This window comes from Nansenia antarctica (genome assembly GCF_963989245.1).
Source record: "Nansenia antarctica genome assembly, chromosome: 6".
Taxonomy (NCBI): domain Eukaryota; kingdom Metazoa; phylum Chordata; class Actinopteri; order Argentiniformes; family Microstomatidae; genus Nansenia; species Nansenia antarctica.
This window is the reverse complement of record NC_137676.1, coordinates 53,927,829-54,072,007: the sequence shown is the minus strand read 5'-3', so window position 1 is coordinate 54,072,007 and position 144,179 is coordinate 53,927,829. Positions and strand designations below refer to the sequence as shown.

At 45.7% G+C, this 144,179-nt stretch overlaps 1 protein-coding gene and 1 pseudogene across 2 annotated transcripts; both read left to right on the top strand.

Annotated features, from left to right (window-relative positions):
* Positions 1-31,545: 31,545 nt before the first annotated feature.
* Positions 31,546-93,980, top strand: fbxo41 (F-box protein 41; the record flags this gene model as incomplete). Its single annotated transcript, XM_080535254.1, is given in 17 exon segments — positions 31,546-32,175; positions 33,000-33,229; positions 65,518-65,725; positions 76,080-76,153; positions 82,110-82,537; positions 85,255-85,496; positions 86,216-86,218; positions 86,220-86,306; positions 86,308-86,333; positions 87,441-87,593; positions 88,525-88,620; positions 89,865-89,928; positions 89,931-89,969; positions 89,971-89,986; positions 91,685-91,843; positions 92,428-92,543; positions 93,918-93,980. Coding segments are annotated over 17 exon segments (2,634 nt in total).
* Positions 93,981-96,721: 2,741 nt separating this feature from the next.
* Positions 96,722-105,647, top strand: LOC308160702 (tRNA (adenine(37)-N6)-methyltransferase-like; annotated as a pseudogene). The gene is made up of 6 exons: positions 96,722-96,857; positions 102,796-102,970; positions 103,215-103,372; positions 103,506-104,170; positions 104,972-105,027; positions 105,582-105,647. The product of its transcript is annotated as a tRNA (adenine(37)-N6)-methyltransferase-like (transcript).
* Positions 105,648-144,179: the final 38,532 nt, after the last annotated feature.

Here is a 144,179-nt window from a genome sequence, read left to right as displayed (position 1 = left end):
ACTGTAACTTGAAGATGTTTTGGGAAACAGCTCAAATAACACAAATTCTGTCTTTGTCCAAATATATATGGACCTAACTGTATCCTGATATTGTTCTCTTACTGACTAATAGTCGGTCATGAAAGTGCTTCAAACGGCAGATAATGTGCGTAAGTAACTACGTGCACCTGTGCGGGTGTCCCACGCTCCTGTGTGAAGCGTAGCACGTTGAGAACACCGCCTGTAGACTCAACGCTTTGCAGTTCTGTCACTTTTACTCACGTCGGGCACGTCTCCACATGGCATGGTTCAGCTCAGTAATTAACGATATTGTCATAATTCATAATTCATGATTTCTTTTATTTTTTATTTTATTTTATTGTGACTAAGAACATTTTGGAGTTCCTAGTGTGAACTAAAGTGCTGATCAATGCAATTAAAGTCAAGATCATGCTTCAAGGAGTGTTGTGTTAGATCACTCTTTAGTAGTACACTTAGATCAAAACATAAAAAAAAAAAAATATCTACATGGATCCAAAAAGGGTTCTTCAAAGGGGTTCTCCCACAGGGACCGCTGAAGAACCCTCCTGTTTTCCCTGAGTGTACTAGTGAAGCCAATGGTTTCCAGAGAGGGTCTGTGATGAAAAGCAGGAGAAAAAAAGAGAGAATAGGGTGTTGATATCACCCAAAGTACCATCTCTCATCTGAATGACTACCTATTAATAGTGTCCAAGTGTTTCAGGCCATTTACATAAAAGCCTCTATATATAGCCAGATTCAAGGTAATGTGACAGCCATTTGACGAGGCCCCTGACAGAAAGGTTAAACAAACACACAATGGCGGTTTTTGAATTATGAATATGCAAATTAATGCAACAACTCAACAACCGCCTGTTGTCATACCTACACTGGTTGTTAGCAGCCCTAAATAAGTTCCACATGCTGAAAAAAAAAAAAATCACAAGAGGCCATACTTGATAAGACTACTCTGTTACTATGGCAACATCTATGGCTCAAGCTTAGAATGCCGAGGTCTGTGTATAATCATCATCATTGTGATATGTGGACTTTGCTCTCCCTGATTCAGAGCGTTTGCTACATTCCACATCCTCGACGTGCGGGTCCATTATCATTTGGAAGCTTTATCAATATTGCCAGTATGGAATCATCACAGTTAGAGGCCTGATATGTTGCATTGAATTGCAAGGGTGTGTGTGTGTGCGTGTGTGTGTGTGCGTGCGTGTGTGTGTGTGTGTGTGTGTGTGCATGCGTGCGTGTGTGCGTGTGCGTGTGTGCGCGTGCGTCTGTGCTTGCGTGTGTGCATGCATGCGTGCATGCGTCTGTGCTTGTGTGTGTGTGTGTGTGTGTGTGTGTGTGTGTGTGTGTGTGTGTGTGTGTGTGTGTGTGTGTGCGTGCGTGCGTGCGTGTGTGAAGACCTGCAAAAAAAAAAAACGTTATGCAAAAAAACAATAATACTACAGTAGCATTATGACAGCACCTCCCTGAGAGAGATCTATCTCAACGCTTATCTCGACGTGATGAACAATTGATACATAAGTAAACAACAATAAACGTAGGCTACGCCTCAGCTGCATTGGTATGCAAAGAACGCCCCTGTCATTATGAGCCCTTTCACCTGCCATCTATTAAATTCCATCCACTTAATGTGCATAATTGGCACTTGAGGTACTAAATTGCTTCGGGCTGCACTGCGGGTGACGTTATGTTGTTTTGTTGTTCTGCCCCCATCAGAGCACGCAGAGAGAAACGATAACAAACTTTAAAAACTTGTTTTGTCGTTTCGACGTTGCCTTTAGAGACGCCAGAACTGTAAGCCGAGGTCCGGCTGTACGACCCAGATGCGGTATCTTTCTCTGTTGCTTTGGTCTGGTCTGTCCTCTGTCCAGAGTTGTGTTTCTTTTGTTTACGGCTAAAAATTACTCGGCTGAAATCGACTTAGTTGTTGTGATAACCCCTGCCCACCCCGCCCACACCTCCCACCCGTCCCACCCCACCCCGCCCACCCCTCCACTACCACCATCATCACCACCACCACCTGGATGTTTATCCATTCAGCTCAGTTGACCCGCCTCACGTACGGTTCTAACCACACCACACAACGGTTTTCCTGACAGATAAAATGGTCTATATCATTTCGTGCCTTTCACAGTGCACACCGTCTAACCTGAGACTGATGTGTGTGTGTCATAATATGTCTTATGTGTTATAGATGATGTATTCTTATTTTACATTTCTTTAGAGAGAGAGAGTACGTCAGCACTTTGAGTAGCAGTACATCAGCACTTTGAAATCAAAGCTCTGGTTTGTTCTTCTGATGACTGATTTAGTCATGATTAGTTGAATGATTTATATTTTTCGGATATTTTTCTTGTGCGCTGCTGCTGCCCTCTGCTGTTTAAAAAAGGTAATTCATCGACCTGGACTATCTGTGATTTTAGATATTATCTGAAAGAAGACTTGTAACCCCCTTGAGAAATATGTACCTCGTGATAAATTGATGCATTTAACCACAGTCTATGTTGTGACATAACCTATTGACGTCCAATTGATCTAACACAAACCAATATGGTCAAACCACAGGTCTACTTGACACTTTTTAGATATACTGTATATACACAGACACACACACACGCACACACACACTCTCTCTCTCTCTCTCTCTCTCTCTCTCTCTCTCTCTCTCACACACGCACACACACACACACACACACGCACACACACTCTCTCTTTCTCTCTCTCTCTCTCTCTCTCTCTCTCTCTCTCTCTCCCTCTCTCTCTCTCTCTCCCTCTCTTTCACTCTCTCTCTAGCTGTGTCTCCCCCTGCACCTCTCCTTTCCTTTCCTGTCCCTAGATCAGTTTGTATACATGTCTCTATGACTAAACCTCCACCCTGCATGTCTCCAGGCAGGCTTCTTCCAAACTTTGCATCACGCTGACATCATTCAACGTCCTTCCCGAACAAAAACCCCATTTTCAAATTACACACATTTCATCTCCCAAGGTTCAAAGGATGTCCCAGACAATAGGGATTGTCTCTTCATCTTGTCATGATTCTCAACCGCCCCGCTTCCTTCCCTCCCTCTCTCCCTCCTTCTCGTCCCTCTCATCACTCCGTCGTATGTCCACGGCCACCAGTGTTACAGTAGAAACACTCCGGGGCAGAATGAATTCATTGTGCAGAACTGTCAGGCATGCGTTAATGGTTGCTAAGCAAACAGTGACTAATAATAATCTACAAGGCGAAGGGACGTGTTTAGGATGGGGGCGAACCGAAGCGCTGTAGAGTGTCTCAATCACAGCCAATCAGAAGACAATGCGGCGTCCGCCAGCTCTGTAATTAGACGCACAATGAATGTGTCATTCACTTGTGATCAGAACTCAATGAAGAGATGAAATGAATGAACGTGCTTGTTTTAGATCCAATCTGGACTACGACAAACAGAGCTTGACAGCAGTTGCTTTGCCGTTTGAGTCTTTCAATCCAAGCCTATTATGTCTTGATTCTGTCACGTCAAGGGGTTGTTTTCTAGGAATCAATGGTGGAATAAAATGTGCGGGTATGACCTTATCATTCCTGCCATGGTGATGAGAGCCGTGTACAGTACCAGTCAAAAGTTTGGACACACTTTCCCATTCAATGTGTGTTCAAAATGTCAAAACTTTTGACTGGTACTGTGTGTATTTGAATTGAATTAGCCCTACACATGTAAAACATAAACCTTGGTTTAATTTTTTCAATAATATAATAAAGTATCTATTCTGGGCCATCAATCAGGATGATTATTCTTTTTTTCTTAGTTTTTAATGTCCTACTTCTTTTTTTTCTGTACAGTGTCCTTTGAGTTTGAGAAAGGCGCTTTTAAATAAAATAGATTATTATTATTATTGTTCTTATTGTTCTTCTTCTTCTTATTATTATTATTATTATTATTATTATATTATCCTCTCAACCATCATGATGTACTGTACCATCCACAGTGGGAAGTCCTGCTGTCGTCACAGTTGAAGCCGTGGACTCTGCAGTGTTCTGCCTCCTCTCTTCTCTTCAGAACCCCCCCCCCCCACACCCCCACTGTTTCCAGTCTGTTGAACTCCCAGGGTTCCCCTCGTCAAATATGCAACTGAGTTAAAATAATTACCTGAGAGCATGTAAGCATGCCAAAGCAACAGAAAAACTCATGTCCTCTTTTTTCCCGAAAATGTAACTGTGGTACAACATTGCTGGAAAACCTTGAGAAATTACATGTTTTTGTATCAAAATATCACAGTAGTATTGTTGTTTTTTTGCCATTAGAATTCCCTCAAGACATAATATCCGAAGTATGTCATCACAGGTGCCATTTTGATGAGCTCCAGACTCTACTTGTCTTCTGCATGCCATGGAAAGAGTGAACATTTAGAACACATCGCACCTGCTGTGGAGTCAACGGATGTGTGAAATGAATGGAGTGCAGTTCTCCTCGATGGCCACCAGGTGGGGCTTGTGCATGAGGTTGGCTGAACACACGAACAGCTGGTGTGTTGTCAGCTCAATAGGAGCACCTGCCGGATACATACAGGTCTGTATCTGTGAGAGAGGAAACGATATGCGCATATGATTAGGACAGTTATAGTTATGTGTATACTCGATGGGCAAATGGTGTCAGAGCTCGTAGATCAATAATATTGATGATCTCTTTGCTGTTTTATTCTATCTTTTATATCTTCGTCTTTTTCATCTTTCACAAGTCCCTCATCTTTCACATGTCACCCCTCCATGGCAATTTGCTAATGGACACAGACACACACACACACACACACACACACACACACACACACACACACACACACACACACACACACACACACAGAACAAACACTCTACACATATTTGTTTAGCTGTAACATATAGTCGTTCAGGCTTGGTAGGCGCCTGATGTGTTTATGGGGTTTATTTAAAAGATTAACTGATTGATTGATTGATTGGATGATGTACCACAGGGGACTCGATCGTGTTCCACCATGACAGAGGTCGTCTATCACTGTTATTTATAGAAGATATATCTACATGCTTTCAATAAGATTGATCTGAAAGATGGATTGAGGTGGAATCCCCCCCTGCATGCGCCCCATGTCGTGAATCCCCAGGGAATGGTGCTGCGTGTGTGTGTGTTTGTGTGTGTGTGTGTGGGGGGGGGGGGTCTGTAATCAGTCTGTAATCCCCATCTGTTTTGTTTTTTTTAACGGTTATGTTTTTTTCACAGATACAGTGAAGGTAGACAGGAAAGTAAGCAGGAGAGGGCATGTCAGCAGGGCATGATGGGGCCGGATTTGAACCCATGCCAACATGGGCATAATGTGTGCATCGTAGACCGCAGTACTAGACCACTGGACCACCCCAGGCCACATCCGGACATCCCCATCTGTTTTAAGGTCACCACAGTCATTCCGGTGCCCAAAAACACCAAGGTGACCCGCCTTAACGACGATCACCCTGTTTCGCTCACGTCTGTCATCATGAAGTGCTTTGAGAGGCGGGTCAAGGGACACATCAACTTCACCCTACCTGCCACACTGGACCCACTCAATTTGCACACCGGGCCCCCAACAGATCTACCGATGACATCATCGCTCTTCACTCTGCACACTGCCCTGTCCCACCTGGACAAGAGAGACACCTGCACTGTGAGAGAATACTGCTCATTGACTAACAGTTCATAATAATAATAATAATAATAATAATAATAATAATAATAATAATAATGCATTAGACTTATATAGCGCTTTTCTAGACACTCAAAGACGCTTTACAAACTGAAAAGATAGAGTAGTGAAATAAAAAGAAACCCAAAAAATAAATAAAAGAAAGTATAGGGGTCTGATTAATTTTTCGATGACTAAATCTAAATCTAAGTGTCTTTGTAGGACAATCTACTCTCTGTACTGCAATTACACCTAGACTTCGGGCGGAGAAGCGGCGAACGAGCAACGCCAGCGTCCTCTCACGATCAGCATTTTTGGAAAAGTGATCATATCATATCTAACAGTTCAGCGTTCAATATCATAGTGGGGGACTTGTCCAAACTCACTCCTGGGCCCAGTGGTTCAAAGCTTCTAATCTGGATCAGAATCATCTCCGATTCCGTTTTTGCTATCCAGGATCAGCTCGATCTGACTGATTTTGAGTCTTAGGGGAAATCAGCTTGATCTGATCCGAGACAGCAAACATAATATTCATCCTTCTGATCCAGATGAAAGGTTCTGAACAACTGGGCCCCTGGGTGTTAACGTCTCCCTGTGTAACTGGACCCTGGACTTCATAACAGACGGGCGTATAATCATATATTATAATAACTTATTTTTACTGAGTGGGGCCGTACCCACTCATATTTTTCATTTAATTGGTCAGATACAGTGAAGGCAGACAGGAAAGTAAGGAGGGAGAGAGAGGGCATGTCAGCAGGGCATGGGCCGGATTCGAACCCATGCCGACATGGATGGGCACAAAACTACATTTGAGAGTAATCTGTCTGGTTGGTATGGCAGCACCACCGCCCTGGAGCGTAAGGCCCTGCAGAGAGTAGTGAACACGGCCCAGCGCATCACGGGACGTCAGCTCCCAGCCATAAAGGACCTCTACTGGACCCAATGACATTCTCAAATAATGACATTGCACATTTGCACTATCCTATGCCACGACTACTACTAGCTACTGACTCAATATGGCTGCAATACACTTCCTCACCTCATGTCAATGTTTTATTGTTATTATTATGACAATGAAGTTGTATTGCATTGTTGATATGTTGTTGGCTGCATTGTTGAGGAGTTGCTGCCCGAAGCATTTCATTGCATCGCCTACGACTGTATTATTATGATAAATAAACTTTGATTTGATTTGATGTGTGTGTGTGTGTGTGTGTGTGTGTGTGTGTGTGTGTGTGTGTCTGTGTGTGTGTGTGTGCGTGTGCGTGTGTGTGCGTGCGTGTGTGTGTGTATGTTCTGCTGTGCTTTCCAAATCGTATCGTCCACAGCAGGACCTATATGACAGCTCTTGTCGTATCACAGACACACACACAGGTGTCTATGGTAGGAGGGGGGGGGTGCCCTTTCATATTGTAGATTGTCAGAAATCTCTCGTTGAGAACCCTCTCCTGTCCTCTCCTCTCCATCCCTTCTCCATCTCTCCTCTCCTCTCCCGGTGCGCCTCCCCAGCCACACGCCCACCGTGTTCTGCTGCAGAGGAGCGAGGCGTGACGTCGACACCGGCGCGGTTCCTCGGTGTAGCGGCGGCCAAGCCTGGGAGGAACACTGCGAGGAGGTGAGAAGCCCTTTTATCCTCCGTTATGTGTGTTTAGAGAGGGCTGGCAGGTCGGGCCGCCGGGTGTATTATTTTGTCGGTGGAAACAATGGCATTGTCGCCTCGTCATGTGCGACGGCTTAAAATAACGCAGAATCGCACCCGATGGGCCACATACACCAGTGGCAGCTTGTGCGCGGTGGAAAATGGTCGAGACGCGTGTGCCAGCCAGGCAGGCGATCCATCCGTCGGACACTCAAGTCATTGCCAGTGAGGAGGGCAACGCGCCCTCTGGCCAGTGTCATCCGTACCTCTAGTCTAGGTCTTCGTTGATATTTGTAGATGTGATTCTGTGTTCTACAATGCGATTTCCCTGCCCCTGCTTCTATTCCGATGGATGTCAGAGGCGCATGCGATTGCGGCAGGGAACGGGAACGGGGCTCTGCCACCCTGAACGAATAACGGAGTCGTTCAGTGATTGATGCTGCAGCTGATGTATGAATAGTCATTGACTGCGGTGCACACCATGTATGATCTGTGTGTGGTTGCCAATCGACAGTATTGGATTCAAACCCGAGGGGACAAGTGGATCTCCAATGTCACATCAGCCAAATTCGGCTTCCCTGTTTTGTGCGCGGCGACGTGACGCGATACGTTGGTTGGTATAGCCTATATGTACGTGTATGTCCATGACATATGATCTAATAATCAGTCACGTTGCATGTAGTGAGTAGCTAGCTATTCCGATTTGGCACATTTCATGAATCCACATAAAGCTTTCTTAAGGCTATATCAATCGGCTATTGACTTTACTAGGCCTATTCATAGCCTTGATATTAGCATAATGGCATTGATCTTTTCCCAAACTATTGTCGATTTTCAATCACTTTATTATGAATCCGTAAGTAGGCTATTTGTTTTCATATCAAGCATCTACTCAGCTGTGTGTCCAGGGAGTAGGCGAGTGTTTAGTAAGCTGTGTGTGTGTGTGTGTGTGTGTGTGTGTGTGTGTGTATATATGTCTGTCTGTCTGTCCTATATTACACTTGAGCTTAAGGGGAAAGTCTTGAAGGAAATCATGACTTGGCATTATGCACTCGGGTACTTAAAAAAAAAAGTACCAGTCTGGCCCAGTTCTTGAAGCTGCACTTTGCTTAAGTAACAGACAGGGCTGCTCTGTGTGTGCGCGTATGTGTGCGCGCGTGCGCGCGCCCGTTTTAATGTGGGGAAATATTATCGCAATGTGACCAGACTACTGTGAGAAATTGAAGTGAATTCAGTAGCTGGGTAGACGGTACCAAAGTCGAGTCATTCCAGCTGACAGTTATTCACTTCAGTGGCCTGGAACTCACAGACATGGCTGGAAGAGAAAAGAAACAGAGACAGAGTCATGTTGTGATTGGTAGTCGATGAGTGTGTACACACAACATCAAACAGTATAAGCAACGTGACTTGAAGTAGCTGTCATAGCATTTCTCTGCTGCTGTGTTTCCATGGCCTTGCTTTGGGATTTTTTGGGGGATGAGTCATTCTAAAGGAACTCAAAAAGGTCAGCTTTACTTACACACACACACACACACACACACACACACACACACACACACAGATACACTCTCTCTCTCTCTCTCTCTCACACACACACACACACACACACACACACACACACACACACACACACACACACACACATACACACACAGATACACTCTCTCTCTCTCACACACACACACACACACACACACACACATACACACACAGATACACACTCTCTCTCTCTCTCTCTTACACACACACACACACACACACACACACACACACATACTCACATAGATTCACACACACACACACACACACACACACACACACACACACACTTTGGTCAAGACTAAATGAAGTCCATAGCATGTGTACATATCTGCATTTGCCATGACAACAGATATCCATTCTTCCGTTCATTTCTCAGGGAAAGGCAACGAGTCCCACAGAGGCAGTAACACAGTAACCTGATAATTCAGGCTCACATTTTAATCACACATTATTGCATTTCCCATTCAATTATCACCGCAATTACCTTACCTAATCTAATATGAGTGCAGAGCAGGTTTTAGCGACACACTGTATGTACTCCTGATTATTAGATAGATTACGGTGTTATTATGGGATGAGGATCTTGTTTACGTAAATGCTGAACCAACAGAGAGATTTATGAACGGCTCATATCATATCCATTTAATTTGTATCATCCTTGTATCTCACACGCTACAGTGTGTATGTGTAGCAACAGTGTTTAGTACTAGTCAATAAAGTTTGATTGAATGGATAGGTCTGTCTTGGGAGTTGAACACAACTGTCGACCGTTGGGTACAACAAGTGGAAGACTTTCCACAAGTGTCGTTGATGACAGATGGTTCCCCCTTGAGAACTGTCCCCAGGAGGGAGGCAGATTCACTGGTGGTCCCTTATAAAATAATACTATTTACCCCACGACAGACGCTTTTGTTTACAATCAGAAACATAGGCTGTCGACCGCCCCTGACCCCCCCTCCCCCCATCGATCTCTCGACAATGGTTCGATACCACGCGGTGTATATTTTCTGTTTGTTTTCAGGGCCTTTCCCAATAACGGTGGCCTGGATTGATCTGAGTGGCGGTGCTGTGTATAGAAAAGGCCATTAGCTCCGTGGGGACTGTTCTTTGAGTACTTAGCTCCTTTCATACTTGCTTTCTTTCTTTTTTTTAAGCGCCCCCTGTCCTCATCTGCCCTGCCCTCTTCTGAATTGACTTGTTCCCCTGCTGATAGAATGCTCTGTAGGGAGAATGCTCTGTAGGGAGAATGCTCTGTTGGGAGAACGCTCTGCTGATAGAATGCTCTGTTGATAGAATGCTCTGTTGGGAGAATGCTCTGTAGGGAGAATGCTCTGTAGGGAGAATGCTCTGTTGATAGAATGCTCTGCTGATAGAATGCTCTGTTGATAGAATGCTCTGTAGGGAGAATGCTCTGTTGAAGAATGCTCTGTTGATAGAATGCTCTGCTGATAGAATTCTCTGTTGATAGAATGCTCTGTAGGGAGAATGCTCTGTTGATAGAATGCTCTGCTGATAGAATGCTCTGTTGATAGAATGCTCTGTTGGGAGAATGCTCTGTTGGGAGAATGCTCTGTAGGGAGAATGCTCTGTTGATAGAATGCTCTGCTGATAGAATGCTCTGTTGATAGAATGCTCTGTAGGGAGAATGCTCTGTAGGGAGAATGCTCTGTTGAAGAATGCTCTGTTGATAGAATGCTCTGCTGATAGAATGCTCTGTTGATAGAATGCTCTGTAGGGAGAATGCTCTGTAGGGAGAATGCTCTGTTGAAGAATGCTCTGTTGATAGAATGCTCTGCTGATAGAATGCTCTGTTGATAGAATGCTCTGCTGATAGAATGCTCTGTAGGGAGAATGCTCTGCTGATAGAATGCTCTGCTGATAGAATGCTCTGTAGGAAGAATGCTCTGCTGATAGAATGCTCTGCTGATAGAATGCTCTGTAGGGAGAATGCTCTGTTGATAGAATGCTCTGTAGGGAGAATGCTCTGTTGATAGAATGCTCTGTAGGGAGAATGCTCTGTAGGGAGAATGCTCTGTAGGGAGAACGCTCTGTAGGGAGAATGCTCTGCCCCCTTAGTAATGTGACCCCCCAGCCAGCCAGCCAGTCAGTCAGCCAGACTGCCTGATAGACAGGCAGCCAGAGAGACAGACAGCCAGTCAGCCATTCAGCCAGTCAGCCACACTGCCAGATAGACAGACAGACAGACAGACAGCCTGACTGCCAGATAGACAGGCAGCCAGACAGACTGCCAGACAGACAGACAGGCAGCCAGAGAGACAGACAGCCAGTCAGCCAGTCAGCCAGTCAGCCAGTCAGCCAGTCAGCCAGTCAGCCAGTCAGCCAGACTGCCAGACAGACAGACAGGTATGCCAAGGTGCGATCAGTCTGGAGTGGTGGAGAGAGGGGGAGGAGAAGATGGGGAGGAGGGGAGAGAGGGGGAGGAGGAGATAGGGGGAGGAGGAAGAGAGGGGGAGGAGGAGAGATAGTAGGAGGAGGAGAGAGGGGGAGGAGGAGATAGGGGGAGGAGGAAGAGAGAGGGGCAGGAGAAGATAGGGGGAGGAGGAGAGAGGGGGAGGAGGAGATAGGGGGAGGAGGAAGAGAGAGGGCCAGGAGAAGATAGGGGGAGGAGGAGAGAGGGGGAGGAGGAGAGGCAGAGAGGAATCCCAATAGGGTAGAAATCCTTTTGGTCAGGGAGACATTTGGAGTCCTGCCACACGGAACACTGGGCAACAGCTGTGCTTTCACTGTCTGGATTGACTCATTGCAAGTCCCTCACAATCCCCCCGAAGCCCATCCTCGATATATGCAGCTCGGATATTCCTCTGTGGCTATACAGGACAGTGCACTGTATGTAGTATATGGGGTGCAACTGAAAAACAGATCGGCCTAATTAGACGGTGGGCCCCTTCTTATGAGACGGTGGGCCCCCGTACCTGATCTATAGATCATAGACTGTGTGTGTTTCTCCTTCTCCGGAAATCAATGATGTTATATAGGTCTACAGTGTTTTTGACTGTGTTTAGAAAGTGCAGCGTCTGAATGGGAAACCCAATTACTGGGCCCTATTAGGCAATTATTTTGTAATGTCAAGGGAGGCGATTCATGTCGTCAACCTCACACTGACATCATACGATGCTCTCATCACTCTCTCTCTCTCTCTCTCTGCCCTAATGAGGAAGTATAATATCTGCATTGATTTCCCGAGCGCGTCGTGGAGACACGCACGCACACACACACACACACACACACACGCACACACAGACACACACACACACACACACACACAGACACACACACACACACACACACACACACACACACACACACACACACACACACACACACACACACACACCTACAGGCTGCAGAGAGATGGATAAAAGAGATAGTGAGAAGGCCTTGAAAGGGTTTACTGCTAGGCCTTTTGCTGTGGAATTGAAATAGCACTGACAGCTCAGAAATACGTCTGGTTAGATAACCTCGCAGCGGTCCCAGATCGTGGAGATTAGGGTCAGAATGCTATCTGCCGTCAACACCACCAGACGTAGCGAAATAGGATTGAGATTGAGACGTTTGGGGGAGATAGTGGTCTATTCTGAAGCGCTAGTCTAATACAGGCTGGTGTTCAGTGAAGCGTCATATCAATATAGACAATTTTCGGGAAGGAAGCTCTCTTGGCATCCTCACAGAAACCAGAACGTACATACATCTGTAGATACCATGCTGTACATAGCTACCTTAACGGTACATAGCTACCTTAACTGTACATAGCTACCTTAACTGTACATAGCTACCTTAACTGTACATATCTACCTTAACTGTACATAGCTCATAACTGTACCTAGCTACCTTAACTATACATAGCTACCGTAACTGTACATATCTACCTTAACTGTACATAGCTCATAACTGTACCTAGCTACCTTAACTGTACATAGCTACCTTAACTGTACATATCTACCTTAACTGTACATAGCTACCCTAACTGTACCTAGCTACCTTAACTGTACCTAGCTACCTTAACTGTACATATCTACCTTAACTGTACATAGCTACCTTAACTGTACATATCTACCTTAACTGTACATATCTACCTTAACTGTACATAGCTACCTTAACTGTACATAACTACCTTAACTGTACATATCTACCTTAACTGTACATAGCTACCTTAACTGTACATAGCTACTTTAACTGTACATAGCTACCTTAACTGTACATAGCTACTTTAACTGTACATAGCTACCTTAACTGTACATAGCTACCTTAACTGTACATAGCTACTTTAACTGTACATAGCTACCTTAACTGTACATAGCTACTTTAACTGTACATAGCTACTTTAACTGTACATAGCTACTTTAACTGTACATAACTACCTTAACTGTACATATCTACCTTAACTGTACATAGCTACCTTAACTGTACATATCTACCTTAACTGTACATAGCTACCTTAGCTGTACATATCTACCTTAACTGTACATATCTACCTTAACTGTACATATCTACCTTAACTGTACATAGCTACCTTAGCTGTACATATCTACCTTAACTGTACATAGCTATTTTAACTGTACATAGCTACCTTAACTGTACATAGCTACTTTAACTGTACATAGCTACTTTAACTGTACATAGCTACCTTAACTGTACATAGCTACCTTAACTGTACATAGCTACTTTAACTGTACATAACTACCTTAACTGTACATAGCTACCTTAACTGTACATATCTACCTTAACTGTACATAGCTACTTTAACTGTACATAGCTACCTTAACTGTACATATCTACCTTAACGGTACATAGCTACCTTAACTGTACATAGCTACCGTAACTGTACATAGCTACCTTAACTGTACATATCTACCGTAACTGTACATAGCTACCGTAACTGTACATAGCTACCTTAACTGTACCTAGCTACCTTAACTGTACATAGCTCATAAGTGTACATACTAAGCTACCTTAACTGTACATAGCTACCTTAACTGTACATAGCTCATAACTGTACATAGCTACCTTAACTGTACATAGCTCATAACTGTACATAGCTACCTTAACTGTACATAGCTACCTTAACTGTACATATCTACCTTAACTGTACATAGCTACCTTAACTGTACATAGCTCATAACTGTATATACCTCTAACTACCGTGCTTATCTTACCTATCTCTATCATGTTTTGTATCACTATTTGCACTTCTGGTTAGATGCTAAACTGCATTTCATTGTCTTGTACTCGTACTCTGCAATGACAATAAAGTTGAGTCTAATCTAATGTAATGAACAGACTGCGTACTGTGTGAGTCCATTTGGAGTTGATTAGGGATGGGTGTTGTCACACTTGGACACTGTCTCTGGGACCGACTTCACTTCCGAAAGCAAATAAACAGACACCAAACAAACAGGCCCGCGTTGATGATATTTATACAGCGTGTTTGGTTTTGTACCACTCATGTGTGAGTCTGTGTGTGTGTGTGTGTGTGTGGCCATCAAAACACCACGATAAAACGGTAGCCTGAATCTGTCACGTCAGCAGAAGGGGCTCTATCTACTTAACTGCAGTATGTAGAGATTATATATGTGTGTGTGTGTGTATGTATGTGGGTGTGTGTTTGTGTGTATGTATATGGGTCTGTGTGTGTGTGTGTGTGTTTCTGTGTGCTTCTGTGTGTGTGTGTGCGTGTGTGAATGTGTGTGTGTTTGTGTGTGTGTGTGGAGGGAGGGGGGGGGCAGACTTATGAGATGGGCGAGGTCTGAGAGAGGTTTTTATCTTGTGATATCCCTGAGGCACAGAGCATGTGCTGATGATCCATGTGTAATGGTGGATAATTGCTTCTGTGGAAAGCCCCATGGATCAATAGGAGACAGTGGAGGCAGGGAGACACACACACACACACACACACTAACTGTGGCCATCACCCGTGTTAGTAATGTGACCTGATACAGTCCACCCACTGCGTTACTGTTTTGCCTCTCAGCATTAGCTTGTCTCCTCTGCTTCCTAGCCTCCCTGGCTTGTGCAAAAGGACTGGCTAGGTTCCCCCGACGACAATACAGCTTTCACCTCGACGGGCTGTCAGCTTGTCAGCTGGAAGGACAGAACACAGATAGTCTCCTGGGACACAGCTTAGTACGACCGCTCGAAAAAGAGTGAGCATCCCTCAAAGAGAGAGAGAGAGAGAGAGGAGAGGTGGTTCGAGTCGTGCTCGGCTTGAACGGGCAAGCTTTCCCCCGGGCTGTCAGGTGGGCAGCCCTGGGCACTGTGTGATTGGTCTGTCGGAGGAGACGTGACACACACACACACACACACACACACACACACACACACACACACATGGCTCAAACACTTTGACAGGCTCATGCAGAAGCTTAGCAGGCCCGGGGGATTTCACTAAACCGTATTGTAAGAAAAAGAGCCATATACTGTAAAAAGAACCTATGGAGATTATACTGTATGAGCACCATGTCGCTCGTAGTAAACGTCCCGAGGTTCGTCGATCTCTTCCTCTCTCTTCCTCTCTCTCTAACGGACCCCCGGGTTTTCAAATAGGTGACTACTTCTTTCAAACTGCTTGATCTGCGCTTGATTGAGCTTGCCTGGCTGCTCAAGTGGGAACCGGCGGGAATAATCCCCCAAAAAGTGCACGCTGTGCCCATCTGTCGCTCCGCAGCACAGGCTCGATCGAACGCTAAAAGGAATCCGAAAGAAGACAAGCTCTGTTTTTTCCCCTCCCCTCCAGATATATCTTCTCTCTCGCTGATCGTACGCTGGTTCGAGTCATCGAAACCGATCGAATCGAATCTAGTTTTGCGAGTGTGTGACTCGATTGTTCTTCCTTTAGCCAGCCTGGCTTTGGAGGTAATACCCTGTGACAGTGTTAACACCCCTGGCGAGGTCGGAGGCAGATGCTTAGATGCTTCGTGTCACACCCCGACCCACGGTCGGTCGTTCCTTGGCACCTCTGGCGTGTCTCTGGCGTGCTCTGCTGCACAGCGGCCCGGCCGAACGCCTCATCACCGCCTCCGCGTGAAGCACTGCAGAGGAGAGAGGTGAGGTGCTTATGAAACACCACAGCACCCTGCCTCTCTCTCTCTCTTTCTCTGTGTACCTCTCTCTCCTCCCCTGCCTCTCTGCCTCTCTCTCTCTCTCTCTCTCTCTCTCTCTCTCTCTCTCTCTCTCTCTCTCTCTCTCTCTCTCTCTCTCTCTCTCTCTCTCTCTCTCTCTCTCTCTCTCTCTCTCTCTCTCTCTCTCTCTCTCTCTCTCTCTCTCTCTCTCTCTCTCTCTCTCTCTCTCTCTCTCTCTCTCTGTCAATTACATTTTCTATTTCAATTTCAAAGGGCTTTATTGGCATGGGAAACATACATTTACATTGCCAAAGCATGTGAAGTGTGAAGATAAAAAAACAAAAACAAAAAGAATGTAATGTACATACATGTACATACTAGAATAAATACATAGATTACATACTAGATTACAAATAAATAGATTACAAATAGATTACATACTAGAATAAATAAATGAAATAAAACTTATTTCAATTCTTATGGTGGTTTTAGCCCATTTGATGTCCTTTTTCTATCACAGCAGCTAACAAATCTTGCTGCTGTGTTTGCACATTGCTGTACCTCATCCAGCAGATATGGTAGCCTTTCGACATTGGTCAAGTCCTCAAAGTCTCCCTGGATGTTGGTGATCAGTGGGAAGTATGTGTCCCTGATGTCCTTGTACAGCTGGCAGGTAGTTAAGAAGTGCAGCTCTGTTTCCACCTGGTTTTGTGTGCAGTGGGTGCACAGTCTGTCTGGTCTGGGGAGCCAGGTCTGCCTGTGGCGGCCTTTCTCGATGGCCAGGCTGTGTTCACTGAGTCTGTACATAGTCAAGGATCTCCTTAGCTTTGGGTCTGTCACAGTACTCAGGTATTCTGCCACTGTGTATTTTCTGTTTAGGGCCAAATAGCATTCCAATTTGCTCTGGTTTTTGGTTGATTCTTGCCTATGTGTCAGGTAATTTTCTTTTTGTTTTCTTATAATTTGGTTTAGTCTAATAGGTGGCTCTGCTTGTGACTGTGAGTCCCAGAACTAGCTGGCTGAGGGGGCATCTCCCGTGGGTAAGGGCTTTGTTGTGGAGCGTGTCAGGGTGACTTTCTTTTAGGTGGTTGTAAAATGTAAACGCTCTCTTTTGAATGTTTATAATTAGTGGGTATCGTCCTAATTCTGCTCTGCATGCGTTATTTGGTGTTTTGCGTTGGATACTCTGTCTCTCTCTTTGTCTCTCTACCTCTCTCTCTGTATCTCTCTCCCTCTGCCTCTCTTTCTCGCACACACACACGCACACACACACCCTGCCTCTCTCTCTCTCTCTCTTCCTCTCTCTCTCTCTCTGTCTCTCTTTCTTTCTCTCTACCTCTCTCTCTCCCCGTGCCTCTCTGCCTCTCTTTCTCTCTCTTTCTCGCACACACACACACACTCCCTCCCTCTGCCTCTTTCTCTTTCTTTCTGTCTCTTTCTCTCTCTCTCTGCCTCTCTCTCTTTTCTTCACACCTCCAGGCAAGGAATTCATTACTACAGAACAGAGGGAGGGAAGAAGGAGGGAGGGAGACAGACAGAGAGAGAGAGAGAGAGAGCGATAGAGTGAGACGGAAAGAAATACACACCTCTCCCAATGGTGCACTGTCTCAACCGAAAGCCTGGTTGCTAATACTGGGTCACAACTCACCTAGCCTAGTTTGGTGCAGGCAGTTGGGGGTGGGGCGTGGGGGGGAAGCTCCTGTCTTTTAGACAGAATACTTTGTGATGGGAACACTCGATGGGACGTCTCCCTCCTGCTCCCTCAGGACCTAATTAGAAGTCAGTTTCTCTCAACAGGCTCTCTGTGTTGGTGGAAACAGGCGAGGCAGGGGGGTGCTCCCCCTACTGCCAACAGAGATGACGACGATACCAATCAAATCAAACCAAATTAAATCAACGTTTATTTATCGCGTGCATAGGATACATCTGTAAATGTGAAATAAAATGCTTAGTTGGAGCAACCGTCCCTCTCAACAGGACAGTGAGATACAAGGAAAGGAATACAAATAAAAATAGAATAGTAACAATAATATATACCCAATATATGATCCGTAGTAATGACAGTCGAAACAGTAAGCGTAGCCGTGGGTGGAATATATTAGGGTGTTCAATCAAAAAAAGGATTTCTTTGATCAATGGGTAAAATGTTGTGTACAGTAGATAATCCTTGACGAAAGTAACATTTAATGATCGTAAACCGCGTGTTTCTACCACAATCCGCTCCAGAGAGATTGGAGTGTTTACCCTCGAAGAAACGCACACAATTAGGGTGGCCGAATCAATGGATGCCAGAGGGGAAAAAAAGTAGCCCAAAATATGTCAAGTATCTCATTAGCGCTAGGCTACGACTCGAACTCGCCTCACAACCTCGTTTTCTCGCTGAACTTCGTCGTCTTTGTTTGCGAGATAGACATGAGACAAGACGAGAGAAGGAGAAGAAGAACGCACACGTTAAGAAGAAGATGAAAAACAATTGTCCCACAGATCAGGAACACTTCTCCATTACTCGTTTGCTAAAAAGTACATCAAAAACCTCCAGAGGTCTGGAAAAAGGTCTTGCAACAAATATGATCATGTACCAGAGTGATTGCAAGAGGAACGTTTGGAAAAGAAAAAGGATCTGCCCAGGATTGACAGCATACCACCTCATCTGTGAAACACGGTGGAGGGGGTGTTATGGTTTGGGGATGTAGACTAGCTCCCACTAGAACTGTTAAGCTTACTTGTTTTAATTGACGATGTTGCTGCTGACAACTGCAGCAGAATGTATTCTGAAGTGTACAGGAAATGTCTACTCGAGTCCAAGTTAAATGCCTTCGAATTCATTGGATGGCACTTCACCATGCAGCAAGACAATAAGCCCCGAACATGCTGCCATAGCAACTAGGGAGTTTTGACTGAAGTCAAAGTTCTGAATTAAATCCAATTGAACATGCAGTTAATTTCCTAATGGTAGGATTTGAGGGAAAAAAATACTGAACAAACAACAACTGAATGATGGCTGCAGTACAGGCCTTGCAGAGCATCACCAGAGAAGACACCCAGTGTCTGGTGGGATCAATTGGTCACAGACTTCAGGCAATACTCGAGTAGTCAGTGTGTGTGTGTGTGTGTGTGTGTGTGTGTCAGTGTCTGTCTGTGTGCGTGTGCGTGCGTGTGTGTGTCTGTGTGTGTCTCTGTGTCTGTGTCTGTGTGTGTGTGTGTATCTATGTGTCTGTGTCTGTGTCAGTGTCAGTGTGTGTGTGTCTCTGTCTCTGTCTCTGTTTCTGTGTCAGTGTCTGTATCAGTGTCTGTGTGTGTGTGTGTGTCTGTGTGTCTGTGTGTCTGTGTGTCTGTGTGTGTCTCTGTCTCTGTCTCTGTGTCTGTGTCTGTGTCAGTGTGTGTGTGTGTGTGTGTGTCTCTGTCTCTGTCTCTGTCTCTGACTCTGTGTCAGTGTGTGTGTGTGTGTGTGTGTGTGTGTCTGTGTGTCTCTGTGTCTGTGTCAGTGTCTGTATCAGCGTCAGTGTGTGTATGTGTCTCTGTCTCTGTCTATGTCTCTGTGTCTGTGTCTGCATCAGTGTGTGTGTCTGTGTCAGTGTGTGTGTGTGTGTGTGTGAGAGAGTAAAACAGAAGCAGAACTGTGTCTGTAGTGCAGGTGAGCAGAAGGCAGCGCTGCCTGCTGGGTGTAGCACTTCCAAAGTCTTCTCACCCGGAGGCAGAAGCTGCCTCAGAAACCTGCCGGGCCGAGACCGGACGCTCCGGTACCGTTTGCCAGATGGCAGCGGAGAGAGCGAGCCGTGAAACAGGTCTGAACACCGTCCTGTACTGTGCCGTTTCCCCCCAGTCTACTCAGAGCCCTGCCGCCATTGGCTGTGCCACCTCTAGAGGTCGGGGAGGATGGCCTTGTGTGATTGGGTGGTCCTCAGTGGGTGTGTGTGTGTGTGTGTGTGTGTGTGTGTGGGTGGGTGGGTGTGTTCCTGCTGCTTCCTGTCGTCCACTGTCGTCATCTCTGTTGTTTAGCTCATGATGATGATGATGATAATAATAATAATGATAATAGATATTTATTTAAAAGCGCCTTTCTCAAAGTCGAGGACACTGTACGGAAAAAAAAGAGAAGAGAAGCAGGACAGTAAACAAGAAGAAACAAAAACACAACAAACTAAAACTGAATGGAGATACACAAGATAAAACAGTCTAAAAAGAAAAAGAAGAAAGGTGTGGTAAAATAACCGTGGGAACTGAACTCAGGCAGTTGGGGGGACAGTGTCAGTCAGGACCCGTGCCATGCTGCACGAAGGCCAGTCTGAACAGATGCGTCACATTCACATTCACGGTGGCTGGCTCAGTGTTGCCAGATGGGATTGTTTTCCAGCCTAACCACAGTCTAAAAAAACTGCCCAGTGTGATCATTTCGTAGCCGGGAATACGCCCCAATCTGGCAACACTGTCCTGGCTGTGCTGCAGAGAGTGATTCCCTCCACCTCCGTCGCTCTGTCTCTTCCTCCACCACCTGCCTGTCTCCCCCCTCCTCCTTCCGCCCCCCCCGTCACCCTCTCACCCCCCTGCCCTGCCCTCCCTTCCTCTCCTCCCGCACGCCCACAACTCCTCCTCTCCGCTCTCCGTGACTTTCTCGCCCTCCGACTTTTTCGTTCCCCCCGCTCCCAGTCGCCATCCTGTCTTCATCGTCTTTCTCTGTCTCTCTCTCTCTCTCTCTCTCTCTCTCTTTCTCTCACACTCTCTCTCTTTCTCCTTCCGTGACCTTTCACCCCATGACTCATCTCCAGCTTCCTGTTAAGTTTCTCTCACAGCAGAAAGGGATTCTGGGGAGGCGGTAACCCTGGGAGACGGATTGACTTCCATTTTTAGAAACCTGCTTTGCTTCTCGCTCGCAGGGTGAAATGTTCTCCGCTCGCCGACGTCGGTACATGGGGTCAGAAACGGATTATGCACCCCGAAAATCGATCTCTGTCTGGTCTGGCTGGCGACCCCCTGAATCCAACCTGGTTAGGATTGACTCCCTTTCACTCTTCTTCAGCTAGGCAATTATGGCATAATTGACCCCTGCCTGGGCTAATAATAAAAGCCGGAAGTCCTGTCTCGTTTCTCTGTCTGGGAGTCTGAAATGAAAAGGGGAGAGAAGAGGTTTTGTGAGGCTCTTACAGTTCGTCGGCCGAGGGGCTTTTAAACTTTATCTCCGTCTTAAAGGTCCTGTCAGTTCGTTGTTTTAAAAAGGCCATCCTGACGAGATGGGTTCTGGCACAATAGGGTCATACAGGGATGGGGTGGGGCGGGGCGGGGGGGAAACCTACGTCAATTAGAGGCAAAATCATTACGATGTTGTGCAGTGCATGATGGATGAATGCAGGAAAGGTCCTCGGCTAATAGGCACGTTAGATCTTTACATTTACATTTTAGACATTTAGCCTTTGACGGCTTGACGCCTTTATCCAAAGCGACTTACGACAATTACGTTTGTCTAAGTAGGTGAGTCATCTATACATCAGTCATCAGAAGAGAAAACGAATCAATGTTAGGACCAGGGGCCATTTGCAGTCACAATTTTAGATTTTAGAAGAAGGAAGAATTATTTATTTGTTTTTACTTACAGTGGAGAAACTGTACAGGGGAGTGTTGGGGATGAGGAGGTCTTTAGGAGGGACAGTGAAGATGTAGCCTGAAGAGATGATGATGGGTCTTGGTCCTGGAGCACTAAGTAGTATGCTATGCAGGCATTTGTTGCATCCCAGCACTAACACAGAGGATCCCAATAATCATGGCCCAGGCAACATGATTTGTGTTGAAATGGTAGAAACAGCTACGTTACTGTACTGTGGACAACTGTACTATTTGTTGGAATTAATTAATGTACGAATAAATGAATGAATGAATGAATGATCGAATGAATGAATGAATGACCGAATGAATGAATGAATGATCAAATGAATGAATAAATTACCAAATGAATGAATGAATGAATGATCGAATGAATGAATGAATGAATGAATGAATACTGAAGGATCACTTTCTTGGTGGGTAAAGGTGCTTATTCCACTTGCAGGCAGGTGTAAGGGTGGACCATTGTGTACAGAAGAAGCGCAGACACAAACACCTAGGGCCCTATTATGCACTTCATAAGTCTTAAGCAATAAGACGAGGCGGTAGATCTAAACTTAAGACGTGGAGGCGTGGTCAAGGCCACTTTGCTATTATGCGTGCGGTAGTGGGCGCCTAAGACCCGGCGCTAAGCCCAGAAATTAGTCATGGGTGTGTTTTGGGCGTCTTCTCAATCAACCCAATCAGCGTGCCAGGTGCCATTCCCTTTAAGAACCGGCTGCGTTAAGTCATAAGCGCTATGCTATTATGCAGTTCATAGGCGCTAGACTTCATGCACGTTTTGAAACACGAGTGGGTCAGGCGCGCTCGTGTTTCAAAACGTGCATGAAGTCTAGCGCCTAAGAACTTTTCAAACCACTTCTTAGCGCTAGGCGCAAAGTCAGATCGCATAATAGCAGGGGCGCCTAGCGCACTTCATTAACATATGAACACTCCCACAATGAGTAATATATGCACGGGAGTCTTACGTCTTATGTGTGGGCGCCTAGCGACACCTGCATAATAGCAGTAGCGCGTATGAAGCGCATAATAAGGGTGGCGGTAGGTCTTAACCTGGCGGTGCGTCTTAATTAAGACTTAAGACAGCAAGTTAAGAAGTGCATAATAGGGCCCCTAGTCTCTACTAAAAGCTTCTCCTGCTGGCTTGTCCCAGGTGATTGCTAGGACATTAATACAGAGAGCTGTGTGTGTGTGTGTGTGTGTGTGTGTGTGTATGTGTATGTGTGTGAGTTTCCTTTGAACGGAATGATCACTATGGTTACAAGACAGATATTGGATCAAGCAGCCAATAGCAGCAGATGTGTCTCTGTTTGGGATGTGAGAGAGAGAGGAGTGAGAGAAAGAGAGAAGCGAGTGAGAGTGAGAGTGAGAGAGAGAGAGAGAGAAGCTTTCCCATATTTTCCAAAGAGCCATTCATTACTATCTTGGGCCAAGATTCTTGGCCCCCTAAATATCCCCTGGATCCAAATGTAGTCACTCTCTGTAACTCTTGCCGAGGTTGTTTCTGTAGCCTTCGGCCCTCGATGAGAACACATTTGCAGTGAATTTGGTTAAACAAAGAAAATAAAGATACAATAATTGCCTTGAAAATACTGTACACTAAATTCAAAATGGGTAATTGATTCACTAAAAGAAGAGAATACTGCTGTATAGGCCTGCTGCGCTCTACGGGGATGTCTAAATCCAAAGGCAGCTGCTTTCTGTCTCTAAAGCTACTCTCCTTCCATTCCTCATTCATTTGTCTGATTTGAGATCAGCTACATCACACGTGTCTACGCTGCACACATGGAAAAGACGTATAGGCGGCAGGTATCGTGGGGGTTAGAGAGGCAGGTAGTCTAGAGGTTAGAGAGGCAGGTAGTCTAGAGGTTAGAGACGCAGGTAGCCTAGAGGTTAGAGAGGCAGGTAGTCTAGAGCAGAGGTTCCCAAACTTTTTTTAACCAAGGCACCCCTGAAGCTTTCCCCCTTCTCCAAGGCACCCCAACTCTACGAAGATTTAAAAGATGCCTCGGAGCTTAAACTAAAAAACAATACACAATGAATTGGTTTGAAAATGTGTGTTTATATATAATACATAAGTATTGCCCCAATGAATTTTAACAAGATAATAAAAGTCATAAATGAACTGTAATGGATGGGCAAGAATGCATAGGTCAGTCAAACTATCGCTAAATAAAATAAAATGGTGGCCCTCAAGGATTGTACAATATGGGAGGAGACTCAGAGGGAATTCTTCACACAAATAAAATATCAAAGACCTGTATAATCAATCAATGGAACAATGCTTTTTTTTGGCTTAAAATAATGCCTTAAAATGTAATTCTCATTTCAATGCTCATTCTGAGATTATTATTTCACATCTGAACCAAACGGTTAACTCACAACTATAATAATTTAACAATAATAATCATGACAGAATTGTAAAAATTGAGAGAAATACAAAACAAAGAAATATGTTGTATCAATATCATCTTCCAATTGTTCTTTGTATGGCAAGTCGTGCTCACTGACAAAAGTTATCAGTTCATCTCGGAGCTCATAGACACGGGATAACACCTTGCCCCGCGACAGCCAGCGGACCTCTGTGTGTAATAAGAGCCCCTCATGCTCGGACCCCATCTCATTGCACAATGTGCTGAACAGCCGTGACTTCAGCGGGCGTGATTTTACATAATTAACCATTTTCACCGCTTGGTCCAAGACTTCAGTGAGGAGTAGTTAGTTAGTAACTAGTAGGCCTAGTTAGTAAATTAATATCTTTCAAATCTGAGAAATATATATTTGATTTGCTTATGAACTCCATTGCACATGTAATAAACAAACGTTTATTAATGTATTATTATTATAATTTTATATTATACTTTTTATTTTATTTATTTTTTTATTTTTTTTACGAGCAGATTTGGCGGCACCCCCGGACAGGTGCCGCGGCACCCACTTTGGGAACCTCTGGTCTAGAGGTTAGAGAGGCAGGTAGTCTAGAGGTTAGAGAGGCAGGTAGTCTAGAGGTTAGAGAGGCAGGTAGCCTAGAGGTTAGAGAGGTTAGGTAGTCTAGAGGTTAAAGAGGCAGGTAGTCTAGAGGTTAGAGAGGCAGGTAGTCTAGAGGTTAGAGGGGCAGGTCGCCTAGAGGTTAGAGAGGCAGGTAGTCTAGAGGTTAGAGAGGTTAGGTAGTCTAGAGGTTAGAGAGGCAGGTAGTCTAGAGGTTAGAGAGGCAGGTAGTCTAGAGGTTAGAGGTCAGGTAGTCTAGAGGTTAGAGAGGCAGGTAGTCTAGAGGTTAGAGAGGCAGGTAGCCTAGAGGTTAAGAGAGGCTGACTAGCAATCGGAAGGTCTCTGGTTCGATCCCCGCCTCAGGAGAGGGGTTGCATGTGAGCTGGTGACTGGAGGGTTGCTGGCATCATATCTAAGGTGCCTACCACCTCCGTTGTGCCCTTGAGCAAGGCACTTAACCCCTTGCTCCAAGGGCACTGACTATGGCTGACCCTGTCTAGAGTAAAAAAATACTTGTACTCTTGTTACTACTTGCTAATACTTATTGTCCTCTGACACTCTATACTCTCTGACACTCTGTATGCTCTGTACACTGACAAAAAGGTTGAATCTAATTTACATTCTTGTTGCTAGGCTACCATATACGGTGGTTAGCTGGGCCAGATAGCTAGCGACGATGAGCGTTTATGCTAACACGAACTTCGTAGGCACTTATATGCTAGTGACAGAGTAGCTTGAGGGGCTCAGACCTTTGCGAACGTAGACACATACATACATACATACCACTGGTCATGTTGTTGCAGGTGAAGCACGACTCAGGCCTTTTAGCAGGCATGCTTAAAGATGCCGATTTTCAGCACTTCCTGCCTGAAAAGACAATCCTCCTCCCTGATTGAGACGCTGACGAAATGGAGTCAGCAGGTGAGGGAATACAGTCGGGCCGCGTTCACGCTTGGCTGGGTAGAAGACAGCTGTCAGCGACATGTTCCCCCCCGTGGTACATCTGCGTATCATTAAGACTTGAAGCAATGTGTGGTGTTATCTCCTGCTCAGCAGCGGGGAGGTGGGGGGGGGGCTGTCTCCTGTGTGGAGCAGAGAAGACTACCTCGGGGGGGGGTAGTCTTCTCTGCTCTATCTACGTAAGCAGGCTGGGGCTGCTACTGAATGTTGCACAGTCAATTATTGAGAGGAAAAGAAGTTTCGATGGGCTATTTCTGACTCACAGAGAGAAGAAAGGTGTGTGTGTGTGTGTTTACAGTGTGTGTGTGTGTGTGTGTGTACAGTGTGTGTGTGTGTACAGTGTATGTGTACAGTGTGTGTGTGTGTGTGTGTCTAATTGTGTACAGTGTGTGTGTGGTTACAGTGTGTGTGTCTATGTATGTACAGTGTGTGTGTGTGTGTATGTGTGTACTGTGTGTGTGTGTGTGTGTGTGTACAGTGTGTGTGTGTGTACAGTGTGTGTGTGTGTGTGTGTCTATGTGTGTACAGTGTGTGTGTGTGTGTCTGTGTGTACAGTGTACACTACAGTGTGTGTGTCTGTGTGTGTACAGTGTGTGTATGTGTGTCTGTGTGTGTGTGTGTCTATGTGTGTACAGTGTGTGTGCGTCTATGTGTGTACAGTGTGTGTGTGTGTGTGTCTGTGTCTACGGTGTACACTACAGTGTGTGTGTGTGTGTCTGTGTGTACAGTGTGTGTGCGTGTGTGTGTCTGTGTGTACAGTGTGTGTATCTATGTGTGTACAGTGTACACTACAGTGTGTGTGTGTGTATGTGTGTATACAGTAAATGTGTACAGTGTGTGTGTGTGTGTGTCTATGTGTGTGTGTCTATGTGTGTACAGTGTATGTGTACAGTGTGTGTGTGTCTTTGTGTGTACAGTATATGTGTACAGTGTGTATGTGTGTGTGTATGTGTGTACATTGTACACTACAGTGTGTGTGTCTGTGTGTACAGTGTGTGTGTGTGTCTATGTGTGTACAGTGTGTGTGTGTCTGTGTGTATAGTTACACTACAGTGTGTGTATGTGTGTACAGTGTGTGTGTGTCTATGTGTGTACAGTGTGTGTGTGTGTGTATGTGTGTACAGTGTGTGTGTGTGTCTATGTGTGTACAGTGTGTGTGTGTGTGTGTGTGAGTGTGTGTGTGTACAGTCTACACTACAGTGTGTGTGTGTCAGTGTGTGTGTGTACAGTGTACACTACAGTGTGTGTGTGTGTGTGTACAATGTACACTACAGTGTGTGTGTGTGTGTGTGTGTGTGTGTGTACACTACAGTGTGTATGGGCGTGGTGCTCCCAGAGATGCTCAGCCCCTGGGACTCCACAGCTGCATTCCATTCACAGGAAGTGACACGCGCCCGACAAGCCGCCTCGCTTCCTTCCTGTCGGACAATTAAACCCCTCAGCCAGCCCTCAGTCTGGTGGGGCCTGGCAGGCCTCTGCAGTCTAACCACCGTGCTACTGTCTCTGCCACCACCACCACCTCCTGTCTGTCTTAATAAGCAGCTATGCTCTGCCAGCCTCTCCCAGTCTCCCCCCCTTCTTGTAATCTTTGGTTGTATATGTTCTATTGTAAAGTGCTTTGAGTTGCATTTCATGTACGAAAGGCGCTATATAAATAAAGCTTTACTTACTTACTTACTTACTTAGTATACAGTGAACTATATGTACTTCTACAGTGTCTAACGGCAATGTTACTCTGTGTGTGTGTGTGTGTCTGTGTGCGTGCGTGCATGTGCGTGTGTGTGTCTCAGCCTATTATGCCCCAGCTTGGTGGTCCATTAGCGGGTGTTGTAGATCTCGGTCTACCCTCCCCCCGAATGCCCTAAAAGTGTCCAGCCTAATTCACTAGTCTCAACCATGGGATCAGTGTCACAGAAGAAGAAAAAGTCCTGTCCCCTCTTGTGTGGGAATGTGGGAACGGTTTGCCCCCTGCATTTGTTTATTTAAATGAGATTCGATTGGATTCAACTTTATTGTTATTGCAGAGTACAAGTGTCAGACAACGAAATGCAGTTCAGCATCCAACCAGAAGTGCAAAATAGTGATGTAAAACATGATAGGTACAGTATGGCAAGTACGGTTATTAAGTTATTGTAGCATCAAGACATGTAGCACAAGCAATACTAAAGGTTAATTGTTGAGATTGTTACTAGGGGTTCGAGTTTGGCTGTGCTCCCTCACGACTTTCAGACATGCCCCTAGACTTCTATTTAAGTCTGTTAGTCAGACGTAGGACAGATATCTGATTTCACCTATTGCATGTATTTATTTATTATTTATATTGTGCACAATTACTTGTACTATGCGCACTCATTTTACGCACCCAAATTGTGGAATGTACTGCCAGTTTACATTAGGGATGCAACCTCAGCAAATTATGTGCAAGTCAAGACTAAAAACCCATATTTTAATAATAGCAATAATATTGCCTTTAAATTACTAAATAATTAAATGATGATTATATAATGAGCTGCAACGTTTGCAGGAAAAGCGCTATACAAATAAAACGTTATTATTATTATTATTATTATTATTATTATTATGCCAAATGAGAATTTCACATGTTCAGTGCAGTGAACTGTTTTGATTTGCTGTTCAGTCTAACTTGTTCTGACGCAGTTTGATCGTCCACTGAATTATTTTTCTTATCCTCAGTTACAGTATATTTAATTAACAAAAATATACAATAATAATAATAACAATAATAATAATAACTTGGATTTGTATAGCGCCTTTCATAAAACCCAAGGACACTTTACAATTCTAATGGTCAGACAGACAAAAGAGAAAACAAACAAAGCAAAACAGAAACATTGACTAGGGGCCAAAGGCCTTGGTGAACAGATGGGTTTTAAGGGCTGATTTGAAGGAGTCCAGGGTGGGGGCGTTGCGGATCACTATGGGTAGAGAGTTCCAGAGGGTAGGTGCAGCCACGCTGAAGGCTCTGTCCCCAAAGGTCCGTAGGTTGGTGCGGGGGGTGGACAGCAGGCCCATGTCTGCGGACCGCAGGTTCCGGGAAGGGGTATGTTGGGAGAGGAGGTCAGTTAGGTACTGGGGGGCGCAGGCGTGGAAAAAAACCCGTTATTAAAACATACCGTTAGAATACCCCCTTCACTTTCTGGTTGCCAACTATTGTCAATTTCCAGTATGTTTATTCCAGCCCTCCCACTCCCCTAGACAAACTTTATCTAAGTGGTAAATTCCGCTTTCTTTCTAGCAGCTTGTGACAAAGGTTAACTATAATATTAGCCGAATTCACTAGCTTGTCAGCTGTATATTATATATAAGTTTACCAAATACCAATAAACAAACTAATTGCATGGGTATATTTTTATGATTGTATTTATTTGTTTGTCCCTTATATAACTAGAATTCAATCATAAACAAATGTTTATGTAGTAGTAGTTATTTTTTTAATGACTACTTAGCTGTTGCCATGACAACATACCGGAGGTTCTTACATAACATTTAGACTAGTGGAAACCTTTCCGGGCTTAAACTAAGTCACTCTTCATGTTTATCCGACTGTGGCTAACAGTCGTTGTTTGGTAAATTTCGTGTACATTTCGTTGTTTGGTCCTAAATTTCGTTGTTTGGTACCTGTACTATAGCAATGACAATAAAGACCATTCATTCATTCATTCATTCAACAGGAATTAGACCGGTCCCACAGCTGAAACAAGGCCGGTCTCAGTGGCTTGTTATTGTGACAGGCCAAGTCCCTCGCCTGACCCCAGGGTCTCTCGTACATGACATGTGTCAGCCCAGGCAGAACATCGCTCCACGGCGGCTCTCAACAGGCGGCCCTAATTAGATCACCAGATACGGAGAAAGACAAGACAGCAGTCTCTGGAAACGACCATGTAGAATTAATTGGATTCATTAATTAGATGGGGGGGGGGCCATCACTTTCAGGCTAATTGCCCGGCGGTGGTAGGCCTGTGTTCTTGGCCGTGGCATGGCCCCTACTGCTTGCGTTCAGCGTCTGATGCCTGACGGTTGGTTTGACGTCCAATTGGATTGTAAATGTACCCTCTTGTTGGATGTCACCTGACTGACTGACTGTGACTGACACAGGGTTATTGAGAGCTTAAAGGGAGATGACTCTGAAAAATGTATATTGCTAAAACTACCTTTGAGGCCCGAGAGATTCGGACCGACCTTCTTTCGCAGGTTTTGCTACAGTCAATGTCCCTTTCATCGACTCAGCGAAGCAGGAATGTTCTGGGTCTGGTCAAGTCGTTTGGCCTTTCGCTTCGGGTCTGAACCGCCTGTTTCATTAACAACTCTTACCGAGGCGTGTTCAGAAACAACTTTGCTTGGCAGAATCCTAGGCCCCCCCCCCCCCCCCCCCCTCCCCCCCCCGCGCAAGGAAAGGCATAAACTCGGGGGTCGGGTGAGGAGACAGTAGCGTGACCGGAATACGGAGTCTGCCTCCTACCAGCGGGAGGCTGGGTGAAGCCCCAGCCCTCTCCCCCCGACGACTCAAACTCCGCTGTCAGCTGCCCCTGAAGATTGCACTGTACTGACCGACGGTCGACCCACAGAATCACTAATGGGGCCTGATGTTTACCTCTCTCAGACCTCTGTCCGTCCAGCGCTCACTGTATAATAGGAGGGAGAGAGGGAGGGGATGTAGGGATGTAGGGATGGAGTGATAGACCGGAGGAGAGAGAGAAAAAGAGAGAGAGAGTGAAGGACAGAGGAATAGATAGAGAGACACAGTGTGGAGCGAAGGAGTGGGCCCGAGGGAGAGGGAGCCAGAGAGAGAGAGAGCTCTCCGTAAACACAGAGAGGATGTTGGAAGAGTTCCAAAAATGCTTGGGCTCTCCTCTGCCTAATGCTTGTCTTAATGGGCGGTAGGTCCCATCTGGCCTGTTTGTTGGGGAGAGCTGATGCTGTTGTTAAAAGAACATCAATCTATTGATGTTGATGTGTAATAGGAATTGAATTAAGGCTGGTTTTCGTTGGATGAGGAGGAATTACATAACAGGCTTGTTTAGTCCAATCGCGTTTTACGAAGCCTCGTCTGCTTAATACGCCCCGATTGAGGGCAGATGGAAATCGCCGACCAAGGAAACATCATTTGATGTTTTCCGTATCTACGACTGCACTGAGATCAGATATGAACCCGAGTTGCTCCTCTTTTCTCTGCGGCGGTTTTCCAAGCTCAGCGATTCCTTTGCCGACCTTGATGCCTTCCACTGTCAGATGCGTTTTTAAAAAGAAAAAAAGTTCTGACTGTCAGCTCTAAAACTATCACTGTGATGTTGCCCTCGCTAGAACGGAACAGAAGTACTGTCCCTGCAGCGTGTTGCTTACAGTAGACTCACGCGAAAGATGCGAGTGCTTATAGTTCTGGATACTGATGTTTGATTTTTTTAGAAATCTGCCAATACAGCAGGAATGAGAGCTTTTCATATTTCATATTTCCAATCGTTCCTATCTCCCTGTATTTAGGCCGCGGAGACGAGTCATATGAAGGCCACCCGCTCGACTCGGATGACTTGATTACATAAAGCACTTGAATTCTCAAAGTCAAATGCTAGTTTTTTGGGGCGATTTATCATTCTAGACTCAATGTGTTCTGACAAAGGGCGGTGTTTGGTCTATAAGTCATGTTTTGTTCAGTTTGTTTTTTTGTGTGTGTTTGAGAAAGAAAATGTCTCCAACTCTCTTTCTCTCTGTTTCTGTCAGGGCTAAAGGGCGGGCGGTCGGAGAAGAGGCACGAGTGAAAACGACAGAGGGAAGAAAAGCCCCCCCGATACAGAACGCCACAGAGGACCCAAAAACAGATGAAGGAGAAGACTCTTCTGTCTGTGCCGTGTGTTCAAACTCCAGTATGCCTGATAGTGTGAGTGGGCTGTGGTCTAGGGCCTCTCTTTCCCTTCTCCCCCTCATCTAACACCTCGACCTCCCCTTGTATTTACACCATGAGAGGGTCTGGCTGGCGCCTGGCCTTTGCGCCTACTTACCGGCGCCGGTGTGCCGTGTGAGCGCGTCCCCCCACCCCCCACACCCATGGCCTCCCTGGACCTGCCCTACCGCTGTCCTCGCTGCGGGGAGCACAAGCGCTTCCGGAGCCTGTCGTCCCTGCGCGCCCACCTGGAGTACAACCACACCTACGAGACCCTCTACGTCCTGTCCAAGTCCAACAGCGTGTGCGACGCGGCCGCACTGCTGCCCCTGGTGGCCGAGGGCGCCCTCCTCTCCGCCGCTCCGTCGTCCGCCGGCTTCAACAACAACGACAACCCCTTCGACTTTGTGGATCCCATCCGGGTCCACCACCACCACCACCACCACCCCTCCTCCTTCAAGGAGCGCCGCTTCCCCTGCCGAGAGCTGACCTGCCCGGACGACCTGGCCGCCCTGACCCCCGCCTCCTCCAACGCCCCTTCCTCCACCTCCACCACCGCCGCGCGCTACATCCCCAACATCGAGTTCCCCCTGGGGGACATCTTCATCAAGAAATCCATGTCGGACGGCGGGCCCCACCACCACCACGGCCACCCCAGCACGGCGGTAGCGGTGGCGGCTAACGTGGCGGCTAGCGCGGTGGAGGCGGCCTACGAGGAGGGGCTGGCTCGGCTGAAGGCCCGGGCGTTCGAGAGGCTGGAGCTGGACGAGAGGCTGGAGAAGCTCTCAGAGGAGGTAATGGTAATAATAAATTATGATAATCATAATAATCATAATAATAAACACAACAATCCCATCGTCGTTCGTTCGTTCATTCACAGTGTCGTGTCTTCCATCGTGGCGTTACGGAAAAAAGGCGGGAAAATCCGGCGGGAAAACGTTTTGTCTCTTGTCTGTAGTGAACAAAAGGGAGCTTCGGGAAGCGCTCGGAAAGTGCTGGAAGGAAAAGGGGAAACGTTGTTGTTCTTCTTTGGACGTCCAGTTTGGTTCGTCTTTGGGGTTGTAGACGTGGTCACTGTGTTCCCCCTGTCGTCTCTTTCTCATCTGTCCCCTTTACGACCCCAAATCTATGTATGAGAGGGTCCAATGTATGTGTCATACTCATTGTTTTATGTCCTATTGTATTCTGTTGTGATGTTGTCCCTTATTCTTGTTGTTTTTTTTATCTGTTGTACGATTTTATGTCATGAGGACTACAGATGCAAATTAGCTCACAGCTAAATCCGGCATATTTACTGTCACCATACTCTGTATGAGTGACTGTTCATTAATGTGCACTGTCCTGACGAAATAAAGATCTATCTATCTATCTATCTAAACCTGACCTAACCCTAACCTTCCAACCCCATGGCAGAATCCAAAATCAACCCCCACCCACCCCATCGCCTCCCCCCTCTCCCCTCCCATCACAAACCACCTTCAAAACAACGACCGCACTTGTTTCTTGTAGTTCCCCCCCCCCCCTATTTTCCACCACAGTGACATGAGTTATCCAGTTGACTCTCTTTACGACAATAAAAGTTAAACAAAGGTTCCCGTCCCCCGTTCCGCCGTTGCAGGTGGAGCAGAAAATCGCGGCGCGCGTGGGCCGCCTGCAGGTGGAGCTGGAGAGGAAGAGCACGGAGCTGGAGCGCGCCAAGCTGGAGAGCGAGCGCCTGGGCCAGGAGAAGCAGGACCTGGAGGACAAGGCCTCGGAGCTCTCCCGCCAGGTGGACGTCTCCGTGGAGATGCTGGCCAACCTCAAACAGGACCTGGTCAGCAAGGAGGAGGAGCTCAACCACAAGCAACAGTGAGTGGCGTGTGGGTGTGTGGGGGAGGTGTGTGTGTGTGTTGGGGGGGGGGGTGGTGGTTAGGTTTAGAAGAAGGTGATAGAAGAAGGTTTTTCCTTCTATCAAGGGCCCCGGGCCTGAGCTGGATTACTCTTCCTGCTACGCCTGGTGGATTGATGATTCACTTGCTTAGTCAGATGTGTCGATTGTAAGTCGCTTTGGAATAAGGCGTCTGCTAAATGCCAAACATGTAACTGTAAATGTGTGTGGGGGAGTGTGTATGTGGGGAGGTGTGTGCGAGCATCCGTGTGTGCATCTGTGTGTGTGTGTATCCCTGTGTGTGTGTGTGTGCATGCCTGTGTGTACGTACGTTGCGCGCACCAGCCCGTGTTTTGGCTGCGGTAGTAGCTGTGGTGTTGATGATGCTGATGTTGTTGTGAATGATGTCTAGAGAGATGGGTGGTCTCGCCACTGCCAACGCAACGTGACAGCCATGCAAGCAGCCATGTCGGTCGGGTCCCTCGGGGGGGGTTTCTCTGTTGCCGTATTGACCGCGGTGTTGATGTCCTTGTGCTGGGGCGTGTGTTTACAGTGACTCTAGTGGAGAGCTAGCTCCCCACCTGATGCTAGCTGCTGTGGTATTTGGCGCGTTCCCACGGTTTGACACACAGATTCTTGCAGCTGGAGGAGAGTCACCGAGGCATGGAGGATCCCAGACCTCCCTCTCTCTCTCTCTGTCTCTCTGTCTCTCTGTGTCTCTCTCTCTCTCTCTCTCTCTCTCTCTCTCTCTGTCTCTCTGTCTCTCTCTCTCTGTCTCTCTGTCTCTCTGTCTCTCTCTCTCTGTCTCTCTCTCTCTCTGTCTCTCTCTGTCTCTCTCTCTCTCTCTCTCTCTGTCTCTCTCTCTCTGTCTCTCTCTCTCTCTCTGTCTCTCTGTCTCTCTCTCTCTCTCTGTCTCTCTCTCTCTCTGTCCCTCTGTCTCTCTCTCTCTCTCTGTCCCTCTGTCTCTCTCTCTGTCTCTCTGTCTCTCTGTCTCTCTTTCTCTCTCTCTCTGTCTCTCTCTGTCTCTTTCTCTCTTTCTCTCTGTATCTCTCTCTCGCTATGTCTCTCTGTATCTCTCTCTCTCTGTCTCTCTGTCTCTCTGTATCTCTCTCAATTTTCAAATGTCAATTTCAAAGGGCTTTATTAGCATGGGAAACATACATTTACATTGCCAAAGCGTGTGAAGTGTGAAGATAAAAAAACTAAAACAAAAATAATGTAATGTACATACTAGAATAAATAAATAGATGACATACTAGATTACAAAGAAATAAATTACAAATAGATTACATACTAGAATAAATACATGATTAAACTTATTTAAATTCTTATGGTGGTTTTATCCCATTTGATGTCCTTTTTCTATCACAGCAGCTAACAAATCTTGCTGCTGTGTTTGCACATTGCTGTACCTCACCCAGCAGATATGGTAGCCTTTCGACATTGGTCAAGTCCTTAAAGTCTCCCTGAGTGTTGGTGATCAGTGGGAAGTACGTGTCCCTGATGTCCTTGTACAGCTGGCAGGTAGTTAAGAAGTGCAGCTCTGTTTCCACCTGGTTTTGTGTGCAGTGGGTGCACAGTCTGTCTGGTCTGGGGAGCCAGGTCTGCCTGTGGCGGCCTTTCTCGATGGCCAGGCTGTGTTTACTGAGTCTGTACATAGTCAAGGATTTCCTTAGCTTTGGATCTGTCACTGTACTCAGGTATTCTGCCACTGTGTATTTTCTGTTTAGGGCCAAATAGCATTCCAATTTGCTCTGGTTTTTGGTTGATTCTTGCCAATGTGTCAGGTAATTTTCTTTTTGTTTTCTTATAATTTGGTTTAGTCTAATAGGTGGCTCTGCTTGTGACTGTGAGAGTCCCAGAACTAGCTGGCTGAGGGGGCATCTCCCTAGTCTCTCTGTGGGTAAGGGCTTTGTTGTGGAGCGTGTCACGGTGACTTTCTTTTAGGTGGTTGTAAAATGTAAACGCTCTCTTTTGAATTTTTATAATTAGTGGGCATCGTCCTAATTCTGCTCTGCATGTGTTATTTGGTGTTTTCCATGGATACGAAGAATGGATTTGCAGAATCTGTCTCTCTCTCTCTCTGTATCTCTCTCTCTCTCTCTCTCTCTGTATCTCTATCTCTCTCTCTCTCTCTTTCTCTCTCTGTCTCTCTCTCTGTATCTCTATCGCTCTCTCCGTCTCTCTCTCTCTCTCTCTCTCTCTCTGTCTCTCTGTTTCTCTCACACTCGCTCACTCACACACATACGCACCCTCTGCTCTGTTGATAGCGCCCCTCCCTCCACCGCCGACCACCAGATGTGTGCATCTGTCAGGAGGCTGCTGTCTCCATGTCTGCCTGGTGCCTGAGTGTTTGTTTGTTGCACAGGGGGGGCAGCTTCCCCAGCAAGGAAGTGATATCTGGAGCGGGGGAGCCCAGATCAGCCAGACCAACCTGGGCCTGTCAGGCCTGTCGGTCTGTCGGTTTTGTTCCAGAAGCTTTTCCCAAACACAAGCCACAGCCAATAGCATCTTTGCACTCTCCACACACACACACCCGACAGTACGAGGTCTCTGTAGACTAGGAGGAGAGAGAGAGAAAGAGAGAGAGAGAGAGAGCTCTGGACCGGTCTCAGACCAAGTCTGTCTGGTTAAAAAGATAACGCTACCTCACGAGAGACTGAAGAAGAAGAATAGAAGGTTTCGTTTGCCGTGCAATTGATGCTGTGCATCGTCAGTTGACTGTTGACTTGATGTTGTTGTTTTGCTCTAGGCACAGGGTCAGCGGTAGTCTGCGCCACTGGAGCACTTAGGGGTTGAGTGCCTTGCTCAAGGGCACATGCAGCTCCCTGCTGAGGCGGGGATCGGCCACTGCTAGCCCGGTCTCTCTAGCCTCAGGGCTATCGACCGCCCGGGATAGATAGAGAGTGGATATGTGTCTCGGTACGGCGTATCGTGTCGCGCCGTGTGACGTGTTCTGTGTTTCTGATCGATTGTGTTGTTTGGATGGTCTTTGGTGTTATTTGTGTGATGATGTGTTCTAGTTCAGGGTGGCTGTGTTGTTGTCGTTGTTGTTGTTGTTGTTGTTGTTTTTCATGAGAGAGAGAGAGAGAGAGAGAGAGAGAGAGAGAGAGAGAGAGAGAGAGAGAGAGAGAGAGGGAGAACAAAGGAAATCGGAGGGATGAATAGAAACCATCATTTATGGTTGATCGGGGGATCAAACAGCATCGTATGTGTGTATCGGACCATGTGCTTGAACTCACAACTGAAGTCGTCCCCCTCTTTCTCTCTCTTACATTCTCTCTCTCTCTTTCTCTTACACTCTCTATCTCTCTCTCTCTCTATCTTTCTCTTACACTCTCTGGGTGTGTTCTCACTAGAACATTTGCTTCACTTGGAATCGGAGTTTAGGATCAAATTCGCTTTGCTCTGCGTCGTTTGGAGCTGTGAGAACTCACATTCGAAGCCGCTCCCGGAGCAAACAACCAACGCATGCTCCGCTTGAAAAGGGTGGTTTCGCTCCGGTTAGAAACGACGCATCGAGGCTGTCCATAGGAAAACAACAGCGCATGCGTGTTGATCTGGATAAGAGCGGGACGAACTTTTACATTTTTCTGACCAATCAACTACCACGTCTGTTGCTTCGATTGCGTATGTTACTTCGCAAATCGCAAATAGAACGCAAATCAGAGAAATAATTTATGCAACAATGATGCAATCTCATCCACTTGCTCCGGGTCCTGATTCAGACTTAAAATGTCTAAATCTGCCTAAATCTCTCTCTCTCTGTGTCTCTCTGTGTCTCTCTCTCTCTCTCTCTCTCTCTCTCTCTCTCTCTCTCTCTCTCTCTCTCTCTCTGTGTCTCTCTCTCTCTCTCTCTCTCTCTCTCTGTGGCTGACTCTGTAGGCTGATGGCTAAATCAGGGGTGGAAAAAGAGTGTCACCTAATAGTTGGTTGGCCTGCACGGCCGCGATGACTCGTTGTGGTACAGCCAAGCACACAACGCCTCCAGTACTGTATGTTCAACGTGGAACGCTGTTCCACTGTGTGTTCTACTGTTCTACTGTTCTAGTGTCTCGTAGAACACCAGGTCTTCTTTGATCTAAACACTCCAACAGTTTGGATTTGAAATCACAACAATTGCGATGGGGTCAAAGTAGAGATTCTCAGCTTTAATTCAATGGGGTTGCTTTTTCAGATTGGGTTCACCTTTTATAATAATAATAATAATAATAATAATAATAATAACTTTTTATTTGTATATCGCTTTTCATGCAAACGTTGCAGCTCAAAGTGCTCCAATCATCATATAATCATAATTTAATTATTTAGTAATTTAAAGGCAATATTAAAAAGATGGGTTTTTAGTCTTGACTTGAAGATATGTGTTGAGGTTGCATCCCTAATGTAAACTGGCAGTGCATTCCACAATCTGGGTGCATAAAATGAGAATGCAGCCTCACCAAATCTCTTCTTTTGTACATGTGGTACACAGAGAGAGACATTTTAGAAAGTATAATTTATTTTATTTTAGCTTTTTAAGATATTCCTTTTCTGAGTGGGGCAGACCCATTCATATTTGTATTTTTATTGTGATAGAGATAGTAGAGATTTGACAGGAAGGATGGGTGAGAGAGAGAGAAGGGATGACATGCGGGATATGTTCGCGGCCAGAATCAACCGGGAACCCTACGGTTACGTGGTCCAAATAAAGTATTCATGTTTAGTATTTGGTCGACAATCCTTTGCATGCAATAATTGCCTGAAGTCTGCGACCGATCGACCCCACCAGCATCACTTCTCTGGTGATGCTCTGCCAGGCCTGTACTGTAACCACGGTGATGCTCTGCCAGGCCTGTACTGTAACCACGGTCATGCTCTGCCAGGCCTGTACTGTAACCACGGTGATGCTCTGCCAGGTCTGTACTGTAACCACGGTGATGCTCTGCCAGGTCTGTACTGTAACCACGGTGATGCTCTGCCAGGGCTGTACTGCAGCCATCATCAGTTGTCAAGTCTTTTGCCGAAATCTTATCATCAGGAAATGAAATGCTGAAATGTTCAATCAGATTTAAATCTGAAGATTGACTTGGCCAGTCAAGACATTTCCGCTTTTTGGCCCTGAGCAACTCCCTAGTTGCTATGGCAGTATGTCATATTTCTAGATTAGATGATGTTTACTGGTCGTACCTAGGACTAGGCTGAAAACTAAAGGGGATAGAGCATTTCAGGTGACGGCCCCAAAACTCTGGAACGCCCTCCCCCCTGACCTGAGAGCCGCTCCCTCAGAACTCATCTTTATACGCCAACTAAAGACACATCTTTTTAGACCGGCCGGCAGTCACTTTTAGCCTTATTATTGTTACTGTTTATGTTTTGTTTATGTTGTCCCTTTTGTGTTTTTAATCACTGATGTTCAAAAATGTGCACTTTCCGTATTTGTTATTCCTGTATGTAAAGCACCCTGTGCATCCGTGCTGGGAAGGGTGCTATATAAATAAAGTTTTACTTACTTACTTACTAGATACTTCAGAATACATTCTGAAGAGTGTAACGTAACCCTAACGTTGACGTTACCGCGATCCTCATGTTGACAGACATCAGTAGCAGACTCCAAGGAGAATCCAAACTAGACATTGACAGCTCTCTTATGCCTGCACGAATGATGTGATGGAAGACAGTGACACCTGACTAACCAGGAATCCCTGTCAAGCCAATACTTTTGGTGCCCTGAAATAGGGGGACTGTGGGAGTGAGTAGAAACGAGGAGACGGTAGACAGGTTGTCGAGTCGGACGTTTTACTTCCCAACTTTGAATGTCAGAACAGCAGCAATAGTATAACAGTGCAACAGCATAAGGTAACAACAATTTCATGTGAAAACTCTCGTGTATCAACAGGAATGGCTAACTCTAAACACTACCCAGAAAGCCCCTGGGTTGAACTCTCAACTCCTCGTCTTAAAGGAGCCGTACCTCCTCCATAGTGTCTAGGGAATGTCTATGTACAGTGGGTCACCACAGTACTATGTATACAAATTGTGGTCATTTCTAAATGGTGAAGCCAATCACAAACCTGTTTGAGTAGAGTTAAAGGAAGACAATATATTTCGGATACTTGTGGAGGGCACTGTTATTCTCTTAATTAATGTTGACATTTTTCTTACGCCTTTGGTTCCCACGCGAAATATCATAGACATATTCTATTTCGAGGATGATAGTATTTCTGGATATTTATCTGGATATCTATATCTGGATATTTGTCTCTGTCAGGGCCATGGTATCCCCTTTCCTTCAAATGATTGCAGAATAGAAGCAGAGTCATGAAAAATGTTTTTTCTCTCTCCTGATATGAAGTCAGCCGCTAAACCGGGGTGTTAGGAAGCTAATTTGAGATAACAGAATGAATTTGGAGGGTTATGCAATGGCAGTTTGTGCCCTGAGGACAGCTGAAATGGAATATATAAATGATGTCTCTGTAATTTCTTTCTTTTATGCTTCATCTTGACATGGCCTCACAAGCTTAACGCTCAGAATAGAACCCCCCCGAAAAGTATTTTTGTCTCTGGATGAAAGACACTGCTGACACCATCATATTTGCCACAATTCATATTTGATGTCTTATTTGGATTGACTGTGTAGTCATTAGCTACTCGTTGTGTCAGCAAATCAAGAGGAAAAGTATATTTTTAGTTATCGGCTTTGATCTTATCAATAGGATAGAGCATTAGAGCTATTTGCATTGCTTTTTTATGGCAGTATGGACAGTCATTGCTGCATTGGAATGGAAGGATGGAAAGAGAGAGATGAGAGAGAGAGAGAGAGAGAGAGAGAGAGAGAGAGAGAGAGAGAGAGAGAGAGAGACATTGTATGTACGTATGAGTGTGTGAAAGACGGGGAGGGTGTGGATAAAAGAGAGATAGAGAGGGAAGGTGAGACCATCTTCTATCAGGCCTTCTTTCATCTGCACTTTCACCACAGGCCTCAGTTAGTCCCCAGGCTTGATTAACGCTGACACCCAGCAGAGAGGAAGGGGGAGGTGGCTGAGCGGAATAAGAACCCCCCCCCCGCCTTGTGATGACATGAAAAAAGGCTACTCTCGATGCGGTGCAATTTCACCACAGTATTTTATCTCACACATGTCTCTCCACCTCTCTCTCTCCCTCGAGACACTAACGAGAGGACGAAAGAGGAGGGAGGGAGGGAGGGAGGGAGGGGGATTGCTCACTATCTCCCTCTCACCGGCGATGCCGTGGAAACAAGCTTGTTCTGCAACACAGCACGGTATCCCAGAATGCAAATCGTGAGGGCTGTCTGGTTCGCTGAGCGGAGATGGGTGGGTGGGAGACAGGAGAGAAGAGAGTTAGCGCGCCGTATTAGCATAGCACCAAGGTTAAGGTCGAGCTGATGTCTTATGTATTATTTACCAGAGTGAGAAGACCTGTGCGCTCGCTTACAAATGAAAAGAAAAACAGCTTCATGTCAAGACTGGAGGCTTGTCAGAAATGAACACTGTATATACTGAATAATATTTCTAACACATATTGTAAGATACAGTGTACGATGTTCATTTCTACATACATATGATGCATACATAATACATACATAAGATGTATGTAGAAATGAACATTGTGTACTGTATCTTACAATAAGTGTTAGAATAATATGACATAATATTATTATGATGTCGAAAAGATGTATGTATTATATATATCCTACACATTGAAATGGTATGTGCGCTCTATACAATAGCACACGCTATTATATTATGCAACACTATGTTTCAATAGGTCCCTTCAAATAGGCTCCCTCATATCGTTTGACCTGATTGGACGAAGGCCGAACCCATTCAATTACAATCTCTAAATCTCCACAGATGTTGACTTCACCAGTATTCTATCCCTCATGACGAGAAACGCCACTGCGCCCGTACAGCCCAGAACATAGAGAACCAGGGAGGGAGGGAGGGTGGGGAGGGTATTAGATAATGAACCCCAGCCCACGGTCGGAGGCAGGATTTACCGCCACAGGTCGGTCCGTCTTCCCCTGTGACAGCGGATGCCACGGAGGGTTTGATTTGCGGGTCCTTGAAGTCGGGAAGTGCTTTTGAAGAGAGTAGAGAGAGAGAGGAAGGAGTGAGGGGCGGTCATGACTAAACCTGACACACACACACACACACACACACACACACACACGTCACGCACGTCTCTTCTTTCTGCCACTCAACATGGCGTCGACGGGTCTCTAAGGGACCGCGTGGTTCTCTGTCGGCGCTGTCTGCGGTGGGACCTGCTAAGGGGACACGCTGGGGCCTGCAAACCACCGACCCTTATCCTTAACCCTTAATACTAGAACAGCCACGAGGGGTCATTTTGACCCCTGTGAGTAAAGATTTTTATATCTTTGTAACATTTCTAATTTCAGGACCCTTCTTTCATGACTTTTCCTAGATGTGTGCGTTCTACCACCCAGTATCCTTACACTTTCAAAATCACATCAGGATAAGCTAGTTTGAAGCTATTTTGCAGTTTTTCTGTGTAGGAAGCAGGCTAATTTACCAGGCGGCCAACTAGTGGTCGTTGTGTATAAATAGCAGCTTGAGCATTGTAAAGAGGCGGCTCTTTTAGTAGGTAAAAAAGGCACGGCTGTTCTAGTGTTAACCCTTAACTCTTAACCCTAACCACATTGAAACCCCAGGCCCAGAATCCCTTGAGGAGTTACTCCATGGAGTAAGATTCTGGTTCTAGCCGAGGTTTTGGTCCAATATCGATGTTGTTTTTTTAGCTGACTGGTCAGGTACAGTCCATCATGGCGAGCATTTATCCCTATCCCTAACCCTAACCCTTCCCTAGTGGGTAGTCTCCGTGACAGGCGCAGTATGTCTCATGAGCGGGTATTGAACGTGTTAAGGGCCCTAAATGAGCTTTATAGTCTGTGGCACTTGCTTAGTGAGCACACACACACACACACACACACACACACACACGCACAGTGGAGCTGTCAGTGCCAGCGCGATACTGTCCGGACAGCGTCATAAAGCAGATGAACAGAATAACTCCCTCTCTCCTCCAGCCACATTAGGGTGATGAGAACATAAAGGGGTGATTAACCCAGGCTTTAGAATGTCTCCAGCTCTCATCTTCACCAATGGCGGCGCTTTTTTGAGCTCCAACACAGACACCGTCGGTCTGACACGTCAGTTGGGCTCGCCCACCCCTCTCATTCGTTCCTTCTTTTTTCCGCCTCGTCTTTTGCTCGTCGTGCAGAAAAAAGGTTAATAATTGGACAACACTGACAGTTGGGAGGGAGGAAGAGGGGGAGGGAGAGAGAGAGAGAGTCAAAATTAAAGAGCCCCGGTGGTTCATCGTGAAATATTCTGTGTGTTGTGTGTGTGTGTGTGTGTGTGTTTGTGTGCGTGTGCGTGTGTGTGTGTGTGCGTGTGCGTGTGCGTGTTTGTGTGCGTGTGCGTGTGCGTGTGCGTGTGCGTGTGCGTGTGTGTGTGTGTGTGTGTGTGTGTGTGTGTGCGCGTGTGTGTGTGTGTGTTATTGATCAGGCGAACAAACCTGGATTAAGGCAGCTTTTTCAGTCATGTGCCTCTGGGATGGAAAGTTCTGGAAATGGGGTCGATGAGCGCTCCGTGGGGGCCTGCCATGTCTCCTCTCTCTGGGTCTTGTGTGCAATTTGGATTTTCCGCCTCATCCCTCATTACTTGTCTTTCTCTCTCTTAGCATCATCCTCTTACCCCCCCTCCCTCCTCTCTCTCTTCTCAGACACTCTTCACACCTGGCTCCTCTCTCTCTCTCTCTCTCTCTCTCTCTTTCTTCCTCCCCCTCTCCTTGCATCTTTCTCACCTGTCACTCATGCTCTCTGCATGTCCTCTCACAGTTCTGTATTGTTATGTAGATCAGGTGTGTGTGTGTGTGTGTGTGTGTGTCTGTGTGTCCGTGAGCAACTGTCACTTGTTGTCACTAGCAAACAGAGCCACTATTTATACAATGGCTTTGTGTTACACACACACACAAACACGCACAAACACGCACACACACACACACACATCTCTCTCTCTCTCTCTCTCTCTCTCTCTCTCTCTCTCTCTCTCAGGGTTAATTAATGTATTACACTCTATTACACTCTAATGAATATGAATGCTGGAAAGATACTGAATTAATGACACACACGACCATGACACGTGTGAAAGGACACTGACATTTAAACGGGGCCGTTTACAACATCATGCCTTATTCATCGCGCGTCGTGTGACACAGAGCCTGCCGAGACGCCACACTCCTGTCCCCGACACTTAGCTGGACTATTTCCGTAGGTCGTAGTTGCTTTTTTCCGCCAGCGTTCTACATTCCTATGCGGTCTCGTTCTCATTCTGTTTGTCCCTCTCGGCTCCTCGTCCTCATCGTTATTCCGCGCCGCGCTCGTTCCGTCGTGTGCCTCCGCGGTTCTGCGACGCCGTGATCTGCCTCGGAGATCAGTGTGAACGTGTGTGTGTGTGTGTGTGTGTGTGTACACGTGTACGTGTGCGTGTACGTGTGTGTGAACGTGTGTGTGTGAGCGTGTGTGTGAACGTGTGTGTGTGTACGTGTGTGTATGTGTGTGTGTCCTCTGGGAGTCTCCTGTTTCCCCCCTAGCCTCCCAGTCCGTCAGTCTCCTCGTGTTCATTAGCATCGTTAGCATCTCCCCCTAGGAAACACTGTGGTTAGGCTGCAGTCCTGGAGGACCCTGTAATGACATGTTCTATCGGCACTAGAGGGAACGTAGCCTATTAGCATTCCGAAAGCACCGTTGTAATGAGCTATTCTAATCGTGGTGTGGTGTGGTGAATTTAAAGGGGGGGTTCAGCCAAGTTACATGTTTACCTCATGGAGTGCTCGGTGGCGTAGCACACGAAGGCGTCAGCCGTGTCATCACAGGGTTCGATGGTTCGATTCCGGCCGCTATCCTATCCTGCATGTCATCCCTCCTCTCTCTCACCCATGCTTCCTGTCAAAGAAATGCCCTAAAAACATAATATATAGAAAATAAATACAAATAAAAAGTATCTTCCAAGTACTTTCCATAGCTATTATGTTAGCGTTAGCATCGTTACTGAATAGAGAACAGTGACGGTGGTTAGCTTAGCATGCTCTAGCTAGACTGAGTCATGACTAAACCTGGAATAGTCTGTTCTGGTTCTGAACACGATTTGGACTTAGATCCTGACTGTACTAGATATGGACTGTCTTAAACAGGTCTTAGCTTGGTCTGGACCAGGCCCGGACTGGCTTTTAGACTGGGTTTGGACAGAAATGTCGACTGGGTCTTAACCGGACCAGGACAAAGTCTGAACTAGATCAGAACTGGACTTGGACTAGGTCAGTCTCCTCCTGGCTCTGTGGGAATTAATTATCCCTGGCTGCAAATATGTTTGAATCTGTATCTGAATCTGAATCAGTTTTCTCAGTGGATCAAAGGTGAGAGGGGAGGGGGCCGGGGGGCGGGGGGGGGGGGGTGTGGAGGCAGATCAGATGGTAGATAACCAGAGCACTGGTCGCCAGACAGCGTAAGCCACAGGTCCTCCTGCCAGCATAAATCATAAAGCATAATATCACTGTCAGCATGCAGCCGTATGTCAGCCCTGCAGCACCATACAGCTAACACTGAGAGAAGCCAGATGTTCATGTGCCGCGGCCCTGACCGCTGCTCCTGGATCAGATCTGTTGTATCTGCGTGACGGTGGAGGTTATGGTTGGAGGAAGGGTGACCTGATTTTAGATCTGTGGATCGTGGATTAGGTTTATATGAACTTCAAACCGTATCGATTTGGGTACCGTACGTACACACCAAGAAGGCCAATTTCAATAAAAGCATGTGACACGTGCTGCATGCAAGAGCATTGTTACTTTTTGGTGTATGCATAAAGAAATGTAGTACACTTGGCGTATGTCCGTTGACTTACTGTTCCCGTGTTGCTCTGCTGCTAGCTATGTGTATATACTGTATATTTCTCCTGAATTTTGTAACTGTTTTTTTTCTATTTGTTGTACGGCGACCTTGAGTGCCTTGAAAGGCGCCTTATAAAATAAATGTATTATTATTATTATTACAGGGGAGGATGACGAGATTGGAATTGAAAAGTATTTGAACTTTCCAGTTGTCGCTGCCAAGCAAATTGATGAATCTGAAAAAGACAAGAGCACTGCAATTAGGTGATTGATGAATTTCTCAGTGTCAGTTTTCTGTTGGTTTCCATGTCTGAAGTCCACTCTCACCATTGGATGCTCCTGACTGTTCACCCACAACAGCATTGAGGACCTACAGTAGCCTTTCATACCAGCCACGTTTCTGAGAGGAAGAGAGAGGGGGAGAAAGTGATTGTTTGTAGTAGTTGTAGTCAATCATCTACGAATTCATGAATCTACTATCCAGTAAGCAATAGATCAAATCGGCCATGGCGGTTGGGATGACCCTACCCTAAACCCTAACCCTTCCCTTAACCCTAACCCTACTCTTACCACCATTTTAATCATTTCAAATCTCAACTTCAACGGGTCGAAGTCTGGTCCTCCCAAAGCATCCCGCTTAGTATTAACTGAGTGTCAACGGTGACTTTATTTACCAAAAACGCATAAAATGTAATGCTTCAATTTGTAGCCAATCAACAATATTGTTGTTAGGTAAACACCACATAAAATACTTGCCACTGGCGGTTGATGAGTTAACCAAAGTGCAAAGTGTCGCCTTATTTTATTTATTTATTTACCAGGGGCAGTGCACATTAATAAACAAATCAGTTTCCACATCAATGTAAATGCGCCAAGAGTTAGCTCATGAGCTAATTTCCATCTAGTCTCTGAGCAGGCTATCCTGTTCTTACCTGTGTCCTGTGGCTGAACTGGAGAAGACTTCCTGTGGCTGTGGCGCAGGAGGTAGAGCCGGCGTCTAATGATCGCAAGGTCGGCAGATCGCTGGTTCGAACCCCGGTTGGCCACGTGTCGAGGTGTCCTTGGGCAAGACACTGAACCCCAAATTGCTCCCAATGAGCGGCCCGGTGCCTTGCATGGTAGCTTACTGGTGTGTGAATGTGTGTGTGAACGGGTGAACGAGAGGCCGTTGTAAAGTGCTTTGGAATAAGGCGCTATATAAGTCAGTCCATTTACTTCCTGTCTCATTGTCAACAACTTTCCTTCCATCTTTAGGCCACTGTTCCTCTGTACTTAGCACTCTCTCCTCCCTCTCCTCCTTCTCCTGTCTTTTATTTTTTCTCTCATTTCATTCTCTCCTCCTTTGCTATTTTTCCGTCTACATTATTTAATGGGGTGTGCATCATTTTATCTTTTTGTTTGGTTGTTTGTTTGTTTATTTCCTTCTTTCCTTCTTTCTTTCTTTCTTCCAAGGTAAGAGAAAGATGAAAGAATTAGGAGGTTAAGCCTTTAGCATTAGCTCCGTCTTCAACATCTCGTGACGTTAGAATTATAAGGTTCTATCTCCATGTTTGTCAAAATTGAGTTGATCTGATCCATTAGGTGTTTATTAATGCCTGTGTGGTGTTATTTTTAAAATGTTGACATTTTTGAGTTAGTAATTCATAAAATACAAAGGTTCCATCTCACAAAACATAATGGAATTTAAAAACGTTGACGCTCAATATCTCTGAACTACCCTAAATGGAGATAGAACCTTATCATTCTAAGCTCACGATCTGTCATCTGACATTCTTCATCATTCTTGACTGACTCCCCAACATTGTGGAGGTCACTATTCTTCTCCTGAACCCCCTCTTTTTGTGTCCTTGTTTGCATTCTTTTCTCACTCTCACCATCAATACTAGCTTTCCTTTCCTCCTCAGGCATATCTTTCTCTCCATCATTGTGTTCTCCATTATTACCCAGAGTGCCATCATGATCTGTCCATCCATCAGTCTGCAGAACCACTCTCTTATCCTCATCACCCTGTTTCTCTCTCTTCTGGTCATCCTTTTGCCCAACGTTTTGGTTTCTTTTGATACTGTGATCACCATCGGCAGTTGTTTCAAAAACATTGTCATCTACACTTTTCTCCTCTTTCGCTCCCTCCACCTTTCTCACTCTCTTCTCTTGCTTTCCTTCCGTCTCTTTCATTAACCTCTCCTCCCACGTGTTCTGTTCATCTTCTGTCTTTGCCTTGTTCTTCACCTGCCCTGTGTCCCCCTCCCTCCATCTTTCTCTTTCTTATTCTGCTGTCCCTCCTCCTCCAACTCCCTCTTTCTCTCGAACTGCTTCTTCTGTCTTCCCTCTCTCTTTCTCGTTATGTTATTGAATTTCGCTTTCATCTTCTTGAACTTTGTCTTCGCCTTTTGCCAGCTCTCCTCTAATCCTGCCTCTCCCCTCTTTCTCTCTTCTCCTCCTCCTTTCTATTACTTTTCAGATCTTTAATCTTCTCCATTTCAGTCTCTCTCTGCATCTCTTCTTGCTGTCTTCTCTGTATTGCTCTCTCTTTCCTTTCCCTTGCTCCTCTCTCGGTGTGTTGTTCCATTAACAATTCAATATACTTTTTCCCCCTCTTCTCCTCTCCCTCCTCCCTCTGTTCCTTATCTCTTCTCTTTTCATTACTCCTTTTCTCCTGAAGACTGTGTTCCTCTACCTCCCCCCCCAGCTCCTCCTTCACCATTCTGTTCTCCTTCCTGCTCCACTCTCGCCATCCCACCACATGAATCTGTCCCAATCTCTCCATCGCATATCTCTTCTTTCTCTGCCTCTGGATAATCATCAGTTTCTCTCTCCTCTTCCTCTCCTCCTCCAACTCTCAACTGGTTACCAATTCTACTCCTATTATTGTTGTCATGCCAAACGTTGACATTGTGCCAACCAAAACACCTCGCAGACACCTTCCTAGACCAGGGGTCTCAAACTGGGCCATTTCTGCTCCCCCACCTCCCTCCGGCCCTGTCAAAAAACTAATATAATCCAGCCCGCAAAATTATACTTTTGATTTAATTATCCTTTCTAGTCGTTTCATACCAATTTAAACTACCCCTTCATCCAGGCTTTCACTGCATACTCTGTGGCGCTGGATGAAAGGATGTGCAGCTAGCCATTTTCATCCGGGCCATTAATGACCAATTGGAAGTGACAGTTGCTCAGGCTGGTAGGCTTTACCACTAATGGAGCCTCATCCATGACAGGCAAAGAGACCAGACTGCTAGTGCTGGTACAAAGAAAGACAGAGGAGGATGTGGAGAGTGTCCCAAGTGTGTTGAAAATGGAACTTATTGACTTGCAGTGCAACAGTGACCTAAAAACTACCTTCAGAGAGGCACAGGGAACAGCAGACACGACTGGACAATTTCTGAGAGAATTACCTTCATCCTTCCCAGAGCTGTCCAACGTGTTCGGGTCGGGTAATGTGCTTTTTTGGAAGCACTTATCTGTGTGAGAAACGTTTCTCGACTATGTACAGTAAGTACAGGCTTAGAGATGCCGTGAGCGGAAGCGCTGACAGGTGTCTGGCCAGAAAACGACTAAACTAAGCACTAACTGTTCATAACGAATGTTACTATGTATAGAAACTGATGTCCTTGAATGAAATATGATGAAAATATGTTATATGAAATATTGAGCTTTCTTGTAGTACTTGAACATGTATGTGGCCCTCCTAAGAGATTTTTAGCTGTGGCCTTAAGCCAGTTTGATTATTATTGATTATTATACATTTTTTATCATTGGGTTTTATTGGACAGAACATCATATCTACATCTTATGATAAAACAAAAACTAAAGAAACATAGCATAACCCATAAACAGATGGGTAAAAAAGTGAAAAGGAAAAGAAAAAAAGTAAGAAAAAAGGGAGAAAATAAGAAGAAATAAGAAGTCCGGAGGTGTTTCAATCAACGGTGTCACGTTTCATATAAATGTTCCATTTAAGCCAGTTTGAGTTTGAGCACCCTGCTCTAGATGGCTAGCCTGTCGTAGGGGTTGAAGTGAGCCAAACCTGGGCTAAAGTGGACTGAGCCGTGGACTTAGAAGTAACGGACTTCTGAGGGAAGTCGAAGGCTTTCAGTCCAACATCCTGTTTGTATCCCTTCTTCCTGCGGCCTTTCCTCCTCGACTTCCTCTCCTCCTCCACTTCCTCTTTATTTAAACATTAATTTGTTCCCCTTTGTTCTTTCCAGTGACTAATGAGACTCTACCCAGTCCAACCAAGGATGAGAGTAAGAATCAGAATCAGAATTATATTTATTGCCATGTATATTTGCGCGTGCAGGAAATTGAGTCCCAGTCCCAGTAAAAAAAAAATATTTCTCAGATCATGTGATTCGGGCTCAGGAAACTGCCATTTTGTGTCCATCGTGGTCAGTTTCCCTCCCGTGCCTTAAATGTTCTCTAGCAGTTCAGTGGTTAACTGGTAACCACTGGTAATCGTTTCCCCTCTCTATTTCTCGGACTCCCCATCTCTCCCTCTTCTCCATCCCTCTTCTCCACCTTTTCCCCCACCCTTTCTCTCCACCTCTACCTCCTAACCTCCCCCTCCTCACTCCCTTCATCTCTCCATCTCTCTCTCTCGTATGCCATTATCCCCTGAACACAAAGGTCATTGTCCACTGTTGTGTTCATGTAGGAACGGGAATCTTGTCTAATTTCCGCGCTCAAAGGACTACCTAATCACACCTTTCAAGGGTTTCATCATCTATGTAGGCTATGTATTATATACATAATGACCATGACAGGAATCCATGATACAGTACACTTTTCCCCTTCTCATTTCAGATGTGTTTTTGGACGTGAGTGGACTTCTCGTGATATTCTCTGTGAATTAACTTCTCCAGATATTCTCTGTGAATTAACTTCTCCAGATATTCTCTGTGAATTAACTTCTCCAGATATTCTTGGTGAATTAACTTCTCCAGATATTCTTGGTGAATTAACTCCTCCAGATATTCTTGGTGAATTAACTTCTCCAGATATTCTCTGTGAATTAACTTCTCCAGACATTCTTTCTTGGTGAATTAAGTTCTCCAGTTATTATCGGTGAATTAACTTCTCCAGATATTCTTTCTTGGTGAATTAAGTTCTCCAGTTATTATCGGTGAATTAACTTCTCCAGATATGCACCTCTATCTCTGTAGGTGACATTAAAGACCTGATAATGGGGCGCTTAGGTGGCGTAGCGGGTTAAGCGTTGACCATGTAACCGCAAGTTCCCCGGTTCGATTCCGGCCGGGGACATATCCTGCATGTCATCCCTCCTCTCTCTCTCTCACCCATCCTTCCTGTCTAAATCTCTACTGTATCTGTCAATAAAAATGAAAAATATGAGTGGGACTGCCCCACTCAGAAAAAATAACTTAAAAAAAAAAAGACCAGACCCGACCAGATGGTATTCATATTGAGTCACCGCACAGAGACAGACTGACACGCGCTGTTGCTCCTCTCCATACTAATTATCTATCCTATAGTAGAGTGTGATGTGTGTGTGTGTGTGTGTGTGTGTGTGTGCGTGAAGCTCGTTTTTATCTGTCCATTAGTAGAGATGAGCCGTAGATAGAGGCACCACTGGGGGGAAGAGACAGTTAGGGAATCACCTGTGAATGCCATTGTGGGGGCAGGTATGTCTCTCTCTCTCTCTCTGTGTGAGCCGCGGAACCCCCCCTGCTGCTGCCCCTTGTCACAATCAGCGCCGGTCCGATACAACTTCTAAAACGGACAGCTGGAAGCGTGAATTTCCCAGTAAAGTAGAGAGCTGGTTTTAGGACTAGGTGTGTTAGGACTGTGATTGAAAGGGCGGGTGTGCAGGTGGGGGGGGGGGGGGGGGGGGGCGCCCACATGCACACACACACGTACACACACACACACACACACACACAGACACACACACACTGTCTTCACAACTGCAGACTTTGGCCAACAGACTCCCTCTCTCAGCATAGCGTCTTTTAACTTTTTTCAATTCCTACCGTTTTCTGTGTGTGTGTGTGTGTGTGTGCGTGTGGAATGGAATGGACTTTATTTGTCATTGCTACAGTACAGGTACCAAACAACGAAATTTAGGAGGGGTGGCTCCCCTGGTGTTAGGAAAGGGAAAAAAAATACACATTTTAGAAAAAGCATAAAATCACAAGAAGGTAGGGAGCTGGTTTACATCAATAAAGGCTATGTACACAATCCACTGTACTATACTGCACAGATAGTCAACTAGGGTTGTCATATTGCACAAAAGTATTTTTTCACGTTATTTTAAAGTGTCACAGTTTGCAGGCTTGAAATGTACATGTTTGTGCCTCAGCACTAGCTGCCATACAATCCGTCCGGACTGTCCTGGGCCCAGAACTTAGGCCTTTTCTGTGTTCAGGGCCTTGACGGCCCAGTGGTAGAAGCAGTTCTTCAGTCTGTTTGTCTTAGCGGCCGGGGTCCTGTACCTCCTGTTCGAGGGCAGCCTGACAAAGTGTACGTGCCCAGGGTGGGTCGGGTCCCTGGAGATCTTGGAGGCCCTCCTGAGACAGCGTGTGTTGTACAGCTCCTCCAGAGAGGGGAGGGGGGCGCCGGTGATCTTCTGTGGTGTTCTCGTGTGTGTGTGTGTGTGTGTGTGTGTGTGTGTGTGTGTGTGTGTGTGTGTGTGCGTGCGTGTGCGTGCTCATTTTCGCCTTTGGCGATACTTTGGGCAGGACTTGGGGGGAGGGAGGGAAGCCGGACTGGGGGGGAGGGAGGGAGAGAGGGACGGAGAAACATTGAGTAACGCCTGAAGGCAGAGGTGTGTTTTAATTAATATTGACGACAGGAAAGCAGAGCATCTCATATACTCACATCTCCTCACGCCTCTGTGTTCACATGACTGTGCTGGAGTCTGCTGTTCACCGTCTGTCACTCTCTCTCTCTCTCTCTCTCTCTCTCTCACTATCTCTCTCTCTCTCTGTCTTTCTCACTCTCTTGGTCTCTGTCTCTCTCTCTCTCTCTCTCTCTGTCTCTCTCACTCTCTCTCTCACTCTCTCACTCTCTCTCTCTCACTCTCTCACTCTCTCTCTCTGTCTCTCTGTCTCTCTCTCTCTCTCTGTCTCTCTGTCTCTCTCTTTCTCTCTCTCACAATCTCTCTCTTTGTCTCTCTCTCTCACTCTCACTATCTCTCTCTCTCTCTCTCTCTCTCTGTCTCTCTCACTATCTCTCTCTCCCCCCTCTCTCTACCATCTCTGCCTTTCCACCTTTCTTCACCCATCTGTCTCCCTCCGCCCATCTCTCTCTTTCTCTCCTTCCATCCGACTCTTCTACTCCCTCCCTCTCCTCCTTTGTTTCCCTCTATTATCCCTATTTCTTTGACTATCTCTATCTCTCCCCCTATCTGCATCTCTCTTCTCTACCTTTTCCCCCACCCTTTCCCTCCACCTCTTCCCCTCCTCTCTCCCTTCATCTCACCATCTCTCTCTCTCCCCCTCCCCCTCTAACAGATCATCATTCTGGGTTCATCTGCAGTATGAGTCAGTCAGTATGAGTCAGTCAGTCAGTCAGTCAGTCAGTCAGTCAACATGGTGCATTAAATCCATCAGGGAAAGTCTCCAAGGAGGGAAAGGGAGAAAGAGAGTGTGAGAGAGAGAGAGAGAGAGAGAGAGAGTGACACCAGTGTCACTAAAGAACTGCGTTGTCACAATGCCACGCTATATAAACGCTATGCAAGATAAAAACAGCGAATCGCTTGACTCGAACACAGACAAACAATTCTGCACTCCCCCCAACCCCCCCCCCCCCTCCCCCTCTCCCCGTCAACACAAAAACAGTGTTGTTATTTTGGAGAGAGAGAGAGATGAGTAGGATAGAGAGGAGAGAGAGCAGGAGAGAGACAGGCAGACAGACAGAAGCCTTGCAACGTTGTCTTAATCCCTGTTGCTGAGGGCTGTTTCCCTGAATGTCAATCAGGCCCTGTCAGTCAGAAACATGTGGGACAACGTCGTCGCTTCATTGAGCCTTTCAAACCGTCCACCTTTTTTTTTGCCTACACATCCAGTATTACCTCAGCATTCCGCAAGAAAATGGCCTCTTTCTCAACCCTCAAAATTGCCGACACACAGCAAAACCCCCAGAAACAACATTCCGTCTGTGTATCCCCCCCCCCCACCGTTCACACTTGGGGTTCGGCAAAAAAACGTGATTCTACTGCACAAACCCCTGCTACCTCATCTTTAATTCAAGCCTGACAAGACACACTCGATCCTCTGGGATGGTGAGAAGAAGAAGAAGAAGGAGAAGGAGAAAGGAGGAGGAGGAGGAGGAGAGGAGGAGAATCAAACTACCCAATCCGACTGTACATAGCTACATCCCCAAGGTGACGTCGAGCCGGTTCTACAAAAGCCCGTAAGCTTGTGTTCATACGGCATGAGAGGTTTAGGAGACGATATATTCAGCTGCCTCTCAGTCCTTCTCTTCCATTCTCTCTCTCTCTCCGCCTGTCTCTCTCTCTCTCTCTCTCTCTCCGCTTGTCTCTGTCTCTCTCTCTCTCTCTCTCTTCTGTTGACGCCGGTGACATCCCATAATGCCCTGCTCAAATCCTATTGGTCGTCCGTTTACACTTCCTCCTGCTGGACCGGGAGGTGAGAAAGAGGGAGGGAGGGAGAGAGGGAGGAAGGAAGGGAGGGAGGAAGGGAGGGAGGGAGGGAGGAAGGGAGGGAGAGAGGGAGGGAGAGAGGGAGGGAGGGAGGGAGGAAGGGAGGGAGAGAGGAAGAGAGGGAGGGAGGGAGAGAAATGGTGGGAAAGGAGAGAGAGAGAGAGAGAGAGAGAGAGAGAGAGAGAGAGAGAGAGAGAGAGAGAGAGAGAGAGAGAGAGAGAGAGAGAGAGAGAGAGGGAGAGGGAGAGGAGAGGGAGAGGGAGACAGAGAGAGAGAGAGAGAGAGACAGAGAGATGTGATGGTCTGTGGTGGTTGTGAAGCCTGACTCCTGATCTCTCAGACAGCCTGAGTGCCCCCAAGTCGATATGGACCACATCACTGTGTGTGTGTGTGTGTGTGTGGTTTTTTGTGTGTGTGTCTGTGTGTCTGTGTGCGTGTGTGTGTGTGTGCGTGCGTGTGTGTGTGTGTGTGTGTGTGTGTGTGTGTGTGTGTGTGTGTGATGGATAGAGGAGACCAGGGACCTGGAAAGAAGAGCAAACATATGTGACGGGGTGTATCTTTTCATGAATCACTCTCAGCTGGATGGCTCACGTTCATTTATTCTGTAGAAAACAGTGCATCAATTTCTGGACACGGGACTTGCAGGGTCATCGAGCTACATTCGCATCAGTGGTTAAGAATGAACTGAGCATACAGTAGTCACTCATACTACACAAATTATAACAATAATATGAAACAAAAATACAAAATGTGTAGACTACATAAATCTTCACTTGTGTGATCATATAGTGGTATTCATTTAACAACAACAACAAGAAATCATAACATCCAAATGCATGGAAAAACCACGCACTTGGAATACGCATGCGCACCACGTGCAACAATGGCTGCAACCTGACTGCTAGGTAAGCCGCGAGCGTGTTGCAAACTAGCGAGGTGGAAGACCCAACCTCATACAATACGGTCTACTAACAGAACAACAGACATATAATAACACAACAATAATAATATTACCTGTAGAAAACAGTGCATCAATTTCTGGACACGGGACTTGCAGGGTCATCGAGCTACATTCTAAAATGATGTTACACACGGACATTCACGTTAGCGCCATCATTGTTAACAACAGAAAACTCACATTAACAAACTTGTGATATGTTCCAAACTAACATACTATGAATGGGAAACTCAAAACAGCTATCTTACTTATCAAACATTCAAATAAAACATAGGTACATTAATAATCTCTTAAATTATATGCGATCTCAGACCCTGCAGAAAACATGACCTTACCGCATCAGTGGTTAAGAATGAACTGAGGGAGATCACGTTACGTCCCGTGCAATTGCACTGTCCAGCTATATTTACACAGCATCCGGGTCACGGACACAGCATCCGGGTCACGGACACAGCATCCGGGTCACGGACACAGCATCCGGGTCACGGACACACCCCGGATATACCACGTCATTAAACCCCTAGAGGGCGCAGTTTATACCTATTTTAGCTATAATTGAACTTGACCTTTCTACTCCGTTACATACACCCCCCTTAAATTATACTAAAATGGGGCAACAGCATGAAAACCGGAGGACAGTAAAAAAAAAAAAAAAAAAAACAGGAGCGAAAAAACAAACAAATGACAAAACAAAAAAACAACGTGGATCTCGAGCACTGATGTACCAAAACTCAACATTATAAATTCTTCCATAAGAAGTGTGTAAGGACAGATTGGTACCAAAACCCGTACTTATCACAGAGGAGAAAGAGATGCCATCTACATCCCACAGTTGTACATAACTTTGCCCTTACAAGAGGATCTCATGACTCTAGGTCACGACTCAGACCGGAAGCAAAATAAATAAAGAAAAAAAACTGGATGCACTACGCCCCTACATAGACGCCGCAATGAAACTAAATGCAGAACTTATGAAAGGCTCAGTACTCCCTTTAAGCATCTGCCCTGACATCTCACAAATAAGCCTATTTGGGTTCCTAACACTCCTCCCACATCTCGTGACAACTGATGGAACTTGAGCACTCTGTGAACGTGTGCAAACTACCTGCTTCGGCTCAACCTCAACTAGAATTGGAAGGTCACCATGGGCATCACATCTAGCTTCAGGTGAGTGTACTGTGTCACATACTGTGTCAGGGGGATAATCAGTGTGGCAGTCAGGTACAGAGTCATCAGGAACACTATCCAGCAACTCATCTGGTCGGTCTTCCTTCGAGGCACTCGGCACGGGCATAGTCCCTCCGTTGACTTCTTCCTCATGGATGCTCTCTGCCCCCGCGTGCTCAGGCGACTCCAAGACCCAGTCCCTGGTGCGCAACCGAGAGGCCTCTTCAACATCAGAGGTGACAGAGCCCTGAACACTGGCACAGGAAGCTATAGACTGCGACTCCTCTAGGGATGCCGGGTTCCCATCTTGTTCCGGAACTGTCAAGAAGTCAACCGGAAGCAGCATGTTCCTGTGTACAACCTTCTCTCTATTCGTGACAACATCTCTGATCCTGTACACGTTGATGTCCGATCTCACAGACACCACATCGAAAGGAGTTGATTCCCACCGGTCTGCGATCTTCCTCTTCCCTCTCTCACCTCGATTGGCAAGTAGCACTTTGTCACCAACACCCAACGGCAGTCCTCTGACCTTCCGGTTGTACAGTTTGGCGTGACGATCTTGTTCCCTGATGGCATTCCTTTGAGCGATCTGTGCTGCTTCAGAAAGATCTCTCCTCAGATGTTGCACAAACTCATGACGACTGACAACGGCATCATCCTCCAGCACATGATGAAACATGACATCCACGGGCAGCCGTGGGACCCGTCCGAACATCAGGTAGAATGGCGCGAAGCCCGTGGTCTCATGCACAGTGGAGTTGTAGCAGAAGGTCAGTGTCTGGAGCATCTGTGGCCACCTGGACTTGCTCAGTGGAGGGAGGGCCCTTATCATGCCCCCGAGGGTCCTGTTGAACCTCTCTGTGACGCCGTTGCCCATGGGGTGGTATGGAGTCGTATGGGACTTATGCACACCTGCCATCTCTAGTAGATCTTTTAGAAGCCGACTCTCAAAGTTAGCTCCCTGATCCGAATGGATTCTTTTGGGGAACCCATATATGTAAAAAAACTTGTCCCATAGACAGCGGGCAACTTGTTTCGCAGTCTGGTTCCGACAGGGGAAGGCAAGAGCTACTTTAGAAAAATGGTCCGTAACAACAAGAACATCAATGGTCTTCTTGTCGCTCTGCTCTGCGGTCCAAAAATCGATACACACTAAGTCCATAGGAGCTGAAGTGCGGATGCTCTCAAGAGGTGCTCGGGCGTGTGGTTCAGGAGTCTTCCCCAAAATACATCTTTGACAGTGCTTCACGTGATTCTCAACATCCCTCTGCATGCCTGTCCAGAAGAATCGTTCACTGGCCAGAGAGGATGATCTTGAGCGACCCTGGTGGCCAGCAGCATCGTGGACTCCATGCAAGACTTGTCGCTTCAGAGCTTCTGGAGTGACGAACTGAAAGATCCTCTTGTCCCTGATGCGGTCTCTCTTCACACGGTAGAGGAGTCCACTACGCACTCTCAACTTCTTCCAGTGTTTCAACAGCCTGAGCACACAGCTAGACTCAGCTGTTCTCTCGTGTGCATTTGGTTTCCTATGTCGCTGCATATAAAAGAGAACCCTGCTCACTACAGCATCTTGTTGCTGGAGATTGTGTAATTGACTCTGTGGGATGGCGATGGAAGGGTCTTCCTCGGGCAATTGCAAATACTCCGGATTAATGTAGGGCAGCTGAGAAACACCCCCAGTACGATGGACGTCCATGACAGCAGACACCTCCTCAGCACTAATGGCACCTCCAGAAGACTCAGGACTCAGGACCTCATCTGTGTCGACATCAGTGTGCTGAACACCTTGACAGTTGGTAGTCAGCCGGAAAGCGTCCTGCACCGTACCAGCCACTACTCCATTCACCTGATCCAGCAAGGACAGGTAAGGCTCCCTCACCAGGCGATGGCTCACACAGGACTTAACAAATGGCTCACGGCTCAGCGCATCAGCGACTATGTTCCTAGGCCCTGGGATATAATTCAGATCGAAATCATATGCAGCAAGTTTGGCCACCCACCTCTGTTCGCATGCATCTAACTTGGGCTTCGTTAGGATGTAGGTCAAGGGGTTGTTATCCGACCACGCTGTGAAATGCACTCCCTTCAGCCAGTGGGAAAACTTCTCGCATACAGCCCACTTCAATGCCAGGAACTCAAGTCGGTGAGCTGGATAGTTCAACTGAGCATGTGACAGCGTCCTACTAGCGAAGGCAACTGGTCTTGCAACTTTATCACCAGGCTGGAGCTGAGAGATGACGGCGCCAATCCCATCGAATGAAGCATCCACTGCTAGGATAAATGGCTTTGCGAAATCAGGATGGGCCAGGGTTACAGAATGCAGGAGATCGCGCTTCAATGTCTCGAAAGCATCCCTACACTCGGGCGTCCAATCAGCTGGTTTGAGCTTTACAAGATTGTGACATTTCTTCACTGGTTTTCTCCCTCTGCGTGCCTTTTCTCCAGCGTTCTGTCCAGAGAGAAGCTTGAATAGGGGTCTGGCCTTAGAGGAACAATCTTCAATGAAGTGCTGATAGTAAAGCATCATGCCCAAGAAGGACCTAATCTTCTTCTGTGAAGGAGACACCCCATCACTGTCCATCAGATCGGATACCTGTACTTGGCTAATGGCTTCAACCTTTCCAGGGTCCGTTTGCACTCCTGACTCATTGATGATATGGCCGAGAAACCGTACTGATTTCCGCAGAAGATAGCACTTCTTTGGAGCCAATTTGAGATTGTTGTACTTCAAACGAGAGAAAACCATCTCTAGACGCTCGAGTGCCAGCTGTTCTGTAGGAGCGAAGACCATAACATCGTCTAGGTAGCACAATAGACTGGTGAAATTCTGATCCCCAAAGATCGAGAGCATCATCCGCATGAACGTAGCCGGGCTGTTGGACAACCCTTGAGGCATCCGGTTATATTCATGCAGGCCAAAGGGAGAGGAGAACGCAGTGTATTTCTTGTGGTCCTCATGTAAAGGCACGTTGTAGAAACCAGAGGTAAGGTCCATTGTGGAGAAGTAGGCATTACCACCTAGTGCAGCCAGCGCGTCAGCCTGATGAGGCAGCGGATGTGCGTCTTTCGTTGTCCTCGCATTAAGCCATCTGAAGTCCGTACAGATGCGCAATCCTCCATCCTTCTTCCACACAAGAACCAAGGGCGAGGCATATTCGCTGTTGGACTTACGAATTATGCCCTTCTCCTCCATGTCGTTGATGGCAGACCTCAGCTTCTCGTAGTGGTTCGGTGGCACTCTGCGGTAGGGCAGGCGAAATGGCCTCTCGTCCACCAGATGTATCTTGTGCACGAAGTCAGACGCCTCACCACAGTCCAACTTGTGGCGTGAAAAGATTGACTCGTATTTCACAACAAGCTGACAAAGCTTCTCTCTCCACAGGTCAGAGACTTCACACGCGTCCAAGTCTAGGTCGCGTAGACCAAGTTCCTCCAGTGCCTTTCTGATGTCTTCTTTGGGCCTTGCTACAGACTCACCAGTCACGGATTGTGGGGAAGACTGAATGTGGTCGGGCGGGGACAGATCTTCAGCGGCAATGCAGGGGAACACGTCGCTTCAGCACTACCGGCTCACCGGTGGGATTCACAACCTTCATAGGCAGCCATCGGTCGCCCCACATCGGCGTAACAACTCTGCCAACCAGAACTTTATTCGGTCTGCATCTGGACTGAGTTGGTTCCACAACCACCGTACTGCCCTCTGATATAGGTGCCGACACAGGGAGTCTGCCCCATACAAGATGCTCACTATTTGGCTGTAGCACCACACACTGTTGTAGCTTCAGTGTGCCAACCTTCTCAGGCACTGTCTCACCCCTCCATCTCTCTGTATTGGAAAGGAGAGAGAAGAAGTGATGACAGTCCCCATCACTGCCACCACCATGTTCAGATATCAGCCGCCAATAGCTGTCAGTCTTCCTCATCAACTCTAGGATTTTCTTGATGGCATTACTGCCTAGTATCATGTCATCGGTCTGTCCAGGCACCACAAGCATTGGGATGACCATCTTGCAGTCATACACCACCACATCGACATTGTATATTGCCTTAGGTACAACTCGGTGACCACCACATCCTATGATAATGACATCATCAGCGGGGCATCCTCTCAGATCAGGGTTACGCTGCAAGAGACGCGCCTCCGCAGCCTCGCTAAGCGTGCATGCCATAGAACCACTGTCTATCATCGCTCTAAGAGAGACATCTGCAGCGGAGACAGTGGTGTAGAATAAACTATCAGACCTTTGGACTCGGTGTAGACCTTGAAATACTACTGTTTTGTTCGAAGGCGCTCTGGAGATGAATGACTTGTATGTTGACTCACAATCAGCCATTTCATCATTGGGAGAGATATCAACAGGATCTGCACAGTCCTCCCTTGAATGCAGATCTATAAGTTTCCCTGCTGCGCCGACTGGGCACGCCCCTGCATCGGACACTTGGATCTGGGGTGTCCAGGCGAATGGCACTGGAAGCAGAGCCTCTGGTCACGGCAGTGAGTCCAAGCAGAGTGTCTAGCGTCGCCACACACAGCACACGGCAGGTTATTCAGACCCTCAATCCTGGGGGGGCTGGGTCTATACTGCTTGTTTGACATGTCCTTAGCAGGAGCAGACTTCTCCACTAGGACTTTCTCTAGCATTGAGATGATACGTTCAAAGGCCTCTGCCCCCTTGTCTGGGCGAGTATCCTGCTTTTCAGGTGAACACATATCAGTGCCTGACATCTCAACTCTGTTCACTAGCACACCCTCACTGGGCCTTTTACTCACGGCTGCGGCAACACCGTTCGAGCGCACCTGAGTGTGGAACTCGTCAAGTACATCTTGGACCTCTACAGCAGTCCACTTATCGATCGTCTTTGATCTGAAAGTCATGGCAAGCTCTTTGGATGGACAGTTCCTGATGAACATACGTGTCACCTCCAGGAGAGGGCACTCAAGTGTTTTACCTTGTTCTTTGAGGCGATCAGTGGCAACATCTGCAGCTTGATTGAGGCGTAGCCAGTAGTCATACGCATCCTCACCACTCTTCGGCAGCGTGGTGTAGAAGTCGGCTAGGGGGATAGGTGAACAGGGAACAGCAGCAAAATGCTTACGTAGAAGACCATAGATGGCCTCTGGGTTTTCAGCGACATTAATGCCACTGCTCCTCGTCCCATACTTCACTACATCCTTAGCCCTGCCCCTGAGATGGGTGAATATTTCTTCCGCCTGCTGATCTGCTCTGATGTTCGCCTTTTTCACATAACTCTTCATTATGTCTTCCCACTCACGCACATTCACTGCGTCCTTATCATCCCCTCTGAACGTTGGAGGCTCCTTCACCCTCCTGTGAGGTACCAACTGGACTTGGGACAGGTCTAGACTCTGGGTGGATGTATCAGTGGCCGTGGTCTGTGCATGCGCAGTGCTAAGAGGAGGTAGCGTTGAGTCAAGGCGTGCAAGTATGCTATCTGCCAGCTGTAGACCAACATCTCTAATTATGTCACTCATCTGGCTCACTACATTAGGTAACTGGAAAGCAGAGATTGGGGATGGGGCATCACTGACCCGTGTGCTCGGTGCATGATCAATGTCGTGGCTCTGAGAAGGAACTGTGTCCCCACTAACTGAAAGGGCCCCAGCAGCATCCTGACTACCCACAACATGAACATCACCCCCCTGAACAGGACTATCATAACTCAACACTGGAATCCCCCTACCTCCACTGAGGAGGATCGCTCTACCCCTCCCAATGCTACTGCTTAGTGGCGTACTGAAACATCCTGGTCTGTGGCTCATGTTGAATTACAATTCAAGAAAACAGTACTATACAGACTAATCAGATAAAAGACCAGTAAAGAAAAATGTCACCAAAACAGCAATAAAACTAAAATAAATCACAGATCACATTCATTAATTCAACAATCCATTTGTGCATAACATCACCGAATGAACTGAGTGAAACCATACGCCGCCCACCAGACAGCACGCAGGAGCGGTCCAGCAGAGTGATCCAGCAGAGTGGTCCCGGGTCAAGGTGAAGAGTTGACTTCAGGTCCACAGGTCACGGCACCAATGTGACGGGGTGTATCTTTTCATGAATCACTCTCAGCTGGATGGCTCACGTTCATTTATTCTGTAGAAAACAGTGCATCAATTTCTGGACACGGGACTTGCAGGGTCATCGAGCTACATTCGCATCAGTGGTTAAGAATGAACTGAGCATACAGTAGTCACTCATACTACACAAATTATAACAATAATATGAAACAAAAATACAAAATGTGTAGACTACATAAATCTTCACTTGTGTGATCATATAGTGGTATTCATTTAACAACAACAACAAGAAATCATAACATCCAAATGCATGGAAAAACCACGCACTTGGAATACGCATGCGCACCACGTGCAACAATGGCTGCAACCTGACTGCTAGGTAAGCCGCGAGCGTGTTGCAAACTAGCGAGGTGGAAGACCCAACCTCATACAATACGGTCTACTAACAGAACAACAGACATATAATAACACAACAATAATAATATTACCTGTAGAAAACAGTGCATCAATTTCTGGACACGGGACTTGCAGGGTCATCGAGCTACATTCTAAAATGATGTTACACACGGACATTCACGTTAGCGCCATCATTGTTAACAACAGAAAACTCACATTAACAAACTTGTGATATGTTCCAAACTAACATACTATGAATGGGAAACTCAAAACAGCTATCTTACTTATCAAACATTCAAATAAAACATAGGTACATTAATAATCTCTTAAATTATATGCGATCTCAGACCCTGCAGAAAACATGACCTTACCGCATCAGTGGTTAAGAATGAACTGAGGGAGATCACGTTACGTCCCGTGCAATTGCACTGTCCAGCTATATTTACACAGCATCCGGGTCACGGACACAGCATCCGGGTCACGGACACAGCATCCGGGTCACGGACACACCCCGGATATACCACGTCATTAAACCCCTAGAGGGCGCAGTTTATACCTATTTTAGCTATAATTGAACTTGACCTTTCTACTCCGTTACACATACATTTATCATCTGTGAGCACACACACACACACACACACACACACACACACAATTCTACCATGCAAATACAAAATGGCAGTTGAGAGATACACTGGTGCCTGTCGATACAGTGTGTGTTGGAAATGTCAATTTCTATTTCTTTGGTCTTGGAGAGAGACAGAGAGAGAGATGGAGAGAGGGAGAGAGAGAGGAGGGAGACCGTTTCAATTGTGAGTTCAAACATACTGTCCCTTTGCACTTTAGAGTACGATGCCATTTCATTCCCCCCAAAAAACGACAAACGGTGGACTAACTGTCCCTTTATTTTCCTTTGTTCTCTCTCTCATGAAAAAACTACGAGAGAGAGAGAGAGAACGAGGGAAGGAGAACAAGCGAAGGAGGGCATTCTAGCAAACGGAGGTTCTGCATGACTGGTCTGGTCTACTTTAGGCTGCGCTCATTAGCCTAGCTCGGTTTCTCTGTGCTCCCAACTTCCTTGATGAGTGAGAGAGGTGGGGAGAGAGGCATAGCCTTGAACGCGGCGGAGGCTGAGATGCAGGCAGACACTGTATAGCCTCGAACGAGGTGATGAGGTTGATTAAAACACCCCAGAGAGACGCCTCTCTCTCTCTCGAAGAGATAGAAGAGATACAAGATGTTGATTATTTGTCACTCTGTGTTATACAAGCACAATCGTGTGAGATACTAAAGACGCTTGTATTTCAGGGTACTAAGAGGCTTATATATTAGTATCATGACATTTGGATGTTGCGATATAATTGAATTTCAAGCCTCAAAACTACAGTTCAGAGAAGCGGTAACCGCCAAAGCCCAGAGAAGGGCTTCTTGAAAATTGAAAAATCAGGTGTAGTGCTGAGGCACAAATGTGTACATTTCAAGCCTGCAAACTGCGACACTTTAAATGAATGTGCAATAACACTATGTGCAATATGACAACCCTAGGGTACATAAGGTTGCAGAGAAATAGGAAATGTTAGAATAGGTATAGCATAGCATAGAGTACAGCACAGTGTTTTATCTGTACAGTATAGTATAGTGGATAGTGTACATAGCCTTTATTTATGTAAACCAGCTCCTTTCCCTTCTTGTTTTTTTAGTTTTTTTTTCTTTCCTAGCACCAGGGGAGCCACCCCTCCCAAATTTCGTTGTTTGGTACCTGTACTATAGCAATGACAATAAAGACCATTCATTCATTCATTCATTCTCTGCCCGTTCATTTGATAGTAGTTTGATCTTTACCGATTTATTCATTAACACGTATCGTTTTTGATTTGGTGTCTGCTCTCGTTTCTCCCCTTGAATCAAACGCTAGTTCTCATCAGCGCATCTCGTCCGGGATGGCCTTCGCCATGGAAACAAGGAAAAGTTTGTTTTGCCTGACGCCAGACATTCTGTAGCCTTCTGTGAAACTCGAAGCTCCCCTCCATCTTAATGTCTGTCATTTAATGTATTTGGATCCGCCCTATAGTAGAATGTAGAGTGTATGTGCGTGCGAGCGAGCGTGCGTAGTGATTTGTGTGTGTGTGTGTGTGTGTGTGTGTGTGTGTGTGTGTGGGCGTGCATGCGTGTGTGCGTTGGTGTGTGTGATGTGTGTTTTTATCTGTCCTGTAGTAGAGTGTAGTGTGTGCATGTGCGTCTGCGCATTAATGCGTGCGTGTGTGCCCGTATGTGGTCTCTGTCATCAGCGTCTGGGACAAACTGTCATCGTCGGGCTGTGAACACATGACCTTCAGCCGCCGCTCAGCCCCGCCCCCTTATCAAACTGTCAGCCTCCTGACCGGGGCCGCGTTGAGCTGCGCTAAGCTAGATTGTTTGGACAGGAGCGGCTGCTGCTGTTTAGAAGGACGGACACGCCGCATACACACAGACACGGGGAGAGCAACCGGAGGATGTTGTCTGTGTGTGTGTGTGTGTGTGTGTGTGTGTGTCCTTCAGGGAATTACAGAATGGGTCTTTAAAGGTCTGGATAAACAAGCTTGAAAAAGAGAAGGGGAGGGAGGGAGGGAGGGAGGGAGGGAAAGAGGGAGAGTGAAGGAAGCTGGAGATGAAAGGAGAGGAAAATATATGTATAAAACTGGGATATTGAGTCTGGTAGCGTTAATCAGTCGGCTTTTGCGTTTGTGTGGGGATGTGTTTGCCTGCCTGTGTGTGTGTGTATGCGTGTGCGTGTGTGTTTAATATAAACGGGACTGTGTGTGTGTGTGTGTCGGTGTGTTTGAGAAATAGAGAGAAGGAGAGAGAGAGAGAGAAAGACAGAGACAGATCGTACAGCAGAGAGGGACTGATGTAGCTATCGCTACAGGCCCCAGCCATCGCTCATCCTGTGCACCGCACTTAGTTAATGCGTGTGGGCGTGTGCGTGCACGTACGCGCGTGTGAGTGTGCGGTTTTGTACGTACCGTTAGTTCCTAAGACGCCATCTGTGTGTGTCGCGGCCCGTGCTCAGGGCTCAGTGCTCAGTGCGTAGCTTCTAGCCAATAGCTGCTGCCTTTCCTGACCACCTGTGTCCCCCTGTCCCCCCCCTCTCTCCCCCCCCCTCTCCCCCCACTCTCCCCCCCTCCAGGGAGGTGTCTCAGATCGACCAGTTCCTGCAGGAGACGGCGGCGCGCGAGGCCAACGCCAAGGTGCGTCTGCAGCAGTTCATCGAGGAGCTGCTGGACCGCGCAGACCGCGCCGAGAAGCAGCTGCAGATCATCAGCAGCTGCGGGACCACGCCCAACGGCAGTCTGGGACGATGCAGCCTGCCGGACTCCAAGGGGAACGGGCGCCAGGTGAGGGAGAGGGGCGGGGGGAGGGGAGAGGGGGGGGGGGGCTGTGCAGGTGAGGAGGGGAGGGGGGGGAGGACAGGTGAGGAGGAAGGAGCCAGGTCATCACACACGGTCAAACTTTGTCGAAAGTGTCCAAAAAATTCGGTCAACGTCACTCTGTCGCTGTTATTGTGGTACGGGGGGGGCAGGTGGGGGGGGGAGGGTGAGCAGGTTCGGGGGGGGGAGGGTTAGTTGAGGAGGGTGAGCAGGTTCGGGGGGGGCAGGTGGGGGGAGGGTGAGCAGGTTCGGGGGGGGGAGGGTTAGTTGAGGAGGAAGGGGCCAGGTCATCACACACGGTCAAACTTTGTGTGAAGTGTCTAAAAATGTCGATCAACGTCACCCTTACTTACTTTCTTATACGTAAAGACATGTGGAGCGCGACTCCTGGAAGTCTATTCTCTTTGCACGACACGTGTAGAGACAATGAACTGTTGGACCATGCAACACAGGCCTGGGGTCAGATGTAGGGGTGGCAGGTAGCCTGGAGCGGTGGTTCTCAACTGGTCTGGCATTGGGACCCCCATTTTCCCATGGTCGTTAAGTCGCGACCCACTTTTATAGAATTCGAACCAAGCAAATCTATTTACACAAACACATTTTTTTTTAACATAGAGCACATGACTCTAGCAATCACAAACTGATCCTGATTAATAAACCGATGAGTATGAACATCACAACTGCGTGCTGCTGATCCTGGTGAATATTAATAAAATTAACATCATAACAACATATCTGTGTTTACACACACAATATGATAATCTCTCTGAGTAGGCCTACTGAACAGGCAGTCACTTAACAAGCATTTGAGGAAGCTAGTGAGATAATTGGGGACGTGCTTTGCTCCTAATAAGAGTTTCAATGACTGGGGTGACGGTAGACAGAGCTACCCTCAGATAATTCTCAGTGTCCAACCTGTTAATCTGCTTTGAGTCGAGCCGGACAAAAAGTTGAGAAGCCACTTTCGCACAGATGCGCAACGTGACGCTTTCCATGCCGATTCCCGAAGGGGTCACTGATCCAGCGATCACCTCCATGTTTCTCCAGGAAGTAGTAGTCGTTGTGAGTAGTCGTGAAACCGGGCTTGCGGTTTTGTGAGATACGCCGTTAGAATTCTTTTCAGGGCATTTCCCCCCCTTGCATAGACACTTTTAATGTGTCGAGGTGCTCAAACACATCAGCAAGATAGGCAAATCGTGCAAGACAGATTTCGTTGTCAAACAGCTCAGTATAAGGCGAGTTAGTCTCTGAAAGGAAGGCTGCCATTTCTGTTCTTTTTGTAAAAGTTTGTAAAAGTGTGACAAGTACGACTTCTGAGTGGTACAATGCCTGTACGTGCTGTAAGGGTTTCAGTCCATTTTTATCGTCAATGTACGTAAATGACAGCAGCTGGTGTTTTGGGGAACAGTTAGCCGAGGTAATATTTTAATTGTTTACATACTTTGGAACGAATTTGCGCTTGGCCATAATTTAGCTGCTCGAATGGCAAGTGACAGGCTACGTTCATGTTGCCACGGCAACGGCTAGCGTACTGCGCGTCTTTCACGCACGTCTGTGCCTGACGTCAGAAAGCTAAACACTAAAACTATTTTTGGGCTTTTATAGTGTTCAAATATACTTTTTTGTTGTTGTTTTTTTACCACATACTGTACTCGACCCATTCAGGACGAGTCCGTGACCCACTTTTGGGTCGCGACCCACCAGATGAGAAACAACGGCCTAGAGGCTGGTGAGTAGGTGGTGAGTAGTTCGCAGGTTCGATCCCCACCCCAGGAGGGAGCCGGATGTGGTGCCGGTGACCGGAGGTATAGTAAGGTGCCTACCACTGCACTTAAGCTCCTGCTCCAGGGGCGCCAAAGATGGCTGACCCTGAGCTCTGTTCTCCCTGGGAGTGTGTCTCGGGGAGGGTGCTCAGTGCAAGAAATTATTTTGTATTTTTCTTTTCTTTTCACAAAAAAAGGGGGCGGCTGTGGCGCAGGAGGTAGAGCCGCCGTCTAATGATCGCAAGGTTGGCAGGTCGGCAGTTCGAGCCCTGGCTGGCCACATGTCGAAGTGTCCTTCGGCAAGACACTGAACCCCAAAATTGCTCCCAGTGAATGGGCCGGCACCTTGCATGGTAGCTTGCCGCCACTGGTGTGTGAATGTGTGTGTGAATGGGTGAATGAGAGGCCGTTGTAAAGCGCTTTGGATAAAGGCGCTATATAAGTGAATGAATGAATGAATGGTCTTTATTGTCATTAATATAGTACAGGTACCATACAACGAAATTTGTGAGGGGGGGCTCCCCTGGTGCTAGAAAAAAAAAAATACTAGAAGGGAAAAGAGCTGGTTTACATAAATAAAGGCTATATACACTATCCACTATACTATACTATACAAATAAAACACTGTGCTGTACTCTATGCTATGCTATAAATATCCTAACATTTCCTATCTCTGAACCTTATGTGCACGAGGGTTGTCATATTGCACATAGTATTATTGCACATTCATTTAAAGTGTCGCAGTTTGCAGGTTTGAAATGTTCACAGTTGTGTTTCAGTATTGCACTTGATTACAATCTAGTATCTGCCATCAAATTGTCTAGATTGTCCAGGGCCTAGAACCTAGGTCTTTGCTGTGTTCAGGGCCTGAATGGCCCTAGGGTAGAAGCTGAGCTTCAGTCTATTTGTCCTTGCGGACATGGTCCTGAACCGCCTGCCCGAGGGCAGCCGAACAAAGTGTTCGTTCCCAGGGTGGGATGGGTCTCTGGAGATCTTGGAGGCCTTCCTGAGGCAGCGTGTGTTGTACAGCTCTTCCAGAGAGGGGAGGGGGGCGCCGATGATCTTCTGGGCCGATCTCACGACTCTCTGTAGCGCTTTCCTCTCTGCGGCTGTGCAGCTGGAGAACCACACACAGATGCAGTAGGTGAGGATGCTCTCCACTGTGCAGCGGTAGAAGGTCACAAGCAGCTCCTGTTTGAGGTGGTATTTCCTGAGGACTCTCAGGAAGTAGAGCCGCTGTTGTGTCTTCTTGATGATGGCTGCTGTGTTGGTCTTCCAGGACAGGTCATCCTGAATGTGCACCCCCAGGAATCGGAGGGTTGAGACTCTCTCCACGCTCCCTCCATCGACGAGCAGGGGCTGGACCTCAGATTTTTTCCTCCTGAAGTCCACGATGATTTCCTGGGTCTTTGACTGGTTCAGCAGCAGGTTGTTAACCTTGCACAAGTGAATGAATGAATGGTCTTTATTGTCATTGCTATAGTACAGGTACCAAACAACGACATTTGGGAGGGGTGGCTCCCCTGGTGCTAGGAAAGAAAAAAAACAACTTAAAAAACAAGAAGGGAAAGGAGCTGGTTTACATAAATAAAGGCTATGTACACTATCCACTATACTATACTGTACAGATAAAACACTGTGCTGTACTCTTTGCTATGCTATACCTATTCTAACATTTCCTATTTCTCTGCAACCTTATGTATCCTAGGGTTGTCATATTGCACATAGTGTTATTGCACATTCATTTAAAGTGTCGCAGTTTGCAGGCTTGAAATGTACACATTTGTGCCTCAGCACTACACCTGATTTTTCGATCCAGCAGCTGCCATCAATCCGTCCAGACTGTCCAGGGCCCAGAACCTAGGTCTTAGCTGTGTTCAGGGCCTGGATGGCCCTGGGGTAGAAGCTAAGCTTCAGTCTGTTTGTCCTTGCGGCCATGGTCCTGTACCGCCTTTTCGAGGGCAGCCGGGCAAAGTGTTCGTACCCAGGGTGGGTTGGGTCTCTGGAGATCTTGGAGGCCTTCCTGAGGCAGCGTGTGTTGTACAGCTCTTCCAGAGAGGGGAGGGGGGCGCCGGTGATCTTCTGGGCTGTTCTCACGACTCTCTGTAGCGCATTTCTCTCTGCGGCTGTGCAGCTGGAGAACCAGTTGCAGATGCAGTAGGTGAGGATGCTCTCCACTGCGCAGCGGTAGAAGGCCACCAGTATCTCCTGCTTGTTGTGGTCCTTCCTGAGGACTCTCAGGAAGAAGAGCCGCTGTTGTGCCTTCTTGATGATGGCTGCTGTGTTGTTCTTCCAGGACAGGTCATCCTGTATGTGCACCCCCAGGAATCGGAGGGTTGAGACTCTCTCCACGCTCTCTCCGTCGATGAGCAGGGGCTGGACCTCAGATTTTTTCCTCCTGAAGTCCACGATGATTTCCTGGGTCTTTGACTGGTTCAGCAGCAGGTTGTTAACCTTGCACAGCTTGCTCAGCTGCTCTACCTCATCCCTGTACGCCGCCTCGTCCCCCCCCGAGATGCAGCCCACCACGGTGGTGTCGTCTGCAAACTTTACGATGGAGTTGCTGGGGTGGACGGGGGACCAAGTGCAGCCCATTTAAGAAAAGAGCACATTCCAAACAGCGTTTGATTGATTGACGATTGATTGGCCAATAAAACACGGTGCGTTCGTTGGTTTGTGAGGAGACTTACCCCACTTAATCACTCCCCTTTACCGGCGGGAAAGGTTTCCAATCCCGATCTATACCAATGGGAAACGTCCTGTATGTTGACTGACAGGACAGCCAACCGGGAAGGACGGTGTCATCGCCACGGAGACAGCTCGTGTTGTCGCCTTGTCTGTTTTTGAATAATGTGCGGTCGTGGTTACCATGGTTATATGGATCGGGGTGTCACCGCTAGTAATGTCCCATCTGATGAATAGTCTGTCTCTATACACGTACACAGAACATGTATACTTCCCTATAAACATATCAATGAATTCCATTACATGTATGTATCAGTTACTATCATCCATAAGGCGGTGACATATCCACTCGAGATGATTTTTGTCCGATGAACCAGTCATTTTCGGTGGAATTCGTCTCGTATCCGTTTTAAGTACAGCGTTTTTTGAAATAGGTGCCTCTAGAAGGTTCCGCGCTGACAGTCATGGAATGTGACCCTGCTTTTGAGGTGAGGCTAAGCGTATATCTGGGGGTTATTAGGAAAGGGTTCCGAGGGTGTGTAATGAAACGTGTCATCTCGCCGAAACCCTTGCATTAAAAATGTGGTCGTGTGCGTCGTCGCCGATGGATACGGGCCTTTCCTGAGAGGACCTGTTCAATATTTAACCAACAGGATTGGAAAGAGCGCCGGAGTGTGGATAATATCGAATTAGATAACGAGGGAGGGAGGGAGGATGTGTGGGGCATTCGTGTTTGTGTGTGTGTGTGTGTGTGTGTGTGTGTGTGTGTGTGTGTGTGTGTGTGTGTGTGTGTGTGTGTGTGTGCGTGTGCGTGTGCGTGTGCGTGTGCGTGCGCGTGTGTGTGCGCGTGTGTGTATATATGTGTGTGATTATGTGTCTGTTATATGTGTTTGGGTATTCACATGTATGTGTGTGCGTGTGTGTATATATGTGTGTGATTATATGTCTGTTATATGTGTTTGGGTATTCACCTGTGTGTGTGTGTGTGTGTGTGTGTGTGTGTGTGTGTTTGTTTTGTGTGTGTCTCCTCATCATATCACCCTCCACTCTTTCTACTCATTTAATCTGTGTGTGTGTCTGTCCAGGGTGTAGTTCCTCCGTCATAACCAGGCGTCAGTCATTGTGCTGGAAGCTTCTGGATTAATTCAGCTGTGAGTTGCCCCCTGCAGAGAGGCTTCACAGCCGCTGACAGATGCTGCGCTCGTTTGAAGTGGTTAGGTGTTTAGCAGAGAGGAAGAGGCAGGTATGATGAGAGAAGACACAAGATACAAGATGTTTATTTGTCACTCTGGTACAGTCGTGTGAGACACTTTGGCTGGGGGGGTGGGGCTCCATTGAGGGTGCATATAAGAAGACATGTAGAATGTTTATGTTAAGTATTTGTAAAGAGACAATGCATATTAATTTATTTATTTATTGGAAGGATCCCTATTAGCTATACCCATAGGCATGAGCTACTTTTATCGGGGTCCACATTTAAAACATACATAACAAATAACATTTAACATATAAAACATACTTAAATTACAAATATCAAACATTAAAATATATCATACATCATACAATTTTACATTTGGCATAATATGAAACACTTATTAATGAACATGTCAAATGTAAATACGCCAGATTTAGCCAGAACAGCTAATTTTCATCCGTAGTCCCTGGCCAGTTATAAAAAGGCTTCTTAATATAGAATAGGATATGAATATGATAACAAAATATAAGAGGCAAAGATTTAAAATAAAATAAGATTAGAATAAAAAGATTAAATATAGCGAATTATCTGCATTTGACATCATATCCTGTCAGTAAGACCTGTGCTAAGCCCCAGGCCACTTCTGGCATGTGTCCTTTCAACAAGCAGAGGGGTCCGAGGAAGAGTTTGACCTATTTAGGCGACATGACCATAAGTGTTACCTTTGGTTTGACCATCATAGGTGATGAGAACACATTCTCTCCTGCCATAACCACCTAGCCCAGGTCTATGTCAAGACTAAAAACCCATCTTTTTAATATTGCCTTTAAATGACTAAATCATTAAATTAAGATTATATAATGATTAAAGCACTTTGAGCTGCAACGTTTGCAGGAAAAGCGCTATACAAATAAAAGTTATTCTTATTCTTATTCTTATTCTTATTATTATGTCAGTACGTGTTTATCAGCATGAATGTTTATACATCGATAAAAGCGTCTTGCGGATGCGCGTTCCCAGACTCATAAAGAGTCTATTATTAGCGCGTAGTCGTAGACTGACCGAGAAAAGAAACCCGCAGACCCCTCTGTGTTACCATGGAAACCGCCGGCCCCGCGCTCAGTTCCCCCAGCGAGCCCAGGTGACAGGGGAGACATCGGCGACCCCGGTCCGACTCGTATCTCAGAGACAGGCTAGCTTGTCTCTGTGTGTGTGTGTGTGGTGTGTGGGTGTGTGTGCGTGTGTGTTAATGGCAGCGGAATATTCCAGGGTCCGGCGTTTTACCTCTCATTACAGAGTGTTTAGATACAATTAGCCCCCCTCGTTCATCCATCCCCCAGCTCAGCTCGCCGTTAAAGTGGTTTAGCAGTCAAACCTTTTTACAAGCGCCTCTTAATCAGTTCTAAGTGTGCTTTAGTACGAGCGCCGTGTTGTGCCGGGCTGCTGTGAGCTGTGATTGCTGTGGTTTTCTAAAAGTGGCTTTTCGAGATCGAAATCTTCCAATCTGGAAAACAGCTATTCATTCCTTATCTTGTTCGTAACGACAATAGATTTGCGAGGATAAAGGGATCCATTGTGTGTGGTATCGACACAAGAGAAGTCTCACTGTGAGCCCTACTTCCAAACAACGTCATCAGGCAGTGTGGGGAGGCAGTACACACACACACACACACACACACACACACACACACACACGCACACACACCTGCGTCCATTCACAGACAGGCTGGCATCTACAGTACAGTAGGAAACAGCCATGTTAGAAAACACCATACAGATATGATAGGACACCATACAGATATGATAGGACTGCTATTTGATAGGCTGCTGGAACGACTAATTATATTCATATATCTTATGAGAGAGTGAGAGAGAGAGACAGAGAGAGAGAGAGAGAGAATTCTAGTTAATCCAGAAATGCTTTATCACAAATACACGCAATACAAACATTTACAAGATAAAACCAATGGGAAGCATATACGGAGAGAGAGAAAGAGTGAGAGAGGCAAAGAGAGAGACAGAGAAAGAGACTGAGAGAGACAGAGAGACAGAGACAGAGAGAGAGAAAGAGAGAGAGACAGAGAGACATAGAGAGAGAGACAGAGACATAGAGAGAGAGACAGAGAGACAGAGAAAGAGAGAGAGAGAGAGACAGAGACATAGAGACAGAGAGAGAGAGAGACAGAGAGACAGAGAGACAGAGAGAGAGACATAGAGAGAGAGAGAGAGACAGAGGGAGAGAGAGAGACAGAGAGAGAGAGACACAGACACTGGTGGTATTTCAGTGTAAAGGTCGTCCCCCGTTTCTGAGGTGGATGAGGCAGATGGTTCACATTCCAGTCCATTTCTGGAGATTTGGCTCTGCGGTTCTGCTGTTCTGTGGTTCTGTGGGTCTGTGGGTCTGCTGTTCTGCGGTTCTGCTGTTCTGCGGTTCTGTGGGTCTGTGGGTCTGTGGGTCTGTGGTTCTGCGGTTCTGTGGGTCTGTAGTGAGGGAGTGAGTGAGGTGGATGGGTGTTTGCCTGGGTCCTTCCTGGTACGTTTCCACTGGCGCCGGGCCCAGTCAGAACTGTGTGTGTGTGTGTGTGTGTGTGTGTGTGTGTGTGTGTGTGTGTGTGTGAGCTCAGCATCGGACAGGTTTGCCTGACTAAGCCCCACCTGGCACGCGCACGCACACACATACACACACACGCACACACACACACAACACTGCACACCTCACTGTGGTAAGTTACTACCAGGGCTGTGAGAGAGAGAAAGAGGGGGGGGGGGAGAAAGGGAGGGAGGGCCTTGAGGGAGGAGAGAAAAAGAGATGAAAAGAAGGAGGAAGAGCCGGAAGGCAGGGAGAGAAAGGGAGTGGTAGAACAAGATGGATGGAGGTAGGGCAAAGAGGGAAGGAAAATGAGAAAGGGATAGCGGATAGAGATGAGAGGGAGGGAGAGGAGGGAGAGAGAAAGAGAGAGAGAGAGAGGAGGGGTGGCAAGGCGGAGGGAGGGAGAGAGAGGGGGGACAGTACAGAGGGAGGGGAGACACAGTGGGGTTGTTATAGTACATAGAGACAGGGGAAGAGATGGACAGACTAACAAGAGAGAAAGGGAAATATGTCAGGCCCACGCCCAAAACCCACAGCACGCACACACGCACACACACACGCACACACACACACACACACACACACACACACACACACACACACACACACACACACACACACACAGAGACACACACACCTCTGAATTCCTCCCTGTGTTAAATAGGGGGATTACCAGCCCTCCCACCCTCTCACCGTGTGTCAGACGCACTTCCTTAACTCTGGCCAATTAACCGGCATGTTGTTAGAGGTCTCGTCCAATCACAATTAATCTAATCTTTACAGCCTCAGACAGTGCCCAGACACAGTAGAATAGTCTGTCTTTTAGCTCAAAACTAGACTCTGGCAATTCAAGTTATTTTTCCCAGTTTTTCGGTGTGGGTTTATGTTATGTTGTCAGTGCGTTTCATGTTTTAAAAATAGCCGAACGTGTTGTGTGTGACTTATTTATAAGAATTAATTGAAGTTAGCCTTTATTCCGGGTTTTCAAAGTAGCAATTTGTCGATTTGTAATTTTATACTGTCGAGGTCCCTCTTGACCACTTCCACTACAGAATTTCTATCGAATAAAATACATGTTTGAATAAAAGCTAGTTGGACTTGATGTTAGACCGCATTTGAGGTTGAAACACATTAGGAAAGTGATTTTTGGAGGGAGATATCACTTCAAGACCACGTTTAGGACGCACTTTCTAATCAGACAACACCGTGTATCAACTCTGCTGGTCGTCCTCCTGATAACCAATGAGATCTCACAGCCAGGGCTTGTGGTATGTCTGTATTCTACTTATTTTGGCCATTGACATTTCTACAGCGACTACAGTACTTGACGCTCTATGACAGTATTTGTACACCAGCATTTGGCAGAGAACTGTGTTTTACGTGCTTCGGTTTGTAGCGTGACGTGTGTATAATAATCTGGGAGCGTTGATGGAGTATGTACATGTATTTATTTGGTAAATAATTGAGCGGGATCCAAGACCCGCCCTCTGGGTGTGTTGGTGACCGTTGACGACCTCTCCACAGAGCAGGAGGGTGGATGGAAGGTGGATGGAAGGCCACAACAACTACATATGGAGATCTATGAGGATTGTTAACGCTGTCGTGCAGCACACACACACGCGCACGCACACACACACAGTCTCGCTCTCTCTCTCTCTAAACACACACACACACACACACACACACACACACACACACTCTGTCTCTCTGTCTTTCTCTTTCTTCAATCTCACACACACACACACACTCTCTGTCTCTCTCTCTGTCTTTCTCTCTCTCGCTCTCACACACACTCACACACACACACACACGCGCACACACACGCACGCACACACACGCGCACACACACGCACTCTGTCTTTCTGTCTTTCTCTTTCGTCAATCTCACACACACACACACACTCTGTCTCTCTCTCTGTCTTTCTCTCTCTCGCTCTCACACACACACACACACACACAGAGAGAGAGAGAGAGAGAGAGAGAGAGATGTGTGTCCTCAAACACAGTACATCTTTTTCCCCTGTTTTTTCATTCCCTGTGTTTTTTAATGTCCGTGTAACATGACTCTCTCTGTCTCTTCCCCTGCAGAGGAACTCCAGTATCTCAGGGACATCCAGAGGGATGTACCAGGTGTCTGACCGACGCTCCTCCCCCAGCACGGGGTAAGTCACTGCCTCCACCCCCCCCACACACACACCCCACCACCCCCCTGTTGTCCTGGTGGGCGCTGGACTGAGGGACAATCTACCAACCACGCAGAAACAGTGGAGGAGTTGTCCGACCCCACAAGCCCTCACTCAACACACACACACACACAGACACACACACACACACACACACACACACACACACACACACACTCTCTGTCTCTCTCCTCTCTCTCTTTCTCTGTCCCTCTCTGCCAACCCCTGCACAGACTCAGGCTCACACACATGCCGAGGATTGTGGGTAGAAGATTCGATAACTTCAGTGTTCAGACAGGCGCAGACAGGATCAAATAAGGTCCTGTTAAAAACCTGCCTCCGAGGCGCCGTCTGTGCGAACCGTGAAATGCACTCCGACATTGGGACGCCACCGTCTCACCCCAGTGAATCATGGGACAGCGAGACACCCGTCGACTCCTGTCCCTCGATTCCCGACGTTTCCTCAAGCCTTTCCGTCTCTCAGATATGAATATGAATTTGTTTGAGTCAAAAGTGTGTGTGTGACACAGTTTTCTATTTTTTACATGCTTGTTCAAGTGAGAGATCTGACACCTGTTGATGGAGGTATTCATATTTCCATGTTCAGAAGTGTCTTGTTTTGGTTTTCCACTCGCGTGTCGATGTTTGGCACTGTATCCTCTGTAATTGGCTCGGATCGACACCGAAATGGCGCAGTTTCTCCTCCTCGGCCCCACTTTGCGTTACGAGTCAGGAAACTGGCCTTCGTCCATGTTATACACTGCGGTAATGATCTCCACCCTATTAGCCAGCGCCTCCGATTGATCCTGCTGCCGTATTGATTCAAGCATAGTCCATCTGTGGTGACCTCTCATCTATTGGACGACGCCACTCTCAGTCAACAGGGTCGGGCTTAAAGGTCTCACGCACGACTTGCGCGCCCCGCGCTAATTACCCCTAATTTACGGTCGGGTGGTCACTGATCTCGAGTCAGATTTGACGCTTTCCCCCCCACTGAATGGTTAATGACACGGGCATGGCGCTGTACGCTGTACGCTGATCCCAGATCTGATCCTAACGGCGAGAATAAGACGCTAATTGCGTATCGGCATTTCCTCTCACTGTTCTCTGTATAGATCCACCAATAACGGTGGAGCGTTACCCAACGTTCAGATGCGTTGCGTAGAACGGGTACGGGTTATCTTGTGTGTTTGAATCGGTGAGTGACGTCAGCTCTTTCCGTTATATTTCTATCCGCTACGCTCCGTGTTTCACTTTACTGAATACATCCCAGGGATTACCTCCCAGATTTGTATCTAATCCTCAGTAGCCAGACCAAGTGTCTCTAATAAAAAGCACAGTGGGACCCCAGTAGATTGACAAGCAGCCGTCTCCAAGGCTGTTTAATCACAATTCCCTCTCGGCCCATTTCCCCCGATCCCAGGAATGCGCGAGGCCCTTTCCACGTAGCTAACAGCCGCTAATGAGCTGCAACCGTCAGACACTTGCGTTTGACGCTAAGACACGTAGCCTAGGCATGTCCTACACGTCACTGCTGGAGGGCTCCGAGAGGTCCCAGTACGCTCTTGTGGTGTTTTATTGACATAGGCTATGTATATATTATATATATATATATATATGTCTAATATATATACAGGGGTGGAAATTTGTCACGTTTTAGCCGTTTTACCCTCAAAATAGGTCAACCATTTTCATAAATGGTCTTTGTTTTCAGGCAATGTTGTCACCTTTTTGGGCCATCACCAGTTTGCATCCCTGTATTTATGTTGAACAAAAAACACTCTTTTACTGCAACCAAGTCATGACTCACTCAGGAAAGCCCCCTCCTTATCATTCCAACATTGATTAATGGAAGAATAAACGTATCCTTTCACCCTGTGGGATTCTTGAAGAAACAGTCACGGATGATTCCGGATGGAACCCTACTCTTCGATATGCAGTTCATCCACTGGGCATACTTAACGACTTAATACCATAATCATATTTTCTATGTGGCCACTCAAGTGATCAGAAGCCATTAGCTGCCTGCGACAGACAGCGCTAGCAGCTAGTGTAATGCGTAGGTCGGTCTCCGCAACCACCACTGCTAACCGTCCGTGCTGTAGAGCCGCAGTGTAAAAAGATGTTTGTGTGTGATATTCTGTTTTCTGTTTAATATTCTGTTCAAACTGTGCTCCCTCCCGCTGTTTGTGGAAAAGACGCCTTGACTCCCACAAAGACAGGGAAGCATTCCGACGGGAAGGGAGTTGAATGACGGAAGGTCAGAAGTTTCATTTTCATTTCATTTTCAGTGAGACTGAGGGGTTTTTGAAGCTCCTCGTTATATTTCTGGTCTGTTCAGTGGAGGACAAGGATAAACAGTCGGGTGAGATAGCGATATTGCGTTTTTTCGCTAATCGCTCTATCTCTGTACGGCCGGGGCTGCTACAGAAACACTGCTTTCCCCTGTGGTCTAAGACAGACTTCTAAGACAGAGTTGTTAAGTTTTTTGCCTCAGAGCGTCCACCCTGCCTCTTACTTCTAAATTGGTGTACTTGCTCATGTCGTGCCTAAAGGCCTTTTTGCGCTTGAGTAGAGTTCCAACTGATGTTTTAGCAACCATAAACTTAAAATGATTGTGACTTCTTTATTTTTTATGTTTTATTGTTATGTCACATAACACAAGTGTAAGAGAGTCAAATTCTTAGGCTTTGGTTCCTGACATCGCAGCACAAGACAATAAGGCGACAGGCATAATTAAAAAACAAAAAAAACAAATACAGTGCCCTTGAAAAGTATTGGAACCGGGAAGCATTCTGTCTTCTTTACTCCCAACAGTTTGGTTTTGAAATAAATGAATATAATGAATTATTCTCAGCTTTAATTATTGCTTTTAAATGTTTTCCGTTTTCAGATTTGTTTCACCATTTAGAAATGGCAACCCTTTTTATACATAGTCCCTCTATTTCAGGGAACCTTTAGTGTTGGAAAATTGTCTTGACAGGTGTTCCTGGTTAGTCATGTGTGTTCCGTCACATCATCTGTGCAGCTGCAGCATAAAGAGAGCTGTCAATGTCTCCTATTGATTCTAGTCTACATGTTATTTTGGAGTGGTCTGTTATTGGTGTCAGTCAGCATGAAGACCAGAGAGTTTGTCACTGGCACTCAACTCAAGGAAACCGTTATTGGAAACCAATATAATCTAATATACAGCCGTTTAGCTGGAGCTTTTATCCAAAGCGACTTACATTCGCTTTGGATAAAAGACTTAGATCCCCTAAGATCTTTTGTGTTGACGGTTCCGAGCTGGAGTTTGTCTCTTGTTACAAATACCTTGGCCTTTGGCTGGACTCATCCCTCTCCTTCACCACCCACATAAAGCACCTGCAGACAAAAGTCAAAGCTCGCCTAAGCTTTTTATAACGGAACAAGGCCTCTTTCACCCGTGCAGCCAAACATACCCTTGTCAAGATGACCATCCTGCCCATATTCGACTATGGCGATACCATCTATAGGATGGCATCTCAGTCTGCCCTCAGGAAACTCGACACACTCCATCACTCCGCCATTCGTTTTGCCACTGGTGCGCCTTTCACAACTCACCACTGTGACCTGTACACCCTGGTAGACTGGACATCTCTTTACAGCAGACGGCTCTGTCACTGGCTTCATCTTATCTACAGAACCATACTTTGCAAAACACCTTTCTACCTCTCATCCCTTCTGCACCTCTCTCACCGCCCCGTCATCTTGTCCGACTCACCATTCCCAAAGCCCGTACCGTTGTCGGTCGCAGCGCTTTCCGGTTCGCTGCAGCACACGACTGGAACACCTGACAGAACACCCTCAAACTCACCGCCCTCACCTCACTCACTGCTTTCAAACAAATTCTGCATCGAACCATAATCGATCAATGCACCTGCTGATCACCGTCTCTCACCCATCCCATAACCCATCGCTGCCTCATTTTAAGTACCCCTGCTCCACTCCCCCCGCTATCCCTCACCTCTGCTCTTCCTCACCCCTACATCCTCCTTCTCTCTCCCCTCTCTCTGACTGTTAGTATTTTAATGCATCTGTATTTGCCAGTGTTTTATTGTTGTAAATTATTTAACCTTGTTTTATTTCTTGCTTCCCACCCCCCAAAGAGCCATTGCTTTTTGGTCAGGCTGCATTTGTAAATAAGAATTTGTTCTTACATGTTTGCCTGGTTAAATAAAGGTTAAATAAAAAACATTTGGTGAGTGCATATGTTTTCCAGTATATATGGTCCCAGCGGGATTTGAACCCACAATCGAAGCGTTGTTAGCGCTCTACCGACTGAGCCACAGAGGACCACCTCTCCACCGACCCCCCCCCCTACCTACCCAGACACCTCTCCACCGACCCCCCCCCCTACCTACCCAGACACCTCTCCACCGACCCCCCCCCTACCTACCCAGACACCTCTCCACCGACCCCCCCCCTACCTACCCAGACACCTCTCCACCTACCCCCCCTACCTACCCAGACTCCTCCTGTCTCCCCCTACCTACCCAGACTCCTCCTCCTGTCTCCCCCTACCTACCCAGACTCCTCCTGTACGGCCTGTCTCCCCGGAGCAGCTTTAGCAAGGCGAGAGAAAGAGAGAGAGAGAGAGAGAGAGAGAGAGAGAGAGAGAGAGAGACACAGAGAGAGAGAGAGAGAGAGAGAGAGAGAGAGAGAGAGAGAGAGAGAGAGAGAGGGGGTTAAAGGTCACTGCTTTGGCTGAGCTGAACAGTACTGGCAGAAGACTACGCGTTCGCTGACACTTCTCTCATACCATGGGAGTACAGCCAGCCAAAACTGGGTTGCCATGGTTTCCACAGCCTATTTATTTCGATTCCCCCAAGAGAGAGACAAAGAGTCCCTTGTCGGATCCTTCTCGTCGGAACTTCTGAAAAGGAAAAACATTTTGAAGTCGACCCTCGCCCGACGACAAAGATTGTTTTTGGGTATTGTTTTTGTTTTACCTGCAAGTAACTGCACTCTGTTTTACCTGCGAGTAATATGAAGACAGTGAGTTGGAAAAGGGTTTTGTTGAAGTGTGTCTCTCAAAGTTTCCACTGGCTCAACTCCCAGGTGGGAACACTACTAAACCCCTCTGATGTCGGTGTCTTGGCAGTTACAACAGTCCCCCGGAGACGTTAGATATACAAGAGAGCTCTGGTCGCTTATCTCTGTCATCCATGCCCCGACATGAAACAACGTTAGCTGAAGGCGTTAACGCGACCAGTGCAGAACACGCACTCTACGTTCCCCAGATGTTCTTCAGAAGCAGCCCTGAAAAACGGGAAATGATCATTTTCTTATCAGTAAATGTGCAACCGTGACCAGAAAGATGTGCTACTTTTAACCCAGGGGGTGCGTTTTTGAAGGGGTGTTCGTATTGGACGTTTTTCCAGTCGCGCTCACGCTCTCGTCCACCAGATCATGACTAGGTTAAGTGGACGCCTCAGGCACTTGCGCTGCTCTAACTCGGTGCTGCGTGGGGAATCAGATAGTAGTACAGCTATGGGTCGGTGTCAAACATGGGCCTTCTGGGTTTCAAACGCTCACTCTCAACTCTTCAGCACACTGCAAGGTTCCGCTTTGGGATTCAGGTGTATGTGTGTCATGACACGTACTTCCTGTTCAGTGTACTGTAGGGGAATATGTATGGAAACCTAAGTACCCACTCCATTCATTCCCTCAGGAAACAGTGACTCCAGCATAATAGTTCCTAATGAGTATTGACAGTAGATTATTTAGTTTTATGAAGTCTTCTCACGCCTCCTCCTCTCCACTCCCTCTCCTCTCCCTCTCCTTTTCCTCTCCCTCTCCTTTCCCTTCCCCTCTACCATTTCCCTCCCTCCCCTCTCTTCTCCCTCCCTCCCCCATCCCCTCTCCTCTCCCTCTCCTTTCCCTCCCTCCCTCCCTCCCCCCCTCCTCTCTCCAGGGCGTCGGGCCGGGTGAAGTCTGCATCCCAGGGCTCGGGGGGGGGCTACGACAGCGACAGCGTGGAGATGCACCCCATGGAGGAGTGTCCCGAGGGCCAGTACTACCACGTCCAGTGTCGGCTGGGCGAGGGGGGGGGCGGGGGAGGAGGAGGAGGAGGAGGAGGAGGGGGTGGCGGCTGCGGCGGAGGGGGGGGCTGCTACGAGCGCTCCCGTAGCTGGGGCCTCCGGAAGCAGGCCATCCAGAACTGGCAGCGGCGGCCGTACCGGAACAGCACGGAGGGGGAGGAGGGCGACGTGTCGGACGTGGGGTCCCGGACCACCGAGTCGGAGGCGGAGGTGTGGGAGCAGCAGGAGAGGAGGGCCGCGCTGGCCGAGGTGCAGCAGTGCGCCGCCCCCGGTGGCCGGTCCGGGTATCGCCTGGGCACGGGTGAGTAGAGGAGGCTAACATGCTAACAGGCTAACAGGCTAACGCTAACCACTGTGGGGTTTGACCTTTTATACAAGGACGGACACGCACACACATACACACACACACACATACACACACAGGCACACACACACAGGCACAGACCACACACACAGACACACACACACAGGCACAGGTGCACACACACACGCACAAACACACACACATTTCCCTACTGTACATCCCAGGCCAACAGTCCAGTAGGTCACAGAAGGACAAAGGGACAGAAGGACAGAGGGACAGAGGGACAGAAGGACAGCGTATGTGGGTCAGGGTGAGTCCCAGCTGTGGAGGGAGGCGGGCCAGAGCTCAGCGGGACGCCCGCGTCACCCAGGGGTGAGTAATGACCAGCCTGGCCCAGACACTGACTCTGGATCAGCCTGGGGCGGCTTTCATAGAGAGACGACCAATCACACCTGACTGGCCCCGCGCGCACACATGATCCCCTGGCTGACGTCCTCCACTGTTACTGTACATGCACGCACACACACACACACACACACACACACACACACACACACACACACACACACACATACACACACACACACACATACATACTCCCCCTAATACACACTGGGGAACAACCTAAACCAATAGACTGTGTGTGTGTGTGTGTGTGTGTGTGTGTCTGTGTGCGCATGCGTGCGTGCCTGTCCATGCGTGTGTGCACGTATGTGGGCATGTATTCTCACACTAGTACAGTACTCCAGTGCGCACTGTGTGTGTGTGTGTATATACTTTCTCCTTTATGACATAGCCAGCTGGTCATGCGCTTCTGTTCTCCAGCTCCAACCTACCGCTAGCGTCCATCTCTCCCTTTAATTACCTTTCCTCGCCAAACTTCCCACAATGCCTGGCTGCGGTCCTTCCATTGTATTAACAAGTCGCCTCGGCACGCGCCGTCGAGAAAGAGAGCAGGTGCAGCATCAATCTAGGGCAGGAAACGTTCTTATCGGACCTTACGAGGATCTAAAGGCCGTCGTGTGAGGCCACGGTTCTGACGTGCCGGTGACGTGATTCACCATGACGTTCGTCCGCCATCTTGGATTCTCAGAGCCTTTTTTTTTTTTGCTGCCAGGAATTGTGAAAGAGGATGTATCATGTAGTTGTTACTCTCCATCAATCACAGTTTGACTGGGCTTGAGTGTGTGTGTGTGTGTGTGAGTGTGTGTGTGTGTGTGTGTGAGTGTGAGTGTGAGTGTGAGTGTGAGTGTGAGTGTGAGTGTGAGTGTGAGTGTGAGTGAGTGTGTGTGTGTGTGTGTGTGTGTGTGTGTGTTGCTTCTAAAGCCTTCTTCCTCCCAAGGCCAAGAGCAACGACATGGACAGATGACTCATGCCTGACTGGCTGGGAGAAATGTGCCGGAATTTGATTGGCCTTCGCCCGGTGTTGTCGGCCAATACAGGAGAGACGTTTCAAATAGGAGCAGATCCTTCTTCCTGCTCTCTGAATCTCCTGGGATTACCACTGTCTCTCAGGTTGATCGTCGGCGCCTCCATGTGGACATGTGTGGAATAGAATTCCGATATATTCTGTGCCAGTTCTTCATGGCATTGATCCCACAACATGTCGGAAACATTCCTTTGAGATTCTGGTCCATGTTGACATGATTGCCCAATTCCTGCAGGTTTTTCAGGTGCACTTTCTAGCTGTGAATCTCTTGTTCTTACCACCATCCCAAAGTGTGTTCTGTTGGATTCAGATCCGGTGACTTGGGAAGGCAACTGAAGAACACTGGACTCATTGTCACGTTCATGAAACCAGTTTGAGACCACTTTTGCTTTGTGACATGTGAAGTAGCCATTAGAAGATGGGTACATTGTGGACTCAAATAGGCTGTGGCATTCAAGCGATAATTGATTGGTGTTAACAGGCCCAAAGTGTGCTACGGAAACATTCCCCACACCATGACACCACCTTGGACTGTTAACAGGTGTACAGGTGTACCTAATAAAGTGTTCTGCGAGTGTTTTTGCGACTGGTGATGGTGTGAGATATTGCTCAAACTATTTATAGTAGTATATTTCAGAATTTCTACAATATACCCAGACAATAGTAATACAGTAATACACTAGAGTACAGTAATACATAGAGTAATACACATCTTACAAAACACACGCTTTCAAGGCCAGGCCAGTTTATTTGTCTGGCACATTTCACAACAGGGGCAATTCAAATGATGATATTGTTATAATGTATTACATACCTTATTTTACAAAAATACAGTAAGAGGGGCAAAGTCAAAAAAATAAAAGTGACAATGAATAAAAGTCAAATATAAGAACTAAATAGATAAAACATTCGAGAAGACAATAGTGAACGGATAAAAGAGTGTATACAAGTTTAGGAACTTGGTGTGTAAAAAATAACAACCAAAAACATCGTACCATATCTTCACTCGAACAGCGTTTTAAAGCAAAGAATCAAAGACCCGACGTTTGACTCGACTCTCGTCCCCCCCCCGCCCCCTCCATCCCTCCCTCCCTCCCTCCCTCCCTCCCTCCCTCCATCCCTCCCTCCCTCCCTCCATCCATCCATCCCTCCCTCTCTCCTCCCTCCCTCCCTTTCTCATCCCTCCCTCCCTCCATCCCTCCCTCCCTCCATCCCTCCCTCCCTCCCCCTCTCCCTCCTTCCCTCCCTCACCCCCCCCCCCCCCCCGCCCCCTCCCTCCCTCTAGGGCGGTCGGAGGGGGGCTACAACAGGCCCCGGCGCCACGAGAAGAGCCCGTCGCGGTCCAACAACGAGGTGATCAGCCCGGAGGTGCTGAAGATGCGGGCGGCTCTGTTCTGCATCTTCACCTACCTGGACACCAAGACGCTGCTGCGGGCCGCCGAGGTCTGCCGGGACTGGAGGTTCGTGGCCCGCCACCCGGCCGTCTGGACCCGCGTGCTGCTGGAGAACGCCCGCATCTCCTCCAAGGTAGGACATACGACACACACACACACGGAGGTGCAGACGTACACATGCATGCACACGCACACTCATGCAGACGTACACACGCATGCACACGCACACTTGTGAACACACACACACACACAGACACTCATGCAGACATACACCTGCATGCACATGCACACACACACACACACACTCATGCAGTCATACACACACATGCACACGCACACTCGTGAACACACACACACACACACACGCACGCACTCATGCAGACATACACATGCATGCAGACGCACACACACACACACACTCATGCTGACATACACATGCATGCAGACGCACACTTGTGAACACACACACACACACACGCACACACTCTCTTTCTGCTATCACTACGAATAGAATATTGTATGTTACAACATGTAACTTCCCATAGATTATTGTCTCCAGCTGTCCATAACTGTCCATATCTTAATATGTGTGTGTCTGTGTGTCTAGTGAACGCCACTCTAGTACCATCGCTTTATGACTTTATTACTGTAGGATGACTTATTTACTTATTTACTTTAGTTGTTATTGTGATGTTGTATGTTGATGCTGCAATGTCAATGTTGAGGAACCAAAGCCAAAGAATGTTACTCTTGTGTACAGTGAGATGTAATAAAAGCCAAAATTGTGTGTGTGTGTGTGTGTGTGTGTGTGTGTGTGTGTGCGCGTGTGCGTGTGCGTGTGTGGTATGTCAGTTCCCTGGGCACCCTGTCTCAGTGGTGCACACAGACCCACTCCCTCATCCTCCAGAACCTCAAACCTCGACAGAGAGGCAAGAAGGAGACCCAAAGAGGAGTACCTCAAGAGCACACGGTGAGACACAAACACACACACACACACACACACACACACACACACACACACACACACACACAGAGAGAGAGAGAGACACTCATGATTAAAACATCTTGATATGTGAAACACAGTGGGGCACTATGGTTTTATATAAATATAGACTTCACTGAAGTGCTCTTTTATCTAGCACAAGGTCAAGCGTGTGTGTGTGTGTGTGTGTGTGTTGTGTGTGTGTGTGTGTGTGTGTGTGTGTGTGAGAGAGAGAGAGAGAGAGTGTGTGTGGGTGTGACTTTTTGTGTACGGGGTATATTAATGTGCTGAGTTACTGAGTCAAACACCTCCAGGCCCTCCTTTCATAACTGATATTGTGTGTGCGTGTGTGTGTGTGTGTGTGTGTGTGTGTGTGCGCGCATGTGTGTGTGTATGTGTAGTTTGACTAGAACAGTTTGACTAGAATTGTACTGGATGTTTCTTGGTGCCATGCATTATTAACATTCTACCGCATCGACCCCTGCAGCCGCATTAAGCGGCTCTGTCAAGTGCCTTTGATCTGGACAGACCTTTCCAGAAGCGTAAGAGTCAACGCGTTACCCTCTCTGAACCGAGGAGATCGTGGTGTAGCCCGTGCCGTTAGTAGACGTTAGGGTTTGATGACGCGTGTGGGTTTGGGATACTCTTTGGATATCGTCTAACCTTCTTTATCGGTGTGTCTGTCTCTCTCTCTCTCTCTCTCTCTCTCTCTCTCTCTCTCTCTCTCTCTCTCTCTCTCTCTCTCTCTCTCTCTAAATCTCTCGTCGTCACCTTTTGTCTCTCTTTCCCTCCATCCCTCCCTCTTTCCCTCCATTCCCCCTCCATCCATCCATCCCTCCTTCTCTCCTCCCTCCCCCTATTTCTCATCCCTCCCTCCCTCCCTCCCTTTCTCATCCCTCCCTCCCTCCCTTTCTCATCCCTCCCCCCCTCCATCCATCCCTCCCTCCCTTTCTCATCCCTCCCTCCCTCCCTTCCTCCCCCCCCATCCCTCCCTCCCTCCCCCCCCCTCCATCCCTCCCTCCCTCCCTCTATCCCTCCCTCTATCCCTCCCTCCCTCCCCCCCTCCCTCCCCACCTCCCTCCCTCCCTCCCACAGTGGCTGTCTGGAGGAGGGTCTAGAGGCGCTGCTGAAGGCCACCAGTGGGAACCTGCTGATCCTGAAGGTGTCCCACTGTCCCAACCTGCTGACCGACCGCTCCCTCTGGCTGGCCAGCTGCTACTGCAGGGCCCTCCAGGCCGTCACCTACAGGTAACCGCCACCAGAGGGCGCCGGATCTCATTTTTACCTGTGGGTTTTAACTTCATGTTCCATGTCGATGTTTTAGAGTTTATTCGGTTGTTAAGTCGTGACGTGTTTCCGGGTCCAAAGTTGGCTGAGGCGCTGTCTTCGAAATGCCGCAATAATAATAATAATGAATTATATTTATATAGCGCTTTTCCAAGGCTCAAATACCCTGACAATATGGGGAAAACGGGAAAGTGCTGTGTCCCTTGTTGTATGAATAGATCCGAGTCTAAAAAACGATTTAACTGTCATTCTACTGCTGTAGTACACTGGTATTCTGGTGCGGAGAATTTCTGGTTTGGACTCGGAAATTGCAAAACGTCACGTTTGACGTCAGACTTAACAACCGGATAGCACGCACGGAGGTAGACAGCTGTCGTTCAGATGACCTACAGTACCCTGGGTGGGTATTCCATCGATGTCGCTGAAGAAAACCCAGGCTAATTCGGATGATTTTCGATTCACGAGACTTAAAAAAAGAAAATAGAAAAATACAGGCTTATTTTTGAGACTTAGTTTTTCCGTGAGCAACATTGATGGAATACCCCGTCGGATTAGACGCAAAGACATCGGATCCCGAGACGCCGATGATTTGAGACCTCTATTCTAGATAGGTAGTGGAGGCAAGACACATGGCAGTCATAGAATATATTTATATATGTTACGGTACATGTGGGAAAACTAGGGTTAGGGTTAGGCGCTAGGGTGACTTGGTACATGCTGGCATGTCTAACCCTACCCCTAACCCTAACCCTAGCACCCTAGCACCTAACCCTAACCCTAGTTTTCCCACATGTACCGTATTCCCACATGTAACGTAACATGTATATATATATATCTACCATATAGATGTAGGTTTTGATATGTTTTGATATGGATGTGGTTGTTTTTCCAGGAGTGCCACAGACCCAGTAGGGCAGGAGGTGATCTGGGCCCTGGGGGCCGGCTGCAGAGACATCATCTCCCTCCAGGTGGCGCCACTGCACCCCTGGTAAGACAACACGGTTACCCCCGGTTACCCAGTTTCACTTGACTGGACCTCGTCCAGACCAGACTTTTCTTAGTTCGGAAAGCCTGGGGAAAATCCTTGGCAGAAAGTAGCTACAAAGGGGGGAGGGGGGGGGGACGGGGGGGGACCAGGTTGAATCGAGTGGTCGCCTCGCAACTCGTCAAATCAATCACATTTTCCTCAGTTGAATCACCTCGCTTGGGCAAAGCTCCAGAAGGTTTGTATCTTCAGGGTTCTCTTCAATGTTGCTAGCTAGCATCGGCGTCAGCTCTACAAAATAGTATTTACTCGGTCGGAAAAGACGACACATCAACAACAAGCAGCCACTCGACAGGGAATGTAGGAAGGGGGGAGGGGTTCTTGGAATGGAATGTTGTAGTTTTATATCAAATATGCTGAGAATTGAAGTCTGTCCCTCTACATTCTGGGAAATCGAGCACTAAGGAAGGCCTTCCCTTCCTGTAAGAGATGTGCCAATGAGTTGTTGCGCAATAACTCTCTGTGTCTCACTAAAGTCTAGCGTTTCCTGTCACCACATTTGTTTGCCAAGATTAGTGATCTCATAAGGAGTCGACTTTGTATATAAGGGCTGAGCTCAGAGAAGGAGGGTGGCTCTGGACTTTGTATATAAGGGCTGAGCTCAGAGAAGGAGGGGTGGCTCTGGACTTTGCAAACTCTAGGGGGATCTCCATGTTCTGTATATCCTTGTTGTACTCAAGTAGTAGGAATAAAAGGCTTCAAGCTAAGATGATCAATCTCCTTGTGTTCAATATTCAATATCAATAGAGAAGAAACCAGATTACAACAGTAACATCCAGTGAAATTGCCGAGCTCGTTCGCCCATCGCTCCGTCCTGTTCGATCCAAGCCAGATCGGCTAATCTAAAAACCTAAACGAGGTGTGGGAAATTGATTTGGAGCTATGGCTGATGCGAGACTAGTTTAGTTTACTGCACTGCGAGACTAGTTTAGTTCTCACATCAGTGTTAATGAAGGAAAGGAGAGGAGGAGAGGAGGCCGCATTAGACGATTGGGACACTCCCATGACGGCCTTGTTGATGAACTTTGTCTCTCTCTCTCTCCTCTCTCTCTCTCTCTCTCTCTCTCTCTCTCTCTCTCTCTCTCTCTCTCTCTCTCTCTCTCTCTCTCTCTCTCTCTCTCTCTCTCTCTCTCTCTCTCTCTCTCTCTCTCTCTCTCTCTCTCTCTCTCTCTCTCTCTCTCTTTCAGCCAACAGCCCGCTCGCTTCAGCAACAGATGCCTGCAGACGATTGGCCGATGCTGGCCACACCTCCCCGAGCCCTGGGAGTGGGCGGGGCTGGGTGTGGCATACAGGGGGCTGGCCTCATTGGGTGAGTATGGGCGGGGGGTGGGACCAGAGAATGAACCATAAACCATGGTACAGTGCACTGTGCAGACCTCCAATTCTGCAATTCTAAAGTTGGTTGATGAGCAGGTGAATTTTACTGAGCTGAAAACGTCATTATTATTTGTCTTTCTGCTTCATATTATTTATAGTAAAGGCTATAAATACAGGGTCCCCGCGCTGGTCTTAAAAAGCCTTAAAGTCTAAATTCCAGCAATCCAATTTACAAGGCCTAAAAATATCTCAAATTTCAGTTATTCTGTCTAAAAATGAGGTGCTAGGTCTTAAAAATTAGATCCTGCAAGGAAATCAGTCCGGCCACATCTATTTACGTGGAAATTAATCAAGCTGGAACCCAAAAAATGCAGATTCGCTTCCTTTTTTGTCTGTATGGCAGTGAAATCCCTCAATTTCATCACCTCGAGGATGACAAAAAGCTATCATATGGTGCCGCGAATAGATCTAAAATTCTATTCAAAGAGGTCAAAAAAAGGTCTAAAAAGGTCTTAAATTTGACTTGTTGAAACTTGTAGGACCCCTGTAAATATAGTAAAGACATTGTACAGGGGGTAGTGGGGGAGGAGGTCTTTTAGGAGGGACAGTTAAGATGGAGCCTGAAGAGATGGAGGTCTTCAATCTACAGTCCACTTTCCCCAGAAAGATTGCTTGGCACATTTATTAGATTAGACACGATTGTGTGTTCTGTTCTGCGATTTCCCCAATGGCGATCAGAACCTTACAGCAGGGGAACAGTCTTCGCCACTCTCCACTTTCCGGAGAGCCAGAACCCGTTTCTGCAAGAAAGGAACATGCTCTTCTCATTTATTTGGGAAGCGTCTATGCGCCATGTGCTCTACACAGATGGGTGGGTGGGAGACATGAGAGCGACGGCAGATACCATCCCAGCCAGGATGTACACTGTGTATTGAGTTCTTAACTCACGATTCTCGGCGTACAGAAACTGGGGCTGGTGGAGGAAATTACATTTTGTGCAGACTCGATAAGAAACAATTGGCTCTTGTGGCGGATCAAAAACAGCCTTGTCTGCCTATGAGTACATGACGGTGTGTGTGTGTGTGTGTGTGTGTGTGTGTGTGTGTGTGTGTGTGTATGTGTGTGTGTGTGTGTGTGTGTGTGTGCGCGTCTGCTTGTGCGTGTGTGTGTGTGTGTGTGTGTGTGTGTGTGTCTGTATGTCTGTGTGTGTCTGTGTGTGTATGTGCGTGTGCGTGCATCTGTGTGTCTGTGTCTGTATGTCTGTATGTCTGTATGTCTGTGTGTGTCTCTGTGTGTCTGTGTGTCTGTGTGTCTGTGTGTCTGTATGTCTGTGTGTGTCTGTGTGTGTGTATGCTTGTGCGTGCATCTGTGTGTCTGTATGTCTGTATGTCTGTGTGTCTGTATGTCTGTGTGTCTGTGTCTGTATGTCTGTGTGTCTGTGTCTGTGTGTGTGTGTGGGTGTGCATGCATCTGTGTGTCTGTGTCTGTATGTCTGTGTGTGTGTCTGTGTGTGTATGTGCGTGTGCGTGCATCTGTGTGTCTGTGTCTGTATGTCTGTGTGTCTGTTTGTGTATGTGTATGTGCGTGTGCGTGCGTCTGTGTGTCTGTGTCTGTATGCGTTTGTGTGTGTCTGTATTTCTGTATGTCTGTGTGTGTGTGTGTGTGTGTGTGTGCGTGTGCGTGCATCCAGCGAGGAACTGCATGCGTCTGCAGGTGTTGGAGTTGGACCACGTCAGCGAGATCAACCAGGAAGTGGCGGCGGAGGTGTGCAGGGAGGGGCTAAAGGGCCTGGAGATGCTGGTTCTCACTTCCACCCCGGTCACACCCAAGGCCCTGCTGCACTTCAACAGTGAGTGTACACTATATACTACACACTACACCTACCTACTGCACTTCAACAGTGAGTGTACACTATATACTACACACTACACCTACCTACTGCACTTCAACAGTGAGTGTACACTATATACTACACACTACACCTAGCTACTGCACTTCAACAGTGAGTGTACACTGTATACTACACACTACACCTAGCTACTGCACTTCAACAGTGAGTGTACACTATATACTACACACTACACCTAGCTGCTGCACTTCCAACAGTGAGTGAACTTACAGTACATACAGTACATACTACAAACTACCACATGACTGCTCTTCAACACTACACACTACTACACTTCATTAATGAGTACACACTTTACACTACTGAACTTCACTTCAACAAAGAATACACACAAGTGCCACAAAGTGTTGACATGGATTTCCACCCCTCTCTCCACTCCTCTCCCTCCCCCTCCTCCCTATCATTCCTTCCTCTCCTCCCCCCCTCCCCTCCTCCCTATCATTCCCTCCTCTCCACTCCCCCCCCCTCCTCCCTATCATTCCCTCCTCCTCCTCCCTCTGCCCCACCCCTACCCTCACCCGCAGGTGTGTGTCGTAACCTGAAGTCCATCGTGGTGCAGATCGGTATTGAGGACTATTTCGAGGACCCCAACAGCCCCGAGGCCAGGAAGCTGTTTGACGAGATGGTCAACAAGCTGCAGGTCTTAACCGCGCCTCCGTAAACCTCAGAGACCGTCCCACCCAGGACCGGTGTTAGCGTAGCCTCCTACACCCATCCCTATGCTTTTAAATCGGATTTGCGCTAGCACGTTAGCATACGTCGGGCAAAACAGTGGAGAATCGGCGACGGGGGGGGGCCGGGGGGGGCATTGCATGTCTATTTTACTCACACAGCAGCCTTAAACCCCCCTACCACCTATCCCCTACCCCCTACCGCACATCAGCCAGATCCATAATAATAATAATAATATTACAACATTATCATTATTGTCAACGGAGAACTGAGTGGCCAAACGCAGCGCAGGTGCTCCTAAACACTGATCTAGGATCAGATCACCCCTCTTTCTTTCCCGTATGAAAACTTTCCACCCTGCTAGGAGGTAAAACTGATTGTGGATCAGGGCTTACTACAGTGAGGTGCTCCCCTGCCTCCCACACCAGCCATCTCTATAGGGGGGTGCTTTTCCTGTGCATCCAAAGCCTACGCTAATGTACATGAACTCCCAGCTGCTTCCTCTTGCCGCTGTTTGGTGGGTGGGAGGGATCTATTATCGTAACTCCATTATGACTCAAACCAGGAAGTCGAGCAGGTCCTCCGGGGAAGGCAGGGGGAGGGGTTCAAACCCACACGCCCGCGGTGCTGGCCAATCAGGCCTCGATTAGCCATGTCCACGTCAGCTTCGCATTTCTGCTTCCTGGCTTTTGTTCAAAGAAATCAACTCAAACAACGGAAGCGCCGAGCAATGGCCGTTAGTCATTCGCGGAGCTCCTATACTCGGGATACGTAACGCCAGATATAGCTAGGAGCAGTTCTCAATGAAATGTAAAGGTCTAAAGGTCTGTTTCGCTTTGGGAGCTAACACCGTCACACTTTGAAGCTCTATAGCTGTGTGGAATTTTGAATGGACTGCTTTGAAATCCCTGGCCTTTCTGGTATCTGTGTTTTATGAGTCAGTTAGAGTGACCTCAGACACACACACACACACACACACACACACACACACACACAAGGTGCTAGACAAATCCTAGGTAACTTCCCCAATGCTAAAGCTAGTGAGTTCTGTTATGTTTGTAGAGTGGAGAAGCAGCAAGGCACATATTTAATCAAACTTTGTGTGTATGTGTGCGTGTCTGCGTGTGTGCGTGCATGTGCGTGCGGGGGTGGTTGTGTGTGTGTGTGTAGTGAAGCTAAAGCTATTTCAAGCTTCCGAACCAGTACAATCATTACTTCTCATCACTAGTGTTTTACTTCATTACTTTTGCCACAAAATGATATGCTTCCTTTTCTCTTCTGAATGAGTCTACCTCTTCTTCTACCTCTCTCATTGTTATTATGTGTCATCCCCCCTTCTCAGGCCTTGAAGAAAAGACCAGGTTTCTCTAAGATCCTGCACGTGAAAGCTGACAGCCTATGCTAGCCCTCCTCCACCCCCAGCCAAAGGGGCGCAGAGAATATCGGCCGTATTTCCTCCAGCCAACTCAAAACAAGACAAAACAAGTCATTTTAACCCCTCGGGTACAAGGCCGAACCAGTCTGCGGCCCGCCAACCGACACACGGACTCCCGCCGACCCGTTACGACGCAGACCAGAAGGCTAGAGACAGATAAACAGACAGATAGACAGACCGACCGACAGCTTTCAAGCCCAGGTTCAATCCACTGTCCCTTTTTGGAGAAATGAACACCGACTGAACTTATCCTGGAGCATATGAAACCAATGGAGATTCTCATGGGGGGGGTTGGGGGGGACAATCCCCCCTTCCTTTTCTATCAGTTAGTGTTGTTACTGGTCGTTACATCACCATCAGGCAAGGAGCGTTGGGAAACAAAACATGGATTTTGACACGAGTGTCGTAATTTCAGTGAACAGGGGACCCGGACTGTGAACCCAGATTTGCCAAACAGACTCAAACATCAACCACAACTGTTTTATCTGACCCTTGGCTATGGCAGCGGCCATTTTGTTTCATCGACAGCATCATTAGCTGTAAGGAGGTCGGCAGAACCATTTCGTAGAGGAGTTATTCTCTCCCGTCTTTATCGACGAGGATATTTGCGATGAGGCTGTCTCTGAATCTCCCTCTGCATATGAGAGTCTGTTTCTGAAATACTTTTAAAGACACAACTAAAGAGAGCACATTTACTCAGCACAGAAATGTACACTGGCAGTCAAGTAGGAAAGCTTGGAGCTGTGGGGATGATGAAAGCTGGTGTGTTTTTGGTCCCAAAGGATTTTGAGCCTGTGCGAACTGTGCGTGCGTGTGTCTGTGTGTGTGTGTGTGTGTGTGTGTGTGTGCGGGTGTGTGTGTGTGTGCGTGCGGGTGGGTGTGCGTGTGTGTGCCTGTTAAAGAGGGCATTCTGTTGTGTTTGTTTATGGGTATTTGGAATGAAAGGCCATAATCAGTATGAGTTGCCCTACTTTGGTTTTGACTGTCTCCATTTGACGCATCCATTTTGGCAAGAATAACGTTGCTCTCAGCGAAAAACAGAAACATACCAGCTTCAGACTACGTTGGCCGTAGACCTACAATGCAAAGACTCCGTGTCTTATTCGAGGAACTGTTTCTATACCGCATAGAATAACTTCATCACTACAGTGACTGCATGGTGTGGTTGCCATGAGAACTGTGTAGTAGTGGACCCCCACCCCCACCCTCCCTCGACATGGATCATAAGCCGAGCATCACCTCTCATAGCGCATTCCTGGTTCTTGATTATTTCTATTATCTGTGGACTGTCTTACAGTATCTGTAGACCTGCAGCCTTGCAGGCGTTTCAGCATTGGGAGATATGTTTGTTGGTCGTTTGGGTTTGTTTCCTTCGACAAGGATGCTAGTGGATTCATGATGCCTTTCTTTCAGAACCGGTGCCATTTCCTGGTTGTGTGTCATCTGCATTTTGTCAAGTGTATTCTCCAATGTGCCATTGCTCTATAGAGCAGTCGTAGCTCAGTTGGTTCATCTATTCAAATGGCTAGCGACTGAAGCACTGCTGACTTGATACATCAGGAAAAGCAAACCACACCTTCAGTGAGGACAAGTCATCCATTGACGACATGGTGCATTTATTTCTTTTGTCGACCAGATATATACATGTGTATATGATGTGGTACAGTTATGTCATATGCGTTTACAGCTTACAGCCAGTAGAGTACAAGAAGGCCTTCTTATTCTCTGCCCTTTACGATCCTTCTCAGAGGCCATAAATCAACTCACCCCCCTCTGGTGCCACCTAGAGGGCAGGGTTGAGTCCTGCAACTACACAGCAGTAAAGATCTGAAGTCGAGTCTGGTTTGGTGCCCTGTGTTGTGCATACAGTTGGACTCGGGTCCATGTCTTGACCTTAAAGTATTGTCTCAAGCTCTGAGGAGAACTCGGATGTCTTGATTGTATGGTTGTTGAAGTCACGTTTTAACTCGAGGTGATTGAATAGCCACGCTCTGTGTGGCTCAACGTGGAAACACACACTGTTGTGCTGAAGACACACTGTACCAGAGGACATGAGGCTAGTTGTTACCTAACCTGAACCAGACGTGTGGGACAAAGTGACAAGATGCTACAGGATATTCGGTGTATTTTCTGCCACTAGTTCTAAAATTAGCACTCGAGAGCCAGAAATAGGTCCCCCAGTTTTACCTGATTGGATAGAGAAGGGCGCACCCTCCTTCTTCCACAAACAAAAAGCCTATTTGCTTTAAGTTTGTCTGCCGTAAACTGAGGAATGTTTGCTGTAATGAGGTAAGAAATCGATTAACGTTATATTGTGAACCACACAGTCAACACTTCAAATTGTATGACAAAAGTCCTGTAGCGTCTCTTTCACCTCTGGTAGAGGTGGCAGCCCAGAGGTGAAAGGTTAAAGGTTAAGGCCATGTTAAAGACACTGAGAAGCTAGGATTTCTGGCACCATCTACCGCCTTGCTGTCATTACTGTGGATAAACCATAACATAACAGGAATGATATCCCCCCACTACTGCATGCATCACTCCACTGTGTCCTCAGAGGCAGTTTTCCTGGGCGATTCTTAGTTGGATTTAGTTTGAATCGTGTTTAAATCCCGTTTTTTTATTAATCCTGGTTGAATCTCGTTTTGAATCCTGGTTGAATGTAGGCATAATATGGTCCTCCTTACGAGCGAGTCAGGTATTTTAAACTAGAAATGCACATCAGCCACCTCAACAGTCGTCATGCATCCACTGTACGCAGTGGCAGAGGAGAGGACACCGGAGTGAGGACACTGTACAACATCCTGTTTAGAAGCACCAACAAGACCGGGGAGATGGAAGTAGCCGAGAGTAGAGCCGAGTTGTTTTATAAGGTGTCGTTTGTTTTTTTTTGCACTCTTTATCGATCTTCATTCCACTGTGTATGTGAATGGTACCTTAGCTTACCGTATACGCGCTTGCAAAGCTTGTTCAAATGGACACGCAAGATGCGCACACAGCCACACTTGCGGCTGTCCATCTCCTCGCATTCTCTTCCAATACAGAATATTTTACGACTTTGTCACTAAACAGGCCGTCGAAAGACTTGCCCCTCAGTTTCAAAGATAATAAAGGAGGTTGAATTGAGATCAGTATTTTTGACATTGCTGATATAACGCAAACGACACAAAGCACTTGTTTGTTGATTTGGCTCCCAGTTGGGGTTTTTGAGTTCCAGACAATCTTGTCTTCTTTAAGACTTTAAAAGTTGTATATATAATGTTGTTTATATAGAGAAAAAAAATGGTTAACTGCATTTGGTGTTCTAACATTTAAGGTCATAGGTATGAGGATCTTTCATGGTGAAAAAAATAATGAAAAGCTTACGGGTCTTGGCTCTGTAAGTTTTCTCTCCAAAGTCGAACGAAAGATAACCACGGAACCATATATTACGTATAACGGTAGTGTTGAATTTACAGTTGTGTACTATAGATACTTTATAATAAATGTGCATCAGAGTCATATAGAGATGGAAATTATTTAAGAAGAGGATAAAGATTATTTGAGCTATTTATTTCTATAAAAAGAGAGATGTCTATAATGTTGGCATGTTTGTGTTCAAGCATCAATCATCATGTTGCCTTCTTAACTGTTCTGCAGTAGTCGGTAGGAAAATTAGATGTTTAAGAGCTTAAATTGCTTGCTAAGGTTTATGCAGTTTTTTTATTTTACTAAGTATGTTGTTGCACTATAGTGGAAAAAAAGAGATAATTCAGATGTTTAATATAAGTGTTGTTTTTTAATGTTGAGCTATTTCTCAGTATTTGACATACAGTAAATATGATGCACTTTTTTCTAAAGCGCTTTTAGAGGTCAATGTGATGCCTCTGTTTCCATGGTTTCATCATTCGTGCCAAGCCATGGCCTGCTCACTTACAATAGTGGTCATGTGATGAAAAAATATGAATCTGGCTAAACTGATCGGTTGCCAACGACGGACAAGGAGTAGGCCTAACTGACTTTGGGTGCGTTCGTAAATACGCTCTGAGAGCGCCGGAGCGCACCCGGGGTGCTCTCTGACCATTCAGAAATTGATGTGTGATTTCAGTCATATTATTTGTTATTTGTATTTACGGACGCACCCTTTATTACCATATATGGCAGTGGAGACTTGTTTGTCACAATCTTATATATAAGTCTTTGGTTACAATGCAGTAAACCCAATTCTCTCTCCTATCTCTCAAACCTCTCTCATCCGTTTTTAAAAATATGCTTGCTCCTGGGTCGACCTCGTCTGACCGCATTCAAGTGCTTTTTAACGTTCATCGCTAACGTGACCTTATGCTTTTGTTCATGTTTGTTATCGTCAGGCCAGGCCAGGTGTCGTCTACTTTCAACTTTTCATGTTTGTTTATTTCAATTCATTCATTCTGAAAACCATACTAACCATAATGTATGATAAATAGACCTACTGATTAAAAATTATAATAATCAGATCATTTATGTCCTGAAAAAGAAAACGGCACAAAAGAAGAATCAGTCAGCAAGTTGGTAGGACCCTGGCTATGGTTTTATATGTTATTATTCTGATTTTAATGTTATGACTTTGTCCTAAAGTATTATTTTCCTATATCCAGTTCAAACGTTCATGAATGGAAGCAGGTTATCCAGTGTTACATGTCAGTCAAACTAGCTATTCTACTGTTTCATGCCTTTCAGTGCATCGGTTGCATTCGAAGCATTGCTTTCTCCTAAGAGTGCCACGGTTTTATGTTTCTGCAGTATGTCTGTCAGTAGTCTCATACTTCATACAGTACACGTAACACTTCTACACATATCCCCCGTATGAGTGATTGTACTCTCTGCCCATTCGTCTGAATAGTATTTAACTCATTACCTCAACACTTATCTGGGTAGCTAAGTGTACACATGACTTTTACGTTTTTTTGTTTTTTTTTGTTTTTTTACACATGTCATTGATAATTATGCTCATTAATGTACTATATTGAAATGTAACTTCCTTCATGTTGCTAGGACAGAATATGTTTTTATGACTCAATAAAACTATGTTGTTCACCATCCTAAAACCATTGCAATAGATGAAAACATTTTACCGATCATCTTGTTCTCGTTCAGCCATTATTTATCATCAATAAAAATGGTTTAATTATATTTCATTGATCTATTGTTTAATGCAATTGGCTCATGCATGTCTGACACGTTGGAACTATCCATGCCGTATTAAAGAAACCTGAAACGATTAACTATCGGTCCATTATCAGACTGCCATTGGCTAGCTGGCCATTCGGTCCATGTTGCATTTGGACCTGGTTCGATTAAGGAAAACCCAAGCTTATTTTCATAACTCGTGAGTTTAGAATTATAAGGTTCTATCTCCGTTTAGCGAGATATTGAGCGTCAACGTTTTTACATTCCATTATGTTTTGTGATATGGAACCTTTGTATTTGATTAATAACAACAACAAAAAGCAACATTTTTAAAATAACACCACACAGGCATTAATAAACACCTAATAGATCAGATTATGTAAAAAACTCAATTTTGACCAAAAATGTAGATAGAACCTTATAATTCTAACGTCACGAACTCTCGCAAGACTTGTAAAAAAAATAGGCCTGGATTTTCCTTTAGAGACATTGATCTGGTCTTACTTGTTTGGTCTCAGAGGTTTTGATTTGATTATAGGATCCCCATGAGCTGGTTCAAAACATCAGCTTACATAATTACTGCACATTAGCCTAAACATGTTGTTTCACATTGCATAAGATCTGCGTTTCTTTGAATGCTTTATAAGCAGACCTACAGAAGAAGAAGAATTTGCTGGTATTCGTACAGCTGTCTCTATTTGCTTGTGCTTACTCTATGTGTGCGTGTCTCTCTCTCTCTCTCTCTCTCTCTCTCTCTCTCTCTCTCTCTGTGCCTAGTCTCTCTCTCACTCTGTGTGTCTCTCTCTGTCTCTGTGTGTGTCTAGTCTCTCTCACTCTGTGAATGTGTTTCTCTCTGTGTGTCTCTCTGCTACCGTATCTGTCTCTCTCTGTGTCTGTCTCTCTGTGTCTGTCTCTCTCTGTGTCTGTCTCTCTGTGTCTGTGTGTGTCTCTGTCACTCTGTGTCTGTCTCCCTCTCTCTCTCTGAGTGTGTCGTCACTCTCACTCTGTGTCTGTCATAGTCCTAGGTTGTTTCACATAGTCGACTTGAAGGTTTGAGGAAACATATTCAATATATAAATATATAAATATTATTATAAATTTTTAAATACATTATTATTAGCACTTTTGACTAAAACTAGTAATGACCTGACACTCTTGTTTTCATAGTGATCTCACTTGGACACTGCTACTCACTCACTCTCTCTGTGTCTGTCTTTCTCTCTGTGTGTGCCTCTCTGTCTCTCTCTCTCTCTGTGTCTTTGTGTGTCTCTCTGTCTCTCTGTGTGTGTCTCTCTCTCTATGTGTCTGTCTCTCTCACTCTGTGTCTGTCTCTCTCTCTGTCTCTCTGTGTGTCTCTTTCTCACTCTCTTTTTCTCTGTTTTTCTCTCTAACTCTGTCTCTCTCTCTCACTCTCTCTTTTTCTCTGTATATCTCTCTCTCACTCGCTCTCTCTTTCTCTGTATGTCTCTCTCTCTTTCTCTGTATCTCTCTCTCTTTTCTCTGTATGTCTCTCTCTCTCTTACTCTGTATGTCTCTCCCTCTCTCTTACTCTGTATGTCTCTCTCTCTCCTCTAATTTAAATACTGTGGTTTTTAGGATGATAAAACTGCCCAGGTCCTGTAAGCAGAACATTGTTGGTTCTAGCCCAGCTGAGGCCAGAGAGGTAAGTAGTTGAAATGTGAAAAGTAATGTGTGTGATGTGAGAGAGGAAAAGGGGGGGAAATCTGGAAGAGGGGAAAAAAGAGTGAGAGGAAAAACCTTATTTATTTTAAATGAGCACTTTTGACTAAAACTAGTAATGACCTGACATTCTTGTTTTCATAGTGATCTCACTTGGACACTGCTAATCACTCACTCTCTGTGTGTGTCTCTCATCTCTCTCTGTGTGTCTCTGTCTCTGTCTAGTCTCTCTCTCAGTGTGTCTCTCTCTGTCTCACTGTGAGTGTGTCTATACTCTCTCTGGTCTCTCTCTCACTCTGTGAGTGTGTCTCTGTGGGTCTAGTCTTTCTCTCACTCTGTGTGTGACTTTCTGTCTCTCTCACTCTGTGAGTGTGTCTGTCTAGTCTCTCTTTCTGTGTCTCTCTCTGACTCTATGTCTGTCTCTCTCTATCTGCATGCGTGTGTCTCTCTCTCTCTCTCTCTCTCTGTGTCTCTCTGTCTCTGACTCTGTGTGTGTGTCACTCTGTCTCACCTTACATGTCACTCACACATTATTTCACATTTCACATTTCAACCACTTACCTCTCTGGCCTCAGCGGGCCTTGAACCAGCAACCCCCAGATTTTGGGGTGAAGGTCTTAACCATAGTCCCAGGTCATTTCACATTGTTGACTTGAAGGTTTGAGGAAACATATTCAATTTCATCTTAACCATTCAGCCACAACTTATTCACACTTCTATGTTGTTCTGAGTCGTTTCACATAGTCGACTTGAAGGTTTGAAAAATGCGGTTATGGGGGGGGGAATCCCATCATTCTAAAAAAAACTCCTCTTGTGGTGATTTCACTAGCAGGTAATTTTTTAAGTAAACATACAGACAGATATTTTTATTGTGTGTTTCTGTAGAAACTCCTGTAGTTGTGGTACCATCTGGTGTTTTTAATTATTTGTTGCGCTATGTGCACTATGCCCATTTACAAAAAAATTGACATTTAAAACTTTAAAAACGTTATAATTTTTGGTAGCTGTGTTTTCTACTGATCATTTAGTTTCTTTTTTGCAATTTTGTACACATGGTTCATTTGAGATGTGCAACATGATAATAAAAACTATTTTGCTTAGATGACATCTTTCTCTGCCAGTAATAGTAGCATTCCACTCGCAACAGCACCCCCTGCTGTCCATTTAGCAACAGTGGCAAAACTGTCGTACCTTTATATAACTACTGCACATTAAACATGTTGCTTCACGTTGCATAAAACATCTGCGTTTCTTTGAATGCTTTATAAACAGATTTACAGCAGAAGAATAATTTGATGGTTTTCGTACAGCTGTCACTATTTGCTTGTGCTTGCTACAGTTGTTGCAGTTGTCTTTCCATGAGTACGTTTCTGGTTGGCCAGTCAATAATACGTCACATTTATACTTCCGCATTATTCGCAGAGCTGCTCATGTTTACTTTTGTAGCAAACTTCAATACGTTCCTACACTAGGTTATTTAATTGATTCGGAGATGTTATATCAAACTACCTCGCCAAGGGAAATGTCTGTCACTTGCAATTGTGGCGAACATGTCAATAAACTCAACCAGCAAGTGTCTGTCATGCGAAAAGAAATCAAGAATCTCAGGTAGTCCTGAATGGCATGACTGGTGTTTGCTAGGCTACACACACTTTGTTTTTAATGTGGCCATGATGTTGCTGTCGTAATGTCACCCAAAACGACTTGGCTGTGCAGTTGTCGGCCAGGATGCATTTCATCCTCAGTCAGCCAATGTCACAAACAGAAAGAGGAGCAGAGATTTCACCAGAACAAGGTGATTATAAACCAGGCACATGTACTGACATAATATGTGTTCTCCTTGGCATTACATTGTGCAACAAGCTGTCACTTGGTAGTAGCACCTCAGTGCTTGCTCCAATATTCTAATAAACTGATAACCAATCCAAATCCTCTTGAATGTATGTGTCTCATGTGACAGGACACATCCAGACAGCCCCCGTCGGTTACATCAGATCCTGTTTCTCTGGAAAGAACGGCCCCCCCACACAGCCGACTGTCTGCGGCCCCTCCAGGGCCACTCTTCAGATCCAGCGGACAGTCTTCAACAACGCTGAACACTCCCTGGTCGGCCTGGAAGACTACTCGCATGTCTGGTAGGAATTATAGTCGCACTGATGTGGATGGAGTTCAAGAGGAAGTGTGTTGTATTGTAGACACACTAAGAATTCAAAAAAGTAGTAAGGTTGGCCTAGGACAGTGAAACAGACTTGATTGCTGTAACGTACCATGCTACATACACATCCTATCACTTTACCTCTCAAACTGTTTTTGGATCACTTGACATTTCGATAGAACCACTGCTGTTTACAATGTTGTCCTGATCTGATCTCCTTCCAGGGTCATCTTCCTCTTCCATAAGAACGGCCACCTGAGCTACAAGGCCAAAGTGAAGCCTCCGAGACTGAACGGCCAGAGGGTAGGGGTGTACTCCACACGCAGCCCCCACCGGCCCAATGCCCTGGGCTTGACCCTGGCCAAGCTGGACAGAGTCACAGGTTAGTAACTGGACTCAGGAGCCTAAACTGACTCGAGTGGTGGGATGTTTTTTTTGTCTAAAGGTGTGTGTGTGTGTGTGTGTGTGTGTGTGTGTGAGTCATGAGTGATTGCTTATGTTTCTACGTTCTCTAGGTGACACCCTTCACCTGTCAGAGATCGACATGATCGCTGGCACCCCCGTCCTCAACATCATACCCTACTACATCCCAGACTACGACTCCCCACACAGCAGACAGGACATGGACACAGACGCTGGTGAATGTGAAGACACCCCAACCTGAAGTCACCAACGTGTCAGCAGATCATGTCACCAGTGCCGTGAGCATGCGTATCAACTCAGTAGGTCCTTCCTCCTCCAGAGATGCCCAGTTTTAGACTGAGAGAGGGGACATGCGTCATAAACCCAGTCCCTAGGATACTCCTGTCAAAAGACAAATCTAAGGTCCACATCCTCAGGACAGACGACACCTCCAGCTCCTCCACCCCCAGGCCCCCAGGCCCCTCCACTCTGACCCAAGACCTCCCCACAGTCCTGGGTGAGCTCAAGGCCTATGTCAGCCAGGGAGATAGCCTGCCCCTCACCCAGGCAAGCTCCCTAGGAAAGTCTCAGGCTTCAGACGGGCCTAAGATGAAACCCTCAGATCCTCGGGATGATGCTACTGCGCTTTGCTATGGGGAGGAGGCCTACAGCACCATCGCTGGCTGGATCAGGGACCCCCCAGTGGCCAGTCTGGAGGTGCGCTTCACCCCCAATGCTGAGAAGGAGCTGGAGGAGTTCCTGTCCCCAGACACTGAAGGTAAGCTTCTGGAATCACTGGTTTTATATGACACAACAGCATAATAATTCATCATTGAGTGAAGTGTCAAAGAAGGTAGTTGTACTTTTAGTCCACAGGAGGGCGCCATTGCTACAGAAATGGCCAGTTCTCTACAGAGAATTACAATCTTGCAGAACATGTCTTTTGATTTCACTGCATCTCATTGGGATTGTACCCAGGGGTCAAAGACGATTGTTGTCTCTGTGCATCTCATGCGACTTTCACCAGTCACGGCTTAGAATCACAGAGAACATGCAGTCAAATGAGTTGCAGTACAAAACACTATAGAGAATGTCTATTGTTTTTTGTTCTGTTATGTATATATATATATATTGTAAATATTAGATGTATTTTGGTGTTTCTTGTCTCAGTGAACACTTGTGTATGTGGCTTTTGTAGTCCACTAAATCTAGGACTACAATTTCCTTGATGTCTAGCCACTAGGTGAAATATTTGACAGAGGTGTTGTGCATTCACTGATCAAGTGATGCTGTTTGAACCCTTTGTACTAACTGCATTTGCTTGTCACTGCTTTATGCCTGAAGAAGGCCCAAAAAATAATGATCTTTACACAGATTTGAGTGTGCGGATGCTGCTTTTTTCACTTTATTTGATTCTCTTCAGCTCTAGCACCTCAGCTAAGTCTGGTAAGGGATGAGCGGTGGTATTTTCACTATTTTGAAATGAGTTGCAGTAAAAAGTAGTTAAATTATTGTGAGTTTCATGTTGGTGTGGTTCCATAATATGAACATAATGACATATTATGTTAACATCCTCCAGAAGTCCCCGGGGGTGAGAGGAGACCCAGGTTCCTGCAGGGTCCGGAGGAGGCTGCTGTCAGCTGACCCCAGGTCAGTGTTTTGGAGGACGCGCTGCCAGGACAGCTGGAGATGGAGGATCATCGCAAGTCACCATACACCATGCGCAGACACCATACTACTCACTAATAGCTTGAATATCCATCTTTCTGTCTCTCTATTTATCTCCCCATCCCTCTCTCTCTCTCCAGGTATGTTGGGGTATTATGGGATGGCGTGAGCGTCAGTCCACCAGCTGTGCCAGTCCCTAGCAGGGCCCAGCAGCGGTCTCCCCCCAGGCTCTGCTGCTGTAGCCATACTGCCGTGAGTCTCACACACACACACAGCAGAGCGTCAGAAGCCATCATCAGCTAACCCAATACAATGTTTATACAGACACACACACACATTCTTACTTATTAGAAGCCATCGTCATCCAAGCCCATCTCTCTGTTTCGCAGTGTTATCTTGGAAAAAGAAAAGTGATGTGTGTTTGTTGTGAGCGGCCCGGTGGCTCAGTTTACCTTTAAAGAATGTGTTATAAACGGTCCAGTATGATACACTGAGGGATGCGTCGGGTTCTGTTTCCACAGTGTTACTACATCATCCCTGCGACCTCGGTCATCGTCATCTACGTCTGCTCCCAACAAGACGCCTAGGTGTCTTCCACTAACCTGCCTGTGCTGCTCTCCTGCTGCTCTTCTATGGGTGAGTGATACACAAGCTCACAACAACAACAGGGGTGGTGGGGCTGCCCCGCCTATTCAATGTGAGAGGAAACACTGGCCCCCACCACATCAGACAACTCCCCAAGGAAGAGCAGTTGAATTGATTCTGATTGTTAACTGTGTAGAGGAGGGAGACATGTTCTAACTTGTACTTTGTGTGTGTAGATGGCTCATCACTCCTGATGTCCCCAGCATCCTTCTTCTTCAACATCCCCAGCACGGCTCTCACCAGCGTGTCCACCTTCATCCTGGAGCTCTTTGGCAGCAATGTAAGAACAGGACAAAACAGTTTTAATAGTCTAAATTCTATTCTTATTTATGTCTGTATTTATGCCACTGATTGCAATTTTCTTTCTTTCTTCTGACCAGGTCCCACAGGGGTGCTGGCCATCTTCAGGGAAGGTAAGTATGTGTTTTTTTTTTCTTTTCTTCTGTCTACATTTCTACTGTAACATAACCAGGTACATTAATAATAATAATAATAATAATAATAATTCATAATAATTACAATTTACAATACAAATACATCAATTGGGGGTCCCTCAAGATCAACCACCGAGCCCTCATTCTGACCCAGGAAAACCCCTGGTATGTACTGTCTAACATGATAGCCATCTATGAGCAATGCACTGTATATAAGATGATGATCAAGGGTCTTTCTGCTGCTGACCAAGGGGCTGAGTCCTGTTGATGGGGCCCATTTTTCTTTTAGAGTCTGTAGGCTACTGTATTTGTTTATTAACATTTCATAAATATGATATATTGTCTGAATTTTTTTTCTTGTTTTATAATGTTAATTATTTTCATTTATTGTGCTGGTTTATTATGAACAACATGTAAAATTGCAGGAAACTAGCACAAATAATTGGGTAGGAGAGAGGGGCCGCCGCTGCCAAAACACGCACAGTTTTGGGTCGCTCCACCGCCAAAAAATCTCACTCCAAACTTTTGGTGAAACTTGGCAGCCCTGGTAAATATTGTAATTCCAACTTAATTGTGGGTGGGTTAGTGGATGTGTAGGAGGGGGTGTAGGATAATACATGTGTAATGATTGTGTATTATAATTCCAAACTATTCCAAACTGAGGGAGGGTGTGTGTCTGAAAGGGTTCTAAGTGGTACTGAGATTTTTTAAATACATTTTGCTGAGACTTGTTTATATTGTGCTCTTTATTATTTCTCATAGTTTTTTTGGAGACTGAGTTTTCTCTTTTTTTTCCCATATTATAGTTCGGTTGTTCTGTAAGCCTGAAGAACACAGTACATAACAGTATCTAGGAACCTACTGTGTTTACATTACATGCTTGATATACAATTATTTCCAATCATTTTGCCCAGTCTATTTTTGGAGTTCTGATTTGGCTTTTGTCACACACCCGAAGGTAGTGGCAAATAAGGGAGTCCACACATGTATTTAAATTATACAAATTAAGTTTTATTAGATCAAATAAGCAAAATAAACTAAATAACATATGTATATGAATATGGATAAGAATCAGTGGTGTATGCCATGAGTGAATGGTTGTAGAATGTATGTTGTATGTGTAGAGGGTGTATGGATGTATGTAGTGTAAAACTAAAAGGCCACAAAACTTGGTACCATGAGACCTTACCAACAACCATAAATGAACCGAAGGAGAAGGAAGGAAGAGAGAGTGAGCTGAGGACATGAGACCTTACCAACAACCATAAATGAACCGAAGCAGAAGGAAGGAAGAGAGAGTGAGCTGAGGACACACCCACCTTATATAGACATAACCCAGATGACCCCACTAGCCTGACGACCTACCCACTCTGCCAAGACTCTCACAGGAACCAGCAACAGCCAATAGGGAGGCAGAGTGGGAGGCGTCACACTTTTTTTCTTTGCCTTTTTGTGTTGTTACAATGCAAACAAAATAAATGTGAATAACAAAGCATTTGTAATTGCAACAATTTTATGGGAGAAGTGGTGCATTATCTGACATAATTGCAGGGGTGCCAATGATTGTACATATTGTGGGAACAGCAGTCCGTCCACTGGAAACTCTTCTTAGAGTGCCCACTTGATCTTTCATAGACTTCATTTATGATATGACGCAGTCCCCCTTCTGAGACAGAATAATAAAAACAAATTAGTGTATTCGAGTTAAAACAGTTTGCTTTTTTTCAGGAAAGTTATGAACGAATGAGGACATCTCTGGACGGAAGAACTTCACCAACCGTCTTACCCCTTTAAGGCAGCGATGCCCAGGCAATTGACTGGCCCATCATTCAGGGTAAACAATGCAGAAAGCATTGGTCTTAGAAAAAGTAAGACAGTGTATCTACACAACAGCCCTCAGATGTGAAACTATAAGGAGACAGCTGAATATAAGGTTAGCTATGCTGTCTGCATCTTTCGGAACTGTCTTGGTTTCTACAGCTCAAGAGAACAATGTTTACAAAGAGGAGTGGGGAAAAAGCCAATTTGAATGCAGCATTAAGTTGCTTTTACTGTCTTTCTCTATCTCCATACCTTCTTCAGCGCTCGTTCATGCTCTTGTCTGTCCTCCTCTCGTTCTTCTGCCACTCTCTGAGCCTGTTCTGCTGCCTCCCTCTTCATCATTTCCACTGGAGAGAAAGAGAGAAGGAGAGAAGGAGAGAGGGGGTCAATAAAGGACACTCAGGTGATCTAGGAGCAATGAGCTAAAAAATTAAATTTTGGAAAATAAATATAATTTGTTACGTTCTCAATCAATGTATTTTGACGTGGCCTCAAACATGGTTTTGCAACACTTTTGGGGCACCACACACACACACACACACACACACACACACACACACACACACACACACACACACACACAGTTAATGCCCAATTGTAACCATAACTAATCCCAGTCAAGGTCTTTTTTTTTTTAGGAGATTTCCTCAACGTATTGGAATGATACAGGAGGCATTACCTTCCCTCTTACGTCGTTCTTCCAGTAAATCCCTCTCGTTCTGAGACAGAATAATAAAAACAAATTAGTGTATTCGAGTTAAAACAGTTTGCTTTTTTTCAGGAAAGTTATGAACGAATGAGGAAATCTCTGGACGGAAGAACCTCACCAACCGTCTTACCCCTTTAAGGCAGCGATGCCCAGGCAATTGACTGGCCCATCATTCAGGGTAAACAACGCAGAAAGCATTGGTCTTAGAAAAAGTAAGACAGTGTATCTACACAACAGCCCTCAGATGTGAAACTATAAGGAGACAGCTGAATATAAGGTTAGCTATGCTGTCTGCATCTTTCGGAACTGTCTTGGTTTCTACAGCTCAAGAGAACAATGTTTACAAAGAGGAGTGGGGAAAAAGCCAATTTGAATGCAGCATTAAGTTGCTTTTACTGTCTTTCTCTATCGCCATACCTTCATCTTCTTCAGCGCTCGTTCATTCTCTCGTTCTTGCGCTGCCTTAATCTCCAGCTGTTTCACATGCTGCTCATGTGACTTCCTCTGGGCCTCTTCCTGCTGTTGCTGCATTCTCTGAGCCTTTTCTGCTGCCTCCCTTTTCACCTTTTCCACTGGAGAGGAGAGAAAGAGAGAAGGAGAGAAGGAGAGAAGGAGAGAGGGGGTCAATAAAGGACACTCAGGTGATCTAGGAGCAATGAGCTAAAAAATAACATTTTGGAAAATAAATATAATTTGTTAAGTTCTCAATCAATGTTTTTTAACGTGGCCTCAAACATGGTTTTGCAACACTTTTGAGGCACCACACACACACACACACACACACACACACACACACACACACACACACACAGTTAATGCCCAATTGTAACCATAACTAATCCCAGTCAAGGTCTTTTTTTTTTAGGAGATTTCCTCAACGTATTGGAATGATACAGGAGGCATTTACCTTCCCTCTTACGTTGTTCTTCCAGTAAATCCCTCTCGTTCTGAGACAGAATAATAAAAACAAATTAGTGTATTCGAGTTAAAACAGTTTGCTTTTTTTCAGGAAAGTTATGAACGAATGAGGAAATCTCTGGACGGAAGAACCTCACGTCCTCACCAACCGTCTTACCTGTTTAAGGCAGCGATGCCCAGGCAATTGACTGGCCCATCATTCAGGGTAAACAACGCAGAAAGCATTGCTCTTAGAAAAAGTAAGACAGTGTATCTACACAACAGCCCTCAGATGTGAAACTATAAGGAGACAGCTGAATATAAGGTTAGCTATGCTGTCTGCATCTTTCGGAACTGTCTTGGTTTCTACAGCTCAAGAGAACAATGTTTACAAAGAGGAGTGGGGAAAAAGCCAATTTGAATGCAGCATTAAGTTGCTTTTACTGTCTTTCTCTATCTCCATACCTGCATCTGCATCAGCACTCGTGCATTCTCTTGTATGGCGATCTCTCGTTCTTGCGCTGACTTAATCTCCAGCTGTTTCACATGCTGCTCATCTGACTTCCTCCGGGCCTCGTCCTGCTGTTGCTGCACTCTCTGAGCCTGTTCTGCTGCCTCCCTTTTCCCCTTTTCCACTGGAGAGGAGAGAAAGAGAGAAGGAGAGAAGGAGAGAGGGGGTCAATAAAGGACACTCAGGTGATCTAGGAGCAATGAGCTAAAAAATAACATTTTGGAAAATAAATATAATTTGTTAAGTTCTCAATCAATGTATTTTGAAGTGGCCTCAAACATGGTTTTGCAACACTTTTGAGGCACCACACACACACACACACAGTTAATGCCCAATTGTAACCATAACTAATCCCAGTCAAAGTCTTTTTTTTTTAGGAGATTTCCTCAACGTATTGGAATGATACAGGAGGCATTTACCTTCCCTCTTACGTTGTTCTTCCTGTAACTCCCTCACGTTCTGAGACAGAATAATAAAAACAAATTAGTGTATTCGAGTTAAAACAGTTTGCTTTTTTTCAGGAAAGTTATGAACGAATGAGGACATCTCTGGACGAAAGAACCTCACCAACCGTCTTACCCCTTTAAGGCAGCGATGCCCAGGCAATTGACTGGCCCATCATTCAGGGTAAACAACGCAGAAAGCATTGCTCTTAGAAAAAGTAAGACAGTGTATCTACACAACAGCCCTCAGATGTGAAACTATAAGGAGACAGCTGAATATAAGGTTAGCTATGCTGTCTGCATCTTTCGGAACTGTCTTGGTTTCTACAGCTCAAGAGAACAATGTTTACAAAGAGGAGTGGGGAAAAAGCCAATTTGAATGCAGCATTACCGTATTTTCCGGACTATAAGTCGCGCTTTTTTTCATAGTTTGGCTGGTCCTGCGACTTATAGTCAGGTGCAACTTATATATAAAAATATATAATTTCATACTGACTGACATGAACCAAGGAGTAAACATTACCGTCTACAGCCGACAGAGGGCGCTCTGGGCTTGTGACAACTATATGCTGCTCCTATACCCCTGAAGAAGTTATCTAAAACATTAGCTTGTTGAAGCTAAGCAAACGGTAGCTTGGTGAACTTGCTTACTGGTAACTTGCTTGTTGGACTCGCTGGCTTGTTATGTTCATTTAGCCTCTTCAGCCTCCCCGGTATGTTCTTTATGCTATTGTGTAGCTGAATACAGTGTGCGAATTAAATCACGGTGTGCGGGGGAGCCCAGGGATTAAAGCAAAAAAAATAAAAAATCTCCTGACGGAGAAAAAAAAATCAGGCCAAATCGGGGCCGGTGGCTTTCCGTGCGCAAAGCGCGCGTGCGATTTTCCGTTCTACATTCTAATGCTTTGACTTTTCTTTCGAAAAATGTGAATACATTTCCGCGTTGTCGAAAATCAATGACACATCGCTAGTCAACTAACACGGCTTGTTTTGTGAGCCTGCTAACAATGTAAAGTAGTGTTGTAGTTAATTAGATAACAATGTAAAGTAGTGTTCTAGTTAACTAGGTGACAATGTAAAGTAGTGTTCTAGTTAACTAGGTAGCAGTCCAATCCATTTCGCTGCTGTATTTTGGCTTGACTAGCGAGTTTGTGTTGTGATTCTCAACAACGTAGTTTCACCCTTTTCCATAGTTTTGAATAATACATGTGTGGACTGACGATGTAGCGCAGCCTAACTTATTCTAATAATTATTTAACATAGTTTTATTCTGATAATGATTCCCCCCTCCTCCCAGACTTACAAGGTCACATTATTATTGGATTGGTTGTTTGGTGCCGGGTGAAGTTGGCTAAACATTTAACCTGCTAGCTAGCAAGAGAAACATCATGTCACTCTCCAAAGGTCTAAAGAGGAAAGTTGACGGTGAAAACAGGGCATTTAAAGAGGAATGGACAGCGAACTATGCGTTCATCCTACCTGGTTTCATCAATGCAAAGCCGTTGTGAGAGACTCGCATTTTCCGTGCTCACAATGAATGTTCCCTTCCACCTATACATGCGAGTCGTCCTTTTCGTCAATGAATGTGATAAAGACGCACTGACTAGAGGAATCGATTGGTGCATAAAAACCTTGAGAACTGCCGGATTAAAGTGACGTCCATAATAATAATAAATAATAATAATACATTAGACTTATAGCGCTTTTCTAGACACTCAAAGACGTCCATATCACCAGATAGCCAACAAATAGTGACCGATGGGAGATGCCAGTTTTCTCATTAAGTGAGATTTAATAGCCTAATATAATTTTTTCTATTTTTAATGAATGGCTCATTGTAATTATTATCCCTAGTAATGTAGCGTGTTTGCTCTGTCATTAAATGTTTTTCAGGAGGCTAAGCAGATTCAGCTTTTTTTTTTTTTGCACCGATTTAGTTGTCAATGTTTTTCATAAAATTAAACTGCATTTGCTTTGTTACTGTTCACATGTGTGGTGCAGTCACATTCACATAGCCTATAAGTAAACATTAAGTTTGAATTATTTACTGAGCTGGCGTTACTTTTTTCAAACCACACACCGCATGTCGGCTATTTCAGCACCACGCGTTGTCCACCTACTTATCACTATGAGGGGTTCAGCGTCAGTGCACCCCGCTGCAAGTTACTGTCGCATAGTTGTAGCCAATAAAGGCCTATATGTAGGCTATAAAGGCTATTATATATCATTTATATACCTAATACCAACATCAAAATAGATTGTATGCCTCTACAAATCATATTACACAAGGTAAAATCCGTCACAACTTGGAATAAATCCATCGCAATTTAGAATATTTTAGAGCTCCCCCAAAATTTCACAAACCATGTTTCCAGGGGAGCTCATGTCACCACTAGGGGAGCTATAGCTCCCCGAGCTCCCCCTTATTTCGCACCCTGGCTGAATAACTGTTAATGTGTTATGTTAACATACCGGACTTCTATTCAGCCTGTTGTTCTGTGTGCTATTGTGTAGTTGAATAAACTTGCCTTTCCAGATTAAATGTCTGTTCTTGGTCTTGGATTTTGTGAAATATATTTCTAAATAAATGCGACTTATAGTCCAGTGCGACTTATATATGTTTTTTCCTCTTAATGTCGCATTTTTTGACTGATGCGCCTTATACTCCGGAAAATACGGTAAGTTGCTTTTACTGTCTTTCTCTATCTCCATACCTTCTTCAGCGCTCGTTCATGCTCTTGTCTGGCCTTCTCTCGTTCTTGCGCTGACTTAATCTCCAGCTGTTTCACATGCTGCTCATGTGACTTCCTCCGGGCCTCTTCCTGCTGTTGCTGCATTCTCTGAGCCTGTTCTGCTGCCTCCCTTTTCCCCTTTTCCACTGGAGAGGAGAGAAAGAGAGAAGGAGAGAAGGAGAGAAGGAGAGAGGGGGTCAATAAAGGACACTCAGGTGATCTAGGAGCAATGAGCTAAAAAATAACATTTTGGAAAATAAATATAATTTGTTAAGTTCTCAATCAATGTATTTTGAAGTGGCCTCAAACATGGTTTTGCAACACTTTTGAGGCACCACACGCACACACACACACACACACACACACACACACACACACACACATACATACACACATACACACAGTAAATGCCCAATTGTAACCATAACTAATCCCAGTCAAAGTCTTTTTTTTTAGGAGATTTCCTCAACGTATTGGAATGATACAGGAGGCATTTACCTTCCCTCTTACGTTGTTCTTCCAGTAAATCCCTCTCGTTCTGAGACAGAATAATAAAAACAAATTAGTGTATTCGAGTTAAAACAGTTTGCTTTTTTTCAGGAAAGTTATGAACGAATGAGGAAATCTCTGGACGGAAGAACTTCACCAACCGTCTTACCCCTTTAAGGCAGCGATGCCCAGGCAATTGACTGGCCCATCATTCAGGGTAAACAACGCAGAAAGCATTGCTCTTAGAAAAAGTAAGACAGTGTATCTACACAACAGCCCTCAGATGTGAAACTATAAGGAGACAGCTGAATATAAGGTTAGCTATGCTGTCTGCATCTTTCGGAACTGTCTTGGTTTCTACAGCTCAAGAGAACAATGTTTACAAAGAGGAGTGGGGAAAAAGCCAATTTGAATGCAGCATTACCGTATTTTCCGGACTATAAGTCGCGCTTTTTTTCATAGTTTGGCTGGTCCTGCGACTTATAGTCAGGTGCAACTTATATATAAAAATATATAATTTCATACTGACTGACATGAACCAAGGAGTAAACATTACCGTCTACAGCCGACAGAGGGCGCTCTGGGCTTGTGACAACTATATGCTGCTCCTATACCCCTGAAGAAGTTATCTAAAACATTAGCTTGTTGAAGCTAAGCAAACGGTAGCTTGGTGAACTTGCTTACTGGTAACTTGCTTGTTGGACTCGCTGGCTTGTTATGTTCATTTAGCCTATTCAGCCTCCCAGGTATGTTCTTTATGCTATTGTGTAGCTGAATAACTGTTAATGTGTTATGTTAACATACCGGACTTCTATTCAGCCTGTTGTTCTGTGTGCTATTGTGTAGTTGAATAAACTTGCCGTTCCAGATTAAATGTCTGTTCTTGGTCTTGGATTTTGTGAAACATATTTCAAAATAAATGCGACTTATAGTCCAGTGCGACTTATATAAGTTTTTTTCCTCTTAATGCCAGATTTTTTGACTGATGCGCCTTATACTCCGGAGCGACTTATAGTCCGGAAAATACGGTAAGTTGCTTTTACTGTCTTTCTCTATCTCCATACCTTCTTCAGCGCTCGTTCATGCTCTTGTCTGGCCTGCTCTTGTCTGGCAGCGGCCTTCTCTCGTTCTTGTGCTGACTTAATCTCCAGCTGTTTCACATGCTGCTCATGTGACTTCCTCTGGTCCTCGATCTGCTGTTGCTGCAATGCATACTGCTCTTCTGCCACTCTCTGAGCCTGTTCTGCTGCCTTCTGCTGCATTCTCTGAGCCTGTTCTGCTGCCTCCCTCTTCACCTTTTCCACTGGAGAGGAGAGAAAGAGAGAAGGAGAGAAGGAGAGAAAGAGAGAAGGAGAGAGGGGGTCAATAAAGGACACTCAGGTGATCTAGGAGCAATGAGCTAAAAAATAACATTTTGGAAAATAAATATAATTTGTTAAGTTCTCAATCAATGTATTTTAACGTGGCCTCAAACATGGTTTTGCAACACGTTTGAGGCACCACACACACACACACACACACACACACACACACACACACACACACACACACACAGTTAATGCCCAATTGTAACCATAACTAATCCCAGTCAAGGTCTTTTTTTTTTTTTTAGGAGATTTCCTCAACGTATTGGAATGATACAGGAGGCATTACCTTCCCTCTTACGTTGTTCTTCCAGTAAATCCCTCTCGTTCTGAGACAGAATAATAAAAACAAATTAGTGTATTCGAGTTAAAACAGTTTGCTTTTTTTCAGGAAAGTTATGAACGAATGAGGAAATCTCTGGACGGAAGAACCTCACCAACCGTCTTACCCCTTTAAGGCAGCGATGCCCAGGCAATTGACTGGCCCATCATTCAGGGTAAACAACGCAGAAAGCATTGGTCTTAGAAAAAGTAAGACAGTGTATCTACACAACAGCCCTCAGATGTGAAACTATAAGGAGACAGCTGAATATAAGGTTAGCTATGCTGTCTGCATCTTTCGGAACTGTCTTGGTTTCTACAGCTCAAGAGAACAATGTTTACAAAGAGGAGTGGGGAAAAAGCCAATTTGAATGCAGCATTAAGTTGCTTTTACTGTCTTTCTCTATCTCCATACCTGCATCTGCATCTGCATCAGCACTCGTTCATTCTCTTGTCTGGCGATCTCTCGTTCTTGCGCTGACTTAATCTCCAGCTGTTTCACATGCTGCTCATGTGACTTCCTCCGGTCCTCGATCTGCTGTTGCTGCAATGCATACTGCTCTTCTGCCACTCTCTGAGCCTGTTCTGCTGCCTCCCTCTTCATCATTTCCACTGGAGAGAAGGAGAGAAAGAGAGAAGGAGAGAAGGAGAGAGGGGGTCAATAAAGGACACTCAGGTGATCTAGGAGCAATGAGCTAAAAAATTAAATTTTGGAAAATAACTATAATTTGTTACGTTCTCAATCAATGTATTTTGACGTGGCCTCAAACATGGTTTTGCAACACTTTTGAGGCACCACACACACACACACACACACACACACACACACATACACACACACACACACACACACACACACACACAGTAAATGCCCAATTGTAACCATAACTAATCCCAGTCAAAGTCTTTTTTTTTTTAGGAGATTTCCTCAACGTATTGGAATGATACAGGAGGCATTACCTTCCCTCTTACTTTGTTCTTCCAGTAAATCCCTCTCGTTCTGAGACAGAATAATAAAAACAAATTAGTGTATTCGAGTTAAAACAGTTTGCTTTTTTTCAGGAAAGTTATGAACGAATGAGGAAATCTCTGGACGGAAGAACCTCACGTCCTCACCAACCGTCTTACCTGTTTAAGGCAGCGATGCCCAGGCAATTGACTGGCCCATCATTCAGGGTAAACAACGCAGAAAGCATTGCTCTTAGAAAAAGTAAGACAGTGTATCTACACAACAGCCCTCAGATGTGAAACTATAAGGAGACAGCTGAATATAAGGTTAGCTATGCTGTCTGCATCTTTCGGAACTGTCTTGGTTTCTACAGCTCAAGAGAACAATGTTTACAAAGAGGAGTGGGGAAAAAGCCAATTTGAATGCAGCATTAAGTTGCTTTTACTGTCTTTCTCTATCTCCATACCTGCATCTGCATCAGCACTCGTTCATTCTCTTGTCTGGCGATCTCTCGTTCTTGCGCTGACTTAATCTCCAGCTGTTTCACATGCTGCTCATCTGACTTCCTCCGGGCCTCGTCCTGCTGTTGCTGCATTCTCTGAGCCTGTTCTGCTGCCTCCCTTTTCACCTTTTCCACTGGAGAGAAAGAGAGAAGGAGAGAAGGAGAGAGGGGGTCAATAAAGGACACTCAGGTGATCTAGGAGCAATGAGCTAAAAAAATAACATTTTGGAAAATAAATATAATTTGTTAAGTTCTCAATCAATGTATTTTGACGTGGCCTCAAACATGGTTTTGCAACATTTTTGAGGCACCACACGCGCGCACACACACTAACCATAACTAATCCCAGTCAAAGTTTTTATTTTTACGAGATTTCCTCAACGTGTTGGACTGATACAGGAGGCATTACCTTCCCTCATATGTTGTTCATCGGTGAGAGACCGGTCTGCTGTCAGGATAACATCTCCTTCGTTAGCCTTGCCATCCAGATACTCCTTCAATACCTCCTCACTCTGAAAACACACAAGCATGTATTTGGGACACACGTACACACACGTATACGTATACACACACACACACACACACACACACACACGCACACATACACCCTTCTTTGTGTCACACACACACACACACACACACACACACACACATCAAACACCCAAACATCACATTTGAGGCTGCTAATGAACTAGTGATCATTGTGAGCACTACAGTTATAGCCTACATTTTGCTTCCTATTTTAACAAGCATATGTATGTAAATGAGTTGCCAGGGCAAGTTAACAGAACCGCAGCCATTCATTCTTTCTCAACTCTCAACACAACACTTTGTTTTCTTTGAATATAAGGTGGCAAAATATGCACACATTTCTCCCCATCTTCTGATGCGTACCATAAACCCTTTGCCCCTCTCAGATTTGTACTGCTCGGTCAGCTTCTTGAGGTTTTCACAGTAGTCTGTGTGGCCTCCTGGACGTGTGTAGGAGCCCTGACCCACAGCCTGGTCCAGGGGCCCAAACACACGAGCGATCACAGCCCTGCACACCCTCTGAGACTCCTCAATGTTCTTCTTACATATCTGGTCATACGCAGTCTGCAGGTGGCTCTGTAGAAGACAGGGGGTGGAGGAGAGATATACATAATAGAGAGAGGTAGCAAAAGAAAAAAGTTTTGCCTGTGATTTGTTGATTGCCAAATAAAAGAGTACAATACATTCAGCTCCTTCTGGTGAATCTGATCCTCGTCCTTGAAGCTGAGACTCATGAAGGTCTTGATAGCTTCTTCCTCCGCGGCCCCGTGGATATCAGACAGCACCTTCTGGGTCTCCGTAGGCAAGGTCACTTGTCTGTCCATCTACATTTATTACAGTACATATGCATAATATAAGTAAGTGCATCAACTATACAACAGTCATAACTAAAACCTACAATAAGAACAAGTTACAATGCTTTTTATTCAAAGTTCTGGTAATGTAGGGTGTTAGAGAGTGCAAGGAAGAGCCCAGGTGTACCATCTCTGTCTCATAGCGCTCCACTGCTTTCGTTACAGCAGTACGATTCTGGGTCTTGGCTAGAGCCTCCATTGCACTGTCCAGACAGGGAATCTGATCACTGCTGATCGCCTCTGTGTACATGACAGCCAGGTCTGCCAACACTGACAGAGACAGAAGACATGGTGGATCTTACACAATGATATACACCAACCTTATTCATCAGTAGTCCACCAGGAGGCTGGTGGACGTAGATGCTGCTTGTAATGCATGAAATAGAATGAGGAATGATATTGGGTGTTTGTTACCATTCCTCATTCCATTCCATGTATTACAATGAGCCCGTCCTCTGATTTCTACGTACCTCCACTAGCCTCCTCTGTTATATTACAGGTCTATAGACCAATACAATCTCTATTCTAGACCAACAGATGATCCCACGATGACTGGAAGCTTTCTTTTTTGTGATCAATTTTTTATTATTATTTCTTCTGGGAGTGGTACAAGGGAGTGGTAACATATAAATGAACAAAAGAGACATAGAATAACAAAAAAACTGTAGAAATACAGAATTCCCATAAACCATTGGGATTTCTGGAGGAAAGGGATATGTTTTGCCAGATTAATTGCCAATTTAAATTATTGTGTGATAAAGACTCTTTCCATACTCTGTGAATATGTAATGGTTTTAAAGAAGCCTTAACCAGGATGGAGTAAAGAGCTGAGACCTGACCCCTGGGTCTGGTGAATGCTATGTGAAATGGATGCATGTCTAATGTGCTATTCCAGGGTACCCCATATGTGCGCATTGCTGTACGTAACTGAAGGTAGAAAAAGGAGGAACCCGGTGAATTAAAGTTTCTCTGAATGTCTTGGAATGAGCGGAGACCCTCAGCCCCAAATAAATCTGAGAGTGTGTGAACTCCATTGTCACTCCACTGGGGAAATGAGATTGGACGGCCTCCCAACTGGAGAATTGAATTTGTAAATATAGGCGAATGGAGGTACCAGTTGGTTGAAATTTTGCAGAACTTTTCTGCGCATCGCCAAACTGAGATTAATTCAGTGATGATGGAGCCGAATTTAGACTGTTTAATAGAAATGTTAGAGTATATTACATCTTGTAACCTATGAGGATGGACAATGTTTTCCTCTAAAGGGCGCCAAGATACACGAGCAGCCGGATCAAACCATGTGGAGAGAGGACGCAGCACAAAGGACCAATAATACCATTCGAAGTTTGGTAGCCCCAATCCCCCTTAGTTTTTTAGCCTCTGGAGGGTTGAGAATTTGAGTCTAGGCTTCTTCCCCCTCCATATAAAATTAGAAGAGATAGAGTGTAGTTTCTTCCAATAACCACTTGGTAGGGCTAGAGAGAGCATGGAACTAAAAAAGTTTATTCGTGGAAGAATATTCATTTTAATAACTGAGATACGGGAATGAAATGTGAGGGGTGAAGTTTTCCACCTTTGTAGATCAGATTCTACCTCCTTCAGCACATTCTTATAATTAATTGATACTGTGTTTGAGATTGAGGGGTAGATAGTGATACCTAGATATTTAATATTCTGGACCACTGGGATGTTTAGTGAGATATCTAACTGTCTAGCTGAGGCATTCAGTGCAATAGAGCTGATTTTCCCCAGTTAATTTTGTAACCCGAAATTCGGCTAAAATTATTAAAGATATTTAGAAGGTGAGGAAGTGACTGAGGGATATTCTAAATAAAAAGAAGGATATCATCAGCATACAGAGATATGTGATGTTTGGTGTTGTGGACCGTAATAGGATCATGGGTGACTGACTGGCGAACGGCCTGGGCCACAGGTTCAAGAGATAGGACAAACAGCAGAGGTGGAAGCTTTCAAACTCAAACAACTTAATTCAAAATACAATGTGCCCTATTACAGAAGAGGCTATAAGTGCAGTGCATGGCCCTTATCATGCAAACTTTGTGTTGTAGGACATTGGATGCATGTTGAATAAGCTCACTGACTGGCTCCCGCTCATGAATCATGTTAATATTCATTAGCCTACCCCTCCATGTTTATCTGGGCACTGTCACAAACCCCTAATTGATAAAAAAAAATGTTAACCAAAATCCAATGCAAGTCAACCATAACCCTAAATTAGCATGTACAGCAATTTCATGTCCAAATCATAAATAATTATCTGAAAAGACTCAATTACCTGATTTAAATTACTTAAGCTTAACATGCAAACTAATTTAGGGTCCATTGACTTGCACTGGGTTTTGGTAAGAAATATTTTTGATGACAATTGGTTGTTAGTGACAGTAGCAGAACCAAAGTGTTGATTGAAGTCTGTCCTTGTCCATAGACTTCTTTCAGCGTAAGGAACCAAATATGTGACTTTTGTAATATGGCTGAACTATCCCTTTAAGGTAAGGTATTGGGCGACTATCAAAAAACAAACTTTGTCGCCGAGAGGCTAAGTAGGGGAAAAATACCTGCCCGACGCGCTGGCTGTCAATGAATCACTGTTTCCGAAAGTACGTTTGGTATATTTATTGTAGATAAAAACAAAGGGTGAAACGGTATCACAAAACATTAAAAACAGCGTCTCAAGATTATCAAACAGTGACTTATAAAAGCGGTGTTAAAGCGGTCAGCAAAAGTAGGACTTCCCCACTCACCCACTCTCCTTCCATTCACACAATTCCGACAGGTGAACAGCTGATTTCACTACTACTAATGACGTACCACCAACACCACGTGATTCGAATCCCTGCATGTGACCCACAATCCAACAGCGACCAACAGACAACAACAGACAACAGTACAACCCATACCTGGCACCTACATAAGGGTTAGGTTCAGGTTGGGGTCATGCATTAACTTAGAGTGGTTAGGGTTAGGATAAGAGTCAGGCTTTGGTAATGGTAAGTGGTATGAGGAAGCTATTAGCTACTACTTAGTAACTACTATTGTGTGCAGGCTCATGTACCCTATAAGTGACTGGCTTGAATATATTCTATAGTGGTATAGTACTATAGTAGTAAAGGCTGTAGATGCAGGTTACTCACTGCTGCCAGTGACCTTCAGGCCTCCTATCATGGTCTTGGTCTCAGCGTTAGTGTAGATGTAATCACAGAACTCCTTGGCCTGCTCCACAAAACTGGGATCCAGGTCAGCATCGGTCATCTCCTCCATCTTTTGCAACGTCTTTTTGGTACCTGGACGCTCGAACACGAAGCACTTCCTTACCGGGAAGAATCTCTTCAGACACAACCGAGGGCGGTTCTTTATCTCAATCGCCTCAGACGTTCCTTTTGAAAACAGCAAAGTAAAGAAATAGTTCACCCAAATTACAAAGTCATATAGGCCTACTTGGTTCCTTACCCTGAAACAACAGTTAGCATTTTAACCAAAACAATGGAAGTCGATGCTAAATTAGCATGTTTAAAATTCAATCAATCAATTGAGCCGAATAGACTCAATGACTTGATTTAAATGATTTGAGATGATTCAGGCATGACATTTCAAGCATGCTAATTTCGGTACCATTGGTTTTTGGTTAACACTTAATCACTGTTAGTGGTCAGAGACAGTGCCCAAATGAACAAAACCAATGTGCGGATTGAAATCTGTCCTTGTCCATAGTCTTTCTAGGGTAAATAACCAAATAGAGAAAAGAGCGATTTTTTGTTAATGTTAAATGTCCTATAAGAACGTTAAGTAACTGCTATTTTATTCATGTAAATATATTTGAGTTTGATCAAACAACACAGTTGAATAATTAATTCAGGTTGTTGTAATCCTGACATTACTATTCACCCTCTTTGGTGTATCGTGTTTAACCTGCTGAACATGAACAAATTAGAGTGCTGAAACACTAACAGGTAGCTTTGGAGTTTTGAACAGGGGTCAGTTTGACCCCTAGCTGCAAAGCAGAGATTACAATTACAATTGTCAAATCAATGCAGGTCAATCTTCTCTGCAAATGAAATTTGTTAATCACTTTGCTGATCTAGAACAGGAGTGGGCTGGGTTGTCGAACTACTTAGAACTACTTTCACCCCTGTCTGCAAGTCATGATCTAGCCTCTCATTCTGACCGTCATCCAGTTTGAGTGAGTTCTCCAGGTACTCATCCGCCGTGATGGATTTTCCGTCAATCTCTAGTTCCAGGTATGCATCTCTGATGGTCCAGACGAAGGAAGGGAATGCCTTCATGAACTCATTAGACTTGGCCTCCTTGGCCTCCTCTCCCTTTGCCTTACTCTTCACCTGAATGTGCTCCGTCAAATGAGTCACATAGCTGTAGGGAGCGCTGTTCAGGATTCAAACTGTCCTCAAATTAAATAAAGCACACACACACACACACACACACACACACACAGGTACTGTACATGTACACACACTAGAGGTAGCATTCACTAGGACATCTGTGTCCTCCTGATATTTCATACAATTAATCCATCAATTGTTTTCATGAAATTGCTTGAAATTGAAAGTGATGCTATTATTATTATTATTATTATTATTATTATTATTATTATTATTATTATTATATGCTATCAGCCCAATAGAGCTCTCAGGTCTCCTGACGCTGGCTTTCTCTGTGTACCACATGTACAAAAGAAGAGATATAGTGAGGCTGCGTTCTCATTTTATGCATCCAAATTGTGGAATGCATTAGGGATGCAACCTCAGCACATAATGTTCAAGTCAAGACTGAAAACCCATCTTTTTAATATTGCCTTTAAATTACTAAATAATTCAATTCTGATTATATAATGATTAAAGCACTTTGAGCTGCAACGTTTGCAGGAAAAGTGCTATACAAAAATAAGTTATTATTATTATTATTATTATTACTGTCGCTAATTATTTATATATACAATTCTGGCTTACGTGTTGATTACATGGTTTATAACATAATGTCAATCCATTTCTTTTCTCGTTTCCCAGTCCTCAGTTGAAGGCCAACAAACCTTTGCAAAATAGGAGGTGTGTCACAATCAGGTCATTTCTTGACAGGGACCTGTTTTTGCTTGCGACAATGCTCATTTTAGAACTAGTGACTGAAAATATACTAAAATCCTGTAGCAGCACTTTAATTGTGCACACACACACTCCAAATGATACGTAAGGGGGCGCTGTTCAGGAGGAAAACTGTTTCCAGATGAACAACATACCGTACACTAGTACACTTATGCAAACAGTAGGGATATCAAATGTTAATCAATCAGTTGATAATAATAATAATAATAATAATAATAATAATAACTTTATTTGTATAGCGCTTTTCCTGCAAACGTTGCAGCTCAAAGTGCTTTAATCATTATATAATCATAATTTAATTATTTAGTCATTTAAAGGCAATATTAAAAAGATGGGTTTTTAGTCTTGACTTGAACATATTTGTTGAGGTTGCATCCCTAATGTAAACTGGCAGTGCATTCCACAATTTGGGTGCATAAAATGAGAACGCAGCCTCACCAAATCTCTTCTTTTGTACATGTGGTACACAGAGAAAACCAGCGTCAGAAGACCTGAGAGCTCTATTGGGCTGATATGCTAGCAAAAGACCTGAGAGCTCTATTGGGCTGATATGATAGCAAAAGGTCTTTCAAATATTCCGGTGCTGTGCCAGTTACATGATACTATGATAGTATGATACAACGAATACCGCCTTGGGCTATATAGCCTCTACCTCTATATATCTTGGGCTGTATATAGCCTCTATATATCTTGGGCTGTATATAGCCTCTATATATCTTGGGCTGTATATAGCCTCTATATATTTTGTCAGACAAAATAGCCTCTATATATTTTGTTAGACACAGTATTTAATCCATCAGTTGATACATTTTCTGAAAAGTAATGATGGTTGACTAATGAAATTGCTTAATCATGCTTGCCTTAACACATACACATACACACACACCAAAGGATACTTTAAGTTTTCTAGGGCCTGATTGTCAATAGTCCCCATACTGTTGTACACCAGGACGCTACTCAGTAACACGGCCAGGGAGAAGATCCAGGTGTCGTTCTTGGCATTTCCCTGAAACACACACCAATGTGTTTGGGAAGTAATTATATATACCGTTGTTTTGCTCATCAGTGTACATGTTGCTGCTATTGGGTGGTTTTGAAATTGGTTGTGTTTCTGGAGGTTTTATAGGATGTTTTGCAGTGTGCTGACCCTACCTTCTCAACATCCCCCAGTCCCTCAGTGTCCAGCAGCACCAGAGTGTGTCCAGGTTTAGAGGGGTGAGGCACACACCACATCCAGACACCTTTAGTCTTAGACTCTATGGTGCTTCCTAGTTCAAAACCTAAACAGAGACAAATAAGTAAGTAAGTCTAAGAAAATCTAGAAAACATTATTACCGTATTATTTTTTAAACAGTTGGCCGACAATGTCTAGTTAGACGATCTTACATTTTTTCCTCGAAGCTAGTCTGTTCATGAGGTAGGATTTGCCGGTGCGATACAGCCCGACCACCGCCACAACCACAACAGGCTGCTGGATCTGCTTCAGGATCGTCACAGATTCAGACACGACTTGGAGGTTTCCCTCAGGGTCGTTCTCAATCAGACACACTGGTTTCTCCATCCTCACTTTAGAATCTGCCATTATCCTGGCCAGCAAAATCACCACAAACACATGACTACAAGACAGATCTGACTACTGATAACTACAAACAAGTGAGTTAGTTAGATCGTATACAAATGCAACATTTCATGACCAGCAGTTACTTCTATAGAGGTTCTAAACCCAATTACTACCAAGTTACGTTGACTTCATAATCTGTCATAATTCACACAAATGTTGAGTGCATATACAAATATAGAGTGCAGATACATTTTGATTCTCCTTATGACAAAATGAACATAAAGCTAGTTGGTCAAATCAGAATGTTCCAATAGAGGTAAGAATGTAGTCGAGTACACATGCAGAGACCTACCTTGAGATCAGATTATTTCAGTCAAGAAGGTTGAATGAAATGTTAGAGCCGTTTAGAGTTAGAGACTGCTTCTGACAGTCTAGACCAGATTCAGATGAATTAAGCACCTCTGAGTCTTATTGAGAGCAAAGAGACCTTTCTTGTCCCGGAATGTACAGTCAAATTTTGTGAAAAACTTGACTCTAATACTTCTAAATAATAACAAAAAACTGTAGGGCGGTCAACTCCTCCAGAAATTAGTTAACAGAGTCTTCACCTACAAGCGAGTTTGTTTAATCTCAACGAGACGTCCTTGATATAACTTCTAAGATAAAACGATTCGGTCAAATACTACATCAGCAAGCAATAGCATTTCATTCCATGGAAAGGGGTCCTATATAGTTTCACCTCCGCAGACAAGAGCCCAGTTTCGCCTTGGTACATAGTCTTTATTTGATTTGACAGGGATGGGCTGTCCCTCCTCCCCCTATCTGGTAATTTTTAACTGTAAGCAATAAAACTGTTGCAACTGTCACCATTTGATTTCTAAACAAGTGTTCTAGTTTGGCGTGTGGCCTTCAACTCCTTTCTGTGTGTGTGCGCGAGTGTACTGTGTGTTATCTTCTTCTTATGGCCCCCCGCCGTTGTCATGGTGAGAGTGGTTGCTGCACACTCTGTCGGCAACTGTATCCACCTGTGTGAGCAGCCTAGTCTTGCGCAACGTTAGACATTCTGTTATGTTTTTAGGATGTACAGACATTTTTATACAGTTACTTTGGGTGTATTCTACGTGCGTTCTAAAGCACTAATTGGCCAGTTATTTGATCTTCAAACCCATTCCCTCATGACTAGGTCAGTGTGTTCTTATCAGAATAGCTTGTGGAAACATAACTGTTGCCAGGCCCACAGAGTCCCATGACTTGGGATTCGATTAACAAGTTAAAATACAGTATAGAAGAATAGACTTATCATTAATCATTAGTTATGAAAGTATAAAATCAGTACAGGAAAATAGAATATCATAACAGCAGGTGCAAAATGGTTGTTAGCACATAGGCAAAAATAAGTAATTTACAGGCGGTTTGAATGATAATACTTTCTTTTAGTCAGGAACTTTTCTTCTTCATGTCACTCAAAAACAGAACCTCTCTTTTGGCTTTGCGTGACCTTCCCATTTTTTCTCAACTGACCTCAGTCACATATTATTTAAATGAGCACATAGTAACATGAGTTATCACTTCTAGTTATTTTAATACAAATCCCCAACAAAACCAGAGCTGTTGATGATCACCAGACACCCTCTATAGTACAGACCATGCAGGGCCTGAGTTAGTTCGCGAAGCAACTCCTTAGGCACATAAATATAATCTCTTATCAGAGCTGCCAAGTGTTCAATAAAGATAAAGCAGCTTTATGTTCAATAAAGATAAAGACAAAAGAGAAAGTGTTTTTTAAGTTTCATTTTTAGATGGTCTCATTTCCCAGAAATGGCCTGATGACCTGGAAAAGTGCTGACTTGGATATCCTGACTAAACCTTGGAGGAACAGAGGTCGTACACTGCTGAACTAGGTACGCAACAAGTCAGCACTTTTCCAGCACATCGGGCCATTTCTGCCCTGCTAGCCCATTTATACCAGCCGTCCCTGATTATACTAGTTAGCTAGCTATAGCAAGAGTGCATAGCTGCTGGATACAAATTCACTGAGCTCTAATAACCTATATTTGGACCAAAATTGCCTTCATCTCATATATTTAACTGAAATTACACTGACAGTGCACTGTAAGTTAACTTTACTTGAAGTTGTTAATTAGCTATAGCGAGCTAACTAGATCATCCACACAGTGATTAGCTTGTGCTAAACCACACAATGTTGGCTAGGCAGCCTCCATGTTATGGGCCCCAAAAGAAGGTCTGTGAATGAATACCTTTCTTGTTTTAAAAACGTTGTGACTAGCTGTCGCCCTTTTTTGTCACTTTCCTGACTTTGGCTTTGCCTTTGCCTTTGACGACATCGTAACATCAAGTGTTAACATGTCATTTTCTGAAGTTTTAATATGTTTTCAGGCGAGAAAGTAACCACATATATTCCCAAAATGTGTCCAGTTTACCAAAATAACCCGTTTATATTTATATATCTGATCTGACAATTGTTTCCGTCTTCTGTTCCTACCTATATTACGGCTGCGTTCGTAAATTCGCCCTGGAAATCTGATCAGCACTCATGGAATGCCTCTTGTCTTGAGTATCAAGGACCCCAATTGAAATAAGCCAGTGGCTTTCTTGGGTTTTTATCCTGTTAGTTGACCTTGTATGTAATATGTACTTTCATGTACCTACTTCTGCAAATCTTCTAATAAAGTTCTCAATCAATCAAAAAGTCCAATCAAATTACCTGGTCCCTTTATGACGTTGAACCCAGTGTGCGGGTTCATACTGGGTTCACACTGGGCACAGTACTGCACTCTCAGAGCGAATTTACGAACGCACCCTGCGTTGCTTACATACCTTCACTTACGGAGTTCGACAGAAACTGTTCCTAACTGTAGTATATTTTACTTAAACACACACATGCATAGATAGACTGTATATGGTATGGGCCTGTATGCTATGAAGGGATGTCTCCTGACAAAGGGAGTTTATGACACCTTGTAAACACATCCTTTGTCTCAAGGGCCATATGTTTTTGCCTCAGGAAGTGCTGTCCTTATATGGGCATTTTAGGATGACTTCCTGTGAATCTGCCCTGAACTGGAATGACCTTTTAGGCCAGGTGACATCATTTTAGGGTCTCCTACTTTTCACACTTCAAGCATCCATACAGTGACCGTGATAGGACCATTGTTCTGACCTGGGGTCAGCTGACAGCAGCCTCCTCTGGACCTGCAGGAACCTGAACCTGGGTCTCCTCTCACCCCTGGGGACTTCTGGAGGATGTTAACATAATATGTCATTATGTTCATATTATGGAACCACATCAACATGAAACTACTCTCAATAATTTAACTGCTTTTTGCTGCAACTCATTTCAAAATAGTAGAAAATACCACTGCTCACCTGAGGTGCTGGAGCTGAAGAGTATCAAATAGAGTGGAAAAAAGCAGCATCCACACACTCAAATCTGTGTAAAGATCATTATTTTTTGGGCCTTCTTCAGGCATAAAGCAGTGACAAGCGAATGCAGTTAGTACACAGGGTTCAAACAGCATCACTTGATCAGTGAATGCACAACACCTCTGTCAAATATTTAATCTAGTGGCTAGACATCAAGGAAATTGTAGTCCTAGATTTAGTGGACTACAAAAGCCACATACACAAGTGTTCACTGAGACAAGAAACACCAAAATACATCAAATATTTACAATATATATATACACATAACAGGACAAAAAACAATAGACATTCTCTATAGTTGTTTGTACTGCAACTCATTTGACTGCATGTTCTCTGTGATTCTAAGCCGCGACTGGTGAAAGTCGCATGAGATGCAGTGAAGTAAAGCACAACAATCGTCTTTGACCCCTGGGTACAATCTCAATGAGATGCAGAGAAATCAAAAGACATGTTCTGCAAGACTGTAATGTAATAGATTTATGAGAGAACTGGCTATTTCTGTAACAATGGCGTCCTCCTGTGGACTAAAAGTACAACTACCTTCTTTGACACTCATCTACACGTGAACGTGCAAAACGGAGCCACAGGGGTGAATTGGGTTTGGGCCTTAGTGGTGAAGAACAAATGCAATAACTCCTGCTTTTGCTTCACAATTGAGTGTTCAAAGTAATACAAACAAGACTGAACATTTAACTTTTAATAAACAAGTTAAAATACAATAATAGTTCAAATACAATTAAAAAATGACAATACAATCAGAACTTAAAAGACATTAACCAATAAACTCAACAAGTGACTTAAGTGCCTGGCAGTTCTTCACCACCTCTGGAACAGAAGACAAAGTCTGTAGAAGAAAGAAAGAGATACAAAACAATCAATAACTTACTCACATGTATCAATCCCATATCCCAATACTGCACACACAGAATACCATTGATATCAACATAGAATCACATCATTCTACAATGAAATGGGTATGACCAAACCCCTGGCTCTGTTCCAGGCTTTCTGACCTTTCTGACTGTCTCAATCATGTCATCCAGGACTCGGAGCTCACTCTCCTGTTTCCTCTGGTTGGTTTCATGGACCATTTGCTGCAGAAGAACACACAGAGACACAGTGAGCCATGCTGTGTGACCCATGGACATACTATTCATCAAGTAAGTAAGTAAGTAAATTTTATTTATAAAGCACCTTTCAAAACGAAGTTACAAAGTGCTGTACAGTGGACATCACATAAAAACAATCAGGTAAAAACAAGTTCACATAGGGCACATAAGGGCATAAGAGCAATAAAACAACAAGAGATAAAACAAAACAATGACCTATAGAAGTGGGTCAGGTGAAAATATCATAGAATAAAGTGCAAACAAAACAGGTGTGTTTTTAACAAGTTCTTAAAACAATTAACAGATCGAGCATTCTTTATCGACACTGGGAGGGCGTTCCACAGTGTGGGAGCCACTACTACAAAAGCTCGGTCACCCTTGGTTCTGAGGTTGGTCGAGGGTATGACCAGGAGGCCCTTGTCCGAGGACCTGAGAGATCTCACATTGGGCTTTGCCTGTAATAATTCCGAGATATAGAGAGGGGCCAGCCCGTGTAATGCCTTATAAGTTATTAAAAGGATTTTAAAATCAATTCTGGATTTAACGGGTAGCCAGTGAAGAGCGGCCAAAACCGGGGTTATATGAGCTCTGCGATGTGTGTTAGTGAGAATTCTGGCAGCTGTGTTTTGTACTAATTGTAGTCGGTTAATAGAAGAACGGCTGAGGATAGAGTAGAGTCCGTTACAGTAGTCTAGACGTGAGGAGATAAATGCGTGCATAATTTTTTCGAGGTCTTGAGAAGTAAGGATTGGTTTGATTTTTGCGATATTGCGAAGATGGTAGAAACATGACTGTGTGACCTTTTTTACATGGTATTCAAAATTCAAGTGGCTATCAAAAAAGACTCCCAAATTTTTGGCGGTGTTACTTACATTGGATGCCAATGAACCAAGGGACCGCCGAATTTCATTCGAGGTACTCTCAGGGCCTATAACTAGTATCTCAGTTTTATCTGCATTTAACTGTAGGAAGTTTTGTGCCATCCAATTATTTATTCCAGCAATACAGTCATATAAGACGGTGAGTTTGTTGAGATCACTTGGTTTAAAAGAAACATACAATTGCGTATCATCTGCATAACAGTGATAGGAGATGCCATCAAAACTATTAATAAGAGCACCAAGGGGTAACATGTAGAGGGAGAACAGGATTGGACCAAGGATTGAACCCTGGGGGACCCCACAGGCCAAGGGAGATGTGGAGGAGACATAGCTGTCGATAGCGACAGCCACACTTCTCCCTGACAGATAGGACGAAAACCATTTCAGAGCTACCCCATCTAAACCCACCCACTGTTGGAGCCTATTTAAAAGGATGTCGTGGTCAATAGTGTCAAATGCTGCGCTTAAGTCAAGCAGCAGCAGCACTGAGCACTCTCCGCCATCTGCCCTCATAATGATGTCACTCGACACTCTAAGAAGTGCAGTCTCGGTGCTGTGCTTCTGACGGAAGCCAGACTGAAATTTATCAAACAACTTGTTATTGTCAAGAAATTGTAAAAGTTGGTTACAAACAACTTTTTCCAGGACCTTCGAAATGAATGGGAGTTTGGAGATTGGCCGGTAATTACTGTGGACTAGGGGATCAAGGCCTGTTTTTTTCAGGAGAGGTTGGATGATGGCATGTTTGAAATGATCAGGCACACACCCAGAGGATATGGAACTGTTAATAATAGACAAAATGTAGGGACTGAGGCTATTGAAGACAGCTTTTAAAAGTGAGGTTGGGATGGTGTCAACAGGACTAGAGGAGGGGTTCATGAGTGAGATAATTGGGGTAAGATCATCTAAGGAGATAATGTTGAACTGGCGTAGCGAGGGAGCTGGAGGAGGCTGGTCGACAATGATGATGTTTGGAGGTGTTATCTTGGATCTTATATTGTTAACTTTATCTAGAAAAAATTATAAGAATAGTTCACAGTCATTATCAGAGTAGACAGGAACTGGGGGAGGAGGTGGATTAACCAGGGTGTTTATAACTGCAAAAAGAGCTTTAGGCTTATTATTATTAAGGTGGATCAGGTTGGAGAAGTATATGGTTCTTGCATCCTCAACTTTTAGGTTGAAAGAGGTGAGGAGTTCCTTCATGTGAATGAAGTGAACTGTCCCTTTAGTCTTCTTCCACCGCCGTTCAACTATTCTGCACTCTCTTTTTAGGTTGCGGATGTCATCATTTATCCATGGGGATGAGTTAGCTGCACTGAGACATTTCTTTTTTGTTCTGAGGGGAGCAACTATTTCTAGGGCAGACAAACAGAGGTGATTAAAATGGTGGACCAGGCCATTTGTGTCAGTTGACACTGTCACATCATTACTGAGGTCTGCGAAGGCAGAGGAAAATTTGAGAGCAGAGGAGCTGTTGAGTGTACGGGAGCTGACTGACCGTTTGCTTGGTAGGGACTCAGCAATAAAATCAATATTAAAAGTAATATATTTGTGGTCAGAAATAAAAAACTCACCTATACATAGCTTATTGATGTTCAAGCCCAGTGTAAAAATCAAATCCAGCGTGTGGCCCCGGTCATGGGTCGGTCCAGAAACATGCTGAGTCAAATTCAGTGATTGGGTAAAACTAATGAACTCATTCGCGAAGTTGTCAGAGGCATTATCAATATGCGCATTAAAATCTCCGGCCAGCACCAGGTTGTCGACTTTCATCACAACAGATGATAAAAACTCAGGAAATTCTGTTAAAAACTCACTTTTTGACTTTTCTGGTGGGCGATAACATAGCAAAGTAAAGAGAGGGTTAGCTGATCCTATTCTAAGCAGCAGTGCTTCAAAAGTTCTAAAATTACCAATGTCTACAGAGCGGCAAGCAAACCTTTTGGAGAAGATAACGGCTAAACCACCTGCACGGCCAGACATCCTAGGAGAACTGATAACACTACATGCGGCAGGACAGAGCTTATTTATGGTGATGTTGTCATTGTTTTTCAGCCAGGTCTCTGTTAAAAATAGAAAATCAAGCTCATGGGATTTAAAAAAGTCCCATAATATAGGGCTTGTTGTTCACTGACCTAGCATTAATTAATGCCATCTTAAATGGTACAGACTTAGTCCGAGGAGCTGTAGGTAGACAAGGAATGTGAGTGAGGTTTGATGGAATGACTGTGCGAGGGGTGAAGTTGTTGAGTGAAAGGTGTCTGGTCCTAATAAGAACAGGGATGGTCAGAGGACAGGAAAGGGATATAGAGTTAGCATGACCCAATGGGAGATGCTTGTGATGAATGCAGTGTGAAGCTATGGTGGGATCATGCTGTAGTGCATGTCATTTACAGCTGAAAGCGATGTAATTAATAAATTGAATGATTAATAGCTTTGTGCCTTTTAGATTGAGGTGCAGGCCATCGGGTTTATACAGGTGGTTTCTGGTCCAGAACATGTCGAAATTGCTAATGAAATCTGCTGATGTGGCCTGACAGAAGGCTTTTAGCCATTCGTGCAGGCTCACAAGTCTACTAAAATGTTCAGGACTCTTTGAGGGGGCTGGGATGGGGCCAGAGAACACACACGTTTTGCCCAGGCTTTGTACAGTGGTGGCTAATGACTCGAGATCTTCCTTGAGTTTAACCGAGAGTCTGTTCAGCACATCATTAGAGCCAACGTGAAAAATCAGGATATGATTGAAGTGATTTAGGTGTGCTGGGTACAGATCACAGCGACTCTGAGAAAGGTTCTTAACCAAACAAACAACAATAATCCAAATGACCTGGTTTGGACTGTTTTTGTGCAGTGCTATGCATCACACGACATGTGCTGTATAAACGTGGTGGTGTTGGTCTGTTGATCGTGGTACAGATGCTTACATGTCTCTTTGCTCTCTCCAGGAGCTTGCCACGTCCGTCTTGAACCTCACGCACAATCCTCTTCAGTTTCTCCACCTGTGGACGACACGGGAGTGACTCAGGACGTCTCTATGGGGAGCCATGATGTTTAGGGAAGCCTGTTTACTGTAGCCCTTTTAAGCATTAAAAAAAAAGTCTAAAAAATCAAAAAAAAAGTACATCAAATACAGGGACTGTCAGGGCATGGATAGATAAGAGTGTGTGTCAGAATCAGAATTGCTTTTCTTACATCAAAGTACGGGACATACAAACATATATGTAATATACATACACGTGAGTGTGTGTGTGTGTGTGTGTGTGTGTGTGGGGGGGGGGGTGACCAGTGCAAAACGAAATATGAGGTGTTGTGCTGCATGAGCAGGCAGCTAACGGGCTGTGGGATTCCAGAGGAGCGCAGAGCCTGGAGGAGAGGGCGGAGGAGGAGCCCTACCTCCTTCAGGAGGCCGATCCTCTCGTCCAGGGACTGCATGCCGTTGGCCGACTGGCTGCTGGCTCGACACAGCTCCGCCCTCAGGGCCTGGGACTCCACCTGGGTTTGGTGGAGAGAACGACTGAGCTCGGCACCCTCTCTTCGCAGCTCCTGGAGACAGAGAGACAGAGACAGAGACACAGAGAGACAGAGACAGAGACACAGAGACAGAGAGACAGAGACACCGAGACAGAGACACAGACGACACAGGCACACGTTACACCCCAGTATATCCTTATATCCTAAAGTTAAAGAAGAGAAACTATAAAAGTGACAGTATTCTAGTATCCTAATCCCTTACGACGTTGTCCGTCTTGTGCTTCTGGAGAAGCTCTCTGGCCTCGTTCACTTCACTAAACAGCCTCTTCAGCGTCTTGTTATCCTGGGGAAGCAACAGAGGGTCAAAAACTACCTCTCAGAACTCACACGTACCCATAACAACCCAAACCGCCAACTCTGACAACTCACACTCAGTGGTGAGTGACATTCGTGTCGCACAGCCGAGCAGTGAGCAACATTATTCTGTGCGTTCGTGCGGTCATGCACAGCTATGCAGCACGATGGGCACAACTAGCTAGCAGACACACGCAAATACACACGCCGTTTAGCAGACACTTAGTTAGTCTACTTTACAAGTAGATGTGTGCATACTGCATACATTTGAGGTATAATACACCAAAGTTATGCACATTATGTGCTAGGTTGAGTTGACGTGCGTGTGGTCTGATCTGAGAGCAGTGCAGCGGCGTGGTGTGTCCTGACCTGGTCCTTGTTCTGCAGGGCAGCGGCTCCTCTGTCCAGCTGGGTCTGCAGACGGGCCAGCTGCTGTCGGAGTTCTGACACCTCTGCGCGGTGGCTCCGGGTCTGGGCCTGCTCCTCCCCCTGCAGGCCACATCTGGAACGGCAACAACGTCGCCGGGTTTAAAAGCACTTTTCATATCGACAGAAAGAATTGGGAGATTCTTTATTGACGAAACAAATCCTGTTCCCGGAAAGCAGGGTCACTAAACTAGTGGATAAACAAATCAGATGTATATCTCCCCCTGCAGGCTACAGCTGGATATGCAACAACAATTCAGACTTTTATAGACTTTTCATAAGAGTGGCTCTTGGAGGGACAGGAAAAAAAATTGCTTAACACTCAAATTCAGCCACACCCACACCCACACCCCACACACATACAGTCCAGGTCTTACATGGTATTGCGCAGCGCCTCCTGCTGGGCGTTGTTGCGCTGGCGCAGCTGTGTGGTGGTGGAGAGCAGCTCAGTGACGGTGTGGGTCAGGTCGGCCAGCGCCACGCTGCCCTGCCTCTCCCCGGGACACGCCTCCTCCTGGTCGGGGGGGCCGCTCCTCTGGGGGGTGACGCGGGTGAAGGCGCTGGTCCCGCCGCCCAGACCCTCAGACTGGGCCTCCGTTAAATCTGGGGTGGGGGCAGAGTCATGTCAGAATTGTTAGATCAAAATCAGCATTCAAATATATGTTTTACTTTGCACTGCAAGAGAGAGAGAGAGAGAGAGAGAGAGAGAGAGAGAGAGAGAGAGATTGAGTGCTCAGTGAGGATTATGTTAGGTGTGTGCACGCAGTAAAAGAGGTGTAATTCACTACCGTGGTCAGCAGGGGGTGCTGTGTGCTCCTCCTCTTCCTTCTCGCCAGTGAGGGCCACCATGACGCTGTCTACGAAGCTGGAGGGGTGGCGCTCGAACTGGACAGGAGGCGGCTGGGACGCCTTCTGGTTGGAGGGCTCTGGGGTCTGGAAAACAAACAACACACGCAGCCCAGTTTAAACTGGGTCGTCACCTTGCTGTGTGAGAGAGAGTGACGGAGGGTGTTTACCTCAGCACTGAGCAGGGTGTGTGATGATACAGGGTGTGTGTGTGTGATGACACAGGGTGTGTTATCTAAGCAGTAAGTGCATTGGGCTGGCTATTTCTTGTTACCTTGCTGTGAGTGACAGGAGAGAGAAAAGACTGGATGTAATAGGAATATAGAACACTACATTTATTCCCCAGTAAACATCATGGACATGATAAAGCGATATATAGAAGATCGATTACAATTTTCTCTTCTAAAATGAGGTGAGGTGAGGTAGAATGAGGTGAGGTGAGGTAGAATGAGGTGAGGTGAGGTAGAATGAGGTGAGGTGAGGTAGAATGAGGTGAGGTGAGGTAGAATGAGGTGAGGTGAGGTGAGGTGAGGTGAGGTGAGGTGAGGGGTGAGTGTTACCGTGCCACTGAGCTCAGCGTGCAGGTTGTTGGTCAGCCCCCGGAGGGTGTGGTGCAGCAGGGTGACGTCCGTGACGGCCTGGTCCAGCTGCTCTCCCAGGTCCAGCTGTGTGGAGCGAGCCCCGGCCCGCGAGGCCTCCAGCTCCGCCTGCAACTCCTCCCTCTCACACCTGAGACACACAGAGAGAGAGAGAGAGAGAGAGAGAGAGAGAGAGAGAGAGAGAGAGAGAGAGAGAGAGAGAGAGAGAGAGAGAGAGAAAGACACACACACAGAGAGAGAGAGAGAAAGACACACACACACACACACACAGAAAGAGAGAGACACACACACACAGAGAGAGAGAGGGACAGAAAGAGACACAGAGAGACAGAGAGAGAGAGAGCGAGAGAGACGCACACAAAAATATTAAAAAGCATATCCATCTGCACAATATTGGATGCTCCGAGTCCAACCCAGACCAGGTTCATTGGACATCCATTCGACCGTAGTAATAATAATAATAATAATAACTTTTATTTGTATAGCACTTTTCCTGCAAACGTTGCAGCTCAAAGTGCTCCAATCATTATATAAATCATCATTTAATTATTTAGTCATTTAAAGGCAATATTAAAAAGATGGGTTTTTAGTCTTGACTTGAACATATGTGCTGAAATTGCATCCCTAATGTAAACTGGCAGTGCATTCCACAATCTGGGTGCATAAAATGAGAATGCAGCCTCACCAAATCTCTTCTTTTGTACATGTGGTACACAGAGAAAACCAGCGTCAGAAGACCTGAGAGCTCTATTGGGCTGATATGCTAACAGATATTGTGGTGCTGTGCCAGTGAGAGCTTTATAAACAGTGAGTAGAGCCGTGAGTGAACGTAGGTCTTACTGGAGGCGGTGGAGGGCAGCTCTGAGGTCCTCGCACTCGATGTTCCTCTGCCGAAGGCTGTGCAAGTTGACCCGGTTGGAGCTCTCGCTCTCCGCTATCTGCTCACGGGCCATGACGCTCTCCATCTGCAGGAACTGAGGAGGAGGGAGGGAGGATACAGACGAGAGCGTTTACTTTCACACCGCTCACTTCTACCGTGTCGTCATCAGGAGGGAGAGAGAGTGAGAGAGTGAGAAAGAAAGAAAGAAAGAGATAGAGATTCTGTATCACATAAGTACAGACAAGAGACCCAGAAAGAGAGAAGAACGGGTGACATCGAAAGAAAAAGAGAGGGAGAGCAAAAGAGAGAGAGAGAGAGAGAGGGTACCCTAAACCAACGAGAGACAGACAGACAGACAGAGCAGGTCCCTCCTACCTCGTTCATCTCCCTGGCGGTGCAGAGCTGGCTGCTGGCCTCCCTCAGGCTGTGCAGGTGCAGGCCCTGGGCCTGGCTGTGGGCCTGCAGCTGGCTGAGCTGCCCCTGGCTGTGGGCCAGGCCCTGGGTCAGCTCCCCCACACGCTGCTCCGACTGGCCCAGCGCTGCCTCCAGCCTGGGGGACAGAGGGGAGAGAGGGGGGGGGAGAGAGAGAGAGAGAGAGAGAGAGCGAGGGGGGGGCGGTATTTAGTTTTTATTGGGTCCCTATTGTTTCTTGGGTGATTTCCCTGGTTTCCTGGGGGGGGTAGGGCAAGTCAATGAAAAGAGGCTGGAGGGGTACGTACTCGGTGGCTCTGTCGACGGCTTGCTGGACCTCTTGCCACGACTGCTGCGACCTGAAAGAACACAGTTGGTTAGTACACAGGGATGGGGTGGGGTGGGGTCAGGGGAGGAAAAGGTGAGGGGGACATGTGAGCTGGGGTAACGAAGAGACCTGCTAGGGGGGTCCGGAAACATTTAAACATGAAATAAAAATATAACAGGTGACCTGTTTTGGATTAAAAAACTAGGGATTTCACCGAAAGGTTGACTGGTATGCAGTACACGGCACCGAGTGGCGCGGCGCGCACACACACACACACACACACACACACACACACACACACACAGGACACGACAGCAACTTACATTTGTTCCCACGTGAGACAAATCGCAAACCTAAAGCCTACTAGGAGGTTTGTAGTCATTTCCAACGTGCAAGAACTTTTTTTATTTATATTTTTTCTCATCCACAGCACACCTTGGCTGGTAGACCAAAGTATTTTTTATCCCCCCCCCCCCCCCCCTCCCAGGGTGAACTGACTTGTGGGTCTCAGAGGCCAGGGCCTGCTCCAGGAAGGCATAGGAGGCCAGAGAGGAGGACACCGTGGCAGAGAGCTCCGTCACCTTCCTCTCCAGCTGAACCTGCTCCTCCTCTCCCTCACTCATCTTCTGACGCAGCACACCCATCTCTGAGAGAGAGAGAGGAAGAGGGGAGAGAGAGAGGAAGAGGAGAGTGAGGAATAGGAGAGAGAGTAGAGAGGAAGAGAGAGAGAGAGAGAGAGGGAGGAAGAGGAGAGAGTGAGTGAGAGAAGAAGAGGAGAGAGAGAGTAGAGGAAGAGGTGAGAGAGAGAGAGAGGAAGAGGAGAGAGAGGAATAGGAGAGAGAGAGGAAGAGGGGAGAGAGAGAGAGAGGAAGAGGAGAGAGTGAGAGAGGAAGAGAGAGAGAGAATATACACAGTCAGTTAGCCAAGTCCAAGTTTAGCAGGGGAGGGATGTATGATGTTCTGTTAGTGTGTTAGTGTGTGTGTCTTACCTGAACCCATGATGGTCATCTGCAGGTTCAAGTCGCTAATCTGTTGTTGGGCCTCTTGCAGGTCTGAGGACGCCTGGTCCAGTTCCTCTTGAACCTGGTGTGTACAAGTGACAGGAGGTCAGAGTTGACCCTGACACACACAGTGGTGTGGGACGTGTACAACATACAAGTTATGTACAACATTTGAGAGAGAGAAGCATTCTTTCTTTCCTTCCTTCCTCCCTCCATCCATCCATCCATCCCTCCCTCCCTCCCTCCCTCCCTCAAAGTGGGAAGAATGTGATTGAGTAAATGATGCCAGGTTTTTCTGTGTGTGGAATCGGGTACTTCACACTAAACACTTATAGTGCCGAAATATGGACCTCACATTTCATAGCTCAGATTTTTGGCGAAAAGCGAATGCTTTTCCTGTTCTAAACATCGCCAGACTTATCAAAATAAGCCTAGATTTTTCCTTTAGCGATGTTGATGGAATAGCCGGCTGGCTTTAACGTCATGTTCTCACATGAAAATCCGAAGCATGTAACTCAGCAAGTGGATGAGTTTGCAACATTGTTGCATAAATTATTTCTCTGATTTGCGTTCTCACAGCAACTTTATGTAAACGAAGTAACATACGCAATCGAAGTAACAGACGTGGTAGTTGATTGGTCAGATTTTTTTTAAATTGCCCGTTCGTCCCGCTCTTATCCAGATCAACACGCATGAGCTGTTGTTTTCCTATGGACAGCCTCGATGCGTCATTTCTAACCGGAGCGAAACCACCCTTTTCAAGCGGAGCATCCGTCGGCTGTTTGCTCCGGGAGCGACTTCGAATGCGCGTTCTCACAGCTCCAAACGACGCAGAGCAAAGCAAATTTTATCCTAAACACCGATTCCGAGTGAAGCAAATGTTCTAGTGAGAACACACCCTAAGACCCACCTGTTTAGGCTTTTAATGTCAGATTGTATGTCACCCCATATTCTGTGTTGTCCTCATACGTTTTTAGCAATGTTCTGGTTTCCCAGACCTGTGAAGTGCTCTGGGTAATGTGATAAAAGCGCTATACACATAAAATGTGTTATCATTATTAATAACAATAATAATACTAATATTAAAAGTGTGTCTGACCTGCTCCCTCTCGTCCAGGGCTTGTTCTCTGTCTGAGAGGTGCTGGTTCCTCTCTGTGACGGCGGCCGCTGCCTTCTGGTTCAGCTGGAGCAGCAGAGGTGTGGCCCGCTGGAGCAGACGCCTGCTGGTCCTCAGCTGTGGGAGTGTGGGGAAAAATGTCTTTAATACAATAACAATGTGACAATGTTTACTGGAAACTGTGTGAATACTGAAGACTGTGTGAATGACAAGAATGCAGAGCAGGATACTCATGTGATAAACAAAGGTGTTACCACTACTGATAAGCAGAAGACTTCGGAGGAGAAGAAGCACTGTTCCTTCTCACTCTGGGACAGTTATGTCTACTATGACTAACTGTTGAACCTACTATAGCCAACCCCAGGACAAACCGCCCACTGATGTTGTAAACCTATAAATGTGGTCAGCTGGGACGGCCCCAGTTGAGCCATTGTACTGAGAACCACATTTTTGTTGGCTGGACGATCGCTCCTTCTTGCAAGAACTAAATAAATACTCATGTAATGGAATCAGTAATGATTTGATAAGTCTCCGGGGCCATTGGCAGTCGTCGTGATAGAAGAAATAAAGATTTTTATTTTAAGTTTTTATAGACACTGGAGAAACAGTTCTGGAGGGAGTCATTTTCAATAAACCAATCAAGTCAAAGGTGAAAGTGTTCCTCAGTTAGAAAAGAACCCTGACGTACATCACGCTCCATTCAATTCAAGTGGCTTGATTGGCACGAAAGGAAAAGGAATCCTGTGCTGCCAAAGCAATTACACGCAACACCACCACACACACACTCTCTCTCTCTCTCTCTCTCTCTGGGACACCTTCCGCCAAAGAGGAATAAGGGAATGTGGAGTCACGTACCTCTTCATTCAAACTGGCGTGAACCTCCATTGTTCCTTTCAGTAGTTCAGACGCGGAGTCGAGGGTTTTCACAAAGGCCTTATTCAATGCAACCTAGACGCGCACACACACACACACACACACACGACGGACACACACACACGACACACACACACACAGGGCATTAATATTAGCCTAAGGGAACAAGTCATGAAGGGTAGCTCTGTGTTCAGATAGTGTGTGTGTGTGTGTGTGTGTACCTGTTGTGGGTAAGTCTTGGTCAGGGCAGCCATGAGGTCCTGGTGAGAGCCCACGTTCTCCTCCAGGTCTGAGATACGCAACGCACTGTGAGCCCTCAGCTGCTCTGTTACACTGAACGCCTGGAGAACACACACACACACACACACACACACACACACAAGTATTCTCAATGGTTGAATCAATACAATCACAATTCAGGCAGCCGGCTATGAATTGCAACTCCCATTAAAGTGACTTTAATTTTATGATTTTTTATATTTTATCCATGGTCTTGTGCTTCTATTTAAATCCCCCGGGACAGTGAACAACAGCGGCCGCCTCCCCGGGTCACTCACCGCGTCCTGGGCTGCCACGGCCTCCTCCCTCTGCTGCCTCATGGCCTCCCGCTCCTCCAGGCAGCCTCGGACCTTCTGCACCATCCTGGCCTGGCTCTCCTGACACCTGTCATACAGAGCCCTCACCTGGCCATGCTGGGGGGGAGGAGACACAGCGTTAACTCACACAAGCGCACAGTATGTGACGGCAGCTGGTGAAAGGGGGGGGGACAAGTCGGCAACCGACCGAATGTTCTGACTCTTATTCCGAAAAGTTGAAATAAATCGACCGGAAGAATTGAAGCAGAATTGAAGCGAACATTTGGTCAGTTGCCGACTTGTAGTAGTTCAAATATAATCTGAGCATCATCACATGGGTTGGGGTATTCGTCATAACCCATACGGCTATTATCACTTGAATTAGGCAAATACTAAATAGATGGAGAGTGTATTTCAAAAAAGGCTATGGGACAGCTATGAAATAGCAGTGGGGCTACCAGCGGAGACAGTTAGCGTAAAAGTGAGGCGACTCATACCAGCCTCTATCACGTGACTATTGGGTTGCACTGCCGTGCTTGGATGCGCCGATGGAATGGCTAGTGGGCGAAACGCTGTGTAACACGGGTGAATGTGAATCTTCTCTAAAAGACGTCCAACTTCCTGAGGTGACGTCATATCGAGTCTACCTTTAACCACGTGTGTGTGTGTGTGTGTGAGACGTCCGTACCTGTGTGACGAGGCTCTGGTGGTCCTCTCTGAGCACGTCTCCCAGATGTTTCATACCGGAGAGTGCTGCCTCTGTGTCTGCACCCAGAGCAGCCTGGCAACACCAAGACAGATGGTTTCACTCTCAAAATGAACCAAACTCAGGGTTCTCAACTCAATAACCTAAAAAAAATAACTTCCTTATCCTCATCTCCTTTCCTTATTCTGCTGTGATCTTCATTCTAGCTGGGCTCAGTAGTGTGTGTGTGTGTGTGTGTGTGTGTGTGTGTCTCACCATGGTGGTCCTGGTGAGCTGGGTGCCCTGCTGCAGGGCCTGTAGGGAGCTCTGGTCCACCTCCAGCTCACAGACCCTCTCCAGGGCCGCCTCGTACAGATCTTTGTAGATTGTAGTCTGAGAACACAGCTTTTATTTAGTTTTAACACACACAAACGTAAGGCAGCCGTGAGTATCTTGAAAGGCGTCTAAAAAATAGTAAGTATTATTGATATGATTTATTATTACTCAACCCAACATGTTCTCCTGTGAGAGCAGGAAAGATCATCGCTGACAGTGTAACTGATATTAGTTTTACATTACTCTATTGCCCCCTTTTTAATTACATATATATATTTTCTTTTATGTCCTATGCACCAACCTCACCAAGTAAATTTGTGCAAATATAAAAAGCATTCTGATTCCGATGAAGCACCAAGATATAAAGCATGAAGCGGCTCTGGTTGAGAGCAGTGTTTCCTCTACATGCATTTCATCGTGGCGGTCCGCCACTATGGAATTTCCTCCGCCACCATGCAGATTTCTCAACCCAAAAAAAAAAAAAAAGATTTAGGCCGCTTTTCAGACCTTCACAGCGCTAGACACACCCACAAGCGCGAAGCGACGCGCTTGCAAAACTGTTTTGTGATTCCTCATTTAAATTACGTTGTACCTGTTACAATGACAATAAAGATCATTCATCTTCATCAAGATGAGAGATGGAGCGATCCGCTCACACAGCTGTCCCGCATCCGCTAATCAGCGCAGCACCGAACCGCCGGGCTCGTTGAGCGGATGCGAGGCAGCTGTGCCCGGGACCGGCCACTTCACATAAAGGAAGGAAGGAAGGAAGGAAAGAAAGCCGTGCACAAACGAGAGCTAAGTCAGACCGGGACGCTGCCAGTATGTGTGAGAGCCGGACTGCCGGCGTGAACATTTGAACCGTGTCATTTTATTTAATGGACCATTTCGTTGTCTGGTACCTGTACTGTAGCAATGACAAATAAAGTCCATTCCATTCCATTCCAGAGAGGGACGGACGGACTACCCTTGTTTTTAATTTACAGGAAAACATTTTATTTTCGAGTTTTGGCTGAAATGACGTCGTTGTTTTGAGCGCGCGTGCGCGTTTCATGCGCGTGCACGCGGAAAAATCGCGCGCGCGCGCTGCGCGCGTGCGCGGTCAGCACTACCCGCCACCATGGTAGAAATTCCTGGAGGAAACACTGGAGAGTGATGTAAAGTGCTTTGAGCACTTCAAAAGCTCTGTGCAATTCAGTACAATGTATCATTACCATAATATCTACTACAGTTCACTGGCTGAAGGATAGAAAACAGACCTGCCACTGGACCTGAAAGTGTGTGTGTGAAGTGAAGTGAAACTTTATTTATATAGCGCCTTTCGTACATGAATGCAACTCAGCCTTTCGTACATGAATGCAACTCAAAGTGTGGAAAAAGTACCAGTCCAGTTTTAAATCTCATCACCACGACAACAATGCAGTCGGTGCAGTTCATTGTCTCTCGTGTTTTTGTCTGTTTATAGTCTCCGTGCCCCAAGGGGACGAGTAAAGCTGTGAGTAAAGGAATTGAATCATATCCCACCTGGTTGAATTCAGTATGATCCGTCTGGACCAGTTTGTCTCTGAGCTCAGAGGGTCCTGGGCCCCCAGGGTGGTGGGTGGGGCCCCTGGTTGAGGACAGCTGCTGGACCAGGGCCTCCACCATGATCAGACTGGAGGTCAGCCTCTGCTCCAGGTCCTGTCTGGGGACGCTGTCCAAGCTGCCAGGGGCCAGGCTGGGAGACGGAGGGGAAGGGAACAGCCAAGCGAGGGTTGTTGTTAACAGTCGTCTCAAATACAAACAACAGAGTAAACGTGGAAATTTGGTCAATAATCCTGCATTGTCGACACACAAGCCTGCACACAAAATAAGTTCATTATAAATCACACTTCTTTCATAAACA